We start from the raw sequence: 144,179 nt of genomic DNA, 5'->3' as shown, positions 1-144,179 counted from the left end.
AGAGGGACAAAAACAACAACTTTGTCACTTTGAAGCCTTATTATCCTCTTATAGCTACAGACCAAAACCAACACCAAAGTTAGATGAATGATAACTCATGTAAAATGAAAATACAACTCACCATTAATGTTTAACTTTTATGATGATCAAAGGTTATATGTAATGGATACCAGATGTCTCTTTCTTGACATTTCTTGAAAGCATTAAAATATAACCACATAACAGCATTTATTTAAAAAACACTACTACTACTACTACTACTAACCACACAATGAAATCATATTGATGAAGAATAATGGACACAAGTGTAAACTGTAACTAATAACACCATTAAAAGTGGCTCCAACTTCTTTTAACTTCTCAAAATGTCCTGATAATTTGATATTAGAAATGTCTTCTTATCATGAATAAATGGTAAACTTGTATGAAATTAAAGGTTTACTTCCTCTTCGTTAACAGAAAGTGGCCAAAGTCTTGGGGGAAAGACCCAAGAAATCATCTCCTTTCTTGACCATGGTACTGTAGAGAAGGACTTCCATGTAAAAAATGTTCACTGTTTCCCTGATAAGTGTGTGCAGGTTAAGGTGACTTTGACTTAACAATGGGAATACAGTCAGGGAACAGTTATGTCATTTGCCTTTGCCTCTCAGTAAAGCCACAGGGAAAGGTGGAATTTAACAGTGACTTGGTCAACCATTTTTTCTGCATATTGTTATTCTGCAGTTATTCTGTACCTCTATAATACCATGAAGAAGCAGGGACCATTTTCAAACAGAGAAAATTCTGAATTCCTGACACCAATAAAGAAGAGAGGAGAGAATACGACATAAAAGATCGTCATACTGCTGTATAGAGCAGACGCTCTTCTAATGTGACCTTTACTGATGCAAAAAGTTGATGATGTCTCAAAACTCCATGATAAACTCCATGGATCTTTCAATAGAATAAAGTTTCTGAAATTTTTTTTTTATACTTTTTTACACAAACAGGTAACTAAATTATTAAGTGGCCAACAATTGTATGTATTTTAAAATAGTGTAAGAATTCTAGTATGGTCATTTTCATTCTCAAGAGGAAACAGCTGGCATTAACAGATGCTTTAATCACTGTGTCATTTTGAAAATATGACTGGTTTTAATTTACTCTTTTTTTTTAATAACCTTTTCTTAATTCAGTGTAGAGAAGAGAGAAATGGAAAAAAGAGGTACACCTAAGTTAAAAAGAAAAAAAAAGAATGATGAAGCAAACTTTCTAAACAAATTGATATGCAAAATTTCTAAGTGACCAGAAAATGGTTTCTTTCAAAATTTGTACAAATTTTCAGTTTACACAGATTTAACATCTTTTAATGATTTTTTAAAATAAAACCCAATTTTTTCATTGAGAAGGAATATATGTAGAAGATTTGAATATTCTTAATCTTTAATAAAATATCTTGAAGAGATGTCAATAAGAATTTCCACTTTCTATATTCTTTCTACTTCTAATTCTCACAGGCTGAGAATATGATTCTTATTTTATAGATTGAGGAAGAGTTACATGAGTTTTACTTCTAGTTTTATATAAGAACTGTGAGATCTAGCAGTGATTTGCTTTTTTTAGTCCCTGAGCAATTTAAATCCACTGTCTCAGATATGTATTCTACATGGTTATTTATACAGTTTCTTAAAAGGTGGTATCCTCCAAAGTGACGGAACTTAAAAGATTTTCCTGCTGCCACTACTAGTGTTTTGAATCTGATTTTGATTGTGGAATGCAATCAATTTAATTTGTATGAAAAGGGTCTTTGACTGTTTTTAGTTGTGCAGATTTTGTTAAAACTCTAAAGAAAGGCAAATATACTTTCATATGGTCAACTATGGCTTCTTTTTAGTCTGATTTCAGGAACATAATCACTGTGAATATATTAACAGTTGTAAAATATTATGATGGACAAAATTCTGCAGCCAACAAGGGTGACCTTGTAAGGCACAGTTCCCAACAATTATCTTGCCATTCAAATCAAAGAAGTGAGATTGCAGCAGAGTGATACATCTATTATGTAATCTATAAGCAACTCAGAGGGTCATAAGAGGATTTATCTGGTGAAAGAAGAGTGGTGGAACAACATACAACTACGGAAGTTACTTCCCTTTCTTTAGGGTAAAAGCTATACTTTTTCTTTTGCCACTGCACTGTCTCTCAAAATATCTCTTACCAACTTCTAAAAAAGAAAAAAGAAATCAAGTGTAATAGCACATGAAAGATGTTCCATGTTAACACATTAAAAAGTCATTCTTTGAAATCAGTTTTAAATCCTAGGTATTATTTTCCTATTTGGAGGGAGAACTTACCTTGTATTTTTTCCCATTTTAAGATTGTCTGTCTAAACATTTTATACTGCTTTGTGTGCAATTGTTTTTAAAGTGTTCTCCCTCCCCAGTTTAACTCAACCAAACTTGCAGGTAGCATAGAGAGATAAACCAACAGAAAATGTATTTCGGCTTTGAACATTGACCTTAAGACAAACCCTTCCAGGAAAAGTTCTGATTCCATTCAGCTAAGTTTTATGAGGGAAATTTTATTAATTTCTCATCAATTTCCCTCCATTATATTTATAACTATTTAGTTCAAGAAGTGTACAGTAACTTCCACTTATAGAACATGTTATGAAAACACTTTAAGCAAAGATTATGATTCTTTGTTCTCCTTTCTCTTCTGGAATATGATAAAAGGTAGTGTTTTCAGGCTCATGAGATGAATTGCTGCATTCCTTGTATTAACCACTCATGAACATGAATCGTAACTGTATGGTAAATTAGCTTTCACCTCTCTATATTGGTCAGGATTCCTGATTTGAATACCAGCTTTGAGAAATATTTGTATTTTCTTCAAAGAAAATCATCAGTTCTTTCTCCCAAGTCCAGACCTAATTACAGATGCCTTAGTAGGGAGAAGGTACAATTCATATTGACTAAAGGAAAACAATGGAAAAATGTTTTCAACTTCTACTTATTTATCTCAGTGATAGCCACTACCTGTCAGACTGACTTCCACCTTGTTTATATTGATCCTCAGCCAATTGTATCATTAGGAAACAAGGAGGTTACAGAATTTCAGTCGTGATAGATTTAAGATAAAAAACCTCATTTCACTACATGGAAAACAAGTGAAAATTCTGTAGCAATTAGAAAAATTTACCTTCTGATTCTATCACAAAATTATTTCCATCTTGCAGAAAAAGTCCTTTTCTACATGTTATAAGAATTTGGTTTTTTACCCATTTTTTTAATAAAAGAATGATAAAAACAGAGGTGAAACAAAGGAGAAAATAGTTTTTTATCTTGTTACTTACTGTTAAAGTTCAAGCAATCCAATAATCTAGAAAAAAAAAGAAGTTATTTCTGATAATTCCCCAAATTAACATTTCATTATTTTTCAAAATGAAAACAATAATGAGGGGATTGAAAGAGAGAAGTTCAGAAAAGTCAGGAAATGTTTATCATCATAGCATAGAATGACAATTTAAGTATATTTTAAGGATATTTATCCATAAAAATAGTTGACAAACAAAAAGAAATATTGGTATTTCAGAGATTTTTTTGGTGAATACATTTCTATACTAAAAAATAAATAAATCACAGCTCTACATATTAATCCTAATGTCAACAGAATTAAACAGAGGCTTACCGCTTTTGCAATAATTATTCAGCTATATATATGTAAGTGCATAGTCTGCTGCTGGTCAAAATGACAAGCATTATTATTGTATTTTATTTGAGTTCTTAATGTCTTGAAATTTTCAATGAGGCAATATATCTTTCTGTGTTTATTCACATAAACTTGTTTTCCTGGAATAAAATGTAAAAAAAGGAATTACAGCTTCTGGCAGCCATAAGTGCTTGAGACTTGAAATATATTTGTACCCCAGCTTTCCTAATTTTTCCCAATAAAACTATGACTTTAAATGTTATGCATTTGGGACTTTTGTCTTAAAACACATATCAGGTTTCTCAGAAGCTTAGGAACTCAAGAGCCTGAGTCAGCCTGTCTTGATCTGTTACAGTTGTTCTTATATCTTTTTCTGAGGCAATGGTAGTGTTGATCTCTTCAGAGGTTTAGACAGTAGAAAACTTATTTTGTCAAGCATATCAACTAAACAGAAACAGATACAAACATAGATAGAATTGAACTTTTTTTTTTCACTGATATCATTAGATTGGAAAGAAGAAAGATGCTCTTTGGTTTTTGACCCAGTAGTCTTGCACTAGCAAGAACAGTTGATGAGAATTAACAGCTATTGAACTCCTCTTCTCTCCTTTAGCTACTGCTCATTGCTGTAGATGGAAGAATTTGTTAATCACTGATATGTTTATCACTAAGAAGACTTTCGTTTACTCTGCTCGAGAAGTTAAAGCTGGCAGTGTTAGAATGTCATTAATGAGGCTAGCAGAAACACCAAAAAAGCATCATCTTAGAGTCAAGTAATGATACTTAAAATTCCAATCTAACAAACACTATCAACTCGTAACAGCCAGATTCATGCCATGTAACTGCACGTAACTAAAAGCTAATTGTCTAATTTAAGATATCCATCTAGGCTCTCCTTTTACTCATAGATAACATCCTTTAAAGATCTAGTATGTTGGCTTATCCTTGGCTGGCTGCCAGATGTTCACCAAGCCACTCTCTCACTCCTCTCCTCAACAGGACAGGGGGAGAAAAGAAGGTGAAAAATCAGGGTGATTGCTTACCAATTACCATCACAGGCAAATCAGGCTCAACTTGAGGAAGAAAAATTTGTTTTTTTGTGAATTAAAAATAGAGACAGATGTTGGGAAACAAAGACAAAACTAAAGACTACTACCCTCCACCTCCCCCTTCTTTCCAGGCTCAACTTCACTCATGACCCTTCTACGTCTTCCCACCCCAAGCAGTACAGGGGTATGAGGAATGGGGGTTGCAGTTAGTTCATGGCACTTCCCCTCTGCCACTCTCTCCTCCTCACACTTTTCCTCTGCTTAGGCATGGGTTCCCTCCCATTGAGATACAGCCCTTCTCAAACTTCTCCAACACCAGTTTTCTCATGGGCTGCAGTTCTTCAAGAACTGCTCCAGCATGGGTTCTCTCCATGGGGTGCAGTCCTCCACAAGTCGCAGTTCCTGCCAGGAACCTGCTCCAGTGCGGGCGCTCCATGGGCCATAGCTTCCTTCAGGGCATCTTCATCTGCTTTGGTGTGGGGTCCTTCACAGGCTGAAGTGCAGATATCTGTTCCACTGTGGTCCTCCATGTGCTGCAGGGGAACAACTTGATTCACCATGGTCTTCTCCATAGGCTGCACAGGAATCTCTGCTCTGGCACCTGGAGTACCTCCCTCCCTCCTTCCTCATTGACCTGGGTCTCTGCAAGGTTGTTTCTTCTCACATTTTTCTCACTTCTCTATCTCACAGCTGCTGACCAGCATTTTTTACCCTTTTTAAAATATGTTTTCACTGAAAAAACACCAGCTTGGCTGAGGGGTTTAGCTGTGCCCTGCAGTGAGTCCATCTGAACTGTCCAGAACCTGTCTGTCTGGCATGGGGCAACCCCTGGACTCTTTTCACATATGCCACCCCTGCAGCATCCCTCCTACAAAAACCTTGCATGTAAACCCATTATATCTAGATATGTCTAGAGAGAGATTTATGACATTCTAGGATAAGTCTCAGTGACATTTTAAAAAAGTGTTTCAAGTCTGAGTGAAACAAAGAGGAGTAGTTTAGCCAGAGCAGTTTACCTCAGTGTGATCCGGTGTTAAATGATGACACCTCATTTCTGAATTAATCTTGGGAGTATTTGACGCTCATGAAACTGATAGCTCCATGGATAATTTGAACAGCACACTCAAAAGTAATCTTGAAATGATTTGGTTTTAGCTAAACTTGATTAGGGAACTCACATTTTTTCATAGTTTTCCAACAAATCCACTTTTTCACTTATTTCTGCTTTACCTTACTTATTTTTCCTTAATCCAAAACACAAAGTAAAACTCAAGAAAGTTTGATCCCCACATGTATAGAATAATAATAAAAAAATGCTTTCAGAAGCCTCTGTAAAGCAAACTCACCAACTTCATGCTTTCATAGAGTTATGGTTTAAAGAAAGATTTAGAATTTTTTTTTGTCTTCAGAAACTCTACAAAGTGACTGATGGTGTTGCAACACTTTGTTAAGCAGCATATTAGTCACAATGAAAGACTACTATCACAAATAGGGGAATTACAGCCCTAGTGGTGTTTTATAGAAACCTTCATACATACCTTATCAGAAAGAGACCTTTCTCTACTTTTTTCCCAAGTTTCTTTTAAATTACAAGTTTTTGAGCAATTGATGGGTAAGTCTTTATAAATGTTCTCCTGGACTTTGTTCAGAAGTTCAAACCAGATTGGGAGCTAGGACATTTGATGAAAACTTAAGACCTTGAAAATACAATAATATTTTCTCAAAGTTTTATAAAAAGTGCCAGGCTCTGTCAAGTATTACAACTACTGTAAGGTTTTAAAGATAGACATAGAGGTTATATTATATTTTACTTAGAAAAAAAATATGCAGCTAGAAAAACAGAAAAATCAAGCCATTGCCTTATATAATAACAAGTTCAATATTTTTAGGGGAATGATGCCTTTTGTAGGAGTTTCTGTTGAAACTGTTTTCAAATGCTGAAAGAGAAGCATTTATTCAATCATAAGGAAACTAATCTTTAAAAAGGACCTGGAGATTAGGTTCTAAATGTTATTTACTGTCAAATGCACTGTTAAACTCACTGAAGGATATTTATGAGCAGCATTTCTGTATTTCTGCACTGCTTTTCTGGTTTTACAGTATTTTTGTATGTTATAAACATTGAGAATAAAATCTTCAGTTTACTTATGAAAAGTATCCTCTGAATAAATGACATACAGAGGTCAACTGTATCCTAAAAATATAGTGGGGCCTATGTTTCTTATCATTATTTTGGTAATCCTAGTTTACTATTTTTTTATTTTCTCAAATTCAGAACACGTTTTGTGATAAACCACTGGGGCATCTTGAAACTTGTAAATCAGAACATGATGATGATATTATATGAAATCATTTATAATATGTTAAAAAACTCAAAAGACAAAAAAATTCAAAACCCCTGCTGAAATGTCCCTTTATGACATCTGTCCATGCTCATAAATTGTTTTATAATTTAATGCTCTTTGTGTAGCTGTCTCAGTGCTTATTCACAACTGCTTTTCAAGGTCCATGTCAGAGAAACCTTGACAGGTAATTTTGCATAGAAAAACCCAGAAGCTTCGCAGGACCTCAAATGATATATTGGAGGAAGTGTTTCATAATGACTAACCTCCTTTTACTACTTTTTTTTTTCAATAAAATAATCTATTCTTTAATCCTGATAGACTTTTGTAATTCATCCTTTCCCTAACTTAAGACAAAAAGGCCACAGTGACAGCCCTGATGATTCAGCATCATATCTTCTAACGGCATCCTTTTATGCATCTCCTTCCACAGACTGAATGTTGCTTCATCATTTCTCTGCTTTATCTACTTGTACAGCAAAGGTACAAATACTAATAGCTGAAATATCAGTCTTGTTAACCTTGATGGTAAAATTCTCATTGACTTCAGTGTAGTAAAATTTCTCTCACAGCTGGCTTTCTTAGAGTTATTTTGAAAGATATGGATTGACCTTTTTCCTTCTTCTCTTCCTACAGAAAACTCGAGCATTATTTTTTTTATCGTTTGTATCTTCAAAATTTTCCAGTATATTTCATAATCAAATAGTTCGTTGACAGTGACAGACTTGATTGATTGATCATTGTTTATAAACATGTGACAATAAGAGTATTTTTGTTCATACCCAGTGAAAGACAAAGCATTCTAATACTCCTTTCTTTGTATTTGAACATTTAAAGAGTGGATTTTAATAAACATAAAAATAAACAAACATAAACATATAGGGCATTCCAGTTGTAAACCCCTTTTTTTTTCTATGAAAACTATCAAGTTAAACTGAAAAGTGCAGTTATTTCTCCTGCTCTAATGAAAAATAACAAATGCAGTCATAGTGGGTTAAATTTATAATGCGTAAACTGAGCTCTTATTTTCAGCAAACCAAAATTATTGGTGATATATATGTTATCTTACACTCAGCATTACTTCAGATAGAAAGAAACTGGTGTAGAAGATCACAAAGGAAAAAAAAATGCAATAAAACATATGATTGTCTTCCATGAAAATAAGTGAAATCATTACTTCAAACCATACTGATAGGTTATAAGCTGATGATTTAAACAAAAACTAAAAAATTATTACCAGAGAATTCATACGTATTGTTAATATACTGTTTGATGTTGACACCACATAAAAATATTTTGCTACAGAACCTGACAATCACACAAGAGGAGTAAGTCTAATGTGTTGTATTCAGAAGTCTAAAACCACCTTTAACTATGATCTTGAAACTCTACAGCTGAAGATGACTAAAAAAGATGAGCGTTACTTGGATATATTTGTTTCAACAGTTAAAAATAATTGCAGTACAAAAGATGATGTAGATGAACATGTAACATTTCACCAGCTCTTATTTTCTTCAACTCACTCAGCTTCATCTTGTTTCAGTTTGAACTTCTATGCCTTCTGGAATGGTAAAATCTCTATATTCTTTCAGGGAACATCAGTTCTTCAGGAGGGCCATTTTAATTTCCTGAAAGAGAACATAACTAATAACAATGTCATTACTACATACAGTGAAATACAGCATAGTTGACACAAAATAATGCATCATGTTTGAGAAGTATTGTTAGATCCTTATTTCACTAATGTAGAAAGGATAAAATTATATAATAGAAATCAACTTTGTTAACAGATTGCAAAGTTACAATTATGAGAGTCTCCGACTAAAATTTAATTCTTAATTATTTGGAGGTATCCAGAGTTATCTTGGTTTTTTCTTTCTTTATAATAACTTTTTTTGTGTTAGATACATTTTTTTCTGTGTTTTGGAATGGCTTGACATTACACTACTTTGATTTTTGAGATAATGCTTAAATCTTTTACATATGAAGCACATTAACAATTTGTTTTCTATCTTTCTTTACACACACACAAATACTTATATGTGTCCAGGGAAAGAGCAATGCTTTTACTCTTCCTGATATCTTCAGTGAGCCACACAGGTGCTAAACAAGGCCATATTGCTTTATCATTTTCTTGCTAGTAAAAACGTAGTTGAAAATAAAGTATGTTTTCTCGTATTTTGACATGTTGACCGGGAACTAGCCCCCCACATGCTCTGTTAACAGCTTGACTATTGCTCAACCAACAGAATTTCTCAAAACACTTCAGAAATAAATCATCAAACAGTGGTTTGGGCTCCATTAAGGTGATAAAAAAGAAAAAGAAAAAACCCCTAACTTTTCTTTCAATATGCGCAGTGATACTCACAGGTTATTTCCAAAATTTACTCTTTTTTCCTCTTTAAGGAATCCAGTTCATTTTAAAAGCCAGCCACACTGTGATGGAAATAGAGGAAAATTGCAGTCATTAAGCACAGACAGGAAATGTGCGCACCAGCTTTAGCTCAACATGAAAATTAAATCCAAACTGCTACAAACTAGGTCTGGGTTTTAATGTTAATTGTTCACATGCCCTCAATACAAATTATTCACACTAATGTACCACATTAGCCAAGCCTGTCACTTCTACAATTATTTTTTTTTTGTTGTTGTTGTTGTTGTTCTTGTTTTGTAAATGCCATCTCATTTTGTGTCCATTGTGGGAATTTAGGTAAGCTGCTTTAGTTGTAAGAAAGTTCTGAGCATAACACTTAAGGCTGCTGCAGCAGTTTCATGGATCATTAACAATTTGCTAATATTGTTTTAGCTTGCAAATTAGTGCAGCTTAGTGACTAAGGAAAGGTTCCATAGCTGTCATCAATCAGACTAAAATTCTTCATGCATGAGATGAAAAACGATTTTTAGCCTTTGAGGCTCAGACAGCAATTACTGTAACAAAAAAAAAAAAAAAAAACAAAAAGGGGAAAAAAAAGTGGGGGGTGGGGAGAGGAGTGAAGGGGAGAAAGCAAGCTATATAAAATGCTGTTAGCAATTCTATTAAATTTATTTCTTGTTGCACTAAAAAAGAACTAACACATGCTGTGTAACCATGCCTTAGCTTCCTCTTATACTAATGAAGTGACAAACTTTAGAGGAAAAAAAGAGAACCCTTCCTAGGAAATGACAAGAGATTAGTGAATAAAGGAAGAAAAAAACCAGAACCAGAGCAAAGTGAAACCCAAAACCTGGGAGTTTAGAAATATATTTCCTTCAGCCATCTGCCATTCCTTTTGTATTTGCTCTTCTTAACATCTGAGTGACTGTCTTATTCACACAGATTCTCACAGAAACCAAATCCTTAGCTTCCATGCTTTAGTACTCACAGATTACAAATTTTAAGCACTGTACACACATCTTCATGGAAGAGGAAAATGTCAGGCTTCTCAGATTCTCTTAGCAGAGACCTACAACAGTACAGTTAGGAAGCCAACAAGCAGCTCCTGGGGACCACTCAACAATTAAGTGCAGACTGTGTTATCATTGAATTTCTTCAGAGCAACTAGCAATTTCAGTCCACACAGTGTGAATGTGCAGCTCACAATGGGGTTTCTTTGCCTGCCTCTCCAACAGAGCAGAGGACAAGGACAAATGCATTATAGAGAGCAGGAAGGCAGAAACTCTAGTGAGTTATGCTACACTTGTAGAATAAGCTAGTATGCAATCTGTGTCTTCAGCTTCACTTACACCAGCAAAAAAGTAGATTCACATCAGGTTGTTTTTCATTTTGTTTTCAAGCAAGCCCTCTCGCTCCAAAATATTTTTCTCTCATCCATCATCTTTAAATTCATTCATACTCTCTTTTCCTCTTTGCCTTCTTTGTACATGTCCTTGCAGACTTTTCCAGTTTCACACTTTCACAAAACCTCCTATCAAATCTTCCCCTTTCCTGTTGCTCTCCCCTGTCACTTCTGGCACTTGTCTTGATCTCATTTACCTCACTGTAGCTCTACAGTTGTCTCTGTCAAATATTTCATTTCTCTATGGAAGCTCATAAACTCTACCCATCTATATATGAACTGCATTAAAGAAATAAAGTACAATATAAAGTGACAACAATATTATTGTGATAATACCTTTTGTCTTCTTCAGAGAAATGCTTCTTTTTGTATCAGGGGTTGTACAGGTTGTTTTTCACTTGTCAATCAGAAATGCATGCAGGAAAGGGCACGTGCCTCTACAGCAGCCATTGCAGTTCTCACCTGTGTTTAGCTTAAAACCCTGGTGTCTCTGGTAGAGAGGTGGGACATTAATCTGAGAACAGGCATCATGATAGTGCCATCATATTTTGTAAAGTTCTGTCAAGGCCGCTGGAAAGAAATGACTAAATTTTCAAATTTATCAAAATGCTTTTCAGGATCAGATTCTATGTTCTGATGTATTTTCAGGGAGACATGGAACTTAAGCGTCAGACATATCCATATGACTCATAAACAATCCATAACTCTACGGAGTTATTAGTAATCAAGATCACACATAAGCACAGGAAACATATTGAGACAGAACACTATTTTATCACTGTACCACAAGCTAGAATCTTAAGATGATGAATATTTTCTAAAACAAAAAAGACAAGTGTAACCAAAAATAAGGAAGTTTTACTATATTTCTTTTAATGTTTCTTTTTGGGCCTATGCTTACAAGACATTAACTCATTTCACCTTTTTCCTGCCTTCTAAAAAATTTTAGTTCTGTCTGTTATTCAAGTGTCTCAGATGGGTTATCTTTCTCAGGAACAGAAATCATATCACATAATTTATGTGATGAACCAAAATTCCAAACAACACTTTTTTTTTATTGGACAATGGCAAAATTGTTACAGTCAATCAATGCAGTAAGTAGTCAGAGGCAAAGAAATGGACAAGTTTGGTGTACAAGAAATAAAATGTTGATAATTCATTTGATATAAATTATTTGTTTAGCTTTGTTTTAAGATATTAATTAATTTAATAAGGTAGCAATTCAATTTATCAGACAGAAAAGTTTTATTAACCATTGTTACAACAATGCTTTCAGTGTCATATTTAAAAAGACATATTTTTAAATGGTAAAAAGATTACCAGCTCTGATTTCAAATTCAGCTTAACTTAATGTGAAAGGAATTATATTCTAATTAAGTAGTGCCATCAGAGTGCACAGTTATCTGTGTTACATCTATGTCAAATAATGCTAGTTAATACATGGAGTTAGAATCTTATGCTTGTCTTAAGTTTTATGCCAAAGACTAGTCCCAGCTGACTTGATGGTACACAAGACCATCACGGCTGTCATGTCACAAGTGGCAAATATGAAACTGGATAGATCTTAATCTTTGTATCTAAAGTTTTCAGTACCGAGAAATTTGGTGAGCTTGTTAATTAAAACAAGGTTCCTGATTTCAGGTATTGTTTTAAGTATCTCTAAGTGGTGAATTTTTAATTTGGAAACAATAAAAAAAAAAAAAATACTGGCACTTACTGAGCCAGTGAGGAGTGATACATAAAATAACGTTTCAACAAAGATTTTATGTTTTTTAACATTGTCATTTTGAATACAGTTATATGTAAAAGAGCCTGTGAAATCAGATGATTGCATTTAAACATTTCATCTTGATTGCAGTAAAAAATTACAATATGAACAAGAACCTTAATATGTCAAAAAGTTTAGTTAATCATATTCTACATTTTAGAAAGTCTTAAACTTTGGCTATTACAGAAACATGGTGGGATGTCTCCCATGACTGGAGTGCACCAGTTGATGGCTACAAGCTCTTTAGGAAGGATAGACAAGGAAGAAGAGGTGGTGGGGTGGCGCTGTATGTTAGGGACTGTTATGATTGCTTCGAGCACAAGTGTAGCAAAGACAGGGTGGAGTGTCTTTGTGTTAGAATCAGGGGGAAGGCCAACAGGGCAGATGTTGTCGTAGGAGTCTACTATAGGCCACCCACCCAGGACAGAGAGGTGGATGAAATATCCTATAGGCATTTAGGAGAAATCTCACGATCGCTTGCCCTTGTTCTTGTGGGAGACTTTAACTTCCCAGACATCTGCTGGAAATACAACACAGCAGAGTGGGACCAGTCCTGGAGATTCCTGGAATGTGTGGGAGACAACTTCCTGATGCAACTGGTGAGAGAACCAACCAGAGGTGGTGCCCTGCTGGATCTCCTCTTTGTGAAAATAGAAGGACTAGTGGATGATGTGGCAGTCGGAGGACGACTAGGGCACAGTAATCATGAAATAATAGAGTTCTCTATTCTTAGGGAGGCCAGGAGAGGGTGAAGCAGAACTGACATCCTGGACTTCCAAAGGGCTGACTTTGTCTTGTTTAGGCACCTGCTTGAAAGGATCCCTTGGGAGACGATCCTGAAGGGTATAGGGGTCCAGGAAGGCTGGACACTCTTTAAGAAGGAAGTGTTAATGGCTCAGGAACAGGCGGTCCCCAGGTGCTGTAAGAGAAGCCGGCGACAGAGAAGACCACCCTGGCTTAACAGGGAGCTTTGGCTGGAACTCAGGGAGAAAAGGAAGGTTTACAGACTTTGGAAGAAGGGGCTAGCCACTCACAGTGATTACAAAGATGCTGTGAGGCTATGCAGGGCAGAAATCAGGAGGTCTAAAGCCCAGCTGGAAATTACCCTGGCTTCAGGAATCAAGGACAACAAGAAATGTTTATATAAGTATGTCAGTAGCAAAAGAAAGACCAGGGAGAGTATCCATCCCCTGCTAGATGCAGGAGGAAACATGGTAACAAGTGACAAGGAAAAGGCTGAGGTGCTTAATGCCTTCTTTGCCTCAGTCTTTAATAACAAGACTAGTTGTATTGAGGGAATCCAGCCTCCTCAGCCAGAAGACAGAGACTGGGAGAACGACCCCCGCCACAATCCAGGAAACAAACAGTGATCTACCACATCACATAGACACACTCAAGTCTATGGGACCAGAAGGGATACACCCAAGGGTGCTGAAGGAGCTGGCTGGGGTGCTCACCAAGCCACTTTCCATCATTTACCAGAAGTCCTGCATGACTGGGGAGGTCCTGACAGATTGGAAACTGGCCAATGTGGTGCCTATTTATAAGAAGGGTCGAAGGGATGATCCAGGAAATTACAGGCCTGTCAGCTTGACGTCAGTGCCCGGGAAGCTGATGGAGCAGATCATCCAGAGTACCATCACACAACACATGTGCGACAACCAGATGATCAGGATCAGGCAGCATGGCTTTATGAAAGGCAGGTCCTGCTTGACAAACCTGATCTCCTTCTACGACAGGCCAACCTGCTTATTGGATGAGGGAAAGGCTGTGGATGTAGTTTACCTTGACTTTAGCAAGGCCTTTGACACCATTTCCCACAGCATTCTCCTGACAAAACTGGCTGCCCATGGCTTGGATGGGCACACACTTCGCTGAGTAAAAAACTGTCTGGATGGCCGGGCCCAAAGAGTTGTGGTGAATGGAGTTAAATCCAGTTGGCGGCCGGTCACGAGTGGTGTCCCCCAGGGCTCAGTTTTGGGGCCACTCCTGTTTAACATCTTTATTGATGATCTAGACGAGGGGATCGAGTGCACCATCAGTAAGTTTGCAGACGATATCAAGTTGGATGAGAGTGTTGATCTGCTCGAGGGTAGGGAGGCTCTGCAGAGAGACCTGGACAGGCTGGAGCGATGGGCCAAGGCCAACTGTAGGAGTTTCAATAAGGCCAAATGCCGGGTGCTGCTCTTCAGCCACAACAACCCCCAGCAGCGGTACAGGCTTGGGGAGGAGTGGCTGGAGAGCTGCCAGTCAGAGAGGGACCTGGGGGTGTTGATTGACAGCCGGCTGAACATGAGCCAGCAGTGTGCCCAGGTGGCCAGGAAGGCCAATGATATCCTGGCTTGCATCAGAAATAGCGTGGCCAGCAGGGACAGGGAAGTGATCTTACCCCTGTACCCAGCACTGGTGAGACCGCACCTCGATTACTGTGTTCATTTTTGGGCCCCTCACTACAAAAAGGACATTGAATTACTCGAGTGTGTCCAGAGAAGGGCAACGAAGCTGGTGAAGGGTCTGCAGCACATGTTGTACGAGGAGCGGCTGAGGGAACTGGGGTTGTTTAGTCTGGAGAAGAGGAGGCTGAGGGGAGACCTCATCGCCCTGTACAACTACCTGAAAGGAGGTTGCAGAGAACTGGGGCTGAGTCTCTTCAACCACGTAATGAGTGATAGGACAAGAGGTAATGGCCTCAAGTTGCACCAGGGATGATTTAGACTGGATATTAGGAAGTATTTCTTTACAGAACGGGTTGTTAGGTGTTGGAATGGGCTGCCCAGGGAGGTGGTGGAGTCCCCATCCCTGGAGGTATTTAAGAGTCGGGTTGACATAGCGCTTAGGGATATGGTGTAGTTGAGAACTGTCAATGTTAGGTTAATGATTGGACTGGATGATCTTCAAGGTCTTTTCCAACCTAGACGATTCTGTGATTCTGTGAAACTGTACATAGAAAACATACATTTTCTTGGTATGTTAAGTGTTAATCATGCTTTTGGTAGTGTGAGCCATATATATATTTGTAATTATGACATTTATAATCGAATTATCCAACAGAACAGTTATTACAGTTAGATTTATTTTATAACCCTACTGTATCTCAACAGCTTAATGCAATCCATCACTCAAAAAAGTAATAATTTATTGCTGTTTCTTTTTATTTATAAAGACTTTTTTATCAGCTTGACAAAATGAGTTATGAGTCCTATTTTTCAGACTTCACTCTCCTTTAAAAGTTAATTTAGGAACACCTGATACCTAAATCAAAAATAAAAAATAATAAAAACTTCTAAAATAAATAAATAAAGAAAACACTTCTCTTTAAATATTTCCAAAAGAGTAACTTTTATTTGTTGTATTTACTAAAGTTATAAATTTGATGTTCAGTTTTACCAGCAAGAACATGGTATATGTTCTAGTAAAATAATTTATTTTGTAGTCAACATATGTATTATTGAGTGTAAATCTGTGCTCTCAATAAATAAATAATCGATAGTTATGTATTTAGTACAATAAGTTTTATTAAATATATTACAGATTTCCCACTTAATATTTCAGAAAATGATTGGTCAAACATTTCATTCAATAAGTGTTGATGAATATATCTAAAATGGCAAACAGTTGAGGTGTTTTAATTTTATCTCTGGGTTGTACAATTTGTCTTTCCCTATTGTAAGACACAGAGTATTTATTTATTCCTTTTTATGTGTTTATGTAGTTAAAAAGATTCAATTCACATCTAAATTATTACACAAATCTCAACTTCCAGCATAACAGCCATAGTAAGCACTGATGACTTAAAAAGAAAAAAAATCCCTCCACTTACAATAAGTTAACTTTTCTCCATGCCAGACAGAATGGAACCTGAATAGAAAATGGTGTTTCTAATACATTATCTCCTTATTGGTATGCCATAAAGGATGACTCTCATGGAGCATGCTGAATAAACTGTCTAGAATTTATAGGAAACAGACACTTCATAAAGTATTCTTTAAGAATTATTCTGGTGCATTTAAGTCTTCTAAAGAAGTACAATGATAAAATTAATTAAAGAAGATAAAACTACTGGCTTTCTTGAAAATGCTAGCATGAAGACAGAGTTTTCTAAGAGGAATTTGTGTTGTTTATAAACTAAATTCTATTTGAATTTTTTAGTATTAATGGAAAAATATACCTGTTGTCAGGGCTGCATGAATTAGGTATAAATATCAATAGCCTGATTGTACCAGTCAAAATGGTGATCTAATCTGTATTTTAAGGCAAGGAAATCCTTGCCATCACACCCATCCAAAACTCTTCTGGCTTTTTAAATGTACTAGAACTTAATTCTTTCTACTTTCAGCTGGCATACATCAAAAAAGTAAACAAGTAAAATTCCAATATAAAATCTATCTTTACGTATTAAAAAAAATTCATTAAATTACTCAAATGTTCCAAAACTCAATATGTTCCCCACAGTCCTGTAGCAACAATATTCACTAGATCATAATTTACTTAAAAATAATTCACTAAACACAGTACACTCACCAAAAGAATACTTCCAACTGTACAGAGCATAGACAATGTCTTTGCTAGATGTACTACTCTTTTTCCAAAAAGCTGGAATAACTTGTAATTAATTCCTCATTATTCTTTTCTATGCATAATGTGGATGAAACCATATTGCCTATTGACTAGGAATTTTTCTATTTTTAGCACTGCATAAACTCTGTCTGTATATTGTCAAAGGACATGTAAATCTCTTTAAAGACTGTAAACAAGTAAAAGTCACAGCCAAAGCAAAATAAACTGTCAAATGTAACTGCCATATGTTTAAAATTTCATTTTCCAAAAAACTTTCATGCATATTTTGACAGCAACTATAGTCAGTAAAATACTAAAAAATTAATTTAAATGTATTTTCATTATTTAATAATCTTACACTTAATGTCACATATCTTATAATACCCAGCAACACATTGTAAATGTACGTTGCTCAAATTATGCTTACAACACTATTGTGGCGGAATTTCAACAGAGCATTGACACATTGCAGCACTCAAAATTTGTTACTGTTCTTAATAACATGTCATTAAAAAAAACCCCACACCACCACGCCCAAAATGCCCTAAAACAATCACCAAGAATATGATTTTATTTAATAATTGTTAATTATTTATTATAAACATTTTAATAAAAATAACTGACAGAGAACCCTGTCTCCATCGCTAATCAATATTTTAGCCAGACTAAAACTCTGTTCAGAATGTGTTTTCAAAAATCAAAACACTACATGTCTAAAAGCAGACTAGGAGATGAAGAACAGTTTCATCCATTGCTTCCTGGGCCGGAAGAAGGAGGGTGCAAATTAGTATCATTAAAAATCTTTTTCTGTGGTTATTCTGAAGCTGGAAATAAATTACACTTTCCAGATACTTGCTCTGTGTCTCCAACTTCAAAGAAATTTTGAGGGATATGAAGAGGTGTTGTGGAATGATAATAATCCTCAAAGAGCTAAAAGATATAGTAAAAAATTCAGGAGTACTCTTTTACTCATAGGATCATGGCTTGTAAAAAGAGTCTTAGGAAGACTATTAGTAACCTAGAAAAGAGATCAGTTACTGACAAAGGTGTCATATATATATATATGTGTGGCATACACATACACACATGTGTGTATAGATATATATATTTCACTGTATGTGAGATATATATATCTATCAGTTGTCAAGTTTGCAACTACTGTGAAGGGAGTGTTTAGAAAACTGAAAAATCAGGCAAGTTAAAACTAAAATTAATTAAATTATTTAATTAACACTTTGTACTAATGTTTAATTAACACACAGAACACATTACATGCGTGCACTTACACTACACAGGTGATGCTGCACAGCTAGCACTGATAGGTGCCGTCCCTGAAGGTACTTTGTTGCTGAAGGTAAGCAAGCTTTGGAGCTCTTTTGTAAGAGAAGTTGGAACTGGTGTGGGCACATATATGAGTTTAGTTTCTTCATGCTTGATGGGTTTTTGCTGTTTTCAGCCCTTCCCAAAATGGGACCTCATCTGTTACCAGCACTGCTTCTCTTGATTTAAGTTTTGCCAGTCTTCTTTCTTTTGTATTCATCCAGATGCCCTGACTACTTGCAGAAACTTTTATCATTTGTGTGCCTTCTGGGGAAACTGTATGTCTTTGCTACTTTAGAGCTCACATACTTATGCATATATTGTGACGGAAATGCCATCATGTTGTTAACAAGTACTTGTATACTGCTAAAGCACTTGTATACTGCTGTTGGTCACACTACATTCATAATGTTTTGGTATGTTGTATTTGCAAGCAAATTAATATTTACATATTTTGTAAGTAAATCAATATTAACTATATCTAGATTTTTACAATTATAATTAAAAGGTGTCACAGGCCTCTGCTTTGGCAACAAATCTAGACAGTTTTATTTAGAAATTTTTCTTTTCCATATAATAAGTAAACCAAAAAGCTTTTTTGCTTCACTGTGAGAGCAATCAAATACAGTATATACGAAAACTTGCACATTCATTTGAGTCAGCTTTTATTTCTAATCTTAAATTTACCATTCAAATGACACAAAAGGCTTGGATAACTTAATAAAAATTGTCCATGAGACATATCCTCAGGATATGAAAACTTTGTCAAAAGTATGCCACAGAAGAATAGGATACAGCCCAAGTCACAGAAGTCAGAGGAAGTATAGATGAAACAAACAAAGAAACAAACAAACAAACAAACCATAGTTAAAAATATTACTGGCTGGTTTAATACACTGGCTGAAATTCTGTGATGTCTCCAAATGCCAAGACACTGGGAAATTTGTGTGTGATCTGGATTCCATAGAGCCACATCAAGTTTAACCAAAGAGAAATCCTATCAGACAGGTCTAGGTGAATATTCTTAGTCTTCAGGTTCAACCTTAAAGGTTAGATTTGCTTCATCTATCTGATCTCTACTGTAAATAAGTTAAATTTGTTTCATTTCCAGCCTACATTTCTGTAACAATTTTGAAGCCAAAGAAAGTCAAGTTTAACCGAAGAGTTAACTTTTGGATGAACACTTAGGCCACTGAAAATCTATGCTATGCTAAAGGCTATTTGTAACCCCTAATTATTTAATTTGATTGCTACTATAGATTATATTGTTTGAGGTTTTTTTTAAATTCCTAACCTGACACACACCTTCAGCTTTGTGAACCTGTGTGTGAGGTGATTATGGCTAGATAGGATGAGGTACAAAGTGGTTCTCACATCTAATAAACATATTTTATAATAAAACTATTTTAAAACATCATGTTCTTCACTGGAAAAAAAACCAATACCTTCCTCCCCAACAAAAAGAAACTATTTTATAACCTTCAAAAATAATGAGACATAAAACAATAGAAGGTATCAAAAATAAGGAATAGGCTAAGAGATCTTTGGTAATTTCATGTGGGGAAAGTTTCAAGTCCTGAATCTGATAGATGGCAGTTTGCCAAATATGACAGTCTTATTTAGTCTCTACTTTGGAGCTGTGTTTCTTTATCTAAATAAAAAAAAAAATATAAATTGTATTAACCAAGTTTTTTATACCCTACATGAGGAAAATGTTATTTAACTCTGGGATCAGTCTTACATTGGCCAAATAAATATTTAGCTGTACATGCACATAAACTGCCAGCAGGATGAATTACTGAGAAAAGAGATTCCTGATAAATTAGGGCACAAAGCTGGAATAGAAAACAGAATCTGTGAGGGAGGTATCGTGTCGTCACCAGATGGGTTTACAACCAGGACTCCCCTGTGCAATTCTTATGCTCTTCAATTTCAACTAAAACTTTGCTATAAATGTCTGAAATAATTTGTTAAAGAAAATCCAGTCTATACTTTTTACTAAGGGCTCTTAATGTCTTTTTTTTCGATGAAGAAAAAATGGTTTGTTGGAAATTTTCTGATGACCTGTATATAAGAATAGGAATAAACACAATGTGTTATAGAATAAAACACTGATTTAAACCTAAACCTGGCTCCTAATCTTCTCCTATATTTGCTGTCTCAAAAGGAAACACCTGTAAGATCAGATATGTATTCCCTTAAACTACGCAAGCATAGCATATACAAAGCACTAATTATTTTGTTTCCAAATGAACACAGTAGAAAAGATGTACTGTATCAGGACATGGTGTAACAAATATCTCCCAGGATTAGAGTTGTATTTGGGAAAATTTGACAACTATTTTGACATATAGGAGCTTTCAGTATGCAGTGTAGGTCATTTCTGTGTCAGTCTCAGGATCAAAAAAAAAAAAAAAAAAAAGGAGAAGATCTTTTCATACCCAGGTTTAAACTAAATTCCGTGTTCTGCAAAGCCATTGATCCAGAAAATGAGCTTTCTACTGACAGGGAACAGCACACCTATGCTACTCTGCATGGAAAGGGGAACCAGGAACTGGAAATCACAGTAGGCAGGTAGGGCAACAACTCTACCACCAAGGGACACCATTTATAGAGTACACATGCAAGAAGAGCAGTGGATTGGTGACAGTGACCAGGGTCAGCCAATAGCCCAGTGATTGACAGCCATGTCCTTATTGACAATGCAGGTCTGAGAACAGGCCAGGAAGCCAAGTCAGTGAGGCCAGGTCAGGAAGAACAAGGTGCAGTGCTGGGCAGAGGTACAGCTGCAGCAAAACTCACACAAGGCCGTAGGGCAAGGGCCTGAGCTTCAACACAGCTTCCAAGAAAAGGGGACAGAGATCCCAGAAGAGGTTCCCACAGCTCATTCTCACAGTTTATGTGTTTTCACAGCATTTTGATCCCATGCTACACAGCTGAGCAAAGTCAGAGCTGAATTTGAACACAGATAACCAAATCCTTAGGAGTTGGGAGAAGAGGCTACAGAGCCTGTTAGTTCCCTCAGTGTCTTGATACCTGCATCAGTTTTTGTCTGTGGTTTTTTTTTTGTTTTTTTGTTTTTTTTTTTCCAGTCAACAGGAGTTTGAATGGTGTGAGAGTTTAAATCCTCAGCCTTTGGAGAGGACAGAACATTTCACAGAAGCAGAGTATTGCCTCAAGATTTCCAACAGTTCTTCCTTTGATTTGGCTAAGGTCAGTACTGTGCAGCCATTTCAGTTTTGGCAGTTACTCAGATTGTAGGACATAAAAAGATACAAAATAGAACAAAACAAGTCTACCAATTAGCCGTACACACACACACACACTAAAAAATGTGGGCTTTTTTAATACAGTTTTGAAGGATCCTACTTTAACTTGCTTTGCAGATCTGAAGAGTTGAGAAATAGAAGTGTATGTAAGAGTCCCATTTATCTAATTGATTTGCCATCTATTAGACAGAAGAAAGCACTCTTCCAACTGTTTCAGTAGCACTTTCAAAATGCTGTAATGCATTTAAACTGTTTCAATGAAATTTGATTATAGTTGCTTGTTTAGCAGTTCTACCAAATTGTGAACCCATTATCTCAAAGCTTATAAACAAAATTCATGACAAAAATTAATACAAATTCTTCATTGTATTTTTTACAAGGAAGAATCTTTTACTTTACACATGCGTAGATGTTAAAGTATGATATAAGAAACCTCTTTATTGACATATTCCTTCACCATTTTAAGTAAGAATTGTCCTTAAGCTGAATTTTAGGAAGGAATGATTTTTAAATTTTGGGAGCTGGGAAACAGACACAAAATTTCTACAGTACATAGAAAAATGTTTCCTCAAATGTCTACTGGTTTATGTGGAGTGTGACTATATAAGATGTCAGACTCATTTTCATCTGAGAGGTGTTTTTTCTTTCTGCTAGGTGTACTTGGACACTATGATATTTTTTTCCTTCATCACAGTACAGAGATCTTGTTTGTCACCTGGACTGTAAATTTCGTTGATCGTACCACATAGCTTTCTACCCTAAGGTTCTTGAGTTTGAGCACTGCATGAGTATCTCAAATCTGCTTATTGTAAATTTATTTACAGTATGTATTTGATCCATTCAGACAAGAGCTGATGCTCTAGTGTTTTTTCCCCTCCACAGTAATCTGCAGACAAGTTTACCAAAGTCTTTTAAAAACAGAAGGGATCAAATATAGCCAAAGTATTTCAAAATAATAAATCTTTAAAAATTAAAGTCTGTGACACTGTTTCAGAGCGTTGCTTCAATTACTGTGAAACTGTGATTTCTGGTGTGGTTAATAAGGTGGAAAGAGTATGTGATGAGGCCTAATGTCAAACCACTACCAGGTGCTACAATTATGGAAGGAAGAGTTACCTACTTTGAGTGATTTATTGTTAAATAATGCCCAGCCTGTTTCAACTGTATTCTGAACAGCCTAATTTTTACTTACAACACCTAACAAGATAAGGAATAAAGCCACTGAGGTAAATACATTTGAATTAACACTAATCAAAGTAAATTAAAAGAAACACATTTTTTTTTTCCACTTTAAAAAAGACATAGTAAACATAGGTCAAAGTATAATGAAAGTGCTTTGGAGAGCTGCAGTCATTCCATTTTTTCGAGGACTAGCTCCACTTCAGGGGTATGAAACTATTTTGATTGGTAGAAATTCTGGTCCACGTTACATTTCTACAGAGTAAATCCGGAATCATACTGTTATATTTGTGAACAGAAGACAGCAAAACCACTTCTGATTTTCTACTCTTGTAATCACATCTGTAAAAGCAGATTAGGAAAATTTTGCTTTTGCAAATTAAATGCAAATGAGACAACTGCAGAAAGAACAATGTGCTAGACAATCAGACCTATCGTCCACAGAAGGGATCTTCAGTAACTGCCCAACATTACAGAATTCCATTAAGGAAGGAAAAAGTGGTTTACAAACTACTAGGGCATTTTTCCTCCATTTAAAATAACCTAAATCATATTATTTGTGATAAAACTTCTTATATATAGATCTAATCTTCATTCTTTGGCAGGTTGCTGACCATTTAGGAGATCATTAGAAGTAGTCATAGTTATTTGGTTATTTAAGTTGAATCTCTCCCTGTTATGTTAAATGCCCCACATTAACGTAACCAGTTTAGAGTAACTCCCTTGAATTTGAAAATTCTAACTAGTTTCCTCATTTTCACTAATCTACTTGCTTTACTGTGAAAGATTCACCATACTTTCAAGTTTGGGATTGATGATGTGGGTGGGATCAGTATTGAGATTTGTATTAGATGCCACCAAAGAAAATGACACTTGGCAATCTCCTGTGTTTTCTCCTGCCCTTGTCCCAGGACCCTTTTTCATGCCTCTGGCACTGTCAGTCCCTGCCCCAGAGATACCCCATGGAGATGCTGAATGTCCCCAGCTGACCCCTGGCCTGTTCTGTGCCCTGGCTGGGGGCAGGCAGAGCAAGGACTCACAGCCAGGGCCCATCCTGCTGCCTTTGGCTTTCGGCCCTGGCCACAAAGCCCTGCCCTGACACTCCATGGGGAGCCCATTTGTCCTCCAGCACCTGGCCCAGGACAATCACCATCCTTCACAGTGCCCTGACACAAGACAGCAAGCTTTAGCTTTTACCCCATAATGTTCTGAACAGAGGGGACCAATATTTGAGTTCTTTATGCATATTCTTTTTGGTGACTGAAGTGCATCATAGCCTTTATGTTACAATGCAAATAACTGCTTGTAATATATACCTTTTTCATGTACAATATTTTGTCACTGCTTTCAACATGGAGGTAAACAAATCTGTTCAGATTTTCAGGATCTCACTGGGGTTTCTTTGGCTGGCCTGTGCCTAACACTTGTTAGGCACAATTTGTCAAGCAGGTCTTTCAAGGGATGTAAGGCTGGCACCAAAGAATGCCAAAACAGTTAGTTGGTTATATTTTATTTTATCACTTAGACATGTGACACCATTCATGGGTTAGCAATCTTGCATCCTGAATTAGATCAGAATTGGAATTATGCAGATTATTGAAGGTCAGTATTCATATGATTCAACAGTGCTGGTTTTCTTGACTTTCTCTTTTTCAGAGTCTGGCTGACTCAGTCATACATGCACACATGTGCACACACGTACACATGAAGACAGCAGCAATAAATCTTACCAAGCATGTCACAGTATAGATAGTATCCTATTCTCAGTTATTACCTTAGACTTTTCTAATCAGAGATGTGTCAGGGGGAAGTCTTACCTTTTGGGTTAGCTTTCTTATGATCACAGGTAGAAAGCACAGTCCTACAACACGACTTTGATGTGAGCACTCTACAAAGACACAGAAGAAAGCAATTTTGTCTTTAAGATTCAGAATTTCCTTAGGGAAATGGCCAATATGACATGTTTTCTTCCCTCTATACACTATCTCAACTATCTCACTGCTTGCATAGGTAGTTCAAACCTGACTCTGTCTCAGTTCTGGACAACACACCACAGGGATCCCTGAACCTGAGCATAAACTTCATTTGGGTCAGAGTAGAAAAAATATGCAGCATGAATTTGAGATTCTGAGTTGAGTTGGAAGTCCTAGTGGCTAGGGTAAAATCATATGAATCTTTTTCCTTAGAGGTAAGGGCTTTCATACTGAGGTTGCATTCTTACCCAGGCATTCCTCTGATGGAAGTTTGCTTTAACTAACTGCAACAGAAGATAATTCCTAATCAGTTTAAGAGAAAAAAAAAAATCTTGCTGAAAAGGATACAATATCAACACATAAATTCTGACCTTACTGCAATGGTTCACTTTAATCCCATCTTAATAAAAACTGATGCAACTTCCTTATAAAACTACAAGAAAATGTAACTGGGAAAGACACTCAAATTCATGGACTGAAACTTTTAAAACTAATTAGTCAGTTCATACCAACATCTATTAATTTCAAAGAAAAATATTTCCAAATTGATTAGACTGTTTTGAAATTGTTAGTCAACATGCCTAGAACCCTGTGGTGTTGTTATGACAGTCACTTTAAAGTTTTATTTGCTATATGCTTATAAAAGGTCAGAGAGAAAAGTACTTACACAAGGACAATGCACAGTTTTATATAAACACAACAAGGTAGTAAGTTCAAATATTTGTCCAAATAGAAATAATTCTTCCCTGTCATTTTGAAAATGACCTTCCGATTAAAAGAGCATAGCAAAGTATTTGTGATGAATTTGAAGAGGCAGTAATTCAGTTTTTCACATAGACCAGTGAGGCTGGGCATGTTTCACTCAGATTGGTTTGTTAAATATTTTATAGATCCGTTTTCTGTTTCTATTGAAATGGAGTGTAATCATCACATAATATTTTCTTTAATGTCGAGGAACATGTCAAGAAGATTTCTATATTTGATTATTTATTTCTAGGTTAGATAATTTATTCATCAGCATCATTTGTTACTGTACCCATCTTCACGAGCAATTTTAGTTGATGTAATCTGACAGAATTGTTATGATGAATCAACAAACCTGGCAATCTGAATAGAATAATCCTTAATGCTGGCTGGCTATGAATGTCTTTCATAGAACAAAACAAAAGCAACCTCATACAAAAAAACCCCAACCTGTCACTAATTTAATTGTGGATAGTAATGCGCAAAAGCTGTTTATTACAAAATATATTTTCAGCATTTTATGATTATATTGGTTCTGGCTGGAATGAAGTCAACTTTCTTCATAGCTTTGGATTGCTGACTAAACCAGTGGTGATAACACACCAATGTTTTGGCTATTACTCAACAGTTCTTGACAAGGACAAGGCTTTCTCTTTTTCTCACTCTGCTTATCCTGCCCCTTCAACTAGTAGGCTGGGGGTGGACAAGAATTTGGGAGGGGATATATCTGGGACAGCTAATCCAAACTGACCAAAGGGATGTTCCATAGCATATGACATCTTGCTCAGCAATAAAAACTGCAGGGGAGGGTGTCTTCCAGGGTAGCTGTTGCTCGGAGATTTGCTGGGCAACCATCTGCCATTGGAGGTGGTAAGTAATTACCTTTTTTTTTTTTTTTTTTTTTTTTTTAATTTTTCCCTCATTCCTTCACTTCTTGGTTCATGAATTTTCTTGCTTTTACTCTTCCTATTCTCTTCCCCAGTCCTGATGAGGGTGAGGGTGGGAGTGAGGGAGCAGCTGTGTGAGTGATTTTTGTCTGGCCAACCCACCAAAATGATATATATGCATACAGGTATTAAATACCTATGCAAATATTGTAAATCATTTTTTGATTATTTTGTACTTTGGTCACGCAACCACATACAGACCTGTCTTAATAAACTGTTTCAGCCAGATATATCTGCAAGACCTGTTGAGCTAGTGTTTTTGAGATATGCCTGCTCGCTGATTAACAGGACATGACAGGATGATATAACTACCATTGCATCTATCCAGCTCTGCCTTTAGGAGTATCCAGATGTTCACACATTGGTTGAGTTCAAGTCAACTGGCATCTCAGCTGAGCAAACTCACACCCCTAGACTATCCCCAAACCACACTGTCATACATACCTCTTTGACATTAAGGTAGTACTAGAGTCCATAAATCATTAAAACCAATATATAGATGACTGGCGTCTAGTCTGTTCTAAACCACAATCCACAGAGCTGCCAACTGCAACCCCTCACAAACTGTGTGTTAGATATTGAGAATCATTAGGATGGCTCATAAATGAGAAAAATGGGCTTCTGAAAATTAGACTTGGTACATTTACCTTTTTGTTCTGAATATATTGTGTCCATGGTTTCACCCTCTGCCCTTATGGGACATACAAATCTAATTTAAAAAGTAAAAACTAAAATCTTTACCAAAAAAAAAAAAAAAGTACAGTAAGTGAAATTTTAAACAGGAAATTAAACAGAACCAAACTTCAAATAAAATCACAAAATTTATGCCTCTGTGCTTATACATGACTTAGTCCAAAAAAAATTCAAATTAAATTAACACATAAACTAATGTTTATCAAAGACTAGAAAAACTGAAAAAAAGTAACTTGGAAATTAGATAGAGCTTTTTGGGGCATTCTTTTAAGGAATTTAAAATAATTAATTTTAAGGAATACTTATATTTTTGTACATTTCTAGTTGTAAATATTTGAATAGAATATGTATCAAGATAGTAAGGTTTAGAAACCATTTGACTGTTAAGGATGTCAGTCAGATATTTAAATCTCTCTGAAGAAAATAATGCATGGTTTCTGAACAATTTTGCATATGCTAAGCATAACTCTCCTACGCCTCTCCCTGTATGCTTGTAACATTTGTGTAAAGCTAATGAAGAATGGCGATATAAAACAATCTTTTGTATACTGCTTGTATTTTTTCCAGTTGTACCAGCATACTAATTTGCAAGTCAAGAGATATCCCTATATAAAGTTCCACACAAACATTTTCCATGTCTATAGATCTCCAATTACTATGAAAAATTTACTTATTTCTAATTGGTTTTCATAAATATGAAAGCATACTTTGTTCTTATGATCAGTTACCTCTGAAGACCATGGATTTTTGTTCAGAAAATGTGGCTGCAGAAGTATCAAATGTATTGCTTAATAGGATTTGAACATATTTCTCTACTAAAATCAAACAAAGTTACTCTTCTGGTTATACTTCTGATAATGATTTACCTTCAATCATGTAGGTTGTATAGGTGATTACATAAAACTAATATTTTATTCTGTATATCTTGATCTATGAATATGTTCACATAATCTTTTGCAAACTGACTTACTCTTCCTGCAATGTAAATTTGTGGTCTCTCTCTGCCCATGATCCAACTAAGTTGGAGAAGAGCCATGTCCGAAATGGAAGCCAGCATAAATTGTTCTATTGGCATATGCTGTCCTTACTCTCTCATTTAACTCTCCAACTTCCATCCAGCTACTGTGAAACTGAGCAACAGGACTGGTGAAAACTCAAATATGGTTGCCTGAATTTTGCTCATAGCTACTATTTCACCTCACTGTTACTACATGAAAGGAGCACAGTGGGGCAGTGCTCCTCTGGCAAAAAAAAATGACAATTCCAGAGACAGATATGATTGCTAATTGGAAACTATAATGCCAACATTGCAAAATGCCTGTGTGTACATAACATGGGAGATCATAACCTTTAAGTGTTTACTATAAGCCTGTAACTGTATTTTTTATTTCTTTTACATGCCAAGGGACATAGGTGGAAACATGTTTCCAACAACAAAAGTAATTTTTACATTTTTGCTATTTAGTCATGGAATACATGATTTCTCCCATCTTTCTAGAATTCAGTTCTCATACATGTGCTTCAAGGCGTGCATTATCTTTTCCTCTGACCAAGGGAAAAAAAGAAAAGAAGAAAAGAAAAAACTTCTACAAGTGCAGTAGTTCAACAATGCCCTACATTATATTTTCTAATTGAAACAGGTCAAGACTGCATCAGGCTGAGAAAATCAGCTTCTCCAGCTGAGCTCTGGTCCCCCTTTTTTTCAGACAAGTTTTAAAGAACAAGTCTCCTTTCCCTGAAGAGAACACTGGGGAAATGCGCCATGGAGAGAACCATTTCCTAGTTTTCTGTAGAGGATGTCCTCACAATAAGTCAAGCATCCAACTCTTTGGTGAATAATTGCTCTCTCTATTAGGAAAATTTGAACCTTTATCTGTTGTGGGGAAGGTACAAAATCTTCTTCTTCAGGTGAGAAAGGTTTTCCTCTCAGTACCCAAAATTATATTGATAATAACTAAACCCCCAAAATATTCTGATTTAAGGGGAAGATGATACTTGGAATAAGGGAGTTGTTTGGAGGCTGTTGGGAGTCTCTGTTACATGCAGACTGTGTTCATGGTTTCTCAGAGCAGTTGTTAGCTTGTCCACCATTTCAAAGAATATCTCCCTCTCTCCAAACACTTATAAGGGATCCTTATGAGAGTTAATTTGCTTTTTCCTGTCAGTTCACATGAAATCCATCCATCTTTTGTGAAAGTCTCATTTTGAGAAGTGAACAGAAATTAATTCCATTTTCACCCCCTGTTGAAAATGTTTCATTAAGTTTGAAAACAACAATCAGAAGTGACTCATCCATCTGTATCTCAGAAAACTTTTGAAGAGGAATCTTGGCAGTTGGAAGCATATTACCTGACTATCTGCTATCTTCCTACATAGGCAATGGACAGAAATGTTTGTAGCAATTAGTCAGGCACAGTCAGTACAGACTGTAAAAACCATAAATGACATCTACTCTCATAGAAGTAGATAAAATATGATCATCCGGCTGTCCCAAAGAAAACAATAGTTTTGGTGTGCTCAAACAAATAAATAAATAAATGATGCAAACAACATTTTGATCATTAACAAATGCAAATGTGTCCAGATGTGTCTGGAACAGATTGTGAGTGCCAAAATTGGCAACAGCAAATATGAAAGTACAATTTGAATGGGTTAAACACTAATGAGGTTTTCTCTATCCAACCCTATAACTCATGCAAATTAAGAGTTTTGGGGGTACTCAGAGTACCTGAAAGACTCTGGGGATGGGAGGGGGACACCATGAGTCTGTACCAGCAACCAAGACCACCTCTGCAGCCTCTAGATAACCCAGGAAATCAAAGAGAGCCCAGGCGACCCCATGACCCTGCTCAGGACTACACACAACACACTGACTCATCCTACTTCTCACTGGGACCATGGCATCGCTCCCATGAAACAAATAAGTCATGTAATTTGTAAAATTGCCTAAATCTGTGATTAAAGTGGTTTGGTATCCAAATGCCTTTAGCCTTCAAACTGTCATTAGTTCTTAATCTGTGACAACGTGCCTAGCTATTGCTCTCATGAAGCAGTATGTTTTCCAATAAAACATCTGCTTTTCAGTTAGAAATGTGAAAACTTGCATAATTAAACTACTTGCTTCATAATTTAATGAAATCACTCCATATGTTAAAAAAAAGCCTGGCAAACTGTCCCACTAAATACTTCACTAATGAAAATCTGTAAATCTTTGGTTTTAAATAAGCATTCTCATTCACACACAAATCAAGGTCTTGATTACAATGAAGGGAACAAATAATGTTCCAGACTGTAGGGAATAAATAATTCCTTAATTTGACTTAGTGAAACCTCTTTTTAATTCAGTTGAGTATATCTTTAAATTTTCATTTGTTGGTATATTTGCCCTGGGAGGACAACATGATTTTTTCATTATTTCATTCTCTACTTTTGTGCATATGTATATGAGACCTATCATTGACGACCCAGCAGAGTGGCTGTGGATGGCATCTAGTCATCTGAAATATGTTTGAGACAGATATAGAGAAGGTTTAAATCAGCATAGCTCTTGAAGGCAGCTGACTGATGGGATTTTGCACTCACGTAGGATCTGCTTTCTGTTATATGATGGGTGCATTTTCATTGATAGCTACAGAATCTGTTTCAGATGAGTACACATTTCACCCAAACATATAATTACTGTAGATGAAAGTGGCAGTTAATAAAACTACATTGTTACTAGGGGCATCTTCCAAACAGATGACCTATATTGGATTGTTTTGTTTTATTATTATTATTATTGTTGTTGTTGTTGTTGTTATCATTATTGTTATTATTGTTATTATTATTAATCATAGGAAGAAGAAGAAGAAGAAGAAGAAGAAGAAGAAGAAGAAGAAGAAGAAGAAGAAGAGGAAGAAGAAGCCACACAAATCAAAACAGAACAAGGACTCTATTGTACATCATGATTTTGCATTTCCAAAGGGTGTGTGTGGGAGGAAATAGAGTTGTCTTATTTCTGGTATCTAGCTTCTTATGTGAATCTGATTTTCTCTCTTCCACCTTTGTATATAGAAAGTATCAATATATAAAAGGCTTTGCTTCCTTTTCAAGTTTCTTACTTTTCAGTCATTTCAAGACACTTACAGCTAGTTCTTTGGTTGTAGTTAGCTAACTAAATATAACTAATTACAAAATTTTTGTTCTCCATTTAATGTGTCAGGTAAATTCAACAGAGATTTCTTTAACTACTTTTAAGATAAGGCAAAAAGGTCCCATTTTACACATGCATACTTGAAGAAAAATGAAATAGACTGTGGTATAAATTAAGGCTAGATTAGAAAAAAAACAGCTTATTTGTTGTTTCAGTTCATCATTATTTAATTACATACTGACGAACAAATCCCTAAAGGTTTGTAATCCTCATTTAAGTCCTCTAAATGAAATTTTGTCCATAAACAAAAGAAGTCTTAAATAAGGGATCTTAGAAGTTTAGGTGAAAAAAGAATGAATTCATAAATATTTAAGAACAGCAGAGGTCAAGAAATATGTTCTGAAGGAGAATGCATGATTTTGGTACCTTTTATATTCTGCAATAAACAAATGCAGTTACTATTTCTTTTTCTTCATGTTAAGTGGAGAAAACATTTAGTCGAGTGCAAACAGTCTTAAGAATCAAAGATATGCAATGGAAAATATTAAAATTTAGTTCAGAATAAAAAAGTCTTCATAGTAAAATACAGTAATACTTCCTGTGTTTATCTTAAGCTGATTTTTTAATAAGAGATATGTGTTTGGAATGTGGTACAGTTATAAAAGTTAAGTAAAAGCAACCCCTAGAGCTGATGTGAAAGGTCAAGGAGAAAGAAAGGACAAATGATGAAATTAAAATTATACATATTTATCTACAAGTGAATGAGGAAGTAGAAATGTCTGAAGCCATGAGTTTAAGAATGTGCCTTTTAAAGCAAGTATAGTTAAAAATATGATTTGGTTATGTACTAGATTCTGTGAAGGCACATTCATCACACAACTGAACTGATTATTCACACACAATTAGATTTAGTTAGGATAGGGACTCTTATGGACACTTTAATCATTTGCTTCATGAATTGAAAAGGGGCATGTATTTGATTTACTGTCATCTGGGTGGGTGATAAAGATCAGCTAGTTGATAAATGTTTCAAATGAATTTGCTGATCGAAGCTATCCTTTCATTTGTTTTGCACAATAATTAAAAATTAATTAAATCAGACATACCTCTAATGAAAGACTCTTACCTTTCCCTAATGAAAGACTCTACCAGTTCCCTTCATCCAACTGGAAAATACAGAACAGACCAAGATGAAAATTCTTCAAAGTATGAGGGTTTGGATAAACAGAAAAGGGAACGTTTTTATTGTTCTGCAACTATTGATGCAAGCAGTGTGTAACATTTACACTCTGCCTATTTAGAACAATAATTACTTTTGGACCTGACATTGGTAACACTCAAAAATGAGCATGCAATCGATATAAAACTTGTAAAGCTTCTTTTTTTTGTTTGTTTTCTTTTTTTAAAGTGGAAATGAATTATGTTTGACAGAGGTAGGCACAGACTTTAAACTTAAACAACTTCTAAATCTAGTAACAGTGCAGAACAAGACCTTTTCTGACTAGTGGATAGAAAGTAGTTACTTATTAAAAACAGCCTTTTGAAATCTTATGCTTTTTCTCACCCAAGTGCTTCACAGCAGTCAAGAAGGCATGTTTGTTTGTCAGAATCAATACCCTAAAGTAATCCTCCCCAAAAAATTACACTCTTGTAATGATTAAATAGGTTTGCTCAAATATATGACTCTCTACTTAGGAACTTTCAATTCATGTGAGATCTTTCTGTATGTGTGTGTGTTGGACACTGCTACTCGTAGTATCTCTAATATGCCCATGTGGTTTTTTGTATTGTTGGACCAGAAAGTATCATCTGCTATACTGCACGGTAGCTTCATTATCACAGTACACAATATCACAGTTCAACTTCCTAACTCATAATTTAAACTCTTATGTTGTAAAGCAGAAAATTAACAAGAACAAAAGTAGAGAAAACTAAAAATTTGAAAGACCACATCAGTTTTTCAGGATGATTTGGTGGAAAATGGATTATAATGGATTATAACAAGAATAATACTAGTTTTAGAACAATTATTTCAGGGACTTCTCAGGAAGATACAGGAAAAAATCAACCTGAAATTCAGTCATGTGGAATGTAAGAGAGACATGTGAGCTAAAAAATGGAAAACATAATAGTTATCTACAATCTATTTTAGACATCTATTTTCAGTAGGGGTCAATTGCCTCTATAGGTGACGGTCAGTGTGAGAGAAAACATAGTTAATTTGAAAACTAAATTTTAGATTATTAAAACTATGTCACATAACTTCAGTCCTAGTGGTTTTGCTGAAAGCAGAAAGTGGTGAAAAAGAGGGAATATTTCTTTATAAAATTAATATAGATAGAAGGCAAACTTTTATGTAGCACTCAAATGTACTCTCATATGAAGATGGAAGAGACTATGTAAACTTTCCTTCTTATTTTATGCTGCATTTGTTTTTTGAAAGTATCCAGTGGTAGTTGACAAGGTACCTAGCTAAAACTCTTATCTGCCAGTATCTATAGATTCTGTTGAATAATTATATCCTCCTTTTTAAGCAATAAGCAAACTACTGAATTAAAGAAATACTTACACAGGTTACAAGCTATACAAGCTGTACAACAGTTCTGATTTATTTTAATAATTAGAACACTAATCTCATTATAATTCTGCTTATTCATGAATTATGATTATTGTGAGTATCCACAATAGTTTTTAATTACATGTGAGCTAGAAGTAATCATGCACTTTCCTAGGGTACCTCTTTAGTTTTATATTCCTTGGGCCATTTTATGTTCCCACAAGCCATCAGAGAATTGATAGAATGAAGGAGGAACATCTAAACATAAGCAGTACAAATGGACAGAGTTGTCTTTGCAAAGATGTTAGGATATAAAGCATACCGGTCAGGGAAACTGTCAAATTTTAAAATAATATCTGGTATTCTGCCAGAACAGCCATACTGGCATATATCAGGAGGTGGACCAGAGCTGCTCTTTATGCTACACATACACAGTGTGGAGCAATGCAAGTTACTGGTAGCTTTTCTTAACCTTCTGTATCATGAAAACTTTAGTCATGTTATGGTCGTGTGTTGTGTCACTATATTTGTCTACATCAAGGCAGCCACATCTGGCCCTTTATGTGATGTTTTTGGATGAAAATATGACATTGAATAGAAAGACAAGAGGACAAAAGAAAATGTAAAACCTATTAGAAAAAGTATTTCTAACCATTGCTAAAATGTCATCTCTCTGAAACATGAACAATAATTGTAATACCATACAGCAAGTTTTGGCTAACATTATACGTCATATATTTTATACTATAGGTCATATCTTTTGCAGCCATAAATCAGAATAGTTTCAGAAACACCAGTGGAACTATGGTAATAATAAATTTCACAAGATGAGAATCTCCCTTAAGACAAAATCGGGACTGGAATTCAATGGGTTTTCATCTCCAGATCTATGCTTATCTTGTTCTTCCAGACTTGCAATTTCTGATAGCTTGAGAAGTGAGCCTTCTAGTCTTTTATTAAGAAAGACTAATCTTGAAACTTAACTTGAAAAAAAAAATACATGTGGAGTGAGACAATTGCCCCCTGCCGATCAGAAAGGGCTATAATGAGAATTTGCGTCAGTGGAAAATATACCTCATGGCTTTCATATTCTGTCTGTTGATTTTGTATTGTTCTGATATCAAGATACCCTTGGTACTGAAGTTCATTTCAAGTATTTACCTTTGATGTCTCTGATGTCTCTGAGAGGTTGATTGACTCATTCAGTGACAGAAATCCTTCCATGTGTTTACTAATTCTTTGGATATAAACCATTGCTTTCACATTTGTGTTGGATAGTTGGGTTTGAGGATACTTCTTTCTATTCCATATGCCTGCTTTTCTCTTTGACATGTTTGCTTAAAACTTCTGAAGTGAAATGTACCACAGACTAGAGTGGGTACAACTTCAAAATTGCAACATTGCCTTCAAACAATTTCAAAGCTCATAATTTATTGGAAATAAGAACTCATTCTGATTTTAATATTTATAAAAATATAAAATCTCAATACTGGAAATCAAAGTAGCATTTAGTCAGAGAAATTCAAACTTAACAAGCCATGACAGAAAAAGCATTGATTTGAAATTAGAGTTCTTTTGTAAATTTTATTCTGAGAGTTTTGCTTAGAAGCTTTGAGAATATCCTTCAATTTTTAATCAAAGTTGGGATGTGAGAAAAGAAGGATGCAGCTCCTCATAAATTGTCAGTTTTACTGACACATCAAGAGATTATGGCTGTTTACCTTCCTCCAACAACTGTTACAACTCTATGTCATAGTAAAATGATAAATCAAAGACATCAGAAGTCTCTCAAAGAGATTTATATTTTTGCTATGTGAGATGTTTATGTTTTCCAAATATGAAGGTCATTGTGCTTGTACTTAACTCTTTTTTTTAAAAAAATTTGGCAGATCAGTTCTAGTTATATTTAAACGCCTGGTGCTTCTCCTAAAACTGTGAACAATAATGCCTGTATTGCTTTGCATGGCGGTAAGAGTTACTGCCCTGGCCTTACACTCTGGTTATGTTTTACTCTGGATTTCATAAAAGTTACATTAGCTGACTATGAGAAAACAAGATAGCACAGTCACAGTGCCTACATGGAATTAATTCACAGAATCTAATTTATTCATCTTTAACCAATCAATATTTAATATACACAAGACTTTTTTTCTCCTCACAAGATAAGTCTACAAGTTTTTTGTTTACAATATTTCTCTAATTTGAGTTAGAAAAGTCTGAAGACACATCTTGTTTGTCAAAATTTAGCTTATTAGAACATATTTCACAGTACTCATCACTTATAGAATGGTTTAACAGAAAGATGACCTTTTAAGTCATCTTCTTCTTAACAGGTTTCTGTTACCCAGTGAATTGAAGTCAAAAGAGGAAAAAAATTGAGCTATTTAAAATTATATTTAGGAAGACAGATAATTTGAAGTTGTCAGAATACGACATTTAATTATTTGTGCATGTGAACTTGTTACATGAACCAATTACTGTTTCATGATCCTTTCAGCCTCCTTCAGACTTCCTCCAGCAGAAAAAAAATAAATCTTCAGAACATTGAAAAGCTTTAACCTAAACAGACACCCAGAGGCCAGTGGTTATTCTAACAAGGGAAACAGATATTTTGTAAGCAAAGAAAGCACAAGGACAGAAAGACCAAAATTCCTCTTGTAATAATGTGACTGTCTTTCATAATATTGTGGTTACTTTGTGGTTCAATGTCAAAATTTAACATACTATTCTCACATATTTATGCAGCATATTGAAGGAAGAATAGATTGGCATAACATTTCAGTGGTTATACTGATACAGCAGAGCCTGAAAATGTGATTTTTGCTGTTCCTAGTGAAAAGTCTTGGACTCTGTTCTGACCTGAGAACACAGGTCTCAGGGCTGGCCAAGACTCAGTGTCTACCTTGGAGCCAAGTGCCTGTTGCCACCCCTGCCTGGGCATGAGCTCTGCCAGTGCCTCCATGGGAAGGGTGTAACAAACCCAGGGGGCCATCTCAACAAATGAGATCCCCTGCTGGGGATGAGCCTGGGGAAGCTGCAGGGCCACACTCACTCTCAGCTGGGTGCAACCAGAGGGCAATAGCCCAGGGTGACACATTAAAATAAACCCAATCTGATTCCAGGACAGAGGGGTTTCAAGTCACATTGTTGCAGGCAAGAAACTCAGGATGATGGTGATTTACCATAAAATCCTCATCTGTTCTTCTTGAGGAGGCTGGCACCATCACCTTCAAAACTCAAGGGACACTGGAAGGGTAAACACAGCACCAAGTGAACAGGGATATATAGCAAGGTGTTTTATGAGATAATAATTTCAACAATACTAGGCTTTTCTGTATCAAATAATTTGAATAGTTACACTCCTAAAACATTAACTGGATTAACACTAAATTTTAGCTCCATCTATATGTGTGTTCCTTTTTTTCCTAGAAGTTCTTGAGTGTAACATTGCTGGTGATGCTTTCTGAATACCTGGCAGAACCTCTCTCCTCATAGAGGAGAAGAATACTTATGATGCAATAGGAATGACATGAAGCATTCAGTAGCTAGAGGTATTTTTTTGAGTCCTAAAGATGAAGCATTCCTAGCAGGATTTTAGCATCAAGAATAAAAGAGCACTAGTTTATTGGTAATCCCAACTCCTCTGTAGGAAACATCAAGGGAAGCTACTCAAACCAATAGGGAAAAATAAACAAAGAAAGAAAAAAAGAAACTCAACCTGCCTGTTTTCAGTTTTGGAGTAGGTCCTACCCACAAGGTAAAGTATTTTACATTCAAGGCCCTAACGGATGGAGTAACCTTGGATTTCTTGTCTTTGACTTTCATTAACCAAGCCATATGACCATAATCATTTTGTCATACAAGCTGATCTACTGCCGTAAGTGTCTTCAACACTTTGTTTTAGCTATAAAGTAAGAAAGAAAAAGAGCAGGTTTCAGAAATGACAAAGGTAAAGACAGTGTAAAAACTTATTAGAGAAAGAGGAGGAGAGATGATAAAGATATTTTTAAAAAAGTATACCTTTCTCATTGAACATTGAATTTTTTCCTGAAAATAAAAGCAAAAACACAAAGCCCCTCCAAACTTTAGCATAGTAGTTATGACATACACAGTAGTGCAACTTAAAGATTATAGTTTTGCTGATCTATCAAGCACGTTCATGACCTGTTAACATCAATTTTTGCTCAAATTTCAATTAAAAATTATGAAATTAATTAAGTAATTTTATATTGAGGACTTTGCCCTACATCTTGGTCTGTTAAGGACTATTTTCATGGTGAAATTTATGCCATTCGAATCACTGATTTAGGAATTTCACTTTTATACAAGTTAATGTCATGAAACACATTTATTTAAATAGTTTAGGAGCAATTAAAAAGAATTTTTATTGTTTCTCCATAATACTGAACTGGGACCATTAGCTATTCATCAGATATTAATAATTGGTAGCCATTACTAACATAAAACACAAATACAGAAAAGTTAATAAAGAGAAAAAGAGAACTAATTTTGGCTTCAGGAAGCACTGAATCAAGTCCATGGATAGATTTTCTCTAGGGACAAAGAGTGAGGTATTCTTCCTATTATTTTACAATAAAAATTAATCCAAAATAAGCCAGAAACCCATTAATGGGATCAACAGTAGAGAAGCAGACTTAAGTAAAAAGATGTAATGCCCAAAAGTGCGTATCTGTATACCGTATTCAGAAATAAAGTTAAACATTCACAAAGAACATCTTAGAAACATGGGCATCAAAACTTAGTAATAGTAAAAATGTGTTTTATAAATGTCATGGTTAGAACTCAGCCGGTAGCCAATCACCACGTGGCCAGTCGTTTACTTCCCTCCCCACCCCCCCTCCCTGGTAAAATAGGGGAGGGACAAAAAAAAAGAAATTTGGAGGTTGAATAAAAAAAATTTAGTATTTTACAACAGTAAATTCAAATGGGCAAAACACAGCAGTGGCTTACCGACCTGTGACCAGTACGCAGCCCGCCCCCAGCAGTGATCCCGCCTGCACGTGAAATCCCGCTGCACCGACCAGGAAACCCAAACCACAATGGAATATGAGAGCTCACGTGTCCCCTTATATACTGAGCATGACGTCACACGATATGGAATACTCCAATGATCAGTTCAGGCCCGGCCCTCTAGCTGTGCTCCCTCTCAGCCCAAGGAAAATTAACTCTATCCTGGATGAAACCAAGACAATAAATAATAAAAATATAATTAAGAATACACTTAGTTCCATTTTTTTAAGGATTTTTTTAAATAGATAAGAGTCTGTTATTGTTCCACACAAGATATTTCTAATACACATTTTCAGGTGTACTGAAGAATTGTGAAAATTTTTCGTAGCTTTTGCTTACCACTTTTAAATGCTTATTACTATTTTTATTTTTTTTTTCATTTTTAAAATAAAATTCATTATCCCAATGAAGTGAAAAATTAATTGAATTTGCTGAATTGAGGTGTATTTCTACTAGGAGGAGAAATTAAATAGATACAAACTAAATAAGCAAAATAAAACTTGCTTTGCTGAAGAGAATAAGGATCAAAAAGAAAACAATGTCTGATCAAAAACTCAAATCTTTGACCTAGCCATACTAGGTTTTGTCGTGGTTTGAGCTCAGAGGGAAACAGCACCACGCAGCTGCTCACTCCCCACTTCTCCCCCAGTGATGGGAAGGAGGAAATAAAGCAAAAGACTTGGGAATCGAGATAGGGATAGGAAGGGATAACTCACCCATTATGGTCATGGGCAAGAAACAGACTTGTTAGGGAAAGAAAAAAGATCATAAATATAATTCAGACACTAACAAAACCAACACTTAACAGACAGAGTAGATCAATGAGAAGCATTACCACATCTTAAAAACACCTTCCCCTCACCCCTCCCTTCTTCCTGGTCTCAGTTTTGTTCCCGATTTCTCTATCTCCTTTCCCCAGTGGTGTAGGGGGAAGGGGATAGGGGGTGCAGTCAGTCCTGCCATTTCATCCTCCTCAGTAGGGGGGGACTCCTCACATTCTTCTTCTGCTCCAGCGTGATTCCCTTCTCACAGGAGACAGTCCTCCACAAACTTTCTCTGACATGAGTCACTCCCACGGGCTGCAGTGTTTCCCTAGCTGCTCCAGTGTGAGCCACCCCCGCATGTTGCAGTCCTCCTAGAACCAAAATACAACAGCTGGGGCTTCTTCCCACAAAGTCCTGTCATTCTTCAGGTGCAGCCACTTGCTCCAGTGTGGGGTCCTCCATGGGCTGCAGATCAGTATCTGCTTCACCAGTGACCTCCATGGGCTGCAGGGGGACAGACTGTCCTGTCACCACAGGCTGCAAGGGAGGGATGAACTGGCACACCTCTCCCTCTTCCTTCTTCTTTATTCCATTGACCCTGCTGTTTGCATAGATGTCTTCCTTGCAACTCCTCCTCACAACTCCAACTCCTCCTCCCAGGTTCCTCTTCTTAAGTACGTTATCACAGAGGCACAGCCACCATCACTAATCAGTTTGGCCTTGGCCAGAAGTGGGCCTGATGTGGAGCCAGGGAAGCTTTGAGAATCTTCTCACAGGGGATCACTGCTGTAACGCCCTCCCCTAGTAACAAAAACTCCAGCCACACACACAAACGCTGTACAGGTTTTTTCTGAACTACTCTATTAGTACTTGTAAGTGGGCTTTTTCTACCAAATAATGAAATCACACTGAAAAATATGTCCTTAACATCCCAAGGTAGAAACTTTTCTTTTTAAAGCAAGAAATTTCTGTTAAAAACCATAGACAGACAATCAGATGCTGAATGTCTTCAAACTTTACACTGGTAACATGTGCAAACCTTTATTTAGCTCTACATCGTAGAGAATGATTTGAAAAATTATGAAAGTTAGATATGAAAAACCTCAAAAAATATTAATTCCACCTTTCTTCTTCAACTAACCTCAAATCATCATTATCTTTTCAATGAACCTGGTGGATATATATAAAAAGAAAAGAAGTGTATATAAAGGCAGATTCAGAGTTAGAGAAGACTGAGAAGGATATTCTGCAAAAATAAAAAGGATTTTGTTCAAAATGTAGGATATTTTTAAAGGAATGTTAATGATATGAAATATCACCAATTTCTAATCAAATCTTTATGTCCCTGAAAGTAATCACACATGCTGCAAATTTGTTGTGGAAAAGTAGTTCTTGTGAAGACATCACGATGTAGCTAGTATGTTTTTAAAAGGATAAAGAAAAGCACTTTCATCTTGACCCTGTAGGCTACCTTGAGAACAGGTTACAAGCCAAGCACTATCAATGGTATGAATCAATAGAAAGAAAAATCAATAGGGAACAAGAGACATTGCCCTTGCATTATAAGCCTCCATTTCTTGTGTCCTGAGTACACATTAATTGATTCAACAGTACCTATTTGTGAACACCAGTTTCCACCATCGGTAGAAAAAAACATCAACCTTGGTTCCTGAGATTTAAAAGCCATGGAATGGTAGTTCATATCATAAGCAACTGCAGTGCGTACCAGCTCATATCAGAAAGATGCAACTCACTTTCGAAAATATCATTATTGCGATATTATATCTTGCAACTATTTTGAATTAGAAGTGTCACTGTATGAAATAAGGTGCACAGGTGACCCAGAAAAATAAGTAGCTAGATATCTTTTGCCATAAAACTACATAATCTATTGTCCACGCTGTCTCTCACATGATAAAAATTTTGATTGAAAGCTTTTGCAATGCTATTTACATTGAATGATCTTTAATAAAATCAGAAACAATCCAATTCTAACTACAGAATAGGAAAACATAACAAAAGAAATAATAAACAAAACAAAATGCTGTCTAGAGTACATTGAGAAGCAGTGAATAGCCGCCAATGCATGAGACCTGGAATTTGCACTGACATGGTGATACTAGGATGTTTGATTGTCTACTGAAGTGTTCTCTCACAGTTCAGGGGAGCCCACCACCACACTCCCACCCCTGCCCTCCTGACAGCAGGAGAAGGTTTGACTCATGTGGTATCGTTTAACGATATGTTTGATTCATTGTCCTGATCAAGCACAGGGCTGCCCCACAGGTACTCCCCAGGCAGCACCACTCACACAATTATGTACCTTATTACTCTTTTTCCTGTTTTTTGGCCCTCCTTTTTACCGTCTATGTAACTACCTTTTTTCATCTCAGTGTCCTCCCTGCTCTAATAAACAACCTGCCTTAATTACTTTTTGCCCATTTTGCCCATTCAGTCCCATTTTTACTAAATCCATATTGAAATTCAGTATTTCTTTATTATTTAGGTAATCCTGTCTCTATATAACACAACTGATGTGGTTACCTAGGTGTTCTTGGCCTTGCAAGATTGTACCCCCTAAAAGGTCCCTAATGTTCCCCTCCAAGTATCTCTGCAGTTTTGCAGTCTTGCACATCACTCCTACTTCAACATCCCTCACTGAGCTACCTGTAAGTGTCATCTGTTTCCCATTCTATTATTAGTTAAATTCAGAAATTTCTCACATCTGTCCTGGTTTGAGTGAGTGGCGGGGGTTTTCTGGTAGCAGGGGAGGGGGCAGCAGTGGTGGCCTTCTGTGAGAAGCTTCTCGAAGCTCCCCCGGCTTCAAGTCAGACCCACCTTTGCACCAAGGCTGGGCCAGTTAACTGTGTGATAACGTATTTAAGAAGGGGAACCTGGAGGGAGTTGTGGGAGTTGTGAGGAGAAGTTGTGAGGAGAACATCTGTGTGAATACCAAGGTCAGCGGAAGAAAGGAGAAGAAGCGGGGGAGGTGCAATGGAACAGAGACTCCCCTGTATCCCATGGTGAAACAGCAGGGCCGCCCCCCCACCACCACCCATGGAGGTCTCTGGTGGAGCAGATACAGATTTCTGGCCTGTGGGGGCCCCACGTCAACCCAGGTAACTGCACCTGAAGAAGGCCAGGACCCTCTGGGAAGAAGCTCCCACTGTTGTAGTTCAGTGCTGGGAGGATTGCAACACGTGGGGGTGACCCACAGACCTGTGGGAATGACTCATGTCAGAGCTGATTTATGGAGGGCTGTCTCCTGTAAGAGGGGGACCACACTGCAACAGGGGAGGAATGCCAGAAGTTCCCCTCCCCGAGGTAGAAGAAGCAGCAGGACTGACCGCACCCCCATTCCCTTCCCCCTGTGCAGATGTGGAGAGTAGGTAGAGACACCAGGAGCAAAACTGAGCCCAGGAAGAAGGGAGGGATGGGGGAAGATGTTTTCAGGATGTGGTAATGCTTCTCACGGTCCTACTCGTGTCTGTCAAGTGTGGTTGTTGTTAGTGTCTATGTTAAATTTATGCTTATTTTTTTAGGGGGAGTGAGCGTCGTCTTTGCTTTATTTTCCCCCTCTCAGCGGTGGGGGGAAGGGAGGAGTGAGTGGCTGCATGGTGCTTAGTTGCCCTCTGAGCTCAAACCACACAGAATCATATCCAGTAGTTTTCTTCTTCATTTAGCTTAACCTCAGGTCAAAATCTAGTAATTGGACTAGTCATTTGCTTGCAACAGCGTCCTTTAAATAGTCCACATGTAAAATAGTCTAGTCTAGAAAAAATGTTGTATGAAAATTGTGGGTTTGAAAAGAATAGCTTTGGGGAAACAGGAAAATATTTATATTATTTCTAAAAATTAATGTGCTTATGTGTTTACGTCATCTGAATACATAGTCTGAGATAACAAGTAATTGCTAAAGAAAATAGTAAAGACAGGCAGTGGACTGAATGAAGAGCATCTGATTAAACACAGTGATCATGAAGGATCAGCCCCTCAGTTTCAATATGCTGTTTGGTCAAAAATAAGAAATTCATATAACACTGGTGTTTTTAAAGAGGAAAAAAAAAAAAAAAAGAAAAAAGAAGAAGAAGAAAAAAAAAGGTTGTTAATTGCTCTAGGGTGACCCAGGCTGAGAGTTATGAGTTTCAACAAGCAAGAGACAAAGTTGTCTGCCATAGTATGGTGACATAGTATAGTATGACTATAATCCAAAGTCTGTTAGAGGAGAATAATGTAGGGAAGATCATGACCTTGTTTCTGAAAATTGCCTGTTAAATTATCATGAATGTTGTTACATTTATAGCTAAAATGAAATGCAAGGAAATGTGTCATTTCAGACACCTCTTGTTATTGCATTATTTCAAGGAAATCTTAATACTACATGCAACTTCTGAGAGGGTAACTGAAACAACCTTACAGACATTAAGAATCTACACCTTAAATTTTGCATAAGTTGCACCTAACTCATGATCTGAAGGCAGAACACCGTCCTTGATTTTTCTCAGTACTTCACTCAATAATTCATAGCATAGATCACACAATCACACACCAATTTATTTTACAGCACTTTAATCCTAGAAGTTGGGTTTTTCAAGAATTCTCTACTAACTTCAGCTGAACTGGAATTGCCTTTTCCTGAAAAAAAGCATGGGTTTGGCTACATTCATGACTTTGGACATATAATCTTGGTCCTGAATACTCTGGCATTTTTTCAACACCTTGTGATTTTTCTGGACTCAATCAGCCATAAATCACCAGTTAGGGTTGTTTGATGGCACTTTAATCATCACCAGGGCAGCTAAACAAAACTGCAGGGGATTTCATAGTTGTACTAAAACTAGCATGGATAGCATGAAGAAATTACCCAAAATGTTCTTAGCAGATAACAGGCTGATGATACATAAACATGATGGCAATAAAAAGACCTCATAAACTATAAAACAATAGCCTGGAAAGTGGGACAATAAAATAATAAGATCTTCTTGCATAAGAAATTTGAAAGTTTGAACGAATATTTAATTTACATTGATGTTGAAGTGTTAAGGCTTGGACAACAGGCCCAAGCCACAGTTGACCTATAGATGAATCCTGTATATTTTATAACTGATAACCATTGTGCTAGTAGGTATTGTACTAAGTTATAACAACCCACTTATGCTGGTGTAAAAAGTGCTAAAGCATTGAAATACTGCAGCCTGAACAACAGGCCCCAAGCCGAAGCTGCTAACTTAGTATGTAATCATTAACAAAGTATGTAAGCTCACTAGTGAAAGATGCAGCTTAGAATATAATCAGTAGTGAGGACGAAATGCTGAGAGAATGTATCCAACTTTCCTTTCTCAGCCTTGTTCAAGAAGAAGATCTTGTTCAAGGCTGAGAACCCACATATTTGGCCTTGTTAGAAGGCCAAATGGCCTTGGTCTCCCTCCTCGGGCCCTGGCCAGGCTTTGGGTGGAATCCAACAGAAGAATGAAACCAGATATTTTCCGCTCAAAACAAAGGTGCCAGCTATTCTGGCTTGCCGATCTCTAGTATATAAGGCAGGACCCGTTTGCAGTGACTTTGGATGCCTCACCTATGGGTGGACGCACCGCGTAGGATTTCCCATTTGCCGGGACAGGCTCTCCAAATCCTCGCTGTAACCGGGGCTCCCCAGCATCTGCGGATCTGGATGATGGTAATGTATGCAAGTGGTGATGGATCTTTCTTAATCACTATTGTCTCTCTCATGTAGTAATGATTTGATGCATTACCCTGTATTTTCCTATTTGTTGCTTTAGGTGCATTATTCTGCCTTTTCTTACTGCATGTTCTCTGTATTACACTGTTACATTATTTAGTTATCACTAGTAAAGTACGCCTACTCTTTTCACTCTGGTGTCCGAGTTTAACTGGTATCCTTAATCAGCAAAACAGATGTGTCTATTGGGTTTATGTTGTAAGGTTTGGTAGCAGGGAAGGGGAGGTGGGCTGTAGGGGTGGCCTCTGTGAGGAGGCAGAAGGGGTTGCCCACTTGTTGGACAGACCCTGTTCCAGCTGTCTCTAAAACAGACCCACTGCCAGACAAAGCTGAGACCATCAGTGAAACCATCTTTCAGCACATCTCTAAATTATATTTTAAATGACAGTATTCACTGCAAAAAGCAAAACTTGGGCACCACAGAGAATGACTTACCATATCTTCCCCAGGTTCATGTCTCATTAGATACGAATCTTCAGAATTAGTCTTATGGTAGTATGTATAATTCTGCCTTAATGACATGATTCACTTGACTTAATCATTCAGCAGCTCTCAAGTAGTATGTAACATAAATAAGAAGCATGTAGCATATACACTCTAGGAAATGTTTTATGCCCTGTGCAACTACAGATATTCTTGTCTAACCTTACAGCATAATTTAGACAGTTACTGCTTAATGTTGTTCTCAGAAATTTTTCTATGTTGTTTAAGTATGATCGCGCCATTCCTGGGAGCTCAGAGACTTTTCAAACAATGCTTGTTTTTAGGTAAACTTTTATCACAGCTCTGGTGATAATTTTAAGGACATAAATTTTTATGCCTTCATAAAAGTACCAGTAACCTAAATTAAAGAATAAAAAGAAAGAGCATAATGAAAAACATAAGACAAAGTTGAAAGGAAAGCAACAAGCCCATTAGTTGTTTCTTAAACTATTAAATACAATTAAAGAAAATGTTGAGAACATATATAAAACCAAGCAAATAACCATTGTCATTAGATACTAAGTTGTTATAAGACGACTACCTAAGTTGTTATAAGACAACAAAATACTGAAACACTTTTAGAAAGTGAAGGTAAAAAGAATAGTTAAGGATAACATTTTCAGTGTCATGTAAATTCTTTTTTCAAAAAATTCTTCATCACTTGATTTTCAGGAAAGTTATCCTTGAAAATTAGGTTTCACGGAGTATCAGAAATGTTTATTTACTTTTAGAAATAAGACTCAAGTCCTTTAACATTTTACTACTGAGCAGCATAATTTTTCTGGAAATGACTGAGAAAACTCCATGTTTAACAATCTGAAGCATATGGATGCTGCTTGACTGCTGCTTGACATGCTTATACCATGTACACACAAACTGACCTTCTAGGTCCTGTTAACATAAATCTGTCTGAAAACTGGTTGATAGGTTACCCTTAGAAAAATTTTTTTCCAAAGGGGACTTTGTTTTTTGTCACTCTCTTATCTTTAGGAGGGGGTGACATGGGAGGACCATTGTAAGGGACTGTGTCAGCCATTTTGTCTAGACATTGCGGTTACACCATTACCCTCACCCCACCCCGAGCCGCGGGGCAGTGTAAGATGGCAGCTGTCAGTTTCAGCCCCATGCCATTTCATAGGCTGGGCCTCAACATCCTGTTGCCAGGAGGACAAAATCTGCCCAGACCTAGAAAAGCTGTGCGTGCATGCCGGGCCGGGGGACGAGGGGGATGTGTGGAAGCTGAAGGCGTCAGTGGCCAACCCCCCCCTCCTTGGTAAGACCACTGTGGACATCCGGGCATGCACACATGGGGGAACATGGGGCGGCGAATGGAGCGTACATGGGGGAACATGGGACGGCTCTGTGGCAACGAGCAAACTAGTGGTGGGGACTGTATAAAAGCGGCTACATGCTCCTCCCTAGTGAAGCTTCTCACTTGCGATAGTTTTTCATTTGCCTTCGCTGTATCACTCTCTGAAGCTCTCTCACCTTCTGAGCTTTCTCGTTTTCGCCTGTCGAGCTTTCCCGCTGCCGCCTGCCGAGCTCTCTCACCTGTCGTGCCTTCTCGCTTTCACCTGCCGAAGCTTTTGTCTGCCAAGTTCTCTCGCCTGCCAACGCCTTCACCTGCTGGATTTCTCCCCATCGCCTGTACCGGGACCGGACCAGCGGCATCCTTCCCCATAGCCTGTAGAGGATTCTCCATCGTCTGCAGGATCCCCCCTGCCCTGCACCGGGACTGGACCGACGGCATGCTGCTAGACACGTAGTGGCAGCACTCCCCATCGCCTGCAGGAACTGCCCCCATCGCCTGCACTGAAACCGGATCAACGGGACGCGGCTAGACTCGTGGTGGTGATCGTTAGTATTGCTGCTTCTCTTTTTTGTTTACTTGCTTAGGTATTCTGACTTTTCCTTTCTTCCTTCTGTCCTGTCGCTATTATCGGTTTGTTTTGGGAAATAAAGCTTCCAAGGTTTAACAGCATCTGACCCCGTTTGCATCTTAATCTCACTTTTCGGATTGTTTAAGAACCCTCCCTGATATTGGACAACCATACATCCCATCTGGGAGATATGTAGCTCCTCCCCTTCAATGGAGGACCTGGATAGTTGTCATTAAATAAAATAGTCCTCTTGCAGCTCTTACTTATACTTGTAACTGGCCAGCAGATCCATGTTTTGTGATAAGGAGTATACAAGGGCAATGTGAAAGCATCTTCACATAATATACTTTTAACATGCACTATTACTAGAGAGAACATTCTTAGTCATATATTTACAATTTTCTTTTCATTTAGAGAAGTAGATATAATCTGGGAGGAGGGAAACCACTAGTGTTTTGTTAGAATTGACTGATGTGACTCTGAGATTATTAACAAATGAAACTGGCAGCTAAAAGAAAAAAACACAGGAACTGCTCTTGATTGTTAATGAAAGTAATAGCGTTTTTTCCAGTTAAAAGAAAATACGATCTCAAAACTGTATATGACATGAGACTATTGTTCATATACCTAAGATTAAGTGGACTGGATAAAGACATGATCTTGGTTAAATTACACAATCAATTTTTAGAATATTCCTGTAAAAACAGTTAAAGTATATTAATTTTATCCCTAAACTTTATTTTTGTATACTGCTTTAATTCTTTAAATAACTGAAAATAACTTGGCAAGTCTAAAAGTTGCTATGTTACTGTAGCTCTTAATATTTGCACATTCTTAAAGCAAAGGAATCACAATATAATTCAGTATCATAATTCAGGTTGGAAGAGATCTCAAGATAACTGTAGTTCAGAGTTCTTTCTGTTCAGAGCAGAGTAAGCTCTGATGTCAGACTTCAGCTCAGGGCTTTATCCAGTTGGGTCTTGAAAGCTTCCAAAGATGGAGAGGGATGGGAGCAGCTTGCTCCACAGTCTGCCTGTCCACACAGGGAAAAGTTTTCTCTTTATATACAGTCTGTATCTCTCTCTTCTATCAGTCTATCTCCATTTTCCCTTTTTATACCACTGTGCATCTCTGTGAAGAGGCTGACTGATTTCTCAATAACCTCCCCATAGGCTTTGGGGGCAGATGTTCAGTCCTCCTGAAGCTGTCTTTTCTCCAGGCTGAACAAGCTCATCTCCCTCAGCTTCTCCTCACAGGGCAAGTGCTCCATCACCACATCATGGTGGCCCTCCACCAAACTCACTCCAGTTTATAAATGTCTGACACGTATTAGGGGCCCAAAATAATAAAAATTATTACTCATATTACTCATGCTACACTCATCATGCTTGTGAGCAGGGAAATATTTGACTATTCATGACTGTCTCATAATGTATCTTGCCAGAACCACAAGAGTAGTCCAAACAGCAGAGCTAGAACAATCTCCATTTATTATACCACTTACTATATATATACTTTTGCTGCTTGCTGTGCAACACTTTCTACATCATGGGCCTTAGATACCTCAGAAGAGATCCACATTGTGCATTAAATATCAACAGTGGTTATGTCTTTTGTCCTTAAATTAAAAATTTTATGAAACTTAGTGATATCATCTTTGACTTGAAATATATAAAGTTCAGGTCAGGATCCTTACAGATCTTGAATATTTCCAAAGCAGTTTTGAGTAAACTCATTGACAATGCATGATTTTACATCTGAATCATATGGAACATTCATTCTCACGTGGCTTCATCTGAAATAAAGTGAAACTACCACTTTAAATAAGTATTTCTTTGAGTACCTAAGATCACATGACCCCACAAGCTTAGACAGGGAAAAAATGTACATGGAAAGTTTTTTTACATTCTCATATATATCATGATAATTTGATGTACAGTAAAGATAATGTAGCAATACAGGTGTGAAAGCATATACCTGGGATCTTTGCAAGAGAATACTTCTACACTAATAAATTGGGTGCATACAATAATACATGGTTATGCATGTAGTTATATACATATGTGTTATTACATTTAGCTATATACACTTTATATCCACATTAATCAACACATGTAAGTCACATACAATTGCCTATTCAGTTTACCAAGAGAGAATATGACTGAAATGAAAATGACTCCACTAAGAAGAATGTAAATTTATCATCTAATGTTTCACTGAGTCATGTGTCCTACAGATTTTTCAGTAAAGTGATACATTACAAAAATCAATTATAAAAATCCCTGGGATTAATAAATAAATTATACACACATCGATATTAATCAACTTTTGTTGTAAACTGTGCCAAACCTTTACAACTTACCTATACTGTGATATTGCTTCATTCACTATAACTGGCATATGAAAACACCTCCCCTCTTTTTCTTTCTCTTCTGCCTGCTTCTTAAAGGGGAATAAAAACACCTGATCCCTGCTAGCTGCCACTGCAGCCACCTCAAGTAAAACGCTGCAACTCTCTATCACAGCTGGAGCAAGCTGGACAGGAAGATGAGGTTACAGAGAAAGAAGGGGAAGGAAATGGGTGTCCAGCAATTAAACTTTGTTACAGCTCTGAAAGATCTGAACACCTTATTATCAAGCAGGGAAATATTGTTATTTCAGTGAAATCACCCAAATAATTCATACTTCTCTACAATATGAGCAGCTTATTGTACAATTAAAAAAATATAGTTTATTTCAGTTAACACATGAGGCAGTGAGTGACAGAAACTTCATGTAACTGCTACCATATGTTAAGTGTGGCCTTCAAAGTGAATGAAATGTAATACACATTATTACATGTCTGAATACATCTAATAGTTTATCAGTAAATTAGACGGAGATGTGTTCAAACGTTTGTCGATAAGAGACTCATTCAACTTTGTACCTCATTTTTCCCACTCATTCAGTTGAATAGTGGAACTGTGGAATATCTGAGGAATGTTTCAGTCATATTTGTAGACACATATATATGTGGTTTTATATATTGATGCATATAAATTAAAAAAGGAAGAAATCAAATTATATTCTAAGAATAGTTATCTAGCTTGAAATTCAAAAGATAAATCAGAAATATTTTCATCAGTATTACTGTTTGGATTCTGAATAGAATTCCTATTTTCAGTATATGGTGTAACCTTTTCTGTTATTTTCATGCTAATTGATTTTCAGGCTTAAATGCCAGACAGAACTATTTTGCACTTCATGTTTTACTGTGCTTAATATTTTCACTATGTCCTGTTCAAAGAGCCATTTGACCATTTAACAGCCCAGTTTTACTGTGCTGAACAGTATTGTTAAGAAATGTGAAATATAGTATCTTAGGATATACTCATCAGGAAAATTACAGTTTTACTTATGTATCCAGAACTGGTCTGTCACTTTGCTAAGTGGTGGAAACATCTAGAAAGAATATACAAAATAGTAATGTTTTTTCCCCACCAAAATTAACTAGAAGAGGGGCGCATGGGGTCAGAAGACAATCTTTCCGTATCATAAGAATATGTAAAAATATCATAGAAAAGCATTTCTAAAGGGATAAGAAGCACAGACTATTAAAACTAGAAGTTTTTCCACATATAAACAAGTCTTTAGCAAGACTGTGCAGCAGAAAGGGAGTTAAAACAAGTCAACAAAGAGCATAAGAAAGAGTTCGCTGTAAAAGTGCACCACATTTTCAGCTAATATAAACTAACATAGTACCATTGACTTTGATGGGCCAGTATTTGTTGATTTATTCTATCTGAGAAAGCAATCCAGAAAGAGAATTGCTATATAAGGAGTGTTACATTTTCTTTTTACTTAGAGGAAGAGGTAGATTGTCATTTATTGTTAGCTGGAGAACAAGTAGAACATTCAGTCTTGAAAAAAACAAATTTATTTCTCCTCTTAGTCCTTTGAAACAAACAAAAATACTCACCTCTCTTAGTGTAGAACACTATAAAAGTATACTCTGATGTATGATCAGTATACCAAGTGTTGAGAATTAATTTTATGGAGAAAAGCCTGTCTGCTTGATTAAACCATGGCTTTATGTTAGTAACCCATCAGCAGCAGTTGCAAATTTTCAGGGTTCTGTCTCTCCTGTTTCCACACTTGCTTACCATCCCTGTTCAATTCCATTGCTGTGTCACCTTACTATAACCTACATTTCCTGAAATGATCCACTGAAATAAATAAAAAGATATAGTGTGTTTTCTCTTAAAATGGCTTGTCTCACTAGTCTGGTTTAGAGCAAGGCCACACAGCTGAATCAGCACACCTGAGGGTGCCATAAAATCTTGCAAAGCATGAGGAGCAAAATATCTTAAATTAGATCCTCCTCCAGTGGAACAGTAATGGAGAATGGAAGCCACAAACCGAAAGAAATTGGACCATGTCACAAATTCCATGTCTTTTACAGCTGTAAGAAAGCAATCAAATTCCTCTGCACATATCACCTCCCCAGCTGAGTCAGCCTGTATATCCTGGAGGTAGAAAACAATATAAGGAAGCAGAATCTTCACTGCTTTTGATATGAATTGTTTCATAGGATCACTGATCTTGAGTATATCCTGGGGTCCCAGTTTTTAGAGTGATCATACTTATTCCAAGATCACAGAAATGTATTTCTGACGTGCTGTAGCAGTAAAGTGTTGCTATTTAGAAGAAGTCATAGATTTTCAAAATCATACCAAACCCACTGGAAAAATTGTGTGCAATTGTACATACCGTATAGGTTTGTCAGTGTCCCTCTCACGTACCTAATGGCTGCAGTCATTTTTGAAAGACTGAACCACTACCACCCTACATTAGTGGAAGGAGGGATTGCATAATCTATGTATTTAATCGGTAATACAGTTGACAGATATATCTCTACGTATATAATGTGCTTCAGGCTGTACTTAAGCATATTCTTCAGTCACTTCTTACAATACAGTTATCACAGTGAAAATATATTACCTGTAGCATATAAAAATCTTTGGACATTGCACTCATTCTTTCTAGATTAAGAGGGAGGATAGCCCTTAACAGTTTAAAGCATCTTGTCAAAATATCACCTAAAGCAGTGGGATTCAAATCTAATTATATATTTGACAGGCTTTAGAAACAAATGGAAATTGTCCCAAGCATGTTGACAAGTACAAGATAAGAAAGGAGAGCTGTCCTTAAATGGTTAGTAGCCAGACTCATTAATTTATTTTAGAAGATTAGATATCAGCTTGGAAAATTCTAAGTCATTTAGAAAAACCTGAAAATTAATTTTTGAAACTAAAGTAAGACACAGTTTCATAAAATGCATGTAATGACTTTTTCAAATGATCATGTGTTAAAGCGAATCCTACAGACATACAGTTCTGTATTATACCCTAAGCTTACACTTGAGGATCACTGACACCACTGTCAGAGACAACTTTAATATTCATCTGGCACGTAATCAGCAAAACTGCAACTGAGGCTTTTCAGAGGAGAAAAGTTCTATCAGCCAATTATCTAGCTAGCTTACCATGCCATTTAGTAATTCTTAGGAGACCTTACAGCTCATCTGCTGTAAACAAAAATCTGAGTCACTTAAAAAAATGGATCTTAACTTTCATTCATCATTCATCACAGAATCACAGAATCATTGAGATTGAAAGGGACCTCTGTAAGTCATCTGGTCCAAAGTGCTGCTCAAGCAGGGCCATCTAGAGCCACTTCCCAAAAGTCTGCAGTCTGTGCTCAGTCACCCTCACAGTGAAAAAGTGTTTCCCAATTTTCAGGTGCACCCTCCTGTGTTTCACTTTGTGCCTACTGCTTCTTGTCCTGTCACTGGGTGCCACAGACAAGAGTCTAGTTCAATCTTTTTTGCACTGTCCCTTCAAGTATTTATATACATTCATAAGATCCCCCTGAGCCTTTTGTTCTCTAGGCTGAACTGTGTCAGCTCTCTCAGCCTTTCCTCATATGAGAGATACTCCAATACCTTCATTATCTTTGTGGCCCTTCACTGGACTCTCTCTAGTATGTTCATGTCTTTGTTGTCCTAGAGAGACCAGAACTAGACACAGTACTCCAGGTGTGGCCTCACCAGTGCTGAGTAGCAGGCAAGGATCACCTCACCTGACGCTTTGCCTAATGCAGCCCAGGATATCATTTACCTTTGCCACAAGGATACTTTGCTGTCTTATGTTAAACATGGTGTTCACCAAGACTCCCAGGTCCTTCTCTGTGGAGATGCTTTCCATCTAGGTAGCCCCCAGTATGTATTTCTGCATGGGATTGTTCCTCACCATGTGCAGGATTTTGCACTTCTTGTTGAACTTCATGAAGTTCCTTTCATCCCATTTCTCCAGCTTGTCGAGGTCCCTCTGGATGGCAGCATGATCCTCTGGTGTATCAGCCACTTGTTCCAGTTTTGTGTCATCAGCAAACTTGCTGATGCTACACTCTGCCCTGTGATCCAGATCATTAATGAAGATGTTAAACAGGACTGGACTCAATTTTGGCACTTTGAGTACAGCACGAGTCACTGGCTTCCAACTAGAGTTTGTGCCACTGATCACCACCTTCTGGGCCTGACCATTCAGCCAGTTTTCAATCACATCACTGCCTGTTCATCCAGCCCCTACATCAGCAGCTTCTCTATGAGGATCTTGTAGGAGACAGTGTTGAAAGCCTTATCAGAGTCTAGGTAGAAAATATCCATTGCTCTCCCTTTGTCTGCCAACCCAGTTGGTTCATCATAGAAGTTTATCAAACTGGTCAAGCATGACTTCCTCTTTTGGGAATCCATGCTGACTAATCCTGATGATTTTCTTGTCTTTCATGTGCCTGGAAATGTTTTCCAGGATTAACTTCTTTATCACTTGCTCAGGGATAGAGATGAAGTTGATTGACCTGTAATTCCCCAAATCTTCCATCTTGCCCTTCCTGAGGATGGGAGTGACATTTTTTTTCTCCCAGTCTTCAGATACTTCTCCCAGTCACCATGACTGATCAAGGATTATTGAGTGTCCTCACAATGATATCTGCCAGCTGCCTCAGCACTTGTGGATGTATACCATCAGAGCCCCTGGATTTATGTATGCCCAGTTTTCTGAAGTATTCCCTGACCTGATTGTCTTCCATCAAGGGTACATCTTCCTTACTCCAGCCTTTCCCCCTAGTCTCTTGGACCTGGGATTCCCAAAAGCTAATTTTGCTAGTAAAGACTGAGGCAAACAAAACATTCAGTACTTCATATTTTAGTACTTCATAATTCAGGACTTCCTGGTCATAACCAGGAACAAATAAATGGTGACTTTGGGTGACCTTTAAATAAAAATTTTTTTTAAATTTTAAAAAGCCTTCAAATAGCTGGACAGAAGTGGCTAAGACCATATGAAATTAACCAAACCCAGAATAATTATACATTGAAATAGCCTGAGTGAATTTTTTAGCTATTTTTTAGTACTTTACTGAGTACTCATTTATATGGAACAAGTTTTCCTTCTTCATTTTCATGGTTCCTACAAACCCTGATTGTAAGCATTATTTAAAATCCTATCAAACAAACAATAAAACAAAAAGCAGTTTTTCATGTTTTTCTAGAAAACAATTTTCCCTTATGAAATAATACAGTTTTTGTTTTGGTAACTTAACATGATCTAAGAATCTGTCTGGCTATATTCAAGTTTGAAGGATCACAGCTTTCAGACCATTTACTGGAGGGTCTCTTCAAGCCTTTGCTCCCATTTCTACATTCTCATCTTTTCTTGCCAGAAGACTATGTCTTTGCAGATTTATCTTGAAGTCTTCTCACCTTCTCAGCCTGACTTGATTTGCCATAGTTGATGTTATGAAGAATGGTATGCCCCATAAACCATTTAAAAGCCTGTAGTTCTATATATACACCAGCACAAGAAAAGTGTGGAAAAAGCATATCTTCCTTTTACACTTCACACCTGTAAGGCAGAATCAAGTTCTCTGACAACCTGAGAGGAAAATTCAAGGGAAAAGATTTTTGAGAGATGCTCAATTAAATAACATGCTACTTTCATTATTTTTGTTCTCATATACATTAAAACATTCCCAGAAAGCCTACTGAGGTCAATAAAGAGTTTCTGTTGTTGTTTTAGTTTGTAACACTAATGAAGAGAAGAAATTACTTATACAAGCCTAGTGTGTTCTCTTTAATCTTCTTTATTTAAAAAAAGAGGGTGGAGTTGTAAACACTTTTTATTTTGAACACAGTATAAACAAATAATGATAGGCAGTTTCTTTCCTCAGAAATTCTTAACTGTGCTAGTCTGGAAATCCACATTTTCATAGAAATTACTCTCTGTTTCATTTTAAGATTAGACCTGTGGCTGCTGAATACTTCAGCTTTATGTCAGTATTAATTTGTCTTTGACAGATGATTACAGGACTGAAGTACTATTCTGTTAACATTACCACTCAAAGAGTCATTGATTTGTCATTTTCTCCAAAGAACAAATTATGTCAGTTCATTCCTCTCCTATATCCCTTGCTTTCTGTCTCTGAAGATTTTATCTTCAGTCCGAAATGTTCTTATCCATGAACTGAGGAATTTATGAAGTAAATACAAAAAGTAATTTTAAAATCATCACCCATAATTCTGATTTCCTCCTCTTCCTTTTTTTCCTTTTTTTCAGTGATGTTGATGAAAGCCAAAAGGTCTGATTTTTACCACTTAGAACTAATACCATAAAAGTTCATGAAAAACTGCTTCTTTTCACAGCACCTAGGATTTCCAGATTCCTTCTTGGTAAGTATTGGTCAGAGCCAGGATTGATGCCCTTTTGCAATAATACAGTGTGTATTCAGCCCAGAACACCCAAGAAGAAATTTCTCCTATTTCAGAAAACCAAGCATGCCAGCCACTCTCGTGTCTCTGTTTATAGGTATATTACAAGGTTTCCAAATGTTACCAAGGTTTATGAAGTTATCAATTTATTTCAGACAGTGAGAAAATTATCACTTCCTTGAGGAAAGTTTCATCCAGAATCAAAATCTTGAAACCCACAGAAAATATTCCAGTGGCTAGTGTGAGGGGGAGATATGACAACTCACCAGTGGGAAAATATGAAAAAATCTGCCTCTCACACAGGTACTGAAGTCTGGTCTCTGGTAGCTAGATTCTGGATGAGGTAAACCGACCCTTTTACATTTTTAAAGATATTGTAATAGCTTTGAGAACTATTTAATTTGCTACCGAATCCTCCTAGATCTAAGCAAGAAAATAAACTCTATATTTCAATTAATAATTCATGTATAATTTTGGAAATAGTATGTTCTGTAGACTAAATAAAGGCCCTAGAGCCCAGAATACTTGTATTATAGTTAGTCTGGTGTATCCACTGTGGTTGTATTTAGTATATTTGGAGATCAGTCTGTAGAGAAGCTGAGAAAACTCAGAAACCTTAAAAAATGAGTCAGCATTCAGATCATGCATCTCTAATTGTTTATATTGTAGGCTGAGAAGAGTAATTAGGATTGAGCCCTATGTGAGTAATGCGTGTTGATTACTGTTAGCTGACCAGTGAGATGTGAAGGACAACCTAGAAGTTGGCAACTATCATTAAAACTGATAAGTTTGATTCCTGCCAAGAATAAAAACAGACTAGTTTGCTATCTTCAGACAGATTTGTACTGAAACTGATGTATAAGCATATGGGTTCGTATGAATAAATAAGTGGGAATCATGGTGACCATAATTATGCTTGAGTTATTTCTTGATTGACTATATATATCCTTCACACATACACACACACTCACACTGAGTATTCTTTCTGCTTGTTTCCTAAGCTATTGACAGCATTTTTGAATGTGGCTTTATTAAAATCATCACTTTGAGGAAATTATAAATAGTCATGCTTTTGTTTCTTGTCAGACAACAAATGGGGGGAGAGAATTGACTAGATTTAGAACTTTTTCTTAATAAAAATACTATTTTTCATAGATTATACATAGTTTCTGCGGTCTGAAAAAACACAGAAAGGTATTTTATCCACAGGAAAGATGCAGTCAATGAAAAAGATTAATTCCCAGTTTATCTGTTGGAGTTTGTAACCTGAGAAAATATCAGATTATTATTTAAATAAGGAGTAATTGTAGTTGCTTTCTTTCATGCATATATTGAAATAAGTAAAGGAAAAAAATGTTGGGGGAAATAAGGATACACAGATATTACTGTAGAATTTGAGACAAATATGGAGAATTACATGAAAATTGGCTTAGGAGATTTGCAATACTTAGTTGTCATTGTTAAAGAAGGTGAACTGGTCATACTGTACTTTGGGTTCAGAATTTTGAATAATTTCCATAAATTTTGGGATATATGAATGGGAGCTTCATAAATATAAAAAGCAAATTAATTTATTCATAACTAAAAAAAGACTGGACACTGCTATGGTCTAATGAAGAATAACTTAGAAGAATCTTGTCTGTAGTAAAATTAATACTTCTAAATAATTCAGAAGAATAGAAAATCAAAAGTGAAGCTAAATATATATTTTCTATAGTACTTTTAGTAGCCAACAGCACTTACCTCAGATAATTTCTTTTCCTTGACTAAGCTGATAGAAACTGCACTTTGAGAAAGGCAAGAAATGGATGTTTGTTTTCTACTTCTGAAAACAGTTCATTTTAAGAAACAAATGTAGTTTTCCAGATACTAATCTCCCAAACTGGACATTTAATAACCAAATCTCTCTGAGAAAAAATGGAGAAATACTGTGAGATGTAAGTGTTTATTACTGCCCATACGTAAAAATAATGTGCATTTTGTAGATGAAGGAGGAATAGCAAAGAAGAGGTAGCTGGTAATTTTAATCTGCTTTGAAGTGATGATTACATCCAGTGAAGACTCAACAAGAATCATATAACCTAACTAATAACGAGAGAGAGTGAAGCTTGAAAGCTATGTCCAGATTGCCAGCACAATGACAAATTCATCATAAATCATGCAAACAGCCGACTAGACAGCAGAAAAAATCTGAGTCTGAGCATTTTTATATTTCTTATGTTAAGGAGCTGCTTCTGATAAAAAGATGTCTCTCACTTTTGTCTTTCTCTAGAAAATATCAGAAAGCACTAACTTAATAGAGAGAAAATTCAGGGGTGCTTAAGGGCTGATTATTTATTGTCTACCTTGGGATCGTATTGTTAGTTTATACCAATGGCCCTGATACAGATGTCCAACACAAAACATAACTAGTATGCTTGGTGAAGATTTATTTTCTAGAATGAATTGAGATTAACAAATCATAGAAATTGAAACTAATCTACAAGCGCTTAATTTGCAAAGAGTAAATATGAATCATATAATGCACTCAAAGTAGATGTTTATAACTCTGTGCAGCTAAAGAATATGTCCCTTTCTACATTTGAACTACTGGTGACATGTTTATCACAGTATGTGTGAATATATCTACATCAATGTTTATCTGTCTTTTCTATGGTATCTCCCCTAAAAAGAAAATTTCAAATAAGCTTAGGATTTGCTATTTCAAAGTAATCCTCAGACTCTGAATATTACCTGTTATTCCTAGGCAACATGCAAAATTCCTGTGTTTGGTCTTTAACACTTGTTTTGGAGGTAGGAACTATTCTTAAATAGATACTATTTTCCTGTTGTAAACTGAGTATTTTGTAACATGTACTTTTTTTGCCTCATAATAGGGCAGAAAGAGCATTTTCAAATATTCCTAGCTGGTTTTGGAATTAAAGTTTTATTTTCTAAAAAAAGCATTTAGAAATATGTCCCTTCAGTGCTTTCAAAAGGGCAAGGAAGCCCTTTTCAAACCAAACCATTTACCTCTTGGTTTTAGGTGGTTTTCTTTTTTTCCTATTTTTGGGGGGAGTGGTGGTGTAACTTTTTTTGTATTTTAATATTTTTATGTATTCAAGCCTTTATTCCTTTCATTTTTTCTTCTGGGTTGCCTTCTGTAGAACGTGTCTACTTTCATACCATCTGCTGGCCACAAATGGACCTTACTTCTAAAATGTATTTTCTTTTGTGGATTGGGCCCACTCATAGTTTAAGGTTAATAGTTCTGCTACTAAATCTTTTTTTCCTGAGATCTGTCTGTTGGTATCTGTCTACAATGAACCTTACTACTTGTGCTTTTTTGATTATTAAATGACATTTGTATTAATTCGTTTATATAAAAATGTAAGGAATAAATAGAGCTGATGCTCATTTGACCTGGACAAAAACAAGTTTTGAATTTTCGCATGAAGTGAAAATAACAAATTTTGATTGCCTAGGGTAATATTTAATTCATAAGAACACAAGTATTTCTTTTTCAACTTTAACTCCACATTTCTGAGACTATAGTCAGAATGGTCTTTCGATTTAATTTTTTATGTTATATTCTTTAAGGGTCAAGGCAGAGGTCAGAAATTATTATACTCTACATCATTATTTCAAAGAGTAATACCTGGTCAGATATGTCTTATTTGAGTCAGGTGGTCATAATTTCTTAAGATTAAATAATAGTTTCATATATCATTAACATATATTTTAGATTTCTAAGTCAGGCTGATATACTACTGATGAGTAAAGAAAAACATTTTTCTCACAATTCAGGTATTACTGTAGTTACTATTAAAGTATATTAATCAAGATATCTGGATTTTATCTGTTTTGTGGGAAGAATATTTTTTTCATAATTTCATGTTCCTCTAACTAAAATATAAACCCACAAAGAACAAAATTATTTCTGGTAAAATATGTAATCTAAAAATCATGGCAATCAGTGTGCCAATTTATATTTTAAGCTTGTCAGAATAAGGATATTTCTACATTAAAAAATTGATTCTATATTTCCTTTTAATATAAAAATATGCACTAATATGTGGTTTCACTTTAATAAGCAAGGCATTAAGTGCTTACTGTAGTTATTAAATGGCTCACTTATAAAATGAGTTACTGAAGACTATATAAAATGGAAATCATAGTAAGGTATGTTTTTTATCAATTCAGTAATTACTTCTCCTGCTGTGATGAATTCTAGATATGATATCATTGATGAACCTGATTAAAATACTGATTATGCATAAATAATAGAAGGACAAATTCATTATAAACTAATAATCTAACATCAAATATTAAATTTCATTATAATATTGATCAGAATATCCTTTATGTTATATAAAGAAGTCTGCTCTCCCTCAGAATAAAAAGCTACAAGAATAACACAGCTGGATGTGCTCTTACAGGGATAGTTCTTCTTTTAACTTAGGAACATATTAAAGTTTCTGAGTTATAATAGTAATTTTTCCATTAATGTTAGCTTTCTGTATGCTTTCCATATTTTCATTCAAAATACACTGTATTAAAACTACAGATCACATTGTCCGATAATTATTTACAGAGACATTGATGACATTTTGAATTATAGATTTCTTTGGATAAAAACCTTTCAGGGTAAATAGAAAAATAGCAAAAGATTATGTGGTGGGTCTAGCATGGTGAATTATAGTTTCACTTTGTCAGCTATAGAAATAGAATGAGAAGAACTTTGGTTTTAATCCTAGTTTTCACATTAAATACTCTGTAAAATATTTAAAAATTATACAATTTAGTGTCTATCTAAAAGATCAGATTAAATCAAAAGAAGCATGTGGTTCAGTATCCTCTGTCAGTAGCAATGCTTAGAAAAAGACTAAAAGGAAGTAGACATCTTTAAAGGGAGCTGACCTCATTAATATCCGCTGGTTATAAAATACTTGTGCCTTAAAGACTTCCAAATCCAGAGTTACATCCAAACTACCACACTTAGTAGTCACCATCCTCCACAACAGTTGAAATCTATATTTTTTGCCTTCTTTATCCATACTCCAAAAATATTTTCTATTTCTACATTGCCTGAAAAAGCCCCCCCCCCCCCTTTTTTTTTTTTTTTTAGTCTTAAAATTGTCTTTTAATTTCTTTGCTCGGCCCTCACAATGTTTAAGATGTGGGCTTATAATGAATTTCTGCAGTGTTATGTTTCTTATGTTTCTTTTATTTATTCCAAATATCTTTCCTCAAAGTAGCAAACACTGCCTTTTTGACTGCATCTGAACAAAAAGATAACGATTTTAAAAAAAAAAAAGATCTAAGTAGAATTCTTCCAGAAAAAGAACTTACAGGTACTTAAACGCTGTTATTGTGTATTTTGTGCACCATTTACATTTGTATAGAAATTTGCATTAAACAATATCATTTTTTGTATGTCATTTTATACTCTGTTTACTCAATATCATGAAACTCTGATGAAGTTTTTCAGTCATTTTATAGTACTAGTCTTTTTAATTCCACTTTGAATACCTCTGTACCATCAGAAACCTTTGTTGCCTCACTATTTAATTCCATTTCCAGACATTTATGACTGTATTGTGCTGCTGTCATACTTGGGATCCTTACTGATATCCTAGATTTACTGTGAAAACTGACCTTTTTTGCTATCTCTTCTTTGTTGTCTTAAACCAGTTAGTAATCCAAGGAAAGATATCCAGTTACAGCTTAGTTCCCCATGATAGGACTTTTATAATGTTTTTCTAAATCCAAATGCATTGTATCTGCATGTATAACTCTTTCAAAGAATATTGGAAAATTTGTGAGGTACGATTTCTCTCCAGAAAAACCATGTTGTTTCTATCCTTATGCAAAGTACTTATTTGTGTCTGCTGATTGCCTTACTTACTATTGGTTCTGTCAATACCTTAGAATGCACCCCATTAACTATGATTTTTGCCTTTACTGGTAAAGGATCACAGACTCTGCACTGACCCCATAGGACAGGTCACAGAATCACAGAATCACAGAATCATTCAGGTTGGAAAAGACCCTTGGGATCATCGAGTCCAACCATCAACCCTACTCTACAAAGTTCTCGCCTACACCATATCCCCCAGCATCTCATCTAAACTACCCTTAAAGACATCCAGGTTTTGGCTGGAGCTGGGCTGAGCTGGTTTCAGCTCCTGCCTCAGGGCCAAGTGCCTGTTGCCTCCCCTGCCTGAGCCTGAGCTCCACCAGTGTCTCCATGGGAAGGGTCTGGCAAACCCAGGGAGCCACTGCCCAGCAAACAAGAGCCCCGGGGAAGTCTGAGCTTGAGGAGGCTGTGGGGACATGGTCACACTCAGATGGGAGCAGCCAGAAGGCATCTGCATGGGGTAAAGAAAAGTATAAAGTAAATTCAAGTAAAGGTTCAGGACAGGGGAGGAAGCCTTCTCCCCCACCTCAACAAATTTCATACTCAATACCACCAAGGACCTCAGGATGGTGGTGGCATGTTTTCTACACTTTGGTCTTCCTGCCAGGAGCTGAGCCTGTCAGCTTCAGCATCCCCAGGGACATTGAAGGTATAGGCACAGTACCGTGCAAAAGAGGTAGATGCCAGAAAGGGGCAAAGGGATTGCATAACAGGTTTAATTTATTAATGAGTCTTTTATCTGTATTAATTACATAATTTGCATTACTAGAGTCTTAACACATTAACTGGACTGCCAATAAATTCCTTGCTCTACATATATGGTGAGTTTCTTCTTGCTCATAACAAGATTTTGAATGTAACACATACAGAGATCAGACCTGTGACCTTTTTAAAAACTGGCATTGCATATCATTTAATTTCTCTGATACCTAGCCTGTTTAAAGGAATAGCTCTGCTTCACAGTAAGCAGCTAAGCAATTTCATATTTATGTTTGCCTGAAATTTGATAAATGATCCAGTGTTAGAACAGATCTTAATCCTTCAGATACTTCTAGGCTATATAACTGAAAATAACATTGTGGAGTCAGTGATCAGATGACTTTAATCTTTCACAATAGTCCTGTAGGAAGTGTTAGGGTTTCAAATGTACATATAAAGATGCAGCATGGGTCAGAAAATGAAAAAAGTCTGCAGAGACTTAAAAGTTGCCATTATACCTTGGTCAGACATTCTACACCTCAGTGACTTCTGCTGCTCTTCTGAAGCATTTGTTTTCAAACATTTCATTTAAGCCTTCTTTTAGAATGAAGGGATCTCAGAGGGGAAAAAAAAAAGAAAAATAAAAACAGATAATGAGGAGCAGTGGCACAGTAGTAGGGACTAATTAATACGATGTGTTCATAGCATAGTAGTTTAGGAACGATGTATATAGACAGTTTCAGTGGAAGCTGTAGAAAATCCTGAGGTAGGTAGACGGATAGTAGGATGAATGCAAATGTCTAAAGACAGTACATATAGCATTCTTATTGGGTATCTGTTTTACAAACTTGATCAAGGGAAAAGACTAAAGTATGTTCAATTTTAAGGAGATGGGTAATCCCACTGAAATCAATAGGTTCAATCATATGTTGGAAGTTCAGTGTGCATTGTCTTCATACTATAGGGATCAAAAGAGTAATTCATAGTCTCATTTTTGTTACCCTTTTCAGTGAAATGCTTATTTAATTATTTATTTATTTAAACTTGGCTAATGATGCTGGAATTTCAGAGTTAATTTTGTTGCCAAATACAACAGGGTTTTTTTCTTTAAAAAATCAGATCTGGTAGCTGAAGGCTTAAAAACATAGTAATAGCTGTAACGCTGATTAGATACAGTGTTTGACAAATAGCTGCAATACTATCAGAGCTCAGCACTTTATTAAACAGAGATGTAAGGCTGATGTCCAGAGACCTTTTAAAGTCAAAAAGAAGTAATGCAAACATGGATCTGTTATCAGATTATGATTTTATATTCTGATTCACAGACCTCTGTTGGTTTTCAGAGGGTTTTGACTGGTTGGTTGGTTCGTTTTTTTAATTACTATTGGTTTAATATTATTTTAAAATATTAACAAATACAAAAATGGATGTGTACTCTTTGTTTCCCAAGATCACATCAACAAACTGTTTCTAAAGAACAGACAAACACCTACAAACAGAGGGAGGTGAAAGCTCCAAAACTGCCTTCTTTTCATCTCAGCTTTCTGTAATCCTTCCATCCACTGCCCTCTGTTATCCCTGTTGCTGTGAGGCTAACTTATTGCACTCAAGCTGCAGCTCTGAGGACAGACAGATTGCGATATCCTGCTCATAAAAATGATAGTATTCGTATTCCATTCACTTCACAACAGAGGAAATTGATAAATACAAGGGCAAACTGTCATTTCCCAACATTTTAAGTGTCTTTTTTATATAGCACATAGTTACAAGAAATTTTGAACAGCACTTCAATCTAAGGAGGAAAGCTGTTTTAAAGACCAATACAGCACACAACACTTGTGAGTTACTAGAAGTGTTGCTATATGTTCTTTTATATATGTCTGCCTATCAAGACTGCACAAGCATCAGGTTTATTAATTAGTAGCTGTACATGCACAACTATTGATATTTCACACATAAAAAAGAAAATAAAGTTTAAATTAGTGGAGAATATCAGTCAGGTTGTGTTATCACTATATCAGGATTTCGCTAATGCGCATGACCTATTTCTATGTATTCACTACTTCTTTAATAAGTAATACAGAGACTAAATGGCAGCTGAATAGCCTGTTGAGAACAACTAACTTAAAACAGATGGCACCACAAATAAGACTCTTAAAGGCTCTTTCCTTGTTTGGGATTTTCACCTTCTTTTTTGATTTTGCCCCCCGGGTAAATTAAGGTCTTTACTGATAGATCTAAGATGTCCCTGACATTTGATTAAGCAAACTTCATAGGGAGATTTTATTAAATTTCAGTACCTGTCAGAACTGAACAGAAGTTTCTATTGGATGTTTTCTCACCATGTCTAGTGTTTAGTCTAATCATATAAAGTGACTGATAGCTCAGCAACTACAAAACCTGAGAAAGCAGTACAAGCACAAAGATCTGAGCTAGTAACAGCTTTGAAACATTAACCCTAAGGGCCAAAAGTGTAATCTCCAAACAGGATGGTTAATTTTCAAAGACATCAAGAAATATGGGAAGTAATTTCACTGAGCTGTATATAGAATAAAATAATATATGTTTTAAGTACTTGAAACATCTAAGTGCTGATCCTTCAAGAAGCACTGTGCATTAATGGAGGCTGATAAACTTAATTGACATATTGTATACATGTGGACATTTGCCCATCAAGACATCAATGCAAATTTGAGGCCTTACGTGTGTGTAAAAATATCAGTGAAGCATCTTCTTACACTGTAATTGAGGCTTGAGAGACAAATCAGTGTTGAAGATGTGTCCATCAGGTAAGTTCTACTCTAAGGGGAACACAATAGTCCCCAAGCTGTTTGGAGTTTTAATTCAGCCATCCGTTCCAGTGTTACATGAAGCAATAATTTTTGCTGCTCCTTTAGACAGTGCTCAAAGATTTCATCAGTGGTACAGATATGTTCTTTTTAAGTATCCATTTGCATGCAGAATATTTTAGAGGTGGAGAATGATTGACAGAAAGATTTGCAAAGTTATTAAGTACAGTCCTAGGACTGAAAATCTAAACATGTTCTTTTTTTTTTTTCTTTTTTTGTGAGCAATAAATATGCCTTCTGGTTTATAATAAATATTTCTTATAAGTAAAAAGAAATATGTATCTATATAGGAGTCTGCCTTTATAGAAACTTGAAATACAGTTTATTGTACTGATGTTTAACAAGAAAAACTGGAAGAAAGCTGCTGACGCTGCTCTGAAAAAAACAGCAAATAGAAGACAGTGCTGTATCAAAATTTAATAACTGAAACAACTTTAGTGTTGTTTCCTTGAAACAGTTGTTATGGTGGGTTTTTTTCTGATCATTTCACTGCAGTTTTCTGTGCCCTTCAGAACCTGAATAACTAAGATTTCAGGTTTTTGCAGCTACTCTTTTTGGGTTGACATCAGCCATACTGCTCACCACTTAATCTTAATTAAACTGATTTTGAAGCAGTTGCACACAACTCACTAGCAAACATCTGATAAATGCTAGTTTGAATATTTTCAATGGTAGCTTGTCGAATTCTTAATCAAATGTGTCAGTGTAGCTTTATATAAGTGCAAAAATTCAAGGAATTACCTATTTTTTAAACTTATATTCAGCCATAATGAAAATATAAACAGGTTAATTTAAAAGCACAGAGTATTTTCAGGTGAAAGGCAGGCAACAAAAATCATTAATAAAATAAAATCTTCTGAGCCATATGTATATGGTAGAACCATGCTGCCCTAAGATCCTTAACAGATGTGTTACTCTCCAGATGGCGTATCTGTCTCAGTCTTAGCGCTATTTTACCGTACAAGTTTTGACTCTGTTGTAGATAACAGGAGGCTATCATGCCTCATCATGATAGTCGTTTTGCTGCAAAATTTTTAGTCTTATAATCCACATTAGCATCAGTTTTTATGGTGTAGATTTCATTTTTGACTTTAGTATCTAAGATACAGCAACTCTGTAGATATAATAATACAAATTTGAAAACACATCAACTTAACTGCAAGGAACAAAATTATATGCAGAACAGGGTAAAATAGGAGTAGATCAAACTAACTTTAGGTTCTGCATATCTCATTTGCTCACTCCTGCAAATATTAAGAACAAAGCTTCATTTATGACTTTTGACTCCCATTAATGTCATAGATTTGTTTATTTAGTTATTGTCTCTCCCTGGGATAGAACAGTTGTTACAAATATTACACTTAGATTTAGTTCATGTCCAGAGGCAGAAGAACTTACTTTTTTTTTTTTTTTTTTTTTTAAATAGGTGAACAAAACTGTAATTCTGCAGATTTTGATGAATCTCAGATACAATGTGACACCTTTGCCCATATCCTTTCACTGGGCTTCACCCGTGTTAATGTTAAATGTATGGACATGAATCATAATTTGGGGATTTAAGAGTAGAAAGATCTTTGGAGGTAAAACAGTAAGATAAAGTCTGCCAACTGTTGCTTACTTTTAAAGAACGCAGAGTCATTATCAGTCATCAAGCTACATTAGAAAAAAATTTTCCTTCTCAGATGCTTTGACCCAGTGGTTATTCCAAATGCCTAGAGCAAATTTGGGGTACAGAATTTCCTGGGTTTATTGTTTCACATCACCTGTGACTTCAGTAATTTTGAATTTTATGTGTGAAATTTCAAAATCTTAATTTGTTCATATGAAGACATTGATTGATCAAAAGCTGAAAAAACTCTTACAGATATTATAGAAATAGTAGTAATTAGCATACAAATATGACAAGGGTTTTATTTTGTTTCAAAAATTCTCCAGTAGGTATAATAATACACAAAACACAGTGCCTGGTGATTCTGATCCGAGATAATCCAACCCTCAGTAAGCCCCATTACTTCTCCATCTTCTGAAGTAAGTTAAAGGTGATCAGCTATATTTTTATTTTGCATATTTGGAATCAGTTTCCAATTAAAGTATGCCTTGTTTTGCTCAGTAAGTTTTATCTATACCTATCATGACAAGAAAGTATTATCTGCTAGAATATTTAGAAAGGATTAAGACAGAAACTGTTTAAAAAATAGAATTCTCAAGTCAAAAAATAGGAATGAAAGAATTGAAAACATCATTTACACACTTCAAGAGAGGATATTTTCTCTACAATGTACTTTTCTAGTGATTTATGTTGCCTAATAAGAACCTTTCCACAATCCAATGTCATACAACATGTTACAGGAACCTGGAGACTCTTTTCCTGCCCCGAGGTTCAGTATGTTTTTGTCGGTTTTGTTTGTGTCTGCTGTGTTTTGTGGTGCCCCCTGGACTATCCTATAATAACAAGTACTCATTAATTGAAGAGTGCATTAAAGCATACCAGCAGGATAATAAAGTTATAAGATGAACAAATATGAGCATATTAAAAAAGGTAAATTTTATTACACTGAAATAATCTCTTCTAAATAAAGCTATTGAATTTTTACCCTGTGGTTGTCCAAAGTCTAATTCTGATCTACAGTGAAAGATGGTTTTTGTTTTGAAAGTTGATTACTATCCACAGAAAGTACTTATTACCACCAGATAGACCATTTTTGTTATTCTTAGAGAAAAATGGTTTTTTGCTTTTAAAAAGTTGTGATGATTTCTAAACATTTATAGTGAAAAATAACAATTGCTTGAATAGGTCTTGTAGAGATAGGTGGCCATAAATATGCCAATAAACTTTTATAGATCTTTTAAAATGAACACGTAAAAAACCCTTCAGAAATGCATTAGAAACCAGCTGTAAAAAAGAATGGATCACTTCTCTATCAGGGTTTTTAAGACTTTAAAGTTTATTGTTATTGATAAAACACATTAAAAAAGTGAGACTCATGTTGTTATCAGTGAAAAAAATGAGCTAAAGAGAAATTGTTAGTATTTACCTGGTCTAAAATTCTCATTCATTTATATATATGTAGGCCAGTTTCAAATAAACATATACATGTTGTATCATAATTTACATAGAACAAAGGAGTAACGTGGCTTTACAAAATATCTGGAGGCAAGATGTCTTTGTATGTTGGACACCCACATGAGCACTTGTCTGCTACCTGACCTTGGAGGAGTAGCTTCCTATCACTAGGAGTCTCTTTTTGCATCCTTGCTTTGATGATCCTGTCTAAACTATAAAATCTGCAGTAAATACTGTCTCTAATATAACAGTTCAGCGTCTTCTTTTGTCTCCTGTTTAAACAAAAGCATCTCCTATTGCATTCAATGAAGAGTGCAACCCTTGGCAGAATATATTGGGTGTGCATGTCTACAAGATCAGAGGGTACCCTAGAGGGAAATAGCTCTGAAAAAGAGTTGTGGGTTATAGTAGTTAACCACTTAAACATAGTTCTCACTGCAAAGCTAGAGCTAAGAATGCTAAGTGGTCTTCGGTTATATAAATACATTGGGTATACTAAGTAGTGATAGAGCATGTAGCTTACAGATATTTCTTAAGGGAAGAAAAAGGTCAGATGATGGTTTTTACTCCTTTTTAGCACTTCAATTTTACATATATTTTTTAGAATGGAATAAAATTTATTCTTTTTAATGATGCTTAGGGAAAGAAAAGGTTTATAATTTCAACACTGTTCTTCAATTTTCCTTACTAGGGTAACAGGTGAGATATCAATCATACTACCATTGTATCAAAAGAAAATATCCAAATTTAATTCTTGTAGGCAGACCTAGTATATCCCACATTTTATAATCATCAGATAATTGAGTGACATTAGAAAAATATATCTGATTATGTGATAATTAAAATAATCCCCACACCAAACTATTTTTCATTCTTGAAGATTTTAGAAACAGATCTATGAAGACTAAGATTCAGTATTTGCATTTTTATGTGGTTTTGTATGTATATATGTTTCCACATATATATAGTGTATATATTTTTATTTAATAAATATATTTTATTAATTTAATACTTGCATCATAATTCTTATATTTGTATTTGATTTAAATGTTAATATTTTATAAAAATATATAAAATCCATATATTTTTCTAAATACAAATATAAATCTAAATCCACACAAAAATATCAAATAATTCACACTAAATTTTCACTAGTCTTCAGCTTCAGCACATTTTTCAGTGTGTTCATTTCTTTTAGAGCTCCTGTTGCTATTTAAAACCAGTGTTCATTAATTCATTTATTTTTGAGGAAGCTATTCCCTCAGCTTTCAAGGCACTGAAGACCTTATATTGCAATTAATCTTTGGATGTATTAAAGTACATTATCAATAAAAAAAAACAGAACCTTTGTTATTTCCCCAAAATGCACTTTGCCAGTTCTTCAGTTTTTACGTATCTTGATTACATGACAAAGACAACACAGTATTTCTACCTCCAATCTTTGTCTAGGTGACATCGAAGTATTACAAACCTGCTAGATGATGCAGGATATAGTTTTGTCAACATTGTATTATTCTTTTAAATTTTCCATTGACTCCACAGTCGATAGACAAATAAAAGATAACTTTTGTGCTTGTTTTAACATATATAAATATATATATTTTATATATATATACACAATTTTTATAGAACTGGTCACTTTTTAAAATCCTTGAGATATATCTCAGTTAGGTAATTGCATTCTGGTCAGATCTCTGCTAATCCCAGATAAACAAATGACATGTATGAATTAGCTCAAAAGAGTTCCTAAAACAAGCCTGGACATTTGACTACAGTGCTATGTCTGACTGAATCGTCACTTTTGAAAGTATTTCTGGATTCTGACTAAACTAGCTGAGCACTTTACAAAATGCAGGAGGCTTCTCTCTCAAATTGAAGGATATTACATCTTTCTCTGTCAGTTATTTTGCCCCTTGGTATGGAGGAAGTTTTCTATAGTAGTACGCAAACTCAATTTGTGAATTCCCCTCAAATGTCAATTAAATGACTCCCATAAAACAAGAGCTACTTATCATAACAACAAATTATTACTATTTTTAAAACTTCATATGCTTGCCTTCAGTGACCTCTGTAATGTATATTTCTCATTCTATTTAGCTTGTTTCAAGAAAACTGAGGAAAAAATTATCAACTTAATTCTATAAATATTTAATTACTAATATAACTGGGTGAAGTTCATAATCACAGCAAAATATTTGAGGGAGAGAATGCAGAAGATGAAATACAGATACATGATTACATTTAATCTTAAAGAGTAAGAGCATTAACTATTTTGAAATAGTTGATAGTTAAGAATAGCAAGTTTACCTTTACTACTCATATTCACTATATAGACTTTTTGTAAAAGAGATGAAAGGGATTAACTGCACTGCTTGTAACACCTTATTTCTGAAGCTTGTGACCTTTTGTTAGGGACTTGTTAAAATAATAGTCCAAGGTAGCTGTTACTGTTTCAGTGTTAAAAACAAAAGGAAATGGATTCAGGTGCTAAACCAGAATACTTGCAAGACTTGATGTTGAATGGTAATTATTTAGATTTTAGGAAAATGCAGAAGTCACCATACAGTTTTTACAAGCATATGGAGATATAATAATAATTTTGTCTACAAGATTTGAAGAGACAACTTGCTGGAATATATACACTGCTGAATCACCATCAAACACTCATAGGATTTTTCAAAGAATTATCAGCCTAAAGTAGCAATAAATCTGTATGTTGTCTGCATAAAAATGATATTTAAAGCCATTTTAGTTATTACTGTCAATCAGTGCAACCACAGATAGAAAGAAAGAATCTTAGAAGTAAAATTTTAAGGTGGATGTTAGGAGGAATTCACACAAATCCTGTTAGTCATAATAAGCAGGATTTGTGTGCTTATCTCCTGTGCTTTATATACCAGGCTAATTTGTTTCGTAGTACCCAGAGATTTGCAGAGAGAAGATGAACTAACAGTTTCAGACCTACTGCACAGGCACAGATGATATTTACAGGAAACTGATTACAGTCTGGGCCTAGTGCATCTATGCAAAGCAGGTAAACTATACAGGCAGGGTATATTCTACACACCTAAAATAGTTGCAGTGACTTTGCATAATACATATGTAGTGAGTTCAACATATCTCTGCACAGTCATTTTATTTAGACCATACGCAGTGGTCACTCATGCTGAAATTTAATAGATCTACTGGAGAAGAAAAATAACTATTCAACCTGACAAAACAGAATTATCATGCTGTTAATGTCTGGAATGTCAACAGCACATTCTTGAGAACTTTGTGATCCTGTTGATTATTCAGTTACTGCAGATAAAACATTTTCGGTGAACATGATTTCTTGGGGAACTTCAGGCAACCTCTGATTTTCTTCAGGGAATAAATACATAAAAGTCCTGTACAGATTACTTCATACTTTGTACAAGAGTAACTCACTGGTTAGGATTTCTAATATTTGTACTTAAAAACAGACTATGTTTAAAGGAAAAAAATAAAAGGGGTTTTGTGTAATATTTGTGACTGATGCTACCAGTATCATACTATTCTAGTTAATGGGTCTCATCTCTAACATTGTTACATTTTTTTTTTTTTTCTAAAAATGAAAATAAATGGATATTTCAGAACCTATTATATATATAACTAATTTGTACTTAAGGATTGAACAGACTAATGTGATCATATATCATATCATTGTATCAGGAATAGTGTGGCCAGCAGGACTAAGGACATGATCGTCCTCCTGTACTCAGCACTGGTGAGGCCGCACCTTGAATACTGTGTTTAATTTTAGGGCCCTCACTACAAGAAAGACATTGAGGTGATTGAGCATGACCAAAGAAGGGCAATGAAGCTGGTGAAGGGTTTAGAGAACAAGTCTTATGAGGAGCAGCTGAGGGAACTGGGGTTATGTAGCTGGAGGAAAGAAGGCTCAGGGGATACCTTACCATTCTCCACAACCACCTGAAAGGAAGTTGTAGCGGGCTGGGCATCGGTCTCTTTTCCCAAGTTACAAGTGATAGGATGAGAGGAAATGGCCTCAAGCTTTGACAGGGGAGGTTTAGATTGGATATTAGGAAAAATTTCTTCACTGAAAGGGTTGTCAAGCATTGGAACAAGCTGCCCAAGGAAATGTTTAAGTCACCATCCCTAGACATATTTAAAAGACATATAGATGTGGCACTTAGGGACATGGTTTAGTAGTGGACTTGAAAGTGCTAGGTTAATGGTTGGACTTGATGATCTTAAAGGTCTTTTCCAACAGAAATGATTCTGATTCTATAATTCTATGATATCTGCCTTGTGTTCTTTCTCATTTAAGTCAAATAAGTTTTTCATGTTTCAGAAGAATGTCCTTTAGTTTCTTGCAAATTTTGACAGTCAATATTAATTCTAAACCATTAAAATGACGTTATTTTAGTATTTAATAAAAGAGGTTTTTTTAGTTTGGGTTTTTTTTTCAGTAAAACACTATTGTCTTAAGGAATATATTATTTATTTTAAATTAGGAAAAATATTAGAACCAGCAGAACTATGCAAACTGTTGGAAAAAAATAATTTTTTGTTCCTTACACAAGAAGATTCCAATACTCATCATGATCATCAAATGGAAAACACACACTCTACTAACTTGAAATTGTACATATATAAACTGGAACTCAAGGTTGTCTGATGAAAAGGAGAGAAAGACTCATGAGAATAAAAAATTATCTAAAAACTTTCAGGTTATTAGATTGCTTTAGAAAAATCTATGTTTGTAATTAACCCATTTATTTAAATACTTTTCACATATTTAGTGTAGTATTTCTAAATAAAAAAAAATTTGTTTTAATTTCCTCCATGTATTTTCAGGATATTAAATTACCTTGGCTTTCAGATTATGTAGGCTACAAATAATAGTTGTTTGAGTTGGTTTTTTTTCATAAAATAAAGTGCCCAATAGGGGCATTATATCACTGGAAATATTTAAGAATAATCGGTGAGGAGGAAATTAATACATCTAGAAAAGGTATGGAGTGGCCTCTTGAGATATCTTTCAGTCACAATTTCCTATAATCTGTTTAATTTTCTTCCTTCCCTAGTTTATAGTTGTTACTGTGGTATTAATGTGAAACTACCAGAAACAAGAAGATTCAATGATTGCTATCATGAACCACATCTGAGCTCAGATTTTTTGGGTAAGAATAAAAGTTCATTAAAAACTTACATTACATTGTCCTTAATTGAATGTGGGTTCAGGTAACTTCAACATTACTCAGAAATATGTCTAAATTCATCATGATGTTGTGTGGAGGTTTGATTTTGGCTAGCTTCTAGGTGCCCACTGAGCCACTCTATCAATCCACCTTCTCAGCTGGACAGGGGGAGAAAATATGACAAAAAGCTCATGTGTCAAGATAAGGACAGGGAGATCACTTACCAGTTACCATCATGGACAAAACAGACCTGAGTTGGGGAAATTAATGTAATTTATTGTCAGTTAAACAGAGTAGAATAATGAGAAATAAGAACAAGTCTAAAAAACACATTCCGCCCACCCCTCTGTCCTGATCCAATGTCAGGGGAGATTTCGATATGATCCCAAGAGTGAGATTAACACACAGATGAGGTCAAATGACATACACCCAAACCAATTTTTATTTATTAAAAAAGTGAAGAGGGGTAGCAATAGGACAGAATGGAAGGAAAAGAGAGAAATAAAACAAGGATGCAGGATAGGGCTGCAAGAATAGTCACCACCATGGATCCAGCAGCGGCCCGTTGGTTCTCAGACTTCAGTTCTTCAGCGGTGGGTGCACACAGATCTAGCTTCGATGGTGGATGCACACCAAGCAAAGTTTTCTGCTGCCTTTTTAAGTTCAACATATGCACTGATTAACATACCTGTCCACCTTTAGTTTTTTTTTCTCTGGTCCCACAGGTTTTGTTGCACCCGGCTTCTGGGCGGGAACGTTTGCCTCTTATCAGTTCATTAGCAATGCAGGCATGGGGTCTGGCCTACACAATAGAGCCACAAATGGCTACAGGATGGGGTCAGCTCAGTACACCTCTGTCCCTTTGAGGCTTGTCTAAAGAGTCCGACAATGTAACTGCAAAGAAGTGAGGGGGTGCATCCTTCAATACACTCCCGCTTCCCTGGGCGACATCCCCCAGACCAATTCACAGGGCGAAGCAGCTTGTCCTGGAGGTTTGCACAGACACGTACAAGCTTTGAGGCAGTCATATGACTTTTCAGTCTCTCACACCCTCCCTTTTTCCAGGGCTGAACTTCACTCCCAACTTCTCTACCTCCTGCCCCCAAATGACACGTTGGGATGGGGAATGGGAGTTGCAGTCAGTTCATAACACTTCAGCTCTGCCACTCCTTCCTCCTCACACTCTTCCCCTGCTCCAGTGTGGGATTCTTTCCATGGAATACAGTTCTTCATGACCTCTAAGTTGAGTCCTTCCCACAGGCTGCAGTTCTTCAAGAACTGCTCCAGCATAGATCCTTTCCACAGTGTGGAGTCCTTCAAGAACAAACTGCTCCAGCATGGATCCCCCATGATGCCCCAGTTCCTGCCAGAAAACCTGCTGCAGTGTGGGTGCTCCATGGGCTGCATCTTCCTTCAGGGCATTTCCACCTGCTGCAACATGGGGTCCTCCATGAGCTGTAGTGTGGATACCTGCTCCAGTGTGGTTCTCCATGGGCTGAGGGGGGACAACCTGTGTCACCATGATCTTCTCCATAGGCTGCACAGGAATCTATGCGCCGGCACCTGGAGTACCTCCTCTGTCCTTTTTCACTGACCTTGATGTCTGCAGGGCTGTTTCTCTCACATACTCTAACTTCTCTCTCTCACAGTTGCCATGTACAGCATTTTTTACCTTTTCTTAAATAGGTTATCACAGAAGCACTACCAACATTACTGATGGACTCAGCTTTGGACAGTGGAGGGTCCATCTTGGAGCTTGCTGGAACTGGCTCTGTCCGACATCAGTGCAGTTTCTGGTTTCATCTCACAGTAGCCACCCTTGCACTGTCCACCTAACCTTACACCCCCTGCTACCAAAACCTTGCTATGTAAACGCAATACACATTGTTAATGAATTTCTTTGTTCCAGAAACTTGAACACATAAATAGGGAAATAAGTTAAAAGGGGTAAGTTAGAAAATGATTGTTCCGCATTTAAGGATAGGCATGAGAGGGTGAGGTAGAGCTTCTCTTAGCAGTTAGAGTGCCAAAAAGAGAGCAGGGGCTGCTGATCTTCCCATGACAGCAAATAACAGTATTTTCTACTTTCTCTTATCAGACTACTACATGGAATATTGTCCCTTCACCAGAGTCAAATGCTTTTAAGGATTAAGTTGAGAAGTGGACAGAACTTCAATAATGAATCATTTCCAAACAGTAATTTCTCTTTTTCATTATCAGTGGCATACCCTTGACTGACAGCATCCATCTCAACACAAGTATGTTCCCAGAGTTTTTGCACTGTTCTCAGTACAATTCATGCACAGAACCTCTAAAGAATGAGACAATGTGAGGACAGGAGTCTTATTTGGTTTCTTATTTTATTGAGCAGTTTTTCAGCCATAACCATAAGCTTTGCACCAGGATCATTCACAGTCTTGCCTGTCAAACATCTTCAGGTGTAAATAATACACCTCTTGCTTGCTTCAGCATTAGCTGTTAATTCACCTCACTGCTATGTTCTAAGTCTAACAAATATGTTTTTTTTTTTAGTTTAGTAAGTGCTTGTTAGTACTAATTTAGAGCTATTAAAATTTAGCTCTTATTAGTACTATTTAGTATTGTTAATTAAGTTGACTGATAATTGATCTGCACTGATCTCATGTTGTTTTCAATGCCATTCACAAAAACACGTTTGTTTAGTGTGGGATATAAACCATAATATAAAATTAAATCTCTACTCAGAGACATGTCTTATGACTTACAGTCTCTAAAGTTGCATTGCTTGTTCCTAGCAGAATTCAAGCCTGGCAAAGATCAGTAATAATCTATGTTTCTTGTTCTTTTATTTTTCTATGTTTAAAAATAAAGTCTGTTTATGTGTGTCACAACCTAAGGTGTTACCCAGCCTGCTAGTGATAGAGATCCTGACTGTGGGTTCATAAGATTGTATAAGACACAAGGACACAGAAGTTTTATCCTCTAAATGTCCCTACTTAGAGATTATCACAAATACACAAAAAATAAAAAAAATCACCACTGGTAAGTATACCTATGATTAATAAAGCAGATATATATATTCAACTATTAAAAATCATTATCAGAAAACAGTAGTATGGCAGCAATCAAGAGCAACAGTCAATAATAACAACAATCAATATTATTGCAGCAATTAATAACAGGAATAAATAATAGCAGCAACAGTATATATAATATTATAGGTTACTACAAACTTATCACTAAAACAATTTATCAATAACAGCAGATATACTTATGATAGATTACTTATATGAATGTATACAATACTAAGTGCATTAAACAGATCTCAGAAGGAGACCAAACTGTCCCAGAGGGGACCCAACTATCCCAGAAGTGGAAGGATGAACTGAACCAACCCCAGAGGTAGTAGCAGAGGGGAACAAATCCACATCACAGTTTGGAGTCAGCCAGGTGTCCCCAGAGAGGGCTCAAGATCTCATAGAAAGTTCATACAGATCTTTATAGCAAAGGGAAAAGTATGTGCAGCACAGGAAGTTCTCAGACAGAGAAGCTCCACTTTGGATAAAAATTAAGTCATTTTTATATTGTAGAGACATAAGAAGGCATAGGATGCTACCACTTCAAGCAGCCAACAGATGCTGTTAATTTCTAGTTTTTTCACCTGGAACCCAATAGATGATGATGTTTTCTGTTCTACCAGACCAATTTTTTATTTCTCCATTTAGAATAGCCAATGGCAGCTACCAATTCTCACAGTCTCATGATGTTTCCCCCCTTTTTCCAGACTATTATTTAACTTTTCAGACTATAAATCACTGTTACAATTCTCTGGTTTTTGGCTTATTGATGACTCAGGATGTCTCTGCTTTCAGTGTACCCAACTGTACTTCAAAGATGCCAGCTGCACTTCTAAAGGATGTTTCTGGTTCATAGGCCTAGTTCCCAGGCTAACAGTTCCCAGGCTGACAGGCATTTTCTCTGTCAGTACTTCATCAGACATATTCTTCTCAGTATTTTTCCATTATAATCAGGTCTCCTTTATGGCTGCTTACATCTGCATGAAATAAAATTTCTAAAAAAGAAAAAAAAAAAAAAGAAGCATGCGATGATTTATGTACCCTTTATGTTTTGAACGAAGAACTTCATTGAAAGTGTTTTGTTCTTACATTTATCTATTACCTATGGAAGAAAATGGTGTTAATAGAACCTTCACTCTACCCTTGTCTTCAAGGTATGATATGCCCTTTTCCAAGATGGTCAGAGATTGTTCTACATTTCAGGTAATATTTCAGCCTAAGTAACAATATTTCTAGAATGGCCAGCAGAGTCTTCCCTTTTAAAATCAGTTTAAATTCTAGTTTTGAATAATTAGATGATGGTAAATTCTGCCTTACATTACTGATTTCTGAAAGGCATCATAAATAAATGGAAAATATCCCCAAAGTTAGTCCAATATGAACTATGGGAAATATGTCCAAGCTAGTGAAAGAATTGAGAACTGCCTTAAAACAATCATCTATTTCAATAATTTACTTTTTTTTTTTTTTTTCCCCCCCAATTATAGCCTCATAAGGGAGAAAGAAAACATGTGACTGTCATCAGTGGACAGCCTGAAAATATAATGATGCTTTCCAGTCATTATACTACATAAAAGATACATATTTATTAACAATTATTCACAGATGTTTTTGGTGTTCACACAGAGTCTGTAATACTCTTTAAGAAAATAAGAAATATGGAATCCATTCAAACTATTTCTAAGAATAAATGTTGGCAAGCAACCCTCAGAAATTTGTTTGTGGGGTGCCTCAGGAACACTTCTTTTATTAGATATTAGTACATCTGAAGCCAGAATGAAAGAGAATTCTTCTGATAAGACAGCTTTAGAATGTAATGTTGAAGAATCATATAGATATAGATATAGAGGAATATATCAGGAAATCTCTAAACCACAGCTTAATGAACATCATATACATTCCCTGTTTGGTTATTCGTTGACAACTATTACTGGCTACTCTCAAGCAAAAGATAATATGTTAGACAGATCTTTTTAAAGATACAGTATGATCATTTCAATTCAACAGAAAGCTGCTTTATTTCCCATACTATTTGACTCAATTAATTACATAAATTATTTAAATTTAAAATTTGTCTTAAGTAGGGCAGGCATAAAAACACATCATAGCATAAAATTAAGGGTTCTGAAAAAAATTAAAATAATTCCACAAGGACAAGGTCTTTCACATACTTAAGCAGAATTCATTGAAGTAATACATGATAGGAATGACTGGCTAAATAGAACGTTTACAAAGCTGCAGGGTGTGGTGCATAACAACTTAAAGAGGGGTTAAACATGCTCAAAGTAGTTTACCTTTGCAATTGAAAAAATAGTAAACATCATAGTGAGCTGTAGAAATAAAGACACATGGAGTAGTTATTAATCTGCTAGCAGTAATACAGCCTTACATGAAACACTTTGCCTACTTTGAGCATAGCTCTTCAAGAATGAAGTGCACTGGAGAATGTCAAGAGAAGAACAATGAAAATGACTAAGGACCAATCTAGAAAACATAGTCATTATGATCACTGGAAGGTGTGTGTTTGTTGAGTTTAATGATGACTGATAAAATTGTCTTCAAATTCATAAATAATAGGCATAAAAAGAAGGAATCATAAGTTCTTCATGGAAGACAGAGAAAATGGGGATGACATAATAAATACATTTTCTGTAAAAGTGGTAAAACAGACCACTTTGAAACTATAAGCAACAATAAAACTGTATGTATATGGAAGTATATGTAATCATTAACCATTCTGTTATTGAGTTCTTTAATTTCTGAAGTTTCTGTACTCTGGGCACAGTATTTCACAGGTTTGTACTTTCCTTCCCAAGTGATAAAAGTGACAAAATAGGTCAACTTTTCAACCTTTCTTGAACAGTTTGGGAATGATCAGAAGAAATATGGCATGAAAAGATGAAGTTTTCCTTTTCTTAATCCACTTAGTCTCATGATATCAATAAAACTTTTAAAATAGAATTCTTTAAACATTCAGACTAAACCACCCCAGGTTCGTAATATTAATCAAAATAATAAACTTGTTTTCAGAATTTAACATAGAAGAAAGCAATTATCTTTCAGAGATTACTGTAAACAGTTAAGTCTTACACAGTATTAACTCCACTGTATTCATACTTTTTATGGCTATTAAGAACTTGCAAGTCTTAGACCAATTATTCTGTAATAGATATTTTAAAATTACGATTTAACATTTAATTCCTGAGGAGGTAGGGAAAAATTTCATTGCATATTTCTAGATCAGTTGAGATCAAATAATGTAGAACATTGTTATATACTTAACACATCTCTTAACACACTTTTGTGAAGAGATGATTAGTGAGAGAAAATCTTGTGATAAATTCCTTAGTCATACTCAACTGGAAAAGTAAACATATGCCTGTGACAAAATACACACTTCCATCCACTTAACACTTCTACCAGTCATAAAAAAATGACTACGAATTCAGAACAAGATTTGGGAAAAAAAAAAAAGTTCCCTAATCTCTTTAACATTTCTGTGTATTTTTACTTTAGAATTGAGTAAGTTAAATATATGCTTAAGTAACATGTTAGCTTAAGGGCTAAAAGAAGAACCCTGAAGAATTTTAGTGATGTTTCTTAGTTCATGATATTCCTAACTCTAATATTTTCACTATAATTTCACTATAAGCTATATTTTCACTACAGGCTATTTCACTATTTTCACTGTAAGCAAAACAAGAACTTTTAGTAGGAAAAGATTCTATAAAAGGAAAAAGAAAAGCACTGAAGTGAAAGTGATTGACAGCTGCAAATTAAACTCAAATTATAAAACCAAACATGCAAGGCTAGCTCAGAGGAAGTGCATGTCCATGCAAGCTTTGAAAAGTTTATTACTTAGCTAAAATATTTTAACTGTATACTCCAGCCTTCAAGCACATTGAAAAACCAGAATAAGTATACTTCCCATAAAATGGTATACACTTTTCAATGTACTGATAAAAATGTAGCTGTGCAACAGAGTAGAATGTACCTTAAATCTATATTCAGCATTTAGGAACTGTTAAGTCAAAAAACCTGCAGCTTTATTGACAATCATTCTATGATCTAAATTTAGTGGCTAACTGATTTTTAATTAACTAGCTGAATTGTATAAAGCAAGTGATCTCATATTGTAAAAGGTTACCTCATGATAGATGTGTTTAATTCCTTTTAGGTATGAAAATTAGATATGAAAAGGTCATAGAAATGCTTAAACATAGTATAATCAGGTAATTAACTCAGATAATTCAGATCATCATTGAGTGATTAAAATTCATGCTAGTGACACCTGATTAAAATAAATATTTTTTGATCTCTACATAATTGCCTGTTATGGTGAAACAACTAGCTCAGTGGATGAGGGGAGAGTTGTGTCTTTGGGGTTTTTTTAGTATGCCATGCAATCATACAAGGGTACACTTAAGAAACTTTTTTTGTGTTGACAACAACCATTGGTTTGAAACAGAGAAAAAGATCAATTTATCAGCAGCCTTCATAAATAAATAAACTATTTTGAAGCTTCTTGTGGTCTTGGAAAGTATCGACACCAGCATCTTCTGTCTTTTCATAATCTCAAAGCTAATAAAAGTCCAGCTGGGGATTCACTTTAATTTGCTATATCAGCTCTCAAACACAGACACTGAGTCACCTAATTTTGTCATAAGACACAGCTTTCTTAAAAAGGTAACCTGCATGAACTTTTTAAACTGTATTTAATACTTAAGAAAAGGGTGGTAGGCCAAAACTGTCAGCATTGCCTGTTTTCCATTTTAATATTAGTTTATGGTTGAAAAATCAGATTCTTTTTTTTTTTTTTTGCGAATCAGAAATTGAGTTATTGATTATAAAGAAGGAAACAAACTGGGGAAGGTATAAAATGATAAACAAACTGGAGACTGACAATCTAGCAATTGCCTTAACTTTGTGAAGTTACCTTGCAAAGATGCTTTTCTTTCTTGGAAAGATTCAGAAGGCAAAGGTAGGTACTGGGAGAATGAAGAACAGTCCACTGTAGGAGAAACTCAAGTTCAAGACCATCTAAGGAACCTGAAGGTGCACAAGGCCATGGGACCTAATGAGATGCATCTGTGGGTCCTTAGGGAAATTCTGGATGGAGTGGCTAAGCCACTATCCATCATACTGGAGAAGTCATGGCAATGTGGTGAAGTTCCCAGTGATTGAAAAGGGGAAACATAACCCCCATTTATAAAAAGGAAATAAAGAGGACCTGAGGAACTACAGACCAGTCAGTCTCACCTCTGTGCCCAGCAAGATCATGAAGCAGATCCTCCTTGAAACTATGCTAGGGCACATGGAAAATAAGGAGGTGATTGGTGACAGCCAACATGGCTTCTCTAAGGGCAAATTGTGCCTGACAAATTTGGTGGACTTCTATGACAGGGTTACAGTGCTGACAGACAAAGGAAGAGTGACTGATGTCATCTACCTGGATTCGTGCAAACCATTTGACACTGTCCCACACAATATCCTTGTCTCTAAATTAGAGACATGTGGATTTGATGGATGGATCACTTGGTGGATAAGGAATTGGCTGGATGGTCACACTCAAAGTGTTGCGGTCAATGGCGTGATGTCCAAGTGGAGACCAGTGACAAGTGGAGTTCCTCAGGGTTCAGTATTGGGGCCAGGGATGTTTAACATCTTTGTTGGTGACATGGACAGTGGGATTGAGTGCACCCTCAGCAAGTTTGCCAATGACACCAAGCTGTGTGATGTTGTCGACATGCTGGAGGGAAGGGATGAGCCCTACAGAGAAGCACTTGGGGGTATTGGTGGGTGGAAAACTGACTATGAGCCAGCAATGCGCTCTTGCAGTCCAAAAAGCCAAGTGTATCCTGGGTCGCATCAAGAGAAGTGTGGCCAGCAGGTCGAGGGAGGTGATTCTTCCCCTCTACTCCTCTCTGGTGAGACCCCACCTGGAGTCCTGTGTCCAGCTCTTCAGGCCCCAGCATAAGAAGGACATGAACCTGTTGGAGTGGTTCTAGAGGAGGCCAACAAAGATGATCAAGGGGATGGAGCACCTCCCCTATGAGGACAGGCTGAGAGAGTTGGGGTTGTTCAGTCTAGAGAAGAGAAGGCTCCTGGAAGACCTTATAGCGGCCTTCCAGTACTTAAAGGGGGCTACAGGAAAGATAGGGAGGGACTCTTTATCAGGGACTGTAGTGATAGAACAAGGAGTAATGGTTTTAAACTGGAAGAGGGTAGATTTAGATTAGATACAAGGAAGAAATTCTTTACTGTGAGGATTGTGAGACACTAGCACAAGTTGTGGCTGCACCCTCCCTGGCAGTCTTCAAGGCCAGGTTGGACAGGGCTTTGAGCAACCTGATGTAGTGGAAGGTGTCCCTGCCCATGGCAGGGGAGTTGGACTAGATGGTCTTTAAGGTCTCTTCCAACACAAACCATTCAGTGATTCTATCCTATGTTTCAATTCACATTCTTTCATTTCCTCAACACTGACACTCTTGTTTTTATGCATTTATATCTTTGTTTGCTAGCTTTTCTTTCCAGTAGGAATTAAGTTTCAATGATTTACATATCCCAAATACATCTACTCTGATTCACTTTGTTGTTTCCACCTCTCTCTCCTGTCTTTATCTCTTGTGTTGATTTTTTTCTCAAACCTTTTTAATGTAAATGAAACATTCAGTGCTTGGCCTTAGGGCTGATTCATTGTAAATTAAGCATTCTGTTTTATCAGGGGATAAAGGAGGAATGATACACTATTTTCAAGACTGTTACAATATTTTATAAATCATGTATCATAAGAGGTATTTACGTAGATATTGTGCAATTCAGAACATCCATAACACATTTACTTTTCCACTGAGATTTTCTACTATCTATTAATAACATGCATGACAAATACTAGTTTCAGAACACTCTTTCTATGCTGTTTCTCCTGATTCTGCTTCCTTTTTGGTCCTTTTCCTGCATATTACAATTTTTACCACCCCACCCCTCCCCCCCAAAAAATCCCCAACAAACAAACAAATCATCAAAATTAAATATTCCCTGACGTCTTTCTGAAGCAGAATTTCCTCCTTTACATACTTCCCCTTCCCTCACTCATATAATTGAGTTCTAGGAAAGGCATGATCTTAAAACACTGAAAACTTAACTGTAAATAATAGAAACAAACATGGATAAGATAGTCCTATGTATTCAACCAATTTCCCTTTTTAACTCATTTACTTCACACATACTGTAGTCCTTGACTGTGACTATCACCAACCCCACTCAGCCTTAAGACCAATGAGTGGCAAATGCCTGGTCGCAGGTATGCTGCTAGTTCTGAGAAAGAGGTACTTGCATGGTTTTTACTGGAAACATCTGTACTTAATTTAGTGATTTAGCTTTATTTGACTGTGATTATCTAATACTCTCTATAAGCAAAGCCAACCATACTATTTTATCCTTCTCACAAAACTTTCGAAAAAGTGTTCCTCTCTATCTTTTCAGAGAGATAGTATATTATGTTTTGCCACAAAATGTAAGATGAGAAAAGCTTTAAAAACAAAAATTACTTCTCTGTATTTTTCCTACATCATGTAGTAACTTCTTCTCCCAAAGTTCACTATCTGTACAATAATAAGACTTGAGTCCATTGGCTAAACACAAGCACTGAAGAAACTGACATGCCCTAGGACAACCTAGGGTACCTGATCACAGCTGGAAAAAATGGGGTTTACACACTTATCTGGATGGCAGATAGGCTATCCCTGGACACGTCCATATGGCAGTAGACATCTATGTTTAGACAAGTCAGTCCCCTCATTTTTTTCACCTCTTACTGAAGCAGAAAGTTAAAAGTGGAATTTATCATATGCATCTTATGGAAATATTGTCCCTTCACAGAAAAAAAAGAATGAAGAACTAAGCATCTAGTCAGAATAGTTTTTATGTCTATGTAAAAATAAAAACAACTAAAACTTCCTTCTTTTCTCTTTTAAGCCGAGCTTGAGAAAGACTATATGACAATCCAATTTCATTCTTCTTCAAGATTTCATTCATCTACTCCCACCTACATGAAAAGTCAATAGTCTGAAAACAGTGAAAAAAATTTGGTATCAAGAGACAATAAAGGAGTTTAAACTACAGGTTTTAATACACTTTTAAAGAAAAATTAATTTGTGTCATTCTTTCCTTTGACTCTAAGCCTTGAATTTGAAGATCTTGTCTTCTTAGATTCCAGTACTTTCACTAATCTACATATTCCTTTATCGATTTTCCAGTGGTTTTCAAGAGGCTTTTTTGGGTTCTGTGGCACAATCTAAAGTTCACTGAAACAAAGGTGTGCCTTGAATTTTTTTGAGATAGCAAATACTGCAGAACAAAGAAATGGATTTATGTTTGCTTTAGAGATCAGATCACAGTAAGACTTTATCCTTTCCATATATGTACATTGGTATTTCTCCTGATATATACTTAGTCCAAGATGGAGACTGACTTCATGCACATTCTTCTTTGTTCCCTGGAGAGAATGTTATTGCATACACCTCTATTCCTCCTGTAGCTCTAGAAACTCTTGAAAATCCCATCTTGATATATGTTGAATACATTATTCTTATGAACATCAAAACCAGTTCTTAGATCTGTTCTCTTTATCCGGCCAACACTTTCTCCATACATTTTAACACTTCATAGTACCAATAAAAATATTTCTAGTGTATCAGTACTGGAGTTAAACATATATGTTTCAAGCCATACAGAATAATTTCAGAATAACTGATCCCAGAAAGCACTGGAATATATTTTTTTCCACTTTAACCTCAGCCAAACTACTTACAGAAACTTGTCTAGATGGTAAATATCTTTGTGATCAGGGATTCTGGCTACATTCCATGTAAAATTGTGTCTTCGGTCCTTTTCTTTACTTCTTACTTACTTACTTCTTACTTTAATTCTTGCTACATAATATGTTATATCTCCATGGCTTCAAGGAGTATTAAAAAAGAAGGAAAAAGAATACACAGGAAAAATCCCCACAAAACACCACAAGAAAATTGAAGGAGTACAATATAAGATGACCTACAGTAGAAACCTCTGATTATTAGTTTGGTATGGATAGAACCTACCCATCACTGTAAAGACAGCTTCATAGGAAAATGTATATTTTTCATTTTGGTAGTGTGGTTAGGGGAACAGGCCTATATTTAACATTTATATTAAATGAAATAATTAACATTTATCCAGTTGGGAGACTGTGTTAAATTTCAGCTTAATGATCCAGTGATCCTGGTTTATAATTGCTCTTTCACCACTCCAAAATATTTCCTTTAGATAAGCTTTTTTCTTTTTTGCCCCTCACCACTTAAAGACAATACAAATTAAATGAAAAAGTGAGGAACTTATTTCTTAAAGTGCAAAATTATTTCATGATAAAATAGACTAATGTGCAGTCTATTTCTCTCACTTTTTGGATATGCATTGCATGATGAAGAAATTTGTTCCTTGTGAACATTAGAGTCTAAAACATCTGCTGGACAAGAAATATTATTTTTTAATATTTTTATTTACATTACCTTCACTAAGCCAGGTTTCACATTTCATGCTTTGGTGGTTTTAAAGTTGTTTATTGCTCTATTTTTCTTATCACTGGGGAACATGTTGAGATTTCCTGTCACTTATCTGTCTTCAAGGACTTGTGTACTGGACTTCCGTAATGTTTTTTACAGAAGATAAAATGCCTTTGTTTCATGCCACCAGAGAGCACTGTTGGATCGTTAAGATTTGACTTTTTTTCTTTCTAGGCATTAGCTAAAGTAATGAGAACCAGGGAGACAAATAAAACTTCACTAAATATTTTTTCTTTCTTACCACATGACAAATGTCACCAGAACATAAGGCATAATAAATCAATTGGTCTTTTTGTGTTTATAGTTCTGCATTCTTTCAACATTTTTTTCTTTTCAATAAAGAAAAGACCAGTGTTCCCAAGGTTGCAATCAGTGATACAGTTTGTACCATCAACTTTCATAAATTTTATTTTACTCAGCAGTCCAGTGGCACAGCTGTGAGCTATATCACCGGACAACTGTGAAGATCACTTCTGGTTCCTCATTCTGGGAAACAGAAAAAGTATCCCTTAATGCCTCAGTAAATAACATGACAAGAAGTTGAAGACAGTGTTGCAAAAATACCTTGTCACTGTGCCAATCAACACACCCTAGAAGCCGCCATCCATTCTTTCAACTTTACAGGTGATTAATGCAAGAGTCTGGGCAAACATCAAGGAAATTGCATTCAGCTAGGGAAAAAAAATGGCACCTTTAACGAACAAGGAAGAAGGTCGTATCTTGGTCTTCCAAAAACTTTCCACCAAAACCAAGAACCACAATGAAAAATCCAAATCATTGGTAGGTTAGAAAGTCGTTCTGCATGCAGGTATACGTATGTGTTCCTATGGCTACATACACATGTATATAGCCTTGCATAAAATACATATATGTATAATATAGTAATTTCTTTTAAATTCTCTTAATTTTGCAAGGAAGCTAAATACCTGTCTCTATGTGGGTGTTTAAATGAAGCTTTACACTAAAGTGTAAATCCTTTGGCTGGATCTCAAGAGCAAAAGGATAATCTATCACCTTTGGAATTGGGGCCAGGCCTCTCATGAAGACTATAAAGATGTAGTGAAGTTATGCAGAGAGAATGTTAGGAGAGCCAAAGTGCAGTTAGAGCTCAACTTGGCTGCAGCTGTTAAGGATAACAAAAAATCTTTCTATAAATTCGTCAACAGCAAGAGGAGGATTAAAGAAAATCTCCCTCCCCTACTGGATGCAGAGGGAAACATAGTAACTAAGGATGAGGAAAAGGCTGAGGTGCTCAACGCCTACTTTGCCTCAGTCTTTAGCAGTGGAACTGGCTGTTCCCTGGAGACCCAGCCTCATGAGCTGGGAGATGGGGAGGGGAAGCAGACTGATGTCAGCACAGTTGAAGAGGAGGTGGTCAGAGACCTGCTACACCACTTGGATGCACACAAGTCTGTGGGACCAGATGGGATACACCCAAGGGTGGTGAGGGAGTTGGCAGATGTGCTCACCAAGCCGCCTTCCATGATTTACCTGAAGTGATGGCTAACTGGGGAGGTCCCATTGGACTGGAGGGTGGCAAATGTGACACCCATCTACAAGAAAGGCAGAAAGGACGATCCAGAAAACTATAGTCCTGTCAGTCTGACCTCGGTGCCAGGGAAGGTCATGGAGCAGGTCATCTCGGGTGCCATTAAAAGTCATATAATGGACAACCAGGGGATGAGGCTTAGTCAGCATGGGTTTATGAAAGGCTGGTCCTGCTTGACAAACCTGATCTCCTTCTACGACAGGATGACCCACTTATTGGATGAGGGAAAGGCTGTGGATGTTGTCTACCTTGACTTTGAAAAGGCCTTTGACACCGTTTCCCACAGCATTCTCCTGGCAAAACTGACTACTCATGGCTTGGATGGGCACACGCTTCACTGGGTAAGAAACTGTCTGGATGGCCGGGCCCAAAGAGTTGTGGTGAATGGAGTTAAATCCAGTTGGCGGCCAGTCACGAGTGGTATACCCCAGGGCTCAGTTTTGGGGCCACTCCTGTTTAACATCTTGATTGATGATCTAGATGAGGGGATCGAGTGCACCCTCAGTAAGTTTGCAGATGACACCAGGTTGGGTGGGAGTGTTGATCTGCTCGAGGGTAGGGAGGCTCTGCAGAGAGATCTGGACAGGCTGGAGCGATGGGCTAAGGCCAACTGTAGGAGTTTCAATAAGGCCAAAAGCCAGGTCCTGCACTTGGGCCACAACAACCCCCAGCAGCACTACAGGCTTGGGGAGGAGTGGCTGGAGAGCTGCCAGTCAGAGAGGGACCTGGGGGTGTTGATTGACAGCCGGCTGAACATGAGCCAGCAGTGTGCCCAGGTGGCCAAGAAGGCCAATGGTATCCTGGCTTGTATCAGAAATAACATGGCCAGCAGGGACAGGGAAATGATCTTGCCCCTGTGCTCAGCACTGGTGAGGCTGCACCTCAATTACTGTGTTCAGTTTTGGGCCCCTCACTACAAAAAGGACATTGAATTACTCGAGCGTGTCCAGAGAAGGGCAACGAAGCTGGTGAAGGGTCTGGAGCACATGTCGTACGAGGAGCAGCTGAGGGAACTGGGGTTGTTTAGTCTGGAGAAGAGGAGGTTGAGGGGAGACCTCATCGCCCTCTACAACTACCTGAAAGGAGGTTGCAGAGAGCTGGGGATGAGTCTCTTTAACCAAGTAATAAGCGATAGGACAAGAGGTAATGGCCTCAAGTTGCACCAGGGAAGGTTTAGACTAGATATTAGGAAGTATTTCTTTACAGAACGGGTTGTTAGGTGTTGGAATGGGCTGCCCAGGACAGTGGTGGAGTCCCCATCCCTGGAGGTGTTTAAGAGTCGGATTGACATAGCACTTAGGGACATGGTGTAGTTGAGAACTGTCAATGTTAGGTTAATGGTTGGACTAGATGATCTTCAAGGTCTTTTCCAACCTAGATGATTCTGTGACTCTGTGATTCTGTAAATTGACCGAGAATAAGTTTGAGGATATTTTTTCATAATTAAAAAAAATAACCATTAAATGAACCACTAATACTACTTAGCCACTTGGTACTTCACAGTTTTAGGATTTAGGTTTTAAAGATGTTTTAAGATACTGTTTAACATTTTTCAAAGACAGGGGAATCCAAGATCATTTAAGGTCTTAACTTCTACTTAGACTCCAAACTTCCCATCTAAATTTAGATGTCTACATGCATTTTCATTTTGAAGCTTGGTGATGAAAAAATGTGGGAAAGATTGAAATGAACTTCCTTTGATTAACTGATTATGAGATTTCTAGTGTAAGTATATAAAAAATAAAAAATTATAGAAAAGCTTCTAGAAAATTAAATGTGTTCTAGAGAAAAATGTCCTCTGGAAAGATACATCTCATAATTTTCTTACACCTAAACTTAACGACATGTTTATTGTACTGAGGAGTGTTTTGTGAGAATTTTACTTTTTTTATGGTACTAGAAGACAATTAATCTAAAATGAAAAATAACTGATGTCTTTATTCCACCCTTGATTATATCTCATTTTCCCTATCTTTCATTTTAATATAAGGAATTTACTCTGAAATTATGATGTAATGATTCAGTGTGAACTAGAATTTTTTAATCACATTGAGGCTTACATATTGAAATACATAACTATCAGTATTACTGATTATTTCTAAATTTTAGCTGTAGCACACATCAAACAAATCTTTACTGTTTGTTTGTTTTGTTTTGTTTTGTTTTGTTTTGTTTTTCCTGAGCATATCTTACACTCGTAGTAAACTTTAGAATAGAATACAATGCAAAAACATTTTCAGTGTTTCTGAAGTGCAGGATTAAACAGTCTTTTCCTTTTGATGCATCTGCAAAGTAAGCATTTTTCCTTCCTATCATTATAAAAATCTACCTTATAATGAGCTTTCTCCCATTATCCACAACCAAGGTGATACAGACTATATTGAAATTATCTGAGATTTTCCATTGGCTTAGAGATGATGATAGAAAATGCTTGTTTCCACGATATTAATTCTTGTCCTTCTTCTCCAGGCTTTACTCAGATAAAATGTGCATTGGAATTTTTGCTTGTGTAAGGACTTCAAAATATCTATATATTCAAATGAGAAGCAGAACAAAGTGATAATCTTCTTAACTTGTTTTTTTGATTATTGCATTCTTCTACTATTGCAGTTTTTTCATATCTATATCATATATTATTTATATGTAAAGTTTATTATTATGATTTAAAAATAAATAAAACTCAAAATATTGAAAAATACTGTCTGTAAATAATACTTCTATAGCACATATTTTTTTATAGCTTTAGTTTTCTAAAGATATTTTCATGGGAACAAATGAGAACTTAGAACAAGGGTAAAAGGAAGAAAAAAGGGGTTTGGGGGGAAGGTTTTTTTTTTCCTTAATCAATTTGATTGTCTGCTTATTCATTAACCACTTTTAGATCCTCTATATGTCATAACTGTATTGCTTCATGATATTAGTGCAATATCGGGGTTGCTGTTGTGATTTCAAGCAATTTTTAGGTAATTGAGAAACTCAGTCCAAAGTAATCTTGACTGATGATGTCTATATGTAATTTGACTTGACAAACATTTGCTGTAAATCAAAGATCAAAAAATGATTGAATTCTCAACTACAGAAGAAAAGAAGAAACAAGCAGAAAACACTGTTTTGTGGCTCAGGGACTTATTTGAATCTTGAAAAGTATGTGTGCAGTCGCTGACTCCAATACAAATTTCCAGATGACCTTGAACTAATTATTAAAGGTCAGATTTTTAAAAAAACTTTATATAACAACAACAACAGCAGCAACAAGTTGGAATTTTTTAAAATCATGTAGGACATAATATCCCAGAACGGAAAATTAGAAAGTACATAACAGAGATAGTTTGGTTTCCAGTAATAAATGAAGACCAATACACTTGCATGCACAGGTATGGTATCTTACAGCAAGGTAGTTGCAGAAGACTAAAAAAAAGTGAAAAAAAAAAAGAAATGTTAACCAGAATTTTATGGTTTATGGTTTATTTTAATTCAAATTGGGAGTCGACATAACTTTTCTAACTGTGAAATTCTTCATCTTCTGACATCCTATGAAGAAGACTGAATACTTGTTGAGAAGATATATTTTAACTCAAACACAGTTCTTTTATGTCCACACTGCATTATTTATTCAGTATTCTATACATTATCTAATATGAGAAAACTTAACCCGGGCGATCTCAGGATTTTTAACCTTAAAATGTCTGTGACTGCCATAGGGTAACAGGTGAAGTAGCAGCAATATAAATGTTAAAAATTTGGTTACAGCTGTGGTTCAAAAGACTTCACCGTCCACCTCTTTCCAGATTAATTCTAAAAGAGTAAACGGAGTTTGAGATTAATAGGAATTTTGGTCTAAGTTTGAAGGACAGTGTTTTAATTTTGTGAGTTAAGAAAAAAAATGCTTTCTTCATGACATTTCTTCAAAAACCACACCCAACTGTGTTCAGCAGAATGTCAAATCAGTAGACCTATTTCATTTAAACAACATAACCTCCTACACTACAGCTCTACAGCTATTACAGAATCACAGAATCATCTAGGCTGGAAAGGACCTTGAAGATCATCTAGTCCAACCGTTAACCTAGCACTGACAGATCCCAACTACACCATATCCCTAAGAGTTATGTCAACCCGCCTCTTGAACACCTCCAGGGATGGGGACTCCACCACCTCCCTGGGCAGCCCATTCCAATGCCTAACAACCCGTTCTGTAAAGAAATACTTCCTAATATCTAGCCTAATATTTAGTCTAGTAAATTATCACTAGATGACAGTAGTCTTTACAAGTATGTCCCACTGCTAGGAAGTTAATTCTAAAGACAACTCACATCCTCTGACAAGATATATTTAATTTGTTGAAGTAATGGGGTATGTTTAAAACAGTTAAAATCTAAGAACCAAGGACCTTCTGCCATAGGCTGTTCTACCTTTTCCCTTTTACCATGTGTTATTGCAACATCTCTCATGCTAGTAACTCAGGTTTTAATATTCTCCCCTAGTAATTAATGACTTGTTTCAATAAGGTCCCAACCCTGTATTGTTATAGTACCCAGTGGGATTGATAAATTTCTGTTATAACTTCTTTTTCCATTCTGAAAATGCTTTTTCAGTAATGGCATAGACATGAAAATTTCCTCCACATCACTTGTGAAAATCAAGTATTAAAAAGAATCTTAATAAGTACAATCCAAAACCATTCTTAGTAAAGCTCTTTAATCAAAACTCTTTTACAATGCTGGCAAAAAATAGGACTAGATTTATGAACTTATTCAAATGACTTGACAGAAAAAATAGGTCAGTGGGATGCAAAAATCCCATGTTACTTATACAGCCTTTTGTTTCCTACTAACTTTGTCTTTTGCGTTGAAACTTCATATTCATTGGGCACTTGCATCTTTAAATTAGCTTTTTACTCAATAAGCCTCTTATATGCTCTTAGGTAAAGACCATCATCCTGACCGCAGAATCTGCTATCTTTAAGCAAATATAAAGGTAAAGTTGTTGCATTTTGAAAGAATAAAGGATGTGTAATTTACATTTGATGTAAAAGTTAACCAGATAACCTTTCTAAGAAACCATTTGGGATCTGATATACATAAAAGTATTAAAGAATGTAAGTGTACATAGCATCTCTGTCTTAGTAAACATTGTACCTAATAAAGTTCAGTATGCTAAGTTGTCTTTATCAAACAGCAGATTACTCTATCCTAAATGTGGACCTTTTATTATACAATAACCACACACTTTTGGTGTATTTCTCATATATTTATCCATACATAGATATGACTTGCAGTATCTGCTTATACCTATCAAACCTGCCTGATACAGCTACTTCATTTTTTGGGCAATAAGTAGAGACACAGAAGAATCTTGGTAAGTCATAAAGGAAGGTAAATATTAACTTTGTGACATCTGATGATAAAAAAAAAAAAGTGATTGAAATTTAAAAAAGGTCAGCTGTTTTAAAACAGTGAAAGATGGAAAAATATGTATACACTGAGATTTTTCATTGTAAAAATGGTAAATATGTGCAAACTGAATTAGTTGGCTTTTCAACCCAAAGCTAGAATCCAGAATATACTCTATCATAAAAATATTAAAAACACATATTTTCTAAAATAATGACAACATTGTTATAAATACAAACTTTTGAAAAACAAGGATGAAATATTTGTCACCTCTAAGTCTCATCAGCAGTGAGTATCTGGTACTTAGGTATGAGACAGCAGCTCTGAGTGCTTATAGGGTTTTCTGGACTATTCGATAAGACAGTTAAGCCTAGAAGTTTCCTTGATGGCTGATTTTATCCTCACAGAGATATTCAGAATTGTCTTCTCTGAGCAGATGCTTGCCTCTGAGAGCTGTATTCTAATACAGGTTTAGGTAGTCAGCCTATGTCCTTTCCTCAGATGTTTGAGGAGTTGCTGGAAGCAGCACAAGAAGGATGAGGCAGAGTGGTGGTGAAGGTAGTGCTATCATGATCATAAGAGTTTGGTAGTTAAAGCTCTAACTGGGAAATGTGGTACCATCATGTAGCAATTTTAATGGTATTGTCTTCAGCTAATGTTAGTTAACTGGTCTGAGATTTAAAAAAAAAAAATACAGCTGTAATCAGTTGTAATCATGAGAAATGTTGTTTTCAAGATATTTATCTAATTAAAATGGTACTTTTTATTCATGTCCCTTAAGTGGTAACTATAGTAGTGTGGATGTTTTTTATAAAATATTTTGTTTCAAGGACCCCTTGAATTAGTCCTGTGACTGGGTGTTACAGAGGCTGTCAAATAAACAAACAGCAACCAAAAACTAAAAATTTATTATCAACACAATTAACTAGCCCTCCTCCACAACCATTCAACAGCAGGTTTGAATGCCCATGAGAGGAGAACAAAACACCACTTTCTAGGGTTTAACAACAACCCAAAATGCTCTATCACTCACCTGACAAGTGAGGACTCTCAACCTCGAGGACCTTCTCAGGGCAGTATCCCGACCCAAGTAACCTCAACGAGTTTCCTTGGGTAGCATCCCAACCCAAGGGGAGAGTCCTCAACCTCAATGTGCTGCTCCAGGGGGGGACAAGCTCAAAATGGCTCCCCCAGGGGACTCCATTTATACCCAGCCAAAACTGATCTGTGGTCAATAACAGCTCCCGTTGGCTAAAGGCCCCAACTACTGTGAAGCCCTGAGAACAGGGCACAGAAAAAGCAAATCAATAACCGCTACACTTCAGCAGCCAAGAAGCCCTATTTTCATTGGGTGGGTGCACCTGTCACACTAGGGTAAAACAGTGCACATAAATTGCTGTCATAGTCCACACAAAGTAGGAAATAACTTTCTAATTCATTAGAAGTTTAAGAGAAATCACAAGATGTATTCCTTACATAGTCCATGAAGACTTATTGGAGATAAATGTTCAGGTCAAGCTGTGTAGAATACTACATTTCTGCAGTGGACCTTAACTGGTGTCATAAGGAGTTTGTGCACGACCAGCTATAGAACTGAATTTATAAACTGTTTAGCTATGCATTCTAATATAGTTTAATCTCTAAGATGAATTTGTTCTTTCATGAAGGCAGATTTTTTTTCTTTAGTTTACTGAACTTTCTCTAGGTTTTTCTCTGCTGCTCAGCATCTTGCAGAACATTTATAACAACTTGTAGAAGCAGTCATCGAACTAGGAAAGGGAATTATAAACAAGAATGTGGAGTCTTTAAATTTTGGAGAAGGCAAAATCTTTTCAATCTAAAAGAGAAGTTTAAGGAATGGGACTACCCTACCTGAAGTTCTATGTTCAGCTCTGAATTCCCCAGTGTAATAAATGCAAGGACCTGCTCGAGTGAGTCCAGAGAAGGGCAAGAAGATGATCAGGGCGCTGGAACACCTCCCCTATGAGGACAGGCTGAGAGAGTTGGGGTTGTTCAGTCTAGAGAAGAGAAGGCTTCTGGGAGACCTTATAGTGGCCTTCTAGTACTTAAAGGGGGCTACAGGAAAGATGGGGAGGGACTCTTTATCAGGGAGTGTAGTGATAGGATGAGGGGCAGCAGTTTTCAACTGAAAGAGAGTAGATTTAGATTATATATAAGAAAGAAGTTCTTTACTGTGAGGATGGTAAGACACTGGCACACGTTGCCCAGAGAAGCTGTGGCTGCCCCCTCCCTGGAAGTGTTCAAGGCCAGGTTGGATGGGACTTTAAGCAACCTGATGTAGTGGAAGCTGTCCCTGCCCATGGCAGGGGGGTTGGAACTAGATGATCTTTAAGGTCCCTTCTAACCCAAATCATTCTATAATTCTAGGATTCTATGAATTATCTGCAGCCAGCAAACAGTCTTCTTTTGGTATATGGAAGATATGGATTAAAATCCCACAGACCAAGCTGAGGCGAGGAAGCAGGTATCCAATTTCAATTTTTAACCTCTTGTGAAAAACTTTGACACTAGCATGTTCTCTTTGCATGGCCATAGAAGAAGCAAAACCAGAAAGCTGACCATATGCATCCAAATGTGTGACTTAAGCCTCTATATGAAGGAAATTACTGCAGTCTTTGGATCTTATTTGCTAAAGATTTTTTTCTCCATCCTTGTGTTAGTGCCAAAATCCATTTTAGTACATACACTATCATAAACATTTTGGGTATCAACTGCTGTGAAAGTCAGTCAGTGTAAGAAAGGCAAATCTCACCATTAATTGCATTATTCACCAGTACTGTGAATCCTTCTCCCCAAGTCAAGACTTTTGATTTTTGTGCTTCACAATGCTGAAGACATTATTTAAGTTCAGTACACAGTGTACAGTTGGATTTTAACTGTGTAAAGAGATTTCATCAATGTTCCTGACAGAGATAGTGATAGAAAAAAGAGTTAGCTCCCAGAATAGGCACACAGTGAAAACTCTCTATTGGTGAAGTTTAGGTTTTCAGGCATTTTTTGTTGATGGTGGGTTTGGTTTTGGTTCTGGTTCTGTTTATTTTAAAATATATACATATATATACACATGATTGTTTTAAAAAATATATATAAAAACAATAAAATAGTGTATATATATATAAAACAATAAAATAGTGTGTATATATACATAAAATATATATATACACACTATTTTATTGTTTTAAAATACATATTTATATACACTATTGTTATAAATATATATACTATTGTTGAAGCCTTATCTGTCATCTCAAATAAAAAAAGTAGTTATTCAAAAATCCAGTTTATAATGTCTTTATCCTTTTAGTTTGCACACAGAGTATTGCGTTGTACTATAGCCTGAAGCTTATACCTCCTGTAAGTCACATTATTCTGTTGTTAAAAAGGCACTACAATGCAGTGAAATGTTATTAAAATATCTAGGTGCATTTCCTTAAGTTTTTGGAGGAAAAATTCAGTTATGTGAGCATGGAAAAAATGAAAATTTTCTCTGTCTTTAATGAGGCACAATTTAACTAAAAAGTCTGTAATCTAAGATAATTAATTCAAATTTATTCTATAGTTCACAGCATCACAGAGTCACAGAATCATCTAGGTTGGAAAAGACCTTGAAGATCATCTAGTCCAACCATTAACCTAACATTGACAGTTCTCAACTACACCATGTCCCTAAGTGCTATGTCAATCCGACTCTTAAACACCTCCAGGGATGGGGACTCCACCACTGTCCTGGGCAGCCCATTCCAACACCTAACAACCCGTTCTGTAAAGAAATACTTCCTAATATCTAGTCTAAACCTTCCCTGGTGCAACTTGAGGCCATTACCTCTTGTCCTATCGCTTATTACTTGGTTAAAGAGACTCATCCCCAGCTCTCTGCAACCTCCTTTCAGGTAGTTGTACAGGGCGATGAGGTCTCCCCTCAACCTCCTCTTCTCCAGACTAAACAACCCCAGTTCCCTCAGCTGCTCCTCGTACGACATGTGCTCCAGACCCTTCACCAGCTTCGTTGCCCTTCTCTGGACACGCTCGAGTAATTCAATGTCCTTTTTGTAGTGAGGGGCCCAAAACTGAACACAGTAATTGAGGTGCAGCCTCACCAGTGCCAAGTACAGGGGTAAGATCACTTCCCTGTCCCTGCTGGCCATGTTATTTCTGATGCAAGCCAGGATACCACTGGCCTTCTTGGCCACCTGGGCACACTGCTGGCTCATGTTCAGCCGGCTGTCAATCAACACCCCCAGGTCCCTCTCTGACTGGCAGCTCTCCAGCCACTCCTCCCCAAGCCTGTACCGCTGCTGGGGGTTGTTGTGGCTGAAGTGCAGGACCTGGCTTTTGGCCTTATTGAAACTCCTACAGTTGGCCTTAGCCCATCGCTCCAGCCTGTCCAGATCTCTCTGCAGAGCCTCCCTACCCTCGAGCAGATCAACACTCCCACCCAACCTGGTGTCATCTGCAAACTTACTGAGGGTGCACTTGATCCCCTCATCTAGATCATCAATCAAGATGTTAAACAGGAGTGGCCCCAAAACTGAGCCCTGGGGGACACCACTCGTGACCGGCCACCAACTGGATTTAGCTCCATTCACCAACACTCTTTGGGCCCGGCCATCCAGACAGTTTCTTACCCAGTGAAGCGTGTGCCCATCCAAGCCATGAGAAGCCAGTTTTGCCAGGACAATGCTGTGGGAAACGGTGTCAAAGGCCTTTTTAAATTCAAGGTAAACAACATCCACAGCCTTTTCCTCATCCAATAAGCAGGTCGTCCTGTCATAGAAGGAGATCAGGTTTGTCAAGCAAGATTGCCTTTCATAAACCCATGCTGACTGGGCCTGATCATCTGGTTGCCCCGCATGTGTTGTGTGATGGTCCTCAGGATGAGCTGCTCCATCAGCTTCCTGGGCACCGACGTCAAGCTGACAGGTTTGTAATTTCCTGGATCATTCCTCTGACCCTTCTTATGGATGGACATCACATTGGCCAGTTTCCAATCTGTCGGGACCTCCCCGGTCATCCAGGACTGCTGGTAAATGTTGGAAAACGTCTTGCCGAGCACCCCAGCCAGCTCCTTCAGCACCAGTTATAGTAAAAAGACAGAAATTATTTTTACAAATAAAAATATATGGCAGAGATTTAATTTATTGCTATGCTGTTATAAACAGAATATCTTCTTTTTATGTCTGTACATCTGAGTCTGTTTCAACAATACCAGATCCTCACAAATGTATATCATTAAGCTCTATTTTTTAAAAGGCAAATGTCTATCTTCTGCATGACAGCAGCTCCTTCCTCATAAGGTGCTGACATTGTAGGTGTACACTCAATAACTTCATTCTCCAATAATCTGTGGCCTCTTTCCTAAGAATGTAATAAAGAAAAAGGTCTGGACAGGATTATTAGCAGTTTTGCAGAAAAATCTGTCTGAGAAATTGTGAATTAATGGGTCAAAAAAAATGAATTCTGTTTTCTATTAGCTTCCCAGAGGGCAGAGAGCACTATGAGTATACATTAGGATGGAATATCGTGATAATTTTTAAATTTTACAGTGTTTGTTGGTGGGGGTTTTTTTAATAAATAATTAAAGAACACATTTTAAAGTGTGACAGAAGCTGTGCAAGGCAATCCCAAAGTCTTCAAAAAACGACAACTTTTGAACTAATCATATGAAGTCCTGACAAAATAATAGGATATTACCATTAGCACAGTGCTGAATAGGAAACTTTCTGGTCTTTAGAGAATGCCCAAACCACCATAATTCTGAGCTGTTTATATTTGTCTTGAACCTCTATTCCATTACAAAAACACAAATAAGAAATGAGCTATTTCTTCTGTTTGTGATAAGATTTTAGAGAATGCTTTGATATGCGTGTGCAAAGCAAACAGAAGAAGTTAGGTATGAATAGTGGTAAAAATAGATCCAACAATAGAAATTATAAACTAGAAGTAGGCTTAAATTTCCAGAGAGCAAATATCTCTTTGGGGGATATTTCTATACACACAAGAATGACTTATGGCTTTAGCCAGAACTGAAAAATACAAAAGAGCTTTTGATATTCTGTTCTGGGTCACCTTGTTTTCTGCATTTTTTTCTTGATCTCCTCTGGCTTTACTAACTAACATCTGAGTCTTGTTTTAAGCTTGCTGATTACATTGAGTTTGTATTTGCTATGCAATACACTGGCACTGAGAAGGATTTTGATCTTTAATCTGGTTCAAGGGATTCTAAACAGCTCTGATTGCAGCCATAGGCAATACATGTACTAAATGAGATTGAAGGACAAATTAAAATAAATAATGTTTGAGCAAATCACTTCGTCCTGGTTAAATGCATTTAACAATTTCATTTTCTCTTGCAAAGCAGGTTTTAAAGAAACTAACAAGTGTTTTATTTTTTTAAGTATAATGAATCTTTTTTCCATACAGAAAAACTAATGTCATTAAAGTTTTGTCTCTCCTACGTGTATTACCATAGCTTCAGAGTTTTTGGGTAGAAAGCTGAGAAGTCAGAGATCTATAAGATATATCATTATATGTATTGCCAAAGGCAAAGCATGGGAAATTAGTTAAGGCTTTCTTAACAATCATAACTCACTTGAGTAATGATGTTTTAGGCCTTTTGACTAACAGTAGCTCCTGCAGCTAGACAATAGAAACTTTATATAGCTTGCATTGCTCTAAGAAGTAAAGCCTAGTAATGAACTAGTTAGAGAAAGAACAATGAAAAACAGGTTTGTTTTTTCCAGTTATTTTAGTAATATTCCACATGCCAATATTTATATTCCTTAGAGTAACATTTTTATGATATGTTGCTATATTTGGTGAAGAGAAAACTAAACAACATACTAAAAGTTGTCCAACACTGTAATAAGGGGAGAAACTAGAAAGGATAATATATATGATTTAAAAAAAAATATTACTCCAAAAAGCAAATTAGTAGAATAACTAAGATTTGTCAGCAGATTATCTATGTTAGACAGGTAAAAATACCTGATAATCTGATAGTCTAAACACTGTTTGGCCACAAGTGAAAACAGAAAAAAAAAAAAAAAAAAAGGATGTTACAGCACTTTAGGACCTATAATTTTATGTTCATCGGTTACTTTTCTGTATGTGAATATGTTTGTATAATTTAATGTCTATAAATATGAAATGTCAAAGCAGCATATGCACCAGTTAAGAAAGGAGGAATGGTTGCAGAATAATGTCTTAGTGACCTTTTCTGACCTCTAATTATTTTTTTTTAACTATTTAAATGCATAGTTCTGGGGAAAAATCTATGTTGTTTTCAGTACAACTGGGTGCCCTTATAGAATTCAGGAATAAAGTCCTGGCTATTTCTGCATTATTGTTAAAATTTCTCTTGATTTCAGTAAGATAAATATTTAATCCATGTTAGATCAGCAGTTATTCAACTCCTGTTTATTTCTAGCACTATTTTTCTATGTGTCAATATTCCCCTTCTACTCTTATGTAAAATCTCTTGTGTACTATGGAGTACATGAATGAATCACTTCTCATATAACTTTTCTCACATTTTATGTTGGAGTACCTTGACAGAATCTAACTGTGTACTACCAGTGCTCAGAGAACTATAATAGCTGGGTTGTTAATTATCTGCTAATATTTCAAAGTATTTTCCTAAACACAGGTTTATACTGTTGTTTATGTACTTTCCCCCTCTCCCCTCTCTCCCCCAGCCCCAAAAGGGAAATATGAAAAAAAATTTACATATAAATTAAAAGAAGACTTTGGGCTCAATGAGGTTGAACTTTTCTTCAATTGTGCCCTGTGGGGGGGACAGTTCATTCCTACACTGCTGTTTTGGAAAGAAATAGGACTAAAACTAGACAAGTTCTTCCATTATGGAATCCAGTACATAATTTTGTACATACTTTTATCATACATTCAACTATCATGATGACCTTATGTTTGTTTTGTGTCTTTTACAATACCGAAAGCACAAATAAGATTATAAAGGTAGCATTTCTCTAACTGCTGCTAGCAGCTTTTCTGTCCCTTCTCTGTGCATTGATATTTCACCTTATACTATTGGTCCAGTCATTCTATATTTTAGTCTACGGTAGTACTCTGTGAATCTGAAAGACCCCTAGGCATTGGTTTGGAGAAAAGTGTCTAGCTTTAAAAGCTGTTTTTAACTGTATAAATCAAGTAAAAATGCAGTTTGACTCATCGTGGAGAAAAGTTCTGATGCTGTATTTAAAAACTGCTGGAGAAAGAGTTCATTTCCTCTAAAAAAATTCCCAGTAGCACAAGAAATAGTTAATGATGGTTTATAGGTTGCTTCCCTCAAGAGGATTTAAACCTATTCTTCCCAGTAGACTTTGAATCACTAAACTATACTGTATTCCAGTGTAGTAGGTGTTAAACAGGTCTTAAGAGAGCTGTAAACGTAGAGAACACCTACAGAGAAAGCAACAGGTTTTGGGGACAGAGGTGCCCAGAGGATATGGCCTTTTAGCAAGGCTTTTGATCAGAGTAGGAGAGTACATAAAAAAAGAGATGTAAAGTAGTTTTATTTCCTCTGAGGAATAGGAAATATTGGCAAAATGCCTCTAGCTCACTTAAAGGAAAAGAGCAGTCCTTCTTCAAGGAAAGATTAAATATTTTGAAAAGTTTCATGTGAATGCAGAGACAAAAGAAAGAAAGAAATAGCTTGTCATTCTCTTCTGCACCCCACAAAAAAAAATAGGGGCGGGGGGGGGGGGGGGGGGGGGAGGGACACAACAGAGGGAGAGGGGGGGGGAGAAAGAGATAATATATGGGAGACCAGTGCTTAATTCCCTGAAGTATATCAGTCAGATGAATAATACAGAGCTGGTTCACCCACGTGACCAAGTTAGCAGGATATACCAAAGCATGGAACTCCTTGAAATGGCTGTTAAGAATACAGATGACTAGAGTTGATGTCCAAAGCTTGGTATCACGTCAACATGCTAACAAAGAGTACTGAAAAAATCAAAGAGTATGGGGATAAACCCTGATTAATATTAACAATCCCATTCAGAGGATCCTGAGAAATGAAATAAGAGACCTTCATTGGATGTTTATAGAACACATGGACTGTTGTGAAATTATTGATGGAACAGTTTTGCGTTTGGTGCAGTTCTGCAAGTTTTTAATCAAATATTGTGCCATTTTATGTGAACAACAGTATTCAATGACTGTCTTTTTGAAATATTCAATTGGATTGAGAAATACTTAATCCAGAAAATATTTAGTGGTCTATTCAGGATTTTGCTTGACATTTGGAGAGCATATTAGAAGATCAGTTGCTGGTAAATGCAACTACTACTTCATCTGGTTTGATAGCGTCTACATTATTCAATAGACTGTGACATCTCTGCATTATGAAGAAGCACTGTGAGCCACTCGGTATTTAATTAAAACAAAAAACCAAACAAAGAAATGTTTGTGGATGGTCTTTTCATAACACACCAAAACTGCACAGGGTTCAAATTTATATAGTAAAATATCTATTTACCTGTAACATAAATAGAATTTGTCTCCTATACAAAGATAGACTACACAGTCTGTCAGACTACAGTTCTGGGTCCCACAATTTAAGAAGGATGTGAGGGTCCTTGAAGGTGTCCAGAGGAGGGAAGCAAAGCTGGTTAAAGGGCTGGAACGAATGTCCTATGAGAAGCAGCTAAGGACTTTGGGTTTGCTCGTTCAGAGAAAAGGAGGTTGAGGAATGACCTCATTACTCTCTACAGCTTCCTGAGGAGGTGAAGTAGAGAGGGAGGTGTTGAGCTCCTATCCCTGGTATGCAGTGATAGGAATGGTTCAAATTTGCACCAGGGGAGTTTTAGAATGGATATTAGAAAGCATTTATTTACTGAGAGAGAGATCAAACACTAGAACAGTCTTCTTAGAGAAGCGGTCAATGCCTCATGTCAGTATTTAAGAGGAATTTGGACAACACACTTTAACTTGGTCAGCCCTGAACTGGTTAAGCAGTTGGACTAGATGATCACTGTAGGTCCCTTCTAACTGAAACAGTCTATTCCACTGTATTCTATACCTTTCACCAAGTATTTCACAAACATTTTCTCAGCAATCTCTGTCGGAAGACAGGAGAATGAAACAATCATTGTGGGAAGATATTTTATACTAAAGATTGTTGTTTCCTTTTGTCAAAAAAACATCAGTGGTCCCAATAGATTATTCTTGTCCCCTTTAAAAATTACATCACATGATTTCTTCCTTTTTCTCTGATCTTGTTACTACTTGGTTGATTTGCCTACAAATGCACACAATAGGGATCTATTGATTATGCGTATCTACAAGCAGAGTTACAAAATCTTATCTCAAGGCAAATTAATTCTCTTCCTTCAGATTCATCTTTTGACAGATTTTGACCTTGACATCGATTTTTCTAAGAACACCAATGTGTTCTTAGTTACAGTGGCTTGTACCGAAATGAAACTAGTTTTTATCAGGATGTACTTTTTACTAAAGTACTATGTGCATATGAATATTTTATTGAAATCAAATGGTGATTGGGCATGAAATTGTTGTCAAGTCAAACTCTTATATCCACTCAGGATTTTTCTAGAAGTCAAACTACAGAAGTGAATGGGTTAAAAATGGTGTACATGTCACAAAAGTGTAAAGAGACTTGAAACAGTGTTCAAGCCAAATGATCACAGGTGACAGCACAGACATTTTTATGTTTTCTGTCTTTCCTGATTTTATATATAAGATTTATCATCAGAGAAGCTCAGACATAACTGAAGGCTTAACATTAAGATCGGCTGAGTAGTTCTGAAAATTATAAAACCAAAAATTTATGACTTGTGACCTTTTGTATTAGCAACTTCATAGTATAGCATAATCTTTATGTACCAATAACAGAGTTAAAATACTTGGCCACAGAAGACAACATGGATAGGAGGAAGGATTTACATATGGAACACTATTCTTAAACACTTGGGTAAGTAAATTCTTTAGTAAGGTCTTTCTGCTATTGGTTCATTATATCACCTTTTACTGTAATTCATGAATTCTGGTAGCTCCAAAACACATTTAGTCCAACCAGTTCCTCAAACTGCTCATTTTTCATTATTTTTTTAAATGAACATTGATTAGGTGAAATTTGTAAATTATTGGAAGACAGAAGAATGTCACAATGGGTACATTAGATTATGCAGTTATGACATGCTGAAAGCATTAAATATAGACAAGTTACAGAACTCAGTAGTCTAGGGACCCTAAAAATTAAATAAGCTTTAGCTGAGGGCAAGAATCTAGCAGCTGCAGGACAGAGGAGGAGGAAGGCCTAATCTACTGGTAGCATGTATTTTGTTGGCAAAAATAATGTATCATCATAACATGCCTTCCTGTTTTATTACTGAAAGTTTTCACAAATTGTCATCTAGTGCATATATCTATACAATTACCTATTGCTCTTTTTACATATTTTGCAAAAGTACTAGGCAAAAATTCATACTATAAAAAAATCTTATTTCAGTGTTTTAGAAATATTAAGGCTCTGCATATTTATTCTTTTATATTCTGAACATTCTGTTCCAAATAAACTTTTTACGATGATGAGATTGATCTTCATGAACAGTATAGCCTTTTTGATAAATATCCTGTAGGAAGAAGCTATGTTCAGGATATAGATATTGAAACTCTATGCTGTTAAAAGAAAATGATTGGTTCAGTCTTACAGTAGTCATGTTTAACAGTCAATGCATAAACGAAAGTCACAACATAGCATTGTTTTTTAGCTATTTTTTCAGATCTACTCTCCTACAATATTCTCCAAACCTTCTGCAGAAGGAATGGTATTGAAGCACATATACTGAAGACTGACACTTATGGGTTTTCTTTCCCACTACAGCAGAGATTTCTGGAGTAGTAGGCCACAGAAATGGTGTTCTTCATGTTTCTAGCCAACCTGGAATCTACTTTAACCGAATCTGAAAGAGTCTGAGTTTTTGCTACTAAACAGAGTTCTTAAACAGAACTGTGACATATCTTGTCACTATTGTATTATGGTGTTGTGATGTCAGGATTTAGGTCTTGTATTGTGAGTGAAGTATTCAGCTTCAAAAGATACTAGAAAAATCCCATTATAGGAGTCACTCATTCTAGAAATAATTCACTCATGCTAGGCTAAGATATGTGAGGTTAACAGACTTCCTTCTCCCCATTTAAATGCTCTCAACAGGTACAGCTTTATCTCGTTTAATTTATCTAAAATTTTCTCTTGGCTAGAAAACAGTTGTGTCTAGAGACACAAAGAAAGCCAAAACAAAACAAAACAACTTTTATATAATTATCTTATGTTGAGGAATAGTCCAAATATATTCTGTTAATTGTACCTTTTCATTTGCAAACATACAGTCAGATTTCAGACACACTAGTACATAACTGTGCATTTTTTTTTCTCAATCCTGGACCAAGTGATATGCACTTTAAATTTGATGGAAAGCAATGGTAAGATTAAGTTGTCTATATGGAAACCTTTCAGTTCATAGGTGAAATGTTACAACTTTAAAAGTATATGCTACAATGTCCCAGTGACAGAGAGAATAAACCAAAAAGGGGATGTAGAGTAGAAAATATTATTTTTTAAATGTGTAGTGTGTTGACCCTGGAATGTGTGGCAGATAACTTCCTGATGCAGCTGGTGAGTGAACCAACCAGAGAAGGTCCCCTGCTGGACCTTCTCTTTGTGAACAGAGAAGGACTGGTGGATGATGTGGCTGTTGGAGGCCAACTAGGGCACAGTGATCATGAAATAATAGAGTTCTCTATTCTTAGAGAGACCAGGAGAGGGGGAAGCAAAACTGACATCCTGGACTTCCAAAGGGCTGACTTTGTCTTGTTTGGGCACCTGCTTGACAGGATCCCTTGGGAGACGATCCTGAAGGGTATAGGGGTCCAGGAAGGCTGGACACTCTTTAAGAAGGAAGTGTTAATGCTCAGGAGCAGGCTGTCCCCAGGTGCTGTAAGAGAAGCCGGCGACAGAGAAGACCACCCTGGCTAACAGGGAGCTTTGGCTGCAACTCAAGGAGAAAAGGAGCGTTTAGAGCTTTTGGAAGAAGGGGCTAGCCACTCACAATGATTACAAAGATGCTGTGAGGCTATGCAGGGCAGAAATCAGGAGGTCTAAAGCCCAGCTAGAAATTCATCAGGCTTCAGGAATCAAGGACAACAAGAAATGTTTATATAAGTATGTGAACAGCAAAAAAAAGACCAGAGAGAGCCTCCATCCCCTGCTAGACGCAGGACGAAACATGGTAACAAGTGACAAGGAAAAGGCTGATGTGCTTAATGTCTTCTTTGCCTCAGTCTTTAATAGCAAGACTATCTGTATTGAAGGAATCCAGCCTCCTCAGCCAGAAGACAGAGACTGGAGAACGACTTCCCCGCAATCAAGGAGGAAACAGTCAGTGATCTACTGCATCACATAGACGTACACAAGTCTATGGGACAGGATGGGATGCACCCAAGGGTGCCGAAGGAGCTGGCTGGGGTGCTCGCCAAACTGCTTTCCATTATTTACCAGCAGTCCTGGCTGACCGGGAAGGTCCCGACAGATTGGAAACTGGCCAATGTGATGCCCATATATAAGAAGGGTTGGAAGGATGATCAGGGAAATTACAGGCCTGTCAGCTTGACTTCGGTGCCCGGAAAGCTGAGGGAGCAGCTCATCCTGAGTACCATCACACAACACATGCGGGGCAACCAGATGATCAGGCCCAGTCAGCATGGGTTTATGAAAGGCAGGTCCTGCTTGACAAACCTGATCTCCTTCTATGACAGGACGACCTGCTTATTGGATGAGGGAAAGGCTGTGGATGTTGTTTACCTTGAATTTAAAAAGGCCTTTGACACCGTTTCCCACAGCATTGTCCTGGCAAAACTGGCTGCTCATGGCTTGGATGGGCACACGCTTCGCTGGGTAAAAAACTGTCTGGATGGCTGGGCCCAAAGAGTGTTGGTGAATGGAGCTAAATCCAGTTGGCGGCTGGTCACGAGTGGTGTCCCCCAGGGCTCAGTTTTGGGGCCACTCCTGTTTAACATCTTTATTGATGATCTAGATGAGGGGATCAAGTGCACCCTCAGTAAGTTTGCAGATGGCACCAGGTTGGGTGGGAGTGTTGATCTGCTCGAGGGTAGGGAGGCTCTGCAGAGAGATCTGGACAGGCTGGAGCGATGGGCTAAGGAGTTTCAATAAGGCCAAATGCTGGGTGCTGCACTTGGGCCACAACAACCCCCAGCAGCGCTACAGGCTTGGGGAGGAGTGGCTGGAGAGCTGCCAGTCAGAGAGGGACCTGGGGGTGTTGATTGACAGCCGGCTGAACATGAGCCAGCAGTGTGTCCAGGTGGCCAAGAAGGCCAATGGTATCCTGGCTTGCATCAGAAATAGCGTGGCCAGCAGGGACAGGGAAGTGATCTTACCCCTGTACTCGGCACTGGTGAGGCTGCACCTCAATTGCTGTGTTCAGTTTTGGGCCCCTCACTACAAAAAGGACATTGAATCACTTGAGCATGTCCAAAGAAGGGCAACGAAGCTGGTGAAGGGTCTGGAGCACATGTCGTACGAGGAGCGGCTGAGGGAACTGGGGTTGTTTAGTCTGGAGAAGAGGAGGTTGAGGGGAGACCTCATCGCCCTGTACAACTACCTGAAAGGAGGTTGCAGAGAGCTGGGGATGAGTCTCTTTAACCAAGTAATAAGCGATAGGACAAGAGGTAATGGCCTCAAGTTGCACCAGGGAAGGTTTAGACTAGATATTAGGAAGTATTTCTTTACAGAACGGGTTGTTAGGTGTTGGAATGGGCTGCCCAGGACAGTGGTGGAGTCCCCATCCCTGGAGGTGTTTAAGAGTAGGGTCGTCATAGCGCTTAAGGATATGGTGTAGTTGAGAACTGTAAACGTTAGTTTAATGGTTGGACTGGATGATCTTCAAGGTCTTTTCCAACCTAGATGATTCTGTGATTCTATGACCCTAGCCAACACCCATTCAGCCTTTCACTCACTCACCTCTCCAGAAGACAGGGAGAAAATAAAAGGAGAATGAGAAGACTCATGGATCAACATTAATGACAGTTTCATAGGGCAAGCAAGAGCTTTGTGTGCAAACAAAGCATAAAAAAAAAAAAAAAAAAAAGAAAAAAAAAAAAAGAAAGAATTAATTCACTACTTTCCATCAACAGGTAGATGTCCAGCCACTTCCTGGAAAGTAGGGCCATGCATAACAACTGCTTGGGAAGACAAATGCCACAATCAGTAATATCTCCCTTTCCTCCTCTTTTCCTGAGCATTTATTCCTAAGCCAGCATCATATGGTATGGAATATCCCTTCAGTCAGCATTCCTGATTATGATCCTCCCAGCCTCTTGCCCACCCTCAACCTATTTACTGCAGGGGTGGGCAGGGGGAAGAGGAAGGACAGGGAAGAGAAAAACCTGGTACTGTGTAAGTAATGTTCAGCAATAGCCAAAACACTGGTTTGTTATCAACAATATTTTAGCCATAAATGCAAAGTACAGAGCAATATGGGCTGCTAAGAGGAAAGTTAACTCCATCCCAGCCAGAGCTAGTACAAAATGATATCTTCCAAAAATGATCAAGGCAGGCTGGCATTTAGAGATAAATTTTGCTTGGAATTTTCCTTAGGTACCATTAGTTTTAGTGCTACGATTTTAAGAACAATTTTATTTAGGACTATTTAAGAAACAATTTTAAAATCTACAGTATTTAATGGTAAAAGTAATTCTTAAAATCAAACCTTTAAAAATGTTTACAGCTGGGCAAACAGATATGAAACTTAAAAATATTCATAATTTTTTTGACATAAACACACTGGCGAATATATTGCATCTGGGGTTTACACAGAGCAAGTATCAACCTTATCTCTTACACAGTACTTTCTGTAGTTAGGTTAACAATTATAAAAGAGCTCATTAAAATTCATAAATTTATTTGCAGATGAAGAATAGGCTTTTGATCTTCCAACCATTGCAAATATATCTACAAAAGAAGCTGAAGCACCAGACATACAAGGAAATTCAAAATACCCAAAGGTTTTATCAAAAAATACAGATATTATCTTTCATGAAGCTGTCAAATCAGTAAAGTAAAATTACAGTAATTTTCAAAATATGCTTAAGCTCATTCTAGGAGGGCAACAGAGAGAAAAGATAGTATAACAGTTTAATACAGAAGGGTAGAAGAAAAGCATAGTCAATGTGAGGTTGCCTTGGTTGAAGTAGAAGATGAAATACTACTTCTAAGCTATCAGTCTAACCCCAAGTTCATATTCACAGAGAAAACTATCCTTCCAGACTACAGGTGTGTAATGTTAATATTTATATTTGAATATACTTTTCACGAGATTCATCACCAATGATATAGCACTCATTATCTATGGGTATTATAATCAATCTACAGATAATTCCTGTTGGGAAACTTCATCTAAACACTACTTGTTCCTTATAAAAATCAGTCAAAAGACTAACCAAACAGACTTTAAATTGCACTCACACAGGATAGATCTGCTGCAAGAGGTAAAATTATTAATCCCTTTCATAGAGAGGGAGTGCTGCATCACTCCTGAGCTCATGGAGAGGGACAGTTGAAGGGCAATACCTTACTCATCAGATAGCAAGATGTACAATCACCAGTGAACAAGGTTTTTGCCTTTTCCTGATAGGGTCTCTTACCAAACTCTCCTCCTTCACTAGCACAGTTTAGAAAGTCACCAAATTTGCAGTACGGTACAGTAAGTCCTAGAGATATAATTTTTTCCACTGTATCTGCCTTTTGGTTGATTGTTTATACTTTAGAACACATGAACAAAGCATGCAATGATCCATCAGATGTAAATTCTATAGTGCTACAAAAAATGTCAAAAAGTGACATTGCCAATAGTAGAATCCTAACTTCTTTCAGACTTAATGGCTCACAACAGATGATAGAGCATCAAATGTAAATAACTTTAAATTTGACTAATCAAAAATTGTTACCTTTTTCATTAAGTTCATATTTCAACAAAAAAGTTTAAACTAAATTTGAAAACATTAAGAAAAGCTTATAGATGTAATGTGAGTCATTTTTAGCTCAGACAAATAAGTAATCCAGGAAATATATCTGGACAAGAAAATCCATCAGTATAGACTGGATACGTACATAATCAGAAAAGTAGTATTCAATTTGGATATGGCATATTAAAAGTGAATTTATGGTCAGACAAGGCTCCCTCATTTTATCACTGGGAAGAGATAGCTCCAACATCAAGCCATGTACTAGTATAACAGTTTTCCTTTTCTTTGTATTATAGCAAATTTTGAATTGAGCCCATATTAAGGAAAAAAGACTAACTAAAATTGTGTTTGCAACAGCAACCGGTCTATCTATGATTGTAGAAGAAAGGCTAATATCACAGGATGATTTAACAGTACATGGTATCGATCAAAAGCATTATTCACATCACTGCCTATGTTGAGCTGTAAATTAAAGTTTTTCCTTATTCCTGTCCCCAGATAGTGAGTGAAGACCTGCTTAAAATATCAGGGAAATTATGTATCTACCAGTTTCTTATTGTGAAAGATTTTTCTTAAGCCTTCTTTCTACTGTTCTTTGTTACAGCTTCACTTCCTTACCATCAGAAAGAGGTGTTTTCAAGGAGGAATCACAGGACAGAATGTAAAAGTCACTTTGATTCAACTCCCACCTAGGATTAGATTTGTTGTTTCAGAAAGGTTGTTAGAGGTGTTTTTACCTTCACTCTCCTCACAATTTAATGGCACATTTTTGTGGCTGTGAGTGCTGCTCCATTTCACCCTTTGTTGTTCAGTACTGATACTGCACTGGAAAATCAATATTGTAGGGAACATTCCTGCATTTTGCCCTTACAGTGGGACAACATCAAAACCTAAGAATAACAGTATTGAAGAATAACGTATCTCTCTATCTGATAAAGAGGAAGAGTCCTCTTTACAGTCCTCTAAGAATGAACTTGGCATAGCTTCAGAAATGAATGAATTATACCTTTCCAAAATGTGTAAAGAATAATTTTCCACATGTGGCCTGTAATGATTTAGTTTCTTGTATTCAGATAACAGCTGTTATAATAAATTTCTTTTAAAAACCCCCTACACCTATGATTATCTGTTGTGATGATATTGTACAAAAATGTGGGTGAAAAATATGTCAGTTAATCTTAAAATCATTATACAAGACAAATCCATATGAAACAAAATTTTATCTGTTTGATATAACAACAGTTTTTAAATTAATGAGTAGAATTTATGTGAATGTATCAGCTTCTACAATACCCAAATGTTGTATGACTCATTAGAAAATTGTCACAGTAAAAATTCTGATGTTTGCCTTTTCTAGAAAAAGGCAGGAAGCATATAATTTCATTTTGTGAGGATTCATAATGTTTTTAGTTTCTTTATTGTAAAATATTTCCAAGATCCTGTTGTAATTTGTAGGAAAGATTCTGGAAAATGAACTTTTTTGAGTATCAGTACAAGCATTTGAAAACAATTTTACAATCGAAATATTTTCATGGATGACTTGAAAAAGGTGATATTTAGTTTCTTACAAGTATTTTTTTTCTTTTGCGCACTACGATGGTACAACAAGGTATTTGTGAACTGCTTGTAAACAGCATATTTTCAGATTTTAAGAAAATTAAATTAATGTCAGGTGATTTAAGTAATGAATTGGACAGCAGCAGGAGTAAATGATGAATAAAGAAAACTTTAGGCAGCCATTGAATGAAGTCATGAGTTAGCAAACAGTCCAAAATTAGTTTGTATGAGTAATTTTTAAAGTGGTTATCTGTAAGAGTTACATCTATTAATCTATTTATTTATTTATAAATAAATGGATATATCTAAAATAACTTACCTTTATCTCCCATACAAAATGTAGAGACATAATAATAGCATTCCTGAGAACAGTCCTCCAGCTAATCTTGATTCAATGTGCCACTTTATGCATGGGTAGTAGAACTGGGACCATTTTATCTTTTCCTAAATGTCTTTTGAAGTTTATGGTCATTGAAAAATCCATGCAAATAAATTGGCGAAGTAAATGATATATGCAGGTCTCATACAGAGTATCAAAGCATTATGGTGGCTTAAATCCCTCTAGAAGCAACAAGAGATAGGATGAAAGAGTTTGCTAACAAATGTCTAAGGTATTTTTTCCCATTCAGATTAATGAGTTCTTAAAAAGAATAATATAAGGTCAATTTATACTAATATAAGATCAATACTTTATGTTAAGGGATGTTAGGAGCGAGGTTGCCTCCAGCAGCACCAGCCCAGCACTCCCTTCTGCCAGGCACTGAAGCCCAGCCTTGTTCCCCCAGAGACCCATGGTCTCTGCACAGGCTGAGGGATGCCGCTGCCACTTTCTTGTTTGCAGGTTCAACAAGTAGTGAAGCTCAGCACGTATCCCAGAGACAGACAGACAGAAACAGGACACTGACATGGATGGTCACACAGAGTGCCTCAGACAAGGCACTGCTTTCAACAGCACCTACATAGAGGACTCATATAAAACACAAGCACAGACAGACAAGTCCCCTCCTCCTCTGGGGTCAACAGAGACAGGAGGTCACTAGTGCAGGCACACACATGACACTCTCCAGGTTCACAAGCACATATACATACATTCACGGATCCCCTGAGTACCAGTACAGCCCCTCTGTCTGGCCGGCAGCCCTGCCTGCATCCCAACTCCCTTACCCACCCCACAGGTCCCCTGCTCACCAACTGGTCCAGCTTGGTGCTCACTGCACATGCAGAGCACTCACACACTTGTCCCACAGGCACTCCACTGTTGTGGGTCCCCTGGATACTGGCATGGATCCTCCACCCACCTGATACCTCTGACCTAACCTAAGGCTCTTCTGTTCTCTTACTGGTCCAGCCTGAGGTTTGCCAGCAAATACACATGCACACCCTATGCACACCAGGATTGGGGAAGATAAAGATGCTCAGAGCCCCCTCACCTGGCACCCAGCTCATGACCTGTGTCCTGAGGTCTCGCTCCAGCTGCCAGCACTGAGATCCTCAACCAGACCAGTCCCCCAGGTAGCTGTTTTTTGGGACATGCACCATTCCCACCCCATGGCTGGAGGTTAAAGACCTCCACTCACTCCAGTAGCTGATAATGAGACCCCACTCACTTCCGTAGTTGATACCACAGGCCAGGGGCACCCACACCCTTAGTGTGACTTGAGTAGCTGGCAGGATGAAAGAGTTTGCTAACAAATGTGTAAGGTATTTTTTTGCATTCAGATTAAGGAGCTTTTAAAAAGAATATTCACTCATTCAATTTTCACTCCCTCACACAGAGGTCTCACCAGTAGCTGGTGCTTAGTCCTTGCAGCACACACATATGGGACCGAGAGTGAGATTACACAGAGAGATACTTAAGAAAAGGTTTAAGAAGGTACAAAAAGATAGGGTAGACTGTGATGATCAGACACAGGGCTTGACCCAACAAATGTACTGACCAGTTCTATTTCACACACAACCAGACCCTTTTGTACCCCTTTCTATGTGTTTCCCTCTTTGCTCCCTGGTTTGCTTCCCTTGCATGTTCCCTCATCATAATCCCACTGATCCCCTCGGACATCCTGGTCTTTATAAAGTCCTGGTTTGACTGCAGTTTCATGGTAGCTCATTAATAAGTGCAGCTGACCAGGTGTATTTCTTGTCTTTGCCTTCATATTGGCTGTCAGGTTTGTGTATCTATATTTGTCTATGGCTTTCCTCTCTTCCTTATTATCCCATTTGACAAGGTCCTCAATCAGATAATCTTACTGAAATAAATATTTCTATGTTTCACCTACTCTTACAAGCCTGTGTTTCTAACCATGTTTGATTCCCAGTATTGCCTTGTCAGGTTTGTATCTCTGTATGATATTTTATATGTCTTTCCTGTTTTCTTATTATTTCCTTTTGCACTGTAAGGCCCTTGACCAGACACCCTTAAAGGAGCTGATGATCTTGTCTTCCACATACCCTTCTTACATTTTAATACTGTTACAGTGTTTGACTTATCTACTCTTCGACAGCATATTTCAGCCTAATGCTCTTTCTGCATGTATAGTTCAAATGTAACAAATTAATATTTTTTTATACTTCTTTTCTCACCTTCACATATTTTTTTAATATTAATAATGATAGCATAACTATTGTTGAAGTAACCATTTCTTTCTTTCTTTCTTTCTTTTTTAGTAAATGCATTCCTTCATACATTCCTGCCATCCCTCGTTCTCCAATTTAAATGAATTTTATTCACTAGAAATTTGTTCCAGTTTCAACCTTGGCTAGAAATGGGTCAAAGGGCTCGACATGCCACTTAACTAAAATTCTTCTCTAGTTTAGCTGTGGACTGTACAGTACTCAATTATTTTTACTTCTCCCAGAGAAATAAATTTTCAAAATGCTTCCATGACAAATCAATGATAGTTATCAAAATTATTTGTTACACTTTACATTCTGTGCCATCCCAAATTAGATACAGTAGATAAAAATATTAACACTAAAGTTAAATACAAGACTCATTCTTCAACTTGTATTTCTAATCAAATATGCAATTTGGCTTCATTGGCTTGTCATTGCATTTGGGCATAAATTTGTTGTTTCACTGGCCAGCCGCTGTATTTTGTCTGTATTTTGGATGTGGCAATAGATTCCCAAGCTGAAAAACTTCAGACTTTAAGAAAAGGAGACAGGAGTTTCATAAATTAAGATCTCACATATTTCTATTATACATTGATACAGTGACATTGTATGTTTTCTGGAGGGGAAATCAGAAAAGCAAACAAAATTCTAACATTTTCCTCTTACTATTTGATTAATCTTTTTGGGTGAATTTTAGTTCTCATATTAAAAAAATTAATTGAAATGTTCTTAATTAAGTATTTATTAAGGGTATCAACAATTCACGATGAAACTGAGGTGGGAAAGAGGAATCTTTTCTCTTTTTGGAACTCAGCAATGCTCCAAGTAATACAAATATTAGTCCAAGAACTAATTTGCCATGGAAATAAAAATAAATGTAGCCTGAAATATTAAGAAGACTTCCTACCCTTAGGAATTTGGGAAAGTAACTCAGAAAAAACATGCCTCTTGTCAAGAAGGGCAGAATCCCTTCTTCTGCTATAATACTGAATTAGTTGAAAAACTGAAAATGTTTAAAATTACCATTCTAGACTAAGAAGATCTCTACTCCCATCCCTATATGAACACAAATAATAATAGTCATATGTGTATAATGCTACAGAAAATATTTATTGAGAACTGAAAAAGTATGTGTGTCCCAATGGAAAAAAAAAAAATGTTTTCTGCTTCCTCCTCCTGGTGGAGAGACACAGGCAGAGTTTCATTTGCATAAAATTTTTATTCATAATTCCTTCAGTGACACATGGGAGTGATCATCACTATACACAAACTCATAATTAGTTGAGAATTGGAATTACATGGAGAGAGGTGACCAGGGATTTCTTTCATGTAGCTAAAACAACATCTGTGAGGTAAGGACTCACAGATGTTGAAGCATCCTACAAGTTATTAGTTCTCAGGCCTGCATTCTATGTACTATTGAGAGGTGAAATATAGATGCTCGCTAAATGAACCTACAGAGGGCAGAAGAAAAACTAAGTTAAATCTAGTGGTCACTTTCCTAACAGGTAAGCTGTGTTTCACAGCTTCAGGTCTTGCTTATTCATCAACAGCAAAGGAAGCATATCTTATCATATTATATCATAACATATCATAGAATGGTTTTGCATGGAAGGGACCTTAAAGATTATCTAGTTCCAACCCCCCTGCCATGGGCAGGGACACCTTCCACTAGATCAGGTTGCTCAAAGCCCCGTCCAACGTGGCCTTGATCACTTCCAGGGAGGGGGCATCCACAATATCTCTGGGCAACACGTTCTAGTGTCTCACCACCCTCACAGTAAAAAATTTCTTCCTTACATCTAATCTAGATCTACCCTTTTTCAGTTTAAAACTTTTACCCCTTGTCCTATCACTACATGCCTTTGTAAAATATCCCCCCCATCTTTCCTGTAGGCCCCCTTCAAGTACTGGAAGGCCGCTAGAAGGTCTCCCCGGAGCCTTCTCTTCTCTAGGCTGAACAACCCCAACTCTCTCAGATTGTCTTCATAAAGGAGGTGCTCCAGCCCCCTGATCATCTTTGTGACCCTCCTCTGGACCTGCTCGAGCAGGTCCATGTCCTTCATATGCTGGGGGGTCCAGAGCTGAACACAGTACTCCAGGTGGGGTCTCATTAGAGCAGAGGGGGAGTATCACCTCCCTCGATCTGCTGGTCACACTTCTTTTGATGCAGCCCATGGTTGGCTTTCTGGGCTGCAAGCGCACATTGCTGGGTCATGTTGAGCTTCTCATCAACCCTGGAGCTTAGATGATCAGGAGGTGTTGTTTGGGTTGTTGTGTTTTCTTAAAATCTAATAGAAATTCCATCCTGGATCAAAAAACTTGCCCTACTGACATTTTCTTTATAATACTTCATTTCGAATGAGAAAATTAGTAATTCAGTATTTCAGAAAATTTGAATAGATGCTTGTCTTGCTATGAGTTTTAATATAGTATTAGCATGAACATAAGTAACTGTCAGCACTTTATGGAAGAGTTATAGACTGTGCATTTGTATTATGAAATAATTTCACTGCTTTGTTCCAGTACTCTAGTCTTCTGATCCTACCTGCAAGGTTGTGGGTGTGCTCTTGGGCTCTGTTCAGGGAAGCAGACCGACTGTACGCACCCATATCTACACCCAGCAGACTAAGTATGGGTAATTTTTTTTGTCCTGTTTGAAATTGTCTTCTAACACCAGACTTACTTTTCTCCACCGAATACCATCCTTCACATCAGAAAATTGCATGCTTTCATGCTACTTCCCACAATATACACATCCCAGGTTTAGCACAGTATTGTACAAAAATGATCTGGAGAGTTGCAAAAGCCTTCTCATTATTCATTTTTCTCTCTCTTAGGTATAAGCACACAAAAGCTGGAAGAGTTTGGCTACCTGTAGAGACCTGGTGTTGTCTTAAAGTTTTGTTGTCAGGAGGATTCCCAACAGTATTACAAGGAGGTCACTTGCCATATCTGCCATATGATCAACACACCACAGATGGTTACTGCTACTCTCAGAATCTTGTTATGAGCACAGGGGGACACACCCTGTATGCAGAGCCAAGAATTTATAATCAAAATGCAGCAAACAGTTCTTATTATTCCAGTTACAATAATACTGACAGTCATAGTCTAAATTATCTAATCAGTACAGAAAATTCTCCTTAATAATGCAGTTAAAACTGTTATTGTCTAATAAAATTTAGCTTTTCACCTTTTCTTGGGTATTGTGCTCACTCTCCCACAGTTCCTGTAGTCCTAGGTTGATGGTGCTTGCTTGTCTTCCTCAAAAAAATTTCTTCAAAAAGTGCAGGGAAGTTATGACAAATCATCCTTACTTCTCCTCCTAGGAAGAGTATGATGTTCATACTGGAGACCTTCTTTTTCCTCTGCTTTGAATCTGCTTTAAGTTGATTTTGAATATTTTCTAACACAATCATCTGCTCCATTGCTCTTTCAAATGCTTACATGCATTTGTACTTTTTTTCTCTTTGTTAGCCCAAACAGCAAATTCACATGATTCATAGGGTTGTTTTTGTTTAGTGACCATTATTAGACACTATGATATGTTTTCACAATTTCTAGTATAATTCTTTATCTGTAGTCTTCTACATCATGTTTTTATTCTAGTGTCATAAATAATTTCCTACAGAATAAATATTTTTTATTACTACTTATTAATTAACATCAGATGTTACATCACAAAACTGCACAAAGCTAAACTCATGCTAAAACAAATTTAAAAAATATTCACCTGACTGCTAGGCAATTGCTATCACAATTGAAATAAGCTAAGATCAAAACAAGCCCAAACAAGTCCTGAGTCCATGCCATGTCCTTTTACTAAGAATGGCAAAATTATATTTACTTGGCAACATTCTGATCAAGTGGTCAGGTGACATTCAAAATATTGACAATATCAGATGCCAATGTCATACTCAGTTGACAAGCTCAGCAAGGGGATTTAATGTTCTCTAGCAGAAAAAGGATGAGACGGCCATTTCTCTCCAGCTTAAGCAACAGGTTCTAGACACAAGACTGACAGAAGAACAAAATGAGATACAGCCCCACAAGGGAAAGAAATAAGAGTTAATTTTAATATTTCCACACATATTACCCACTATGGGTTTCTGTTGTAAGGGCCCTGAGAGGATGCTTTCCCTGTTCCCATATTGGGGTTTAGTTGCGTAGGCTCAAGGCCAAGTTGGATAGGGCACATCTGGTGAACTTAAGGAGAGTTGTTGTGAAGAAGGCTAGAGGCCTCAGTGAGATTCAGTCTATCCCACCTTTGGAAGCTGCTTTTAACCTGATGATCTCCTGTTGGGCATTGCCTGAACTAGAGTTTCCTCTGTGTTGCAGACACATCCATGCCTGGCTATTCATTCTGCCAATACAGAACATGCCATTTATAGCTGGCCTCTGTGTTTTGCTGATTAAGGATAGCAATTAAACTCGGACACCAGAGTGAAAAGAGTAGGCGTACTTTACTAGTGATAACCAAGTAATGTAACAGAGTAATACAGAAAACATGCAGTACGAAAAGGCAGAATAGTGCACTTAAAGCAACAAACAGGAAAATACAAGGTAATGCATCAAATCATTGCTACATGAGAATAGTAATTAAGAGAAATACATCACCACTTGCGTATATCATCATCATCCAGATCCGCAGACGCTGGGGAGCCCTGGTTACAGCGAGGATTTGGAGAGCCTGTCCCGGCAAGTGGGAAATCCTACGCGGTGTGTCCATCCGTAGGTGAGACATCCAAAGTCTCTGCAAACAGGCCCAGCCTTGTATACCAGAGATCGACAAGCCAGAATAGCTGGCACCTTTGTTTTGAGTGGAAAATTTCTGGTTTCATTCTCCTGTTGGATTCCACCCAAAGCTTGGCCAGGGCTCGGGGGGTGAACCAAGGGAGTTTCTAACAAGGCCAAATACGTGGGTTCTCAGCCTTGAACAAGGCTGTGAAAGGAAAGTTGAATACACTCTCTCCTCACTACTGATTATATTTTGTCTTTCACTAGCGAGTTTACATATTTTATTAATGACTACAAGCTAAGTTAACAGCTTCAGCTTGGGGCCTGTTGTTCAGGCTGCAGTATTTCAATGCTTTAGCACTTTTTACACCAGCATAAGTGGGTTGTTATAACTTAGTACAATACCTACTAGCACAATGGTTATCAGTTATAAAATATACAGGATTCATCTATAGGTCAACTGTGGCTTGGGCCTGTTGTCCAAGCCTTAGCACTTCAGTCTGCCATAGGCAATTTGAGTTCAGCTGGGTTGTCAGTGGAGGAGTCCAATGCGACTCTAGATCTATATCAATGAGCCTAAAGATTTGAATATATCAAACAAAATTCAGTATGTATATATAGGAGGATTTTCTGTTACAACTCCCAGTATGTGTCATTAAAGGAAACTAAGTATGAAAATAACAATTCCTGTGTATATTTAACAAAATTCTGAGAGAAAGATGGCAAGAAAAAGAAGTATAAACTTTAAAAAAAGTATATTGTTATATAATGTGTGTTTAGATTTTAATGATATATTGACTTTTCTATGTAAAGATTTCAACACTTTTTCCTCAGTTGATTTTTCACTATGTACCAAGTTCAAAACTCATGAGCTACATGTCAGTAAGTCTGAAGGAGCACAGATTTGGAACAGTAGCAATACCATGTTAAAGACATATGAAGAATAAATTACTAGCACACTTTGGAGTTTACCCAAATATGGATTTTACAAAAAAAGTTATTTTTTCCTTGCCTGTCTAGCAGAGATATGAGGGGAACTGCAGTCATGATTTTGAGGTTAATAAGTATCCTGGTTTCAGCCAGGATAGAGTTAACTTTCCTTGGGCTGAGAGGGACCACAGCTAGAGGGCCAGGCCCGGATTGGTCATTGGAGTATTCCATATCCTGTGACATTATGTTCAGTATATAAAGGAGGTGTGTGCTCTATCATTTCCATTTTCTGGTCAGTGTGGCGGGATCTTTGGTGCAGTAGGGATCACTGCTGGGGGTGGGATACATACTGGTCACCAGTCAGTGAGCAACTGCATTGTATATTACTCTTTTGGATTTATTATTTTTACTGTTGTTTTGTTACTATTACTAAATTTTTTTTTATTCGACCTATGAATCTCTTTTTTTTTTGTCTCTCTCCTATTTCACAGGGAAGGCAGGAGGGGAAAGTAACTGACTGGCTATGTGGTGATTGGCTACTGGCTGAGTTCAAACCACAACAATAAGGAACAGTGTCTTAGAGCAAGGAGGAAAGTGTCTTTCTGTTCTTTGTGTTTTGCAGATAGAAAGAGGATAATCATGTTTTATAAAAGGACAACAGTTCTTAAATATCTTGTAGGGAGTGGTCTCCCATGTAGAAGTGAAGGAAGTGTTTGAGGTATTTGGACCAGAAACATATTGATAGGGTGTGCAGGTATGTGTTATGCATGAATTTTAAACTTCATGCCAACAAACAGCGTTATGCATTTCTCTCCCACCCTGACAGTCTAGGATGCTGATGACAAAGGTAGTGGTAGGCTGACAGAACCTGAAAATCCTAATCTTTCTGGAGTTGTTCCCTGTGAAAATGATCACCATATTGCTTGTATAGATTGTTTAGGGCATAACAAGATGTAACATGAACTGTAACTGAATACTGTCGTTGTTATTCTAGCTCAGATTCTGCCAGTTGATGACAAAATCTCAACAAATCCTGTAAGAACACCCAAAATTTCCTGGTGAGTGTTCAGTATCTGAATATGTCTTCTTGATTCAAGCTATTCAGGCACTAACACTGGTAGTATCAGTTGATTAAAACATCACAGATTACATGGGCAACAGGATGCCAGTTGGCCCACAATGGAAGCCAAGCAATTTGCAGAAGATACGATCATTACGAAGTTAACAAGTGTAGCCGGTTATGATGTTCATAAATCTGCCATAATGGTGCAGAAAGTCTTTATGACAAAATAATATGTTTAATATAACTCAGTAGAGGCTGCATGTGGAAAAGAATTCTGATTATTAGGTACACCTTACAGGACTACAGCTATTGAAAATTGTGAAGATGCAGATGACAGTCTACAGGATGGCATCACAGATTACTCTATCAAGCACTAGGAGACAAGGGTTGCTAAATTCCACGATTGTAAAAAATCTCCTATCCTTAAAAATATCAGACAAGAGTATAATATACCTGTTCTATGAGACAGTTATGAGAAGGAAGCATCTAATGTGACCTTTTACATCTTTAAATTCCAGAGTCACTTGTCTTTCCAGTACCATACCACAACATAGTCTCATATGAGTCATCTGTCTGTTGTAGGGGATCAAGAATAACACACCTGATAGTGACTTAGCTTGGATGGCCTCCAAACTCAACATTTTTACATGAATAGGTGCTAAACAGTAGCTACTAACAAAAAAATAAGGGAGGAATTCCCTACATAGAATTTGCCTGGTTTGTCATTAAGTTGTATGAGAAACAAACATGGTGTAAGATAAAGAGGTCAAATTCAAAAGGATGTAAAACTAATTCTTATTCAAGTGTGTGCTGATATGCAGTACACATTTGACCTGTCAGTGTGCAAAAGGTACAAGTCAGACCTCATCTGTGATGTAGAAAACTGAACTCAGTTCCTGGGACATGCAACGACAGCACAGGCATTATCAATGAGTACTCAAAACTGGAGCTGGACTGAACCTCATGAGTGCCTGTACAGGATGCCATTTTGATATCCTTTCTCTAATCACTCACTGAAACTGGAACCTTGTAGACTATATTCCATAAGGTCTAATGAACAGCTAAGGAGAATCACAATGTTAAAATGACATAACAATTAGTCTAATATGAATTAACATTGTTAGGCAGAAGGATAATCTACATTTGAAAGAGAATAGACCTCAGTACTTGTTGATCTTCAAAATCTTCCTAGTCAACAGCAAAGCAAACTAATGACAAGGAGGCATTCTCCTTACCACTTCAGCATTAGGTTTTACTTTATAGCCATCTATTTACTATAATTTTTTTAGAATTCAAAAATCTCCAAATAAATATAAGTTTTAAAAAATCTAGAAAAACATAGAAGCAGACCAGCAGTGTCTAAATTTAGAAGCAGAATACATGAGAATAACAGTGAAGTAGAAATAAAATAGAAGTGTAGAAGAACTTTAGTAGACCAGAAAAAAGGATAGAAAAACTCAAAACCCAGAATAGGCAATATAAAATTTATTGAACAGATAAATGTAGCATCTATTTCTGTTGAAATGAGTTAAAACAGGTGTCATTTTTTTTCTTTTCAGAACTGAGATAGCATGTTATTAGATATGTTAATAATAAATATCTCTGGTAGGAAGTCACCACCTTTTCATTTCCCATTTGATAGGTTTACAACATTTTGGCAACAACAGAGAAAGTCAGATCCAAGCATCTGTAGATGCTCTAAATGGATTTCAGTCAATGGTGGTGTGAGGAAATGACTTCCAGACAAGATCACTGCAGTTTTTTCATTCCACAGTGATGAAAGCATCCTGACAAGAGCAGGCAGCTCCCACCGTGCTGTGCATGAAGAGAGAAATCACAAAAGGTGCCCTAAATATTCATAGTGTCTTGGGCAACACTTGGGGTATGAAGTAATTCTTATTACTTCATATTACTCCATAGTAATGAAGTAATAATGCCTTCTGAAAGACACTTTTAGAAAACTAATGTGAAGATCACGTGATGCCCAGAAGTGTAAACAAAAAGCGATACACAAATGGATTAAGATAACCTAAGGATTTTGATGTATCATCTATGTTTACTTGTCTTCAGAAAAGTCCCCTCTGTGGGCCAGTGTTTTGTCCTCATTACCACTACAGAGAGTACCTTCATAACACCCAAAAAGGCCATCAGTTGAGTTGGATAGTCTGCAAAAAAACATGCTTTAGTCATAAAAGCTAACCTTCCAAGGTCTTCTCACAATGACAGAACTGTGATACAACCCAAAGAAACCTACTTTCCCTCTACTTTTAGGAGAACAGCTTTGAAAAGAAGTGAGACTTTCCATACAATTTAAATGAACTCAGGATCACTGATGACTCAGGAAGATAACAGTGCAATACACATATGTGGTTAATGTTTCCAAATAGTTCTCCTTTGTAAAAAAAGCAGGAAATATTTTAAAGTTTATATATTGTCATGGTTTGAGCTCAGAGGGCAACTAAGCATCATGCAGCCGCTCAGTGCCCCCTTCCGCCCCAGCACAGGGAAGGAGAAAGTAAAGCTTGGGAACTGAGATAAGGATAGGGAGGGGTGACTCATCCATTACGGTCATGGACAAAAGAGCCTTGTTAGGGGAAGAAAGAAAAGAAAATAAATTTAATTCAGACACTAACACTACTTAACAGACAGAGTAGGACCATAAGAACCATTACCATACCTTAAAAACACCTTCCCCATCTCCCTCCCTTCTTCCCGGGCTCAGCTTTGCTCCTGACAACCTCCAGTGGTGCAGGGGGCAGGGAATGGATGGTGTGGTCAGTCCTCCCGCTTCTTCCAACTTGGGGAGTAGGGGATGGGACACAACTTCTGGCATTCTTCCCCTGCTCCAGCACAGTTCCCCTCTCACAGGAGACAGTCCTCCACAAAATCTCTCTGACATGAGTTCCTCCCACGGGCCTCAGTGTTTCCCTAGATGCTCCGGCATGGATGACCCCCACATGTTGCAGTCCTCCCAGCACCAAACTACAACAGCAGGGATTTCTTCTTCCCACAGAGTCCCGGCCCTCTTCAGGTGCAGCCACTGCTTTGGCGTAGGGTCCTCCACAGGCTGCAGGTGGGCATCTGCTCCTCTGGTGACCTCCATGGGTGGCAGGGAGGACAGCCTGCCCTCTCACCACAGGCTTCAGGGGGCTCTGCACTGGCACACGTCCCCCTCCTTTCCCCTCCTTTCTGCCACTGACCTTGGTGTTCACACAGATGTTCTTGCAACTCCTTCTCACAACTCCAACTCCTCCTCCCAGATTCCCCTTCTTAAATATGTTATCACTAAGGTGCAACCACCATCACTAATTGGCTCGACCTTGGCCAGAGGTGGGTCTGACTTGGAGCCAGGGGAGCTTTGAGAAGCTTCTCCCAGGGGGCCACTGCTGTAGCTCCCTCCCCCACTACCAAAAAACCTCACCACTCACTCAAACCCAGGACATATAATTATTTTTTAATTTTTGTAAATAGAACACAAAATTTAGATGTCATTATGCTAATTCAAGTTGTTAAAATTTGCTAAACATCTATCTGCCCACATTGCTGCATGGTCTTGGTTAAAGAAAGATTACACCAAGGGGAACTTCTATACTGTGGATTTCATTGTGTTGTCGGAACATTTGAGACAGGTATAAATGAACAAGCTCATGTAGGGAAAGCACACTAGCCAGTCTAACCACACAGACAAAGAGCTCCATGTGGCTTAATTTACCCATTGAACCAGTCCATGTTGCAACAGTTAATATCCTTCTAGTACTCAAGTTACCTCATAAAAATCTTGCTCAGCATTTGTAAAATACACTACAATCTGCAAGGTGCATATAGCTTGAGAAGAAATGACCACTATAGATACTAATAGGACTTTATTTTTCAGGGATTTTATTGTTGCTTTAGCTATTTGTTAGAGAATTTTTTTCAGATTTAATGGATAAAGTGACAAGACCAGACTGGATTTCTTTGTGGACATGAGTAGAAAGGATTCATTAGCCTGTGATTACCATCAGTTGGTAGGGAGAAATCTTTTTGCTGTTTTCATCCACTGCTTCCTACTTTTCTTTTGTCATCAGACTCATTATCACCCATGAACACATGGTGCACAAAGAAGGTGTTGTTCATGTGATACTACCCACCTAAGGGATTTTTTTTTTTTCTAGGTCACCCTGTAGATTTTTTGTTACCTACAGTGATCAGTAGAAAAGTTGCTGTTTAACAGCCATTGTAAGTGAACGATGGCAAATCACAGAAGAGAACTCAACTTTTTATGTTTTTCAGCAAAAGCAATTGACTCGTCTTAATCATCTCTTCTTCAGATCTATTTGGAAAATGATAATCTGTATGACAATAAAATAATGAAAGTATCTTGCTTTAGTTCAGCCCCTTATTATTTGTTTTAATATGCTTAAAGAAAGTTAAGAACTTAGCCTCTAAATGACAGCTAGTTATATAAAGATTTTTAGAAACAAGATAATACAGAACCTTCAATATACTTTACAAGTGATTTTTTCCTCCCCTAGATTTAACATTCAGTCTCTTACAACAGGATTACAGTTGTAAACACTGAAACATTTCGCTCGTCTTAATTTTGCATTTACATGCATTGTTAGCCCAACTTTAGAATTCACAACATGGTTCTCCTTCATATGAATAAAAACCAGTCACAGAAAATGTAATGCCTCGTCTCTATGATTTCACATACTTTTATTATTGTCCTGGTTTTGGCTGGAATAAAGTTAATTTTTTTCCTAGTAGCTGGTATAGTGCTGTGTTTTGGATTTAGGATGAGAATAATGTTGATAACACACTGATGGTTTAGTTGTTGCTAAGCAGTGGTTATACTAAGTCAAGGACTTTTCAGCTTCTCATGCTGCCCTGCCAGCAGAGGTTGGGAGTGCACAAGATGCTGGGAGGGGACACAGCAAGGACAGCTGACCCAAACAAGTCAAAGGGGTATTCCATACCATATGACATCATGCCCAGTATATAAACTAGGGGGAGTTGACCAGGGGACATCATGGTTTGGGGACTGGCTGGACATCAGTCAGCGGGTGGTGAACAACTGTATTGTGCATCACTTGTTTTGTAGATTTTTTTATTTTTATTATTCCCACACCCCCTTAATTTTCTGTCTTATTAAACTGTCTTTATCTCAACACATGAGTTTTACTTTTTTTTTTTTTTTTCTGATTGTCTCCCTTATTCCACTGCAGGGGGGATGTGAGCAAGCGGCTGTGTGATATTTAATTGCTGGCTGGGGTTAAACCATGGCAGTCCTTTTACATTTTTACATCAACAATTATATATTAAGCTACCATGACATGGGAATTAAAAATGAATCACTGCAAAGTGCTGCAACTGTTAATTTTAAATGTAATTAAATGAACCTATAGCATTAAGTGTTTCTTCTCTGCCATGGTATGTGAACTTAAAATAAGTATATAATAACCTATTCTAATTCTGAACTTTAAAGTTGTGCCAAAGTGATTAATACAAAGCCAAAAAGATATCAGTTGTTGCTGGTAATGTAAAAATATTAGAACACTTCAAACAAAAGGTGTTTGGTGTCAGAATAAGATTTTTATGATTAACTGACTTTTCAGAAAAAAATAATTAAGGTTTATAAATGTCTTAGAATTTGCTGTGATTTGCAATTTTTCTGTCTACAAAAAATTATTCTTAATAGTGTATGTACATATTTTATTGTCCCAAGTATTGCTGATCTTTTATTATGTAACATACAGGGTACCAAAAGAAAAAAATTCCTTTAATATAATGAATGCATAAAAGCTTTGTTGCTGGCTATTATATAGTTTACATGCAAATAAGAATAAAATGCATAGCCCAGTAAATGTAATTTTTGCCATTCCTAGTAAAAATCTGTGGGAAGTGTCCAGCAAACCCAGGGGGTCACTGCCCAGCAAGCAAAAGCCCATGGTGGGACTAAGCCTGTGGAGGCTGTGGGGTCATTCTCACACTCAGCCGGGAGCAGCCAGAAGGCAGCAGCCCAGGGTGAGGAAAAATATAAAAATAAACCCAAGCAGATCCCAATATTGAGGAGTAGAGGACCACCACCATGAACATCATATTTGTCTCAGGAAAGACCTCAGGATGCTGTTGACTCACCATAGCCCTCCTTCTTGAGGAAGACTCCCCTGTCACCTTCAGGATGTCAAGAGACATTGGAAGTGTAAGATCCAGGAAGGGCTTTCTAATATAACAATTTGTACTACATTTTTATAGAGGATTTTCTGATTTGGACTATTAGATTATTAATGCATCAATTACACCAATATTAAATTCTTATCTCTGTATATATATGATGTATTTTCTTTTGCTCATAAAAAAAGATTTTGAGACTTACAATGTGTAAGTTAGCCACAGTTTTTCAAATTTGAACTCACTGGTGAAGTTAAACAATTTTTAAATGTTCAGATACACCAAAACAGAGTGAATTAGGCAGTATGTATCCAATAAATGTCTAGTTTCCCTTGGTCATGAAATGTGCTCACCAAGCCAACATGGGGCTCCTCGCTGAAGTGGGTCAGGGCAGTTATAGCTCTGGGGCGCTTGCCGACAGACTGATAACCTAACCCCAAAGCTAAGAATATTAAATTAAATAATGAAATTTTAAAATCCATGCTATTTCAGTCAGTCATATACAGTGTCACACTTTGACACTAAATAGCACCTCTATCTGATTGGGTTGATTTGAGGAATAAAAAGTTTCTTCACTTGAAAGAGAACATAAAAATTGCTCTTTCAGTACATGTTGCTCACTACAGTGAATTCATTTGTTTCTGGTTCTCACAACTGTTTATTTTCAGAAAAACAGACTTTGAATCCTTAGGTTATTTTAATACCGTTACATGGTTGAGTACAAATGATAAAGTCAGTGGAGCTACCACTATAACAAGCAATTGCTCCGTGAACATTCTGTTCTTCCTCATAAACATTTTTATATCTTTGTTATCAGGTTTAAACATCTTTGAGCTGGAGATTCAGAACTTGACTCTTCATTTACATTTTTGTTCGAAATATTCAGTCATTTTTATTTTTTTAAATTGTCTTCCCTGTTGTTAAAACTAAACACAGATACAGACTCCTTTTGAAAGTCTATGCTCTTGAGAGTATATTAAAACAGTTCAGTTTAAGCATGTGTATATATATTTTGTCTTGGTAAAGTTGGCAAATGAGAAAAAATATTAAATATAATTTAATAAAAACGTATATGCGTGAGAGTTCGCTCACCTAAAACCTCTCACCCACCTGTGTCCTATAACATAGATCCACTCTATCAGTTGTCTAGAACATTTTAACTCTGGTAATCTGTGTTCACTATTGAGCTCCTCAGCATGAAAGACTTGTGAGTTATTTTTGAGTGCTAAGAAGTGTCTTTCCAGAAAGATATGTGCCCAGTGTTTGTAGACCTCTGTGGCAATCCAAACTCTAATTTCCTAATTCTCCAGAAAAGCTTAATATGCTGTGGTTCAGGACTAGGAGTATCACTGATGCTGCTGAAAGTAATTTTTGGCATAATAATCTAGAGAATATAGTGTTTATTTAAGATGTGGGCAACATGGATTCTAGGCATTCTTTCTGCAGTGCATTCTTCACTGTGTCAGTCACAGCACTGAGAAACCCAAGCGCAAAAACAGGGGCAAGTATTTTCTAGTGGTTTACTGTGCTCTTAATGGAGATGAAAAAATGTTTAACTTAGGAAAAAAATTCCCTCTGCTGATATTGAAGGTGTCTTCCTTTATGACTATATAAAACATTTTAGGGGAATAAACCTATCCTCCAGGGCTAGACACCTAAAATTTAGTGGGAAAAGTGCAAAGATTAAAATTTGAGTATAATAGATGGGGTTCTATCACTCGTTATCTGCCAAAATATTGTCAAACTCAAAATATTCCTCTATGATATTTCAGTTTCCGTGGAACATTATTTTCTCACAGCAACTTACTCTAGGAAAAAATTGCTAGCCATGTTTAAAACACAAAGCGTAAATTCGTATTAATAACATAAAAATATTAATATAATAAAGCAAGAATGACCACTGAAGAAGCAAGTTCTGCAGTAACACTTATTGCTATGAAAATACAAGAGAAATGAAGATAAATGATATGGGAGTCAAACAGCACACACGCTGTTAGTTATATGCACTATCTACAAAACAAATATAACTTTAAGGGTTAAGTATGAGTCATCTGAGCAATTTTGTTATAAAAGGAATCACTACTTTTGCAATTCAAGTGGATGAAAATTTGCTTTTTTTTCCTTATTTTAGCTCTTCTGGGAGCCTTGCCAATATCAAAAGGTCTCTGTGGATAAAACATCATACTACTTGTTGCTAGCCAAGGCAACATTTGCTCAGTTTCAGCTGAAAGATGATTCTTCCAGTTAATAGCCTTACAAAGTCATCCTAGAATTCAAGAGTTAATGTATGTGTGGTCATGTCTAATACAAAAAGTGAAAATTAGGCCAGAATTTGTTGCTGAAATTAAAACTTAATGAACGGTTCTGTCATCAACATATAAAGCACAATAGAATTTAAGTTACTCTTTCAGATTTGCATCAGGTCTTGAAAGTTAATATGATGTAGATCTTTTTTTTTTTTTTTTTTGCAAAAGAAGAAGAAGCTATGAATGTAAAATGCATATATGAAGCATATCCTTTCAGTGAGAAACCAACCCATATAAGTAATTGCTTTGTTAAACAACACTTCATATATTAAAACTATCTGGCTGCCTCTACCCATCACTCACAAATATTAAAATGAATTTCCTTAAATGTACTCAAAAAAAATTAAATGCAGTCTTAAATGGGGTGTCTGCCTTAAAACAATTAATTAAATAAAGTGACTGGTTCCTTGAATAATATAAAAACATAACTCTAGTATTTGAACAACTGATTAATTGACATGATTTTGTTTTTACCTTGCCATTTCAATTAGGTAGATAACACTGTACATAACTTAATAAAAATTGTTTAAAAGCAATGAAGGAAGCAAATGTATCAATTTTATTTGCATAATGTTATCAGTGGGATAACTTAGTAGATACTGCAAAAATGGGTTCATTACAATTGTGTAAATTGTTCCATCACACAAATGGCCCTTACTTGTTTGACAGTTTGAGAAAGAAAGTGAATAAATGAAAATGAAAATCAATTTTGAGCTCCTTGATCACGATTTGATGGTCATTTACACTTAAATGTGTTGTAAGCAAAAAGAGTATGAAGGGCTTGAATTGCTGTTTTCTGGAAGTGAGGGTTTGCACTAATTTAATTTATATCAATGAAGTTACAATTTTGTCTTGAAAGATGGATTTAAATTATAACAGTTTCCCAAGATTCAGAGGTCTGAATCTTAATTCAATCTTTTGCATACATTATGAGAACCACACTTCAGCTGTGACTATTGAATTGACTTCACAAATGAATTAAATTGTGACCATATGTATCTTAGAAAAAGAAATCTACCAGTCAATGTTTAAAAAAGTGAAAACTAAAGCCTTCGAAGTCTGTATTTTAGCAACCAGCTAAATATGCAAAATGCCAACTATCTTTGTTTCAATGGCAGGTGTTAGAAGCAATTTGGGAAGATGCATGCTCAGAACAATTCAGTGAACCATGAAAAAAATTATTCCTGGCTTTAATAGGCACTGGGTTCAGGTTCTCACAAAAGATTTCAGAGATTTATTTTGAACACGCATAATAAAATGAAGAACAGAACAGACAATATAATAATAATACTTCACTGATTTAATTCCTGTACTTTTCATGATAGTTAACTTTCTGTTTTCTTTCCTTGTTCAACATAGTGTAAATATTTAAGTTTTCTAACTATGTGATTATTGATTAAGTGATAACTGATTAATTACAAGTACAATTAATTTCTATTATGCCTGTCACCAATTTTATTAGAGTAATATCCACAATTGTATTCTATCACAACAGATAATCGTTGAACCATAGAATCATAGAATGGTTTGGATTGGAAGGGACCTTAAACATCATCTAGTTCCAACCCCTCTGCCATGGGCAGGGACACCTTCCACTAGACCAGGTTGCTCAAAGCCCTGTCCAACCTGGCCTTGAACACTTCCAGGGAGGGACCATCCACAATTTCTCTGGGCAGCCTGTTCCAGTGTCTCACTACCATCACAGTAAAGAATTTATTCCTTATATCTAATCTAAATCTACCCACTGTCAGCTTAAAACTGTTACCCTTAACTACATTCCCTGATAAAGAGTCCCTCCCCATCTTTCCTGTAGGCCCCCTTTAAGTACTGGAAGACTATTCTAAGGTCTTCCCAGAGGCTTCTCTTCTCTAGGCTGAACAACCCCAACTTTCTCAGCCTGTCCTCATAGAGGAGGTGCTCCAGTCCCTTGGTCATCTTCATGGTCCTCCTCTGGAACCACTCCAACAGGTCCATGTCCTTCTTATGCTGGGGCCTGCAGAGCTGGACACAAGACTCCAGGTGGGGTCTAACCAGAGAGGAGCAGAGGGTGAGAATCACCTCCCTTGACCTGCTGGCCATACTTCTCTTGATGTAGCCCAGGATGTGTTTCATCTTCTGGAATGCAAGCACACATTGCTGGCTCAGTCAGTTTTCCACCCACCAATACCCCCAAGTTGTTCACTGCAGGGCTGTTCTCAATCCACTCATTGCCCAGCCTGTATTTGTGCTTGGGATTGCTTTGGCCCATGTGCAGGACATTGCACTTGGCCTTGCTAAACTTCATGAGGTTTTCACAGGCCCACCTCTCAAGCCTGTCCAGGTCCTTCTGGATGACACATCCCTTCCCTCCAGCGTGTCGACCGCATCACACAGCTTGGTGTCATTGGCAAATTTGCTGAGGGTGCACTCAATCCCACTGTCCCTGTCACCAGTTAAACATCCCTGGCCCCAATACTGACCCCTGAGGAATGCCGCTTGTCACTGCTCTCCACTTGGACATTGAGCCATTAACTGCAACTCTTTGAGTGCAACCATCTGTCCTGATCCAATGTTGGGGGAGGTTTCGATATGATCCCAAGAGCGAGATTAAGACACAAATGGGGTCAAATGACATACACCCAAAAGCATTTTTATTATTAAAAGTGAAGAGGGGTAGCGATAGGACCGAATGGAAGGAAAAGACAGAAATAAAGCAAGGATGCGGGATAGGGCTGCAAGAATAGTCACCACCATGAATCCAGCAACATCCCGTTGGTCTTCATTCTTCAGTTCTTTGGTAGTGGGTGCACATGCAGCAGTTTTCTGTTGCCTTCTGTTCATCCTATCAGCTGATTAGCATATCTGCCCACCTTTAGTTTATTTTTTTCTCTGGTCCCACAGGTTTTTGCTACATTCAGCATCAGGGCAGAAACATTTGCCTCTTATTAGTTCATTAGCAATGCATGCATGGTGTCTGGCGTACACAATAGAGTCACAAATGGCTACAGGATGGAGCCACTGATAAATATTTGGTTTCGGTCAGTCCATGTCTGCCCCTTTGAGGCTTATCTAAGGAGTTTGACAATGCAACCACAAGGGAGCTGGGAGTGCATCCTTTGATACAATCCTGCTTCCTTAGGTGACATTCTTTAGACTAATCCAAAGGTCACAGCTTGTCCTTGAGGTTTGCACAGACACAAGCAAGCTTTGAGACAGTCATTTGACATTTCAGTCTCTCACACTATCCAGCCAGTTCCTTATCCACTAAGTGATCCATCCATCAAATCCCTGTGTCTCCAATTTAGAGACAAGGATGTTGTGTGGGACAGTGTCAAATGCTTTGCACAAGTCTAGGTAGATGACATCAGTCACTCTTCCCTTGTCTACCAGCACTGTAACCCTGTCGTAGAAGTCCATCAAATTTGTCAGGCACAATTTGCCCTTAGTGAAGCCATGTTGGCTGTCACCAATCACCTCCTTATTTTCCATGTGCCCTAGCATAGTTTCAAGGAGCATCTGCTTCATGATAGTACTGGGCACAGAGGTGAGCCTGACTGGCCTGTAATTCTACAGGTCTTCTTTTTTCCCTTTTTCAAAATAGGAGTTATATTTCCCCTTTTTCAGTGAGCGGGAACTTCACCAGATTGCCATGACTTCTCCAGTATGATGGATAGTGGCTTAGCCACTCCATCTGCCAGTTCCCTCAAGACTCACAGATGCATCTCATCAGGTCCCATGGATTTGTGCACCTTCAGGTTCCTTAGATGGTCCTGAACTTCTCCTAAAATTGGCATTTCTTCATTCTCACAGTGCCCACATTTACCTTCTGCATCTTGGACAGTGTGGCTGGAGCACTTGCCAGTGAAGACTGAGGCAAAAATGTCATTGACTACTTCAGCATTGTCCATATCCTGGGTGACCAAGTCTCCCTTTTTCTTCAAGATAGGGACCACATTTTCTTTAGTCTTCCTTTTATCGCCAATGTACCTCTGAAAGCTTTTGTTTGTTGCCCTTGATGTCCTTCGGCCTTCCTAACCTGATACCTGGCTGCTTGGACAATTTCTCTATATTCCTCCCAGGCTATCTGTCCTTGCTGATACCCTTTGTAGTCTCCCTTTTTATGTCTGAGCTTATCCAGGAGTGGATGGTTGATCCACTCTTTGTTGATAGTATAAAAATATCAAAATTATTTTTAATTTGTTCTCTAAAGATGTACCCAAGATCTATAAGTGAAATACACCATCTTGAAACTCAACCTGTTATAGATGATGTCTGATAGCAACATTAGGCCTAAAGTTCCTCTGCTACTCTGACTTTTCCCACATTGGGACATGTTTCTCTCCTAGTCTCACTGCTAACACTGGGTAGACATAGTGATGTTGAAGCTGGGTAAACAGGGCACATTTAGTGGTAGTGGAGAAGGACGAGAAGTAGCTATAGAGTTTTCCTCCTTTATTCCTACTTTACAAACCCATTAGCTATCTATTGGTTACTAAGAATACAAGGGCATTTGGACAATGCCCTTAATAACATGCTTTAACTTTTGATCAGCCCTGAAGTGCTCAGGCAGTTGGACTAAATGATCCAACTGAAATATTCTATTCTATTCTATTCTATTCTATTCTATTCTATTCTATTCTATTCTATTCTATTCTATTCTATTCTATTCTATGCTATGCTATGCTATGCTATGCTATGCTATGCTATGCTATGCTATGCTATGCTATGCTATTCTAAATTATTTCTTCTATGTGGAAATGTGTTAATCTGCAGTGTTTTTCCCTTCAGATACATCTCAGATAAGAGCAGAAGGGAAAGTTTTTCATGACATGGTTTAGGGAAGTACCAGTGTGCTTGAAGGAACACAGCTGATACCTCATAGTCTATTCATTTGTTTAGGATTTTTTGATAGCATAGCATAGCAATCCATGTCTAAGGCATAAGTCTCCATATCTCAAGTAATTAATATTCTTTGTCAAGGTACCTCATCTATTTATAATGGGAATGCATGTTTATTCAGAGATCTTAGGCAGGCTTGTGAGTTGACAGAATCTTCATGTTCATCCCAGGTTTATAACAGAGCAGGATCATTGCTGGGTAACATCAGATAGAGAGCTTGACTAGATATTCTTTACATTGGTTACATTAACCATATATTAAGACTTGTGCCTCATTATTCACATGTGGTTCTTTCCAGCTTCAAAATTGTATCTTTTTAAGTCAAATGGTTACTAAGATAGGTCAAATCCTCTAATTTCCTCATTATACAGACTCTTATTACTCTTGAACTGAAAGTTTTTATGAAAATGGTATCACAAAATATGGATACTCCATCAAATGTGATATTAAAATATAATTTTCAGCTTTTCCTTACTACCATTTTAAATTTTTATTTAGTCTTATTAATATATTTAGTATTCTGCTGCAATACTGTACAATATTTCTAAATGTTTATAAAATGAAAAATTTTAGCTTTTAAAAAATTCTGAAGGTTTTATTCCAGAATGTTAAAATTTTGTAAACACATGTCTCAAAAAGGAAGGCAGAATGTTACCAAAGTCTAGAAGCTCTAATTTTAATAATGATTAAAATTGAAATGAGAAAGTGGAATTACTTATGGAAAAACTCTGTAAAAAGCATCCTGCAGTAACTGATCTTATGCATGCTTTTAGTCAACTTCTAGGCAAAATTAAGTGAGCATATTTAAACTGTCTTCAGAAAGAAGGGGCTTCCACATGCTTATGTTTAGCAATAGAGTTACAAATCATTCTGTTCATTTCAGTGTATTTAACTATTAATTTTGTTAGCTATCCAGCTTTGGAAGTGTCTAGCACTTTTAAGTAGGTCAGTTCCTTCTTTTTTCCAGAGATATAATGGAAGGCCAAGAGGCATGCTTATGAAAGCATTTGCTACACTCTTAATCTTTCTTGTTAAAGCTGGAATGCCACAGCATTTTTCCGTTTGTTAATGAACACAAAAAATCTGATATCACTACTTGACAACAGCAATTAAGATATGGCCATTATATTTGCATAGTTTCTTAAGAAAAAAAGATTCAAGTATGGCTCTAAGGCACCAAATCTGCATAATGCATGTACCACACACACCAGCAGTAATTGGATAGATTGCTATAAACAGTATGTTAAACCCCTTGTATATTCCTTGTAAACTTTGATTGATTGTCTCTGTTTAACTCATGCCCTTGTGTATCTCTTTTGAGAACTATACTAGACCTACATAGAATTAAATACTCCTAGCTCACAATGGGCTCCTAATACATTACAATATCTTTAGAAGACAGACTTGATTTTTAATGAGCATGTATTATTCTTGAAGCACTACTTTTTGAAATCAGAGCTTAGATGATTAGAAAATCTGACTAGGAATCAGAAGAAAATTGGTCACAAAAGACCGTGTTAAAACGGTTAAAACAGGTTCTTTAGTGTTGTTTATAAAAAATTCTCACACTAAAATGATTTAACATATTGTTATTCAAAGAGTACAGGTTTGATAATGGAAACATTTAAAAGATATTTTAAATATATATTTAAATATGGATGGTTTATATATGGTTACGAATAAAAAAGTAATGCTATAAAAAAACATTCCTATTAGAAATTTTGACATGAAATTCAGTATCCACATATATATAATACAATGTCTTTTATACTGTTCTGTTTTAAAATCCTACTTCAGGACTTGCATATGATGGGTACATATGTGGTTGTCTTACAGGGAGGAGCCCTAGGAAACAGACCCGAACTGCTTCTCTGACAACCTATATCACTTTCCTTCTAATAAATGTTACACATCCCTGGTATAATGATTTTTTTTCATTGTATTTGCCTAAGTGAAAAATCACTGTCCACCACCAATTCCAGTTACTGATTCCCCTTCATTAGAATAACTGGTGGCACAGGATTTCTATGCATGAACTTCACACGCAGAAGAACTGTAGGAGACTTTTGGGTCCCAGCATGGACCTTCATATTAGCAATAACATGATGGTTGTTGCTAATAAACGCCCACGTAGGAATGTATTACCATTAGAGACATCCTGGACATCCAAAACATCCGCACTGGACTGGAGAGACATAAGGACTGAAGAGAAACGAAAGGAACTACAGGTGATACATGATCTGGAATGGCAGCTGAAGGCCAAGTATTCAAAGTTATCTATGACCATTGGTCTGCTAAATCACACTTTGGTATCTGTACTGATGCTCAACAGCAACCTTGTTCTGCAAGCAGCAAATAAACTACAGGAAACTGGAGAAAGGAAGTATTAGTAAAACAAGTTTTTGCTCACTATCTTTACACAATTATTAAGTATCATTTCTTTTGTTGTTTAACTTTCCTTAGCATCAGTGTTCCACCTGTGTGTATTGTTTTATATAAACCCATAAAGTAAATGGTAGTTGTTTAACCTCAAGTGTAAAGATTAGATGTCTTTTGGGCAAATACTTTAAATTTCTCTCATTTGTATATGTCAGACCTAAACAAAAGTGCCAGAACCTTTTTTGGTGAACAGTTCTTCATGATGATTTTATTCCTGTTTGTTCCTAATTGTTGATGTACAAGTTATACCTTGCTTTGGTAAAGGAATTTTAAGCATGAAAGTCTATATTTTGCTAGTAGTCTGCTGTATGCTTTACTTCCTTGTAATGAGGAAGCAACCCCAAAACTACAATTTTAAAAAATGACTACTTTTACTTTAGTGTGAAAATAATATTGACTCAATGAATGACCATATAGCAAGACAACAACTTTTTTTTCCCTCAACACTTTTGTTCACCAAAAACTAGTGTTCAGTGTTGCATTTTTCAGATATTCTGAGAAAGGGGGTTGTACTGGGTATGGTTGGGATGGAGTTAGCTTTCTTCATAGCAATCCATATGGTGTCATGTTTTGGATTTGTGACCAAAACAGTGTTGATAACACACCAGTGTTTTAGCTATTACTGAAATCCAGGTTTTAGCTGTTTCTCACTCTGCCTGCACTGGTGACTAGACTGGGGGTACACAAGAAGTTGGGAGGAGACACAGTCAGGACAGCTGACCCCAACTGACTAAAAGGATATTTCATGTCACATAACATCATGCTCAGCAATAAGAAAGGAGAGGAGGAGGGTTTTGGGTAGGTACCCATTGCTCAGAGACTGACTGGGCATTGGTCTACTTGTGGGAGGTGGTGAGTGACTGCTTTTGTATCTTTTTTTTTTTTTTTTGTAGGGTTTTTTGTTGGTTTTCTCCCCCCTCTTTCTCTCTTCTTCCTCTTTCTTTCATTTATTGAACTGTCTTTATCTCAACCCACAACTTTTTTTGCTTTTGCTCTTCCTATTCTTTTCCCTGTCCTGCTACAGGGTGGGGACAGTGAAGGAGTGGCTGCGTGGTTCTTAGCTGCTGGCTGGGGTTAACCCACCACAAAGGATGAATATTACAAATTAAAATCTTTCAAAAAATGTGAAAATTCTTCTTTATAAGTTCCTCAAAAATGAAAGAAATTCTATCTTATAAAAACACGTGCATTTAATATCTTAAGAATACATATAATTGGCCAAAATTTGAATATTAGAAAAATGATAATTCCTTTTCTTTTCTTTTCTTTTCTTTTCTTTTCTTTTCTTTTCTTTTCTTTTCTTTTCTTTTCTTTTCTTTTCTTTTCTTTTCTTTTCTTTTCTTTTCTTTTCTTTTCTTTTCTTTTCTTTTCTTTTCTTTTCTTTTCTTTTCTTTTCTTTTCTTTTCTTTTCTTTTTTCTTTTCTTTTCTTTTCTTCTCTTTTCTTCTCTTTTCTTCTCTTTTCTTCTCTTTTCTTCTCTTTTCTTCTCTTTTCTTCTCTTTTCTTTTCTCTTTTCTTTTCTCTTTTCTTTTCTTTTCTTTTCTTTTCTTTTCTTTTCTTTTCTTTTCTTTTCTTTTCTTTTCTTTTCTTTTCTTTTCTTTTCTTTTCTTTTCTTTTCTTTTCTTTTCTTTTCTTTTCTTTTCTTTTCTTTTCTTTTCTTTTCTTTTCTTTTCTTTTCTTTTCTTTTCTTTTCTTTTCTTTTCTTCTTTTTTTTTTTTTTCAGTTGGAATGGCTAATTATTTGAAACTAGAGATGGACTTCTAAATATGTGTGAAAAACTTTGGATATGTTCAGTACTGCTGATACTTATTTAAGAGCAAAATAAAAAAACCCCAAAGTGACAGTAAATTAATTTCCATCTTCATATTCTCATTAAGAACATATGTTTCCCAACAGTAATAGCCAAACAGCATATGCAACATGAAGAAAGTTAGGAGGAAACTCACAAGGAAGAATGAGCATATTTTTTCAAATGGAAAAACAGCTCCACAGATTCAATGAAGACAGACGGACCTAAACAAATACCATTTATGTTTAAAACTATAAATTGTAGTGTAGTGATAATATTAAAAACTTTAGTTGAAACATATGAGTCCATAAAACATAAAATCTTCAATATTAATCCATCAAACATCCCATGAGACGATTTTTATAGCTTTTCTCCCTTCCGGAGATGTCATCAAGTTATGTCAAATCTCAGAGAATCAGTTGTAAAGATTTCATTCACTCCTTTGACTTAGTCCCAATAGCTAGATTAAAAAGAAAGAAAAGAAATGCATAAAGGATGTACTATCTACTTTGTATTAATTTCTATCTACTAGAGTTATTAATCTTAGCACAAAAGTCTTTGAACTAGAAATTTATTCTTTGCATTTAAGTAGTCCATTCTCAATATTTTTTAAAAGTCTAGCATTCCTGGGAATTATATTAATTGTTAACCTTTGATCAGGTTCATTTTTATATCTCATCTGTCTTTGTAAGAGGAAATGTAACCTGGCTCCACTGTAGTTGAAACCACACTGACATTGTGTGTTACAAATTGAAACTTAATATTGTTGGCTGCTGAAAACTGATGGGGGAGGTGTGGGATCAATGTTTTAAAATCTTTTTAGTTTCAGAGGAACCATAAAGTGAAATGCCAGAAAGGGAGGTGGCATACAATGCAGCTATATCCTGTTCTAACTTTTAGATGAAATTAGGCCATTTCGATGAAAGTTAAATCTCTGGCAGTATTTGGAGCAACCTCTTGTTCATGCCTCAGGCTGGTTTCCATCCTCTTCATTTATCCTAGTGTAATCTTATGGCTTGTTTTCTATTCCACTTTATTTGTCTGATACTTTCTACACTGTTATTTAGAAACTCTCTTGAAGCACTATACAATTCATTATTTTCATATAACTATCTTTTCCCATTTCTCTTTTTATTTTCCTGACCATTCCCCCGCTGATTCTTCAGAAAATCCTGCTGTTACCATATCCTTGTACAAAGGGCCAATGATAGGCCAAAAATGGCTGTATATAGAAAAAAAACCCACACTTTTTTTTCCCCAGTGGATTCAGTGTCTTAGACCAAGTACCATTAAGGTGAACATATTGCTAGAACGTTTTTATGATCCCTGTGCAACTGTGTACTAATGCCTGTTTCTGTCTTTTCTTTTCCTGAGTGCATGTAAATCATTTGATAAAAAAAGGGCCCATAAAGTTATCCATAACATAGGTCTCCCAAAGACCTACAGTTTTAGATTTGTTTGAGTATCTATAAGCATGAAAAAAACTTTAATCTCAAGAAAGTCTCAGTGGGTGATTGCTGAGGCTTCTCAGACAGCTGGATTTGAGTAAAAGTATTAGCGCTGAGCTCCTGATTGTGCTGTGAAGAATCTCAGTCCACAGTCACGTTTCCAGAAAATTAACTTGAACCAAAGACTAAGTCTTCATTTTATCCTATTGTTTATCTATAAATGGCAAGAAAATTGTTAAAAAATATTGTTACTTAAAAGTCTAAATATGGGAAAGTATGGATGTTCCAAAGATTTGGTCATTAAGCTGAGATAAAGGAAGCTCAGTTGAATGTAATCAGTGTTGTGACTGTACATAATGGATTCTACCATTGGTTATTTCTGCTTTATTTCAACTAATTTTTAAAATCTAACTTAAAATAAAACTCTGCAATTAATACTTCTACATTACGTACATCATAAGTCATAAGTACTTATCAAAGGAGATCATATATCAGTTCAAGTAAATCAATAAATTATCCTTTTTATCTTCTTTTTTCTTTCTTTTATTTTTTAAAAATGTCTTCCAGTAAAAATATTTCTTAGGCTTCCTTTTCCCTTCCTGTGTCCATCTCTGGGGCCTACAGTGTAAGAAAGACATGGTCCTGCTCAAGTGGGTCCAGAGGAGGCCACGAAGATGATCAGGGGGTTGAAGCACCTTCCTCATGAGGACAGGCTGAGAAAGTTGGGGTTGTTCAGCCTAAAGAAGAGAAGCCTCTGGGAAGACCTTAGAGTAGTCTTCCAGTACTTAAAGGGGGCCTACAGGAAAGATGGGGAGGGACTCTTTATCAGGGAATGTAGTTAAGGGTAACAGTTTTAAGCTGACAGTGGGTAGATTTAGATTAGATATAAGGAATAAATTCTTTACTGTGACGGTGGTGAGACGCTGGAACAGGTTGCCCAGAGAAATTGTGGATGGTCCCTCCCTGGAAGTGTTCAAGGCCAGGTTGGACAGGGCTTTGAGCAACCTGGTCTAGTGGAAGGTGTCCCTGCTCATGGCAGAGGGGTTGGAACTAGATGATGTTTAAGATCCCTTCCAACTATGATTCTATGATTCTATGACTCTATGATTCCCTTCCCTTTCCATTATGTTTCTTTCCACCCCTACCCTTACTGTCCCTGCCCCTTCTCTGCCTGTACCCCTTCCCCTTCTCATTCTCTTTCCTATTCTCCCTCCTCTTACATTTCCCCTTCTCCTTCCCTTTTCAATTTTTATCATGAATCTAAACACAGTAATATCTAAATTAAAAGTTTTCCTGCTCTTTAATCACAAACATGTTGTTGATATTAGACAGAGAGAGAGACAGACAGACAGGAAAGAAGGAAGGGAGGAAATAAGGGAGGAAGGAAGGGAGGGAGGAAGGAAGGGAGGGAGGAAGGAAGGAAGGAAGGAAGGAAGGAAGGAAGGAAGGAAGGAAGGAAGGAAGGAAGGAAGGAAGGAAGGAAGGAAGGAAGGAAGGAAGGAAGGAAGGAAGGAAGGAAGGAAGGAAGGAAGGAAGGAAGGAAGGAAGGAAGGAAGGAAGGAAGGAAGGAAGGAAGGAAGGAAGGAAGGAAGGAAGGAAGGAAGGAAGGAAGGAAGGAAGGAAGGAAGGAAGGAAGGAAAGGCGTTGCACTGGCCAATTTCCAATCTGTCAGGACCTCCCCGGTCAACCAGGACTGCTGGTAAACGATGGAAAGCATCTCGGGGAGGACCCCAGCCAGCTCCTTCAGCACCCTCGGGTATCTGAACTTGTCCCATAGACTTGTGTGTGTCTATGTGATGCAGTAGGTCACTGAGTGTCTCCTCCTGGATTGTGGGGGGGTCATTCTCCCAGTCTCTGTGTTGTGGCTGAGGAGGCTGGATTCCCTCAGTACAACTAGTCTTGTTATAAAAGACTGAGGCAAAGAAGGCATTAAGCACCTCAGTCTTTTCCTCATCACTCACTGCCATGTTTCCTCCTGCGTCTAGCAGGGGATGGAGGCTCTCCCTGGTCTTTCTTTTGCTGTTGACAAATCTGACCTTCAGCTACATTTACTTGTGGGGTGCAGCTTACATTTGATATCACTACTGAATATTGCACAGCATTTCTGGGTTAATTATCCTGTATATACACCTCCCTAGAAATAAAGTAAAACTCAAATATGACAATTTTTTAAAATGAAACTTAACCAAAATTATTATGTGTATTGTTTTTTCTACTCATAGACCACCAGAGGATTAATAGATAATTCATGGTGTGCTCCACAGACTATCCATTCCTTGTGTTCAAGATACTACTAGATTTCTAATTAAAATAAGATTTTTTTTTTTGCAGTCCACTAAAAATAATCAAAGTGATGTCTATTTAAGCAATTAATAGGGTTTTTTTGGCAGCAAAGCATAACTTGATCAGATTTTAAGACTGAGGAGGTTTTTTGGGGTTTTCTTTTTTTTTTTTTTTTCTTCTCCTTGTGGAAATTTGAAATAACTGAGCAGTTAAAATTCATGATCTACACTTTTGTGTCATTATTATTGCATTAGCATGAAATTATGGTTCTAGTTAGTCATAATTATACTCATAATTATTCAATTTATCACTATAGATCCTCCTGGAAATTTTATTGGAAGAGTTATTAACATTAATAAATTGTTTTTCCTCATATCCATATTATTAATTCACCTCATGTGTGATATGAACTATCAGCCATAAAATTATTACAAACTCTGTTCTCTGTGTAGATGATTTAATGATGGAGAGTCTGATAACCTTTAGACAGTTTTCTGGTACAGCTGTTTGTCTTCTTCACCAAAGGAAAACAGAGGGAGATGGGTGGACAGTGAAACATTCAGTCTCAAATACACCCAAGACACTTGACAGAATTATTTCTTTTTAGCATAGCAGTCCTTCCAGTTTTCTAAAATTTTTGACAAAAAAATTGTAAAAATTATAAGAAAAAATATTAAAATTATAAGAAAATCCTGATTTGTATATATCAATATTTCTATGAACTTATGAATAGCTGCATCAGTGTAATTGTTAGGAAAACATGGAGCTGGCTTTCAGAACCTAAATTAACACTCTGCATAGACCTACAATATTGGATCTACCTCCACATTTTCTGAGTCATATTCTATTATATATTCATGTATTAATGCTTATACATTTGTGTGTGTCTATATATACCTACCCTCGTTCTTTCTTTCCCACCTACTGCCCTTCTGACAATC

This window comes from Strix uralensis, chromosome 5 (genome assembly GCF_047716275.1).
Source record: "Strix uralensis isolate ZFMK-TIS-50842 chromosome 5, bStrUra1, whole genome shotgun sequence".
Classification (NCBI taxonomy): Eukaryota; Metazoa; Chordata; class Aves; order Strigiformes; family Strigidae; genus Strix; species Strix uralensis.
This window is presented reverse-complemented; position numbering follows the sequence as displayed.